Source organism: Mauremys reevesii, linkage group 2 (genome assembly GCF_016161935.1).
Source record: "Mauremys reevesii isolate NIE-2019 linkage group 2, ASM1616193v1, whole genome shotgun sequence".
Classification (NCBI taxonomy): Eukaryota; Metazoa; Chordata; order Testudines; family Geoemydidae; genus Mauremys; species Mauremys reevesii.
This window is the reverse complement of record NC_052624.1, coordinates 89971516-90088323: the sequence shown is the minus strand read 5'-3', so window position 1 is coordinate 90088323 and position 116808 is coordinate 89971516. Positions and strand designations below refer to the sequence as shown.

Below are 116808 nucleotides of genomic sequence, written 5' to 3'. Positions count from 1 at the left end.
ATATCTTAGATCTCTTTTACAGCATTTGAGTTGTGTTGGTGCAAGTCATCAGTTAGGAAGCTTTACAAACTATCATTCTTAATTCACACAACAGATACATCACGGACAACAGCAGTGCAAACTTCTCCACACTGCAGCACCAATGTTGCTCTGGAGGGGCCATCTCTCAGGGTGTTTTCCATGTCCATTTGATCTGTGGCATTTCTGCCAAGAATGCCCAGAGGGTACCAGTATAGCCAAGTCCAGTGGATTTCAGGATGTGGACCTTGCTCACTGGAAACTAGACTGATCACAGGAATTGATTTTACATTGATCGCCACAAGTCACCCGATGATACTAATGCCTAGGTGCTTTACTCCTAGGGGCCCGAGCCAGTTTGGAACCAGTAATCTGCCAAAGAGAGGAACTCCTTTCTTTCTAGACCTTCTCCCCTCCCCCATACTATTATATAGCTCTGGTTTGAAAGTGTGCTCCCCCACACCTCCCCTTAGAAATTTTCAACAAATATGAAAACATGTAAATTTTCCACAGAAAAATTCAATTGATCACAAACAAAACATTTTGGCCAAAAATGGGAGTTGTAGCGCCTCATGGGAGTTGTTTGCTCCTCACGTCCTAGTCTCCTCCATGGCCAGGATCCCCAGTAAGACTGTAGGCTTGGTCTACATTCCCAATTTGTCAGTATAACTACGTTGCTTGGATTTTCTACACCCCTGAGTGGCAGTTATACCAACCTAACTCCCATTGTAGACAGCACTATGGTGACAAGAGAACTTCTCCTGTTGGGCATAGTTATCACCTCTTGGGGAGGTGGATTAACTGCACACTTGAAGACATTACATACTAAGCACTACAGCGGCACTGTAAGTGTAGACAAGCTCACAATCTCCCCATTTGGTGAGTGCCGGAGTCCCTGGTTGTGGTTCATTATGGGAGATGTAGTCCAGCTATGGATCCTGGCCAGTAAAGAAGAATGAGGGACACAAGGGGCAAACTACAACACCCATCAGGCACTACAATGTCGAAATTCTAAATATTTAGACAAAAAGCCCAACACAGACACTTTTCACCAAAAATTTCATTTACTTGAGAACCTAGTTTCCTCTTGAAAAAACAGTTCTGATGGAAAATGTTTGACCAGCCCTAACATTAAACTAATTATTTTTGCAGGCAGCACTGTAGTCCCTCCCACCCCCTTTGTCAACGACAGAAACAGCTCTGGCTGTGCCAATAGCTTGTATGGAAAATGCCTTATAGAGGAAATAGCTTTTAGCTGGCTGGGGTCTTGGTTCAGTAGGAACTCTAACAGTAGTGTGCCCTCTACTGAATCAACACCATCCCTGCTTTCTGGAACACGTGGGGTTTGCTTGGGGAGGTCACCAAGCCAAGTATTGAGCTGGCTAATCCTGTTCAGCTTGTGTGAGGGGACAGCAATCACAGAGCCAAGTGGTACAGGGGGACAGAGAGCAAGTTTAAAAATAAAAACAAAGGGCCTGAACCTCCACTCACATAAAATTGTGTCAATCAGGAGTAACTCAAATGAAGTCAGTGTGAAACTGGGGTATGTATGGGAGAGGAGAACAAGGTCCAAAGTGACATGAAGGAGGAAAGGCGTAAGGGGGCAGACTCTATCCCCCCACTAAGGAGCATTTACACCACACTGGACTCCTTAGAGCAGGAGTGGCCAACCTGAGCCTGAGAAGGAACCAGAATTTACCAATGTACATTGCCGAAGAGCCACAGTAATATGCATCAGTTCCCCGCCCTCCCCCCAGCTCCCAGCACCTCCCGCCCACCGGCAGCCCCACTGATCAGTGCCACCCCCTCCCGATCAGCAGTTTCATGGCGTGCAGGAGGCCGTGGGGGGGGGGGGAGGGGGAAATGAGGGCACATCAGGCTCAGGGGAGGGGGGCAGGACCTGTGGCAGAGCCAGGGTTGAGCAGCGAGCACCCCCTGGCACATTGGAAAGTTGGCACCTGTAGCTCCAGCCCTGGAATCGGTGCCTAAATAAGGAGCCATATATTAACTTCTGAAGAGCTGCATGCGGCTCTGGAGCCACAGGTTGGCCACCCCTGCCTTAGAGGTTGTGGAAATGGCTCTTAAGACAACACCGCCAGTGGCAGGGGGGAAGGTGCACCGTGCACGGGCAGCAAAAGTGCATGCTAAAGGACTGGCTGGAGCACATCACGCTCCAAATGTTAATTGGCAGTGGAGCAGCTATAGCCCAAGTAAATCACAGGGATTGCTCATGCCCAGGGCTATGCTGGCCCCTCAAGTAGCACAGAATCTGGGAGGTGCAAAGATGTCAAGAAAAATGCCTGGAAGGGCAAAATAAAAAGGAAGTGCTTCTAGCAAAAACAAAGGTCCCTGTAAGGTGTCTCCATCTGAACACTTAAATACCAAGTCATCCAAGAATCACTAGTTACTTTTAAAAATCTTGCCCATTGAACCTAATCTAAACTGCTCTACAGGTTGGATCTGCTATAAAGAGAAGTTCATAGATTAGTAGCACTGCAAAAAACATAAATAGTATCAATATTTTAAGTCAAACGAAAGAGAATTGAAATATCACAACCACAGATTACAAAAACACATTATAATACAAGGTGTCCACTTATTTAGCAATGTAAAGACAGTAAATACTCATTGCCACATATTTGGCATGATGCTGGATTAAGTGGATCACATCACAAGACTAAGTCAGTTCATCTCTTGCAAAAGATATTTGAAGGGTCATCATTAACAAGTCTAGGACTAGGGGGGAGAGAAGAGAAAGAAAGACAAAGGGGAATGTTTTAAATAAATAAATATAAAATGAGTTAATTGAACCAAGTTTGGTTCAGATTTAAATAGTCCCAGATGGTGCATTGTAACATTGGGAAAAAAAACAACCACCCACCATAATGGAAGACTGACAAGTAAAAAAATATCTATTAGTATTTTGGGGTCACTAGGCAATTTTATGTACTATTATAGACTATCTCAAAACGGTCTATATTCGATTAAGGCCTGCATGTGACTGACTATTGAATTTTAATGGCATGTTTATATTTAATATATAATATGTAAATCAAAAGAGATAGCCATGTAAAGTTATGCCTCCAGCTTTAATCCTATCTAAATTAATTCCTTATTGACACTGTTAAAATAACTATGTTCCCCATTTTTAATCACACAGACCTAAAAACAATGGGGAATGAAAATAGCAAGCAACATAATGAAGACTTGGAAAAAGGTCAAACATTTTGACAACTGCACAGTGTCTATGGGATTCTCTTCCTCTTAAGACTATTTTGTCCCAAACGTCCAGGGGATCTGCAGGCTCTTCAAAGCATTTGGGATGAAAATACAGAGGTCCCTGGCACCATTGTGATGTTACAGTGAGAGAACAAGCCATCATAGGAATGCATGCAGGATCATGCTGCATAAGGATCTGTCTGAATAGGAAAACACCAAGAAAAAGACAAGTGATGCAGGAAACGACGCTAGCGATTCAGCAGATGGCGCTCTTCTCCAAGTCAGTACTGTATCAATTCCCCAGCATGATACTGGGGACACTGTGGCACCTCGCTCCAACACCATCTATCTGAGGAGACATAACTGAAGTCTGTCACTGGTGGTCATTTGTGATCCCTGTCACAAGATTAGGAATACTGCCCCAATGTCCTGGCCTGATTCCAATTCAGGTAATTCCACGCTGCCTGCTGTAGAAAATTTCAACTACTTAGGGCTATTAGATTTTCAAAGTGAATAATCAGGACACCTGTTACTGCTCAATCCCTGTGCTTCAATCTGCTCACTTTTTCTCTTCCCTCCCTTCCTTTCTCCCTACTACCTGCCCATCACACCATGTGCTGCACTTGTTCATTCCCAATCTTTTGTCACCCCTGAAACATGCTCACTTCCATGCCCCTGCAGGATTGCTAATCCCCAGTATTCCAAAATTGAGCCAGACCCAAAACACATGAGACTGGCTTAAAACCACATTGGGGTTTGTGTGTTTTTAAATCACCCAGGGTTTTGCCCTGCCTTCTGATTCTGGAGCTTTTAGGAAGGAAGCTGTTCCAACCCCAGTATGTCTCTGATTCTTCAATGGACACACGCTGGGGGTGTCCAACCAGGAGTGCAATGACAGACACACCACATTCTCTGCCCTCGCCCACGGGAGTGGGGGAAGCTGTCATTCTGCCCCACTCCATCCAACTCAGCTTCCATTCTCCTGCCCACTTCCTCCATCTCTCATTTCTTCCTCTCCCAGTCTCTGGTCCTGCCCCACCTGTTCTTTGCTAGTCTCACATTTTTCCCTTCTGCCACGGTCTCTTAAATTCATCTATTCCCCCTGCCCCTCCGTTGCAATCTCATCTCTTTCCATCCTCCCACTCTATGCTCTATATTACCTTGAACCTATATCCTACCCCCAATCCTCATTTCTTGCCCTCAGTTCCACCTCCTCACCTCCCAACCCCTCACTACATGATTTTCTCCCTGTCCCCAGTCTATCTTTCTGCCCTTCATCCATTTCCAGCCCTTCTTAAGTCTCCTTCCCCCACCTCCCCTTGCACTAGTCTCTGTCTCTGCTGCCAACAGTCATGAGAACGAGAATCACAGTGTCACTTTCTTCTACTGAACAAGGAACTTTGTTAGAAGATGGGAAATAGTATTGTCCCCAAAGCTGCACTTACAGTGTCACTGCAGAACTTCTGCCTAGAACCTTCCTTAGGCCCCTCTGGCCTGCCTTCCTGCTACAGATTTAAAGACATAGCATACCTATCCTCACATCCACCCTACATAGCTGGGAAACCCATTGGTAAAGTGCCTCTGTAGTGACACATTCAGGATGAATACCTGCTACTGCTTCAGGTAGAGGTTCATGCTGATGACCCAGAAGTCAAGTATTCCAAAGTCAGGAAATACAACATTAAGGTTGTCCAGGCCACATCAGTTTGCCCCCCTTGTGCCTACGCATTATGGTATGGTCTTAGTTAACATGATCACTTACTATTTTTGAGTGCTTGACTTTGCAACTGTAATGGTCTTTTAACACAGGCTATTTTTTTATGTTGTAACTTTAGCGCCCTCGTGGCCAAGATGGAGTCTGCTCTGCAGGCAGCTCTGGCCAAGAGACAGCGCGTGCAGGAATGCAGCAGGAGAAATCCCTTCCACCCCAGGGGCACCTGTTCCAACCCCCAGAGTGAACACACCCACCCACAGGAAAAGCACAGTCTATATAACAAAGGGAGATATTTATTTACAGAGGGCTGGGAGGAGAAAAACAACAAGGGGAAATATAGGGGGAGCAGTAAAACAGGCTGCATTCAAACCAAGGCCCCACGGACCCAGTGGTAGCACAGTCTGACAGGGCAGATACCGAGCAATGTGTCTGTACACAGTGTTCAGGAGGCCTGAGCAAAGTTCCAGTCCGGTGGTGAGTCTTGGGTGCTCCTGGTCGTCTTCAGCGCCAGTGAACTCTCCCCAGCAAACCCCTCCGGTGCCTCTTCTGCCGCTCTCTGCAAAGCCCCACAGAGCGGCCACCTCCCCACTTAACTATCTAACAGCCTCCCTCCTTATTCCCAGTGCGGAGTCACAAGCCCCAGTACTCACAGCCCCAGGCAGCTCCGGGCAGCCGTGATACTGGGTCCAGCTCTGGCCTGTCCTTCTCGGGCGAGTCCCCCCGGCACAGGACTTCTCCTGGCTCCTGTCCTGGGCTGTCCCCGATCAGGCTTGTCCTCCTCAGGCCTCCAGCAGGTTCTCTCTGCTTCCTTCCCCAGGGCCAGCCATGCTGCTCTCCTCTCTCCCTCCAGCTCCAGCCCTGCCCCCTGGAGTTTCCCTCCTTTTTTCTTACTCTCCCCTCCCCTTTGGGAAAAAGATTTAAAGGGGCCATGCTCTCTAGACCCCAAAGGGGTTACACTCTTCCCCCCCAAAAGAAATAATCCTTGATGTCCCCATCAAGGTAGACAACTTTAAGCCATGGATCCCCAGCAGGAGACCCAGGGCCCCCATTCGTCAGAAGCATTCCCATCATCCATCCCACAGGACCCCGAGGTGGAACAGGTTTCCATGAGGCAGCTCGCCCCGTGGCACCCCAGGAAGCTGTAGGTCACTGGGTTCCCCTAAACGATCATACGTCAGCACACACCTGGGCTTCCCTTCCCTAGAGGAACGTCTAGGCTGGCTGTCGGATGTTGGCTGAGGTGACACCACTGGACATGGAGGCAAGATGATGGGTCCTTGAGGTACAAATTCAAGTGCATCTGGGTTTAAAGTGGCTGTTTGGGGTACAGGGTTCTCTGCCTGCACTGAACCTTCCTCATCATGTTCTTGGGGGGTCTCCACAGCTTGGGACAGTGAGGCCTCGGGAATGCTCAGTGTGGGGTCTTCCCCTTCACCATCTCTTTGCGTGACAACAAAAGGATCCATTAGGGTCAGGTCATTCCCAACTGGATGTTCACCAAACCCTATTTCATCCTCACTCTCCGAGGAGCTGGGTGTTTGCAGAGGACGGGTATATTTCCGTCGTTGGGACCGTGTCCGACTTGCAGGTCCGGGAGTCTCAGAATCTGTGGAAACATCCTCACAGGGAAACAATACTTGTCCTATAGGTAACAGATGATTCCGGTGGAGAGTTTTGGTGGGGCCGCGACTGCCCTCAGGGCGTATGCGATACACTGGTAGATCCCCAAGTTTCTTCTCTATAATGTACGGGTGTGACTCCCAACGATCTGCAATTTTGTGTTTTCCCTGTAGGCCGAGATTTCGGGCCAAAACTCGGTCACCAACCCGAATCTCCTGTTGCCTCACTCGCTGATCATATCGGGTTTTATTCTTTTGATTCTGGTGACCAGCTGCTTGCGTCGCTATTCGATATGCCTCTTTCAGTTGATCTCTTAAGCGCGCCACATACCCCAAGTATGTTTTTGGGAGTGCCCCATCTGAAGACACTTCAAAACAGAGATCGATCGGCAACCGGGCCTCTCGACCGAACATTAACATGTATGGTGTGAACCCAGTTGCATCGTGTCGAGTGCAGTTATATGCATGAACCAAATGCTCTACGTGCTGGCTCCAGTATTTTTTCTGCTGAGGCTCCAGAGTTCCCAGCATGTTCAGTAGCGTGCGGTTGAATCGTTCTGGTAGTGGATCCCCTTGGGGATGATAAGGGGTGGTGCGTGATTTTTTTATCCCCATGATCTTACAAAGTTCTTTTATTAATCGACTTTCAAAATCCCGTCCCTGATCTGAGTGTAGTCGGGCGGGCAACCCATAGTGGACGAAGAACTTTTCCCACAGGATCTTGGCAACCGTGGAAGCTTTTTGATCTTTGGTGGGATAAGCCTGGGCATAACGAGTAAAATGGTCAGTGACCACCAAGATATTTGCAGTACCCCGGCGGTCAGGCTCTAATGACAGAAAGTCCATAAAGACAAGCTCCATGGGTGCAGAACTTGTGATGCTGACAAGAGGAGCTGCCTGCTTAGGCAGAGTCTTTCGTTGGATACATCTGGTGCAGGTGCGAATATGGTGGGCGATGTCAGGCCCCATTCGGGGCCAATAGAATCTTGCCTTAACTAGGGGCTCCAACCTCGATTCCCAGATGCCCCATTCGATCGTGGCAGGCCTCTAGCACGCCTTGCCGGTACTTCTGCGGTAGCACCAACTGCTTATGGTGAGGCCTCTGAGGATGCTTCTGCCCTCGGTAAAGTCGTCCATCCCGAACCAATAAGCGATCCCATTCTTTCAGCAAAAGGGCCTCCTCTGGGTGACTCGGTCGAATAGCCCTGGGATCTTTTCCCCTTTCCAATGCATAAAGGATGTCCTTCATCCGTGGATCAGCTCGCTGGGCGTACTCTACCTCTCGATCCTTTAGTTTGGGCAGCTGTGGGTCCAGTACTCTAGTAAAACTTGAGTAGGCTATGGGTATGGCTTCTGGTGGTGCACCCAGACAGTCAATTGCCCGCTCTCCATTGGCTGTGGATTTTTCCTCCACAATGGATACCCGTTGGCATAAAGCTCTCAGTTCAGAGGTCCCCACATTCATCTGATCATTGAGTAATAAATCCTTAGAGTGAGGTTGCCGAGACAAGGCATCTGCATCCATGTTTGTTCGACCGGGTCGATACTGCAGAGTGAAATCATAGGCAGAGAGTGCCGCTAACCACCGGTGTCCTGCTACGGATAATTTTGCTGTTGTCTTGATGTATGTCAAAGGGTTATTATCAGTTTTTACAGTGAACTTGGCCCCATAGAGGTAGTCATGGAACCTCTCTGTGATGGCCCATTTCAATGCCAGGAACTCCACTTGATGTGCAGGGTAGTTTCTCTCAGGCGGTGTGAGACCTCGACTTGCAAATGCTACCGGTCGGAGTTTGCCCTCACGCTCTTGATAAAGGACAGCGCCTAAACCAGTGTAGCTTGCATCAACATGAAGTTCATACGGCTGGGTGGGATCAGCGTACACCAAAACAGGTGCTTGCGTGAGCTGTTGAATGATTTTATGGAAAGCTTCTTCACACTCAGCAGTCCACCGTTTTCCAAAAGGTGCACCCACATTGAAGTATTTATGGCGAGGTGAGTTCCCCTTCTTCTTATTTGTGGGGGGGTATCCCTTGGTGAGCTCTGTGAGTGCATGTACGATGTGCGAAAAATTCTTGATAAACTTGCGGTAATAGCCACAGAATCCCAGAAATGACCTTAATTCCTTGAGAGTTGTGGGCCTCGGCCAGGTAGTTACCGCCTTCACCTTCTCTGGGTCTGTAGCTATACCATCTGCAGACACTATGTGTCCCACATACCGCACGGATGTCTGGCAGAAGATGCACTTGTCTAAGGATAACTTGAGGCCAGCCTGTTCCAAACGATCCAGGACTTTGCACAGCCGAGTCTCGTGTTCTTCTAAAGTGCGCCCGAACACTATAATGTCATCCAGGTATACCAGACACTCCAACAGGTGCATGTCCCCTACCACCCGCTCCATGAGTCGCTGAAATGTGGCTGGAGCTCCAGATACTCCTTGAGGCATGCGATTAAATTGGTAAAATCCTAAAGGGCAGATGAATGCTGTCTTCTCCCGGTCCTCGGGTGCCATGGGCACTTGATAGTATCCACTGCGGAGGTCAAGGACAGAGAACCAGCAGCTACCATTCAAGCTATCCAAAGCGTCATCCACCCGGGGCATTGTGTATTGGTCAGGGATCGTCCGCTGGTTCAGAGTGCGATAGTCGACGCACATGCGCACCTTTCCACTTTTCTTTCGTACTACGACGATCGGCGATGCGTAGGGGCTCCTGGATTCCTCAATGATACCTGCTTGAACCAGTTCCTGTAGGTGCTGCCTCACATCTTCAATATCAGCGGGGGCTAATCGTCTCGACCTCTCTCGAAAAGGCCGACCATCCTGCATTTGGATATGGTGCTCCACATCATGTGCACACCCAACATCCCATTCGTGCATAGAGAAAACAGCCTTCCTCTTGATTAACTTCTCACACAGGCGGTCCTTCCACTCAGCAGGAATGGGGGAATCCCCAAACTGGAAACTATCCCTCCCAAAAGGCCTAGCCTTGGTCTTCTCTTGGGATGGGGGCCCCCTGGCTCGCTGGTATGCAGCTTTACATAACGCATGCATTGGCAGCTCCTGCAGATAGTTGTTCCCTGCCATCTCACGGCATTTCCACGCCAACCTCTGGAACAGGTTTGCATTTGTCCCTAGGATTAAAGGTGCATACTTTCTTCCCTTTGGATCTGGGCAGACCAGTGCCAAAGTTTCTATTTCCTGGTTTACCCCCGCAACGTTCTTTGGGAACTGAACATTCAACAGGATATATCCCCGATAGGGGCAGGAGTCACAGCCAATTCCCCAGACTGTCAGGCCAGACAGGGGACGCAGGGGCAAATGCTGCAGGTGTTCTCGGTAGTAAGATTCATAAAGTATGGTGACCTGTGATCCACTGTCCAGCAAGGCCTCACACAATCGTCCTTCTATACGAACAGGTACTATAGCCTGGGGGCCTATCAGCCCACGTGGGTAGCCTCTGTTTGTGGTTTTTCCTGGGGAGCCTTGTCTTGGGTTGCTCCTTCCCCAAGCCCTGTTGGTGTTTCCCTGAAGCCTCCTAAGGGTCTGCTGCAATCTCTGAGATACCCTTGCATGATCTGTCTTGTTTTGACAGTCGAAGGCATAGTGACCATCTCTTCCACAGTTATAACAGAAACCTTCACGCTGGCTATCACCCTCCTGCTACTCTCCTCTCTTGAGGATGGCACAGTATGTCCCTGAGCTTTCATCATGGCCACTTCTCGGGTCAAATCTCTCAGTGCTGCTGCCACTGATGGGGCATCTTCCATCTCTCCAAGCACTGTGGTGGTGTGACTCCCTGCTGTCTTCGGCTGCAACACTGCATCCGCTTGCAACAATCGCTCCTCCTCCTCACGTATCTCTCGAATGAGCTTGTGGAATGGGGGTGGATCTTGGGCCCGCTCCCTCAGCTGCAGTTTCCACAACATCAACCCATCTTGTCGGGTGCCCCGGAGGATTTGGTCCAACCTAGCGAAATCAATGCGCTTGGTGGGGATGCCCTCCTTCCGCACTACCTGCTGTAGCAAATCCTCTAGTCTCCTGATGAAATCAGACAATCGTTCGTGGGGCTCCTGATAGGTATGGCGGAAACGATAATACAGGTCTTCACTGCTATCAGTAGCACCATAGACACTCTCAAGAGCGGTTAAATAGTCTTGCACCGTGGCAGCTGGTTGTGAGTCTTTCAGGGCTCGGATAATTCGCATGGCAGGTCCCCTCAGACTCTCAAGCACCCGTTTCCGCTTCTCAGCATCAGAGCATTCCCACTCTTGGACAAGTGGCACCGTAAAATCCCTCCATGTTTCATAATCATCCTCCCCTGAGGGTACAGGTGACACCCCCGAGAATGAACGTAACCGCTTGTATGGAGCATTTTCATGCACCGGCTTCAATGCATCTTTGAGAGCATTTCCCAGCTCTTTGGCCCATCCCACCAGGCTGGGTGCTGCAGGTGTTGGAGCCCCTCCTAATGCTAAAATTAATTCTTCTCTTGTCCGCTTCTCATCTACCATCAGAGCTTGCAATTTCTGTGCTAAAGAATCCACCTCAAGTGACTCAGGCACACTAGGAGGGGACTGCTCTGCCCCGAGAATTGTCCAGGGGATACCTTCTACTTTCACCTCTTTGGGCACTTTGTCAAGATCTGCTTCCTTGGAGTGAGTACATAGTGCTACCATGCCCTTCACTTTGCGGTTGTAAATACGAGTGTGGACCTTTACCCTCCCCAGTATTTCAGCTGCATCTAGGCTCTCCTCAATCTCATTTGGTTCCATCTCTTCTGGGAACCCCGCCACCAGCACAGCTTTGGTTACTGGGATTCGTGCCCCTCGGCACAGGTCTTCTAATAATCCTCTCTCCATAAAGTCACTCAGGAGTTTCTTTTCTCTGTGAAGAAAAAGCCCAGGGTGCGCAACGTAGGGGTGTGGGTATGTGTGTGTGTGTGCTGCAAATCCCCGTACGGGCCACCAAGTGTAACTTTAGCGCCCTCGTGGCCAAGATGGAGTCTGCTCTGCAGGCAGCTCTGGCCAAGAGACAGCGCGTGCAGGAATGCAGCAGGAGAAATCCCTTCCACCCCAGGGGCACCTGTTCCAACCCCCAGAGTGAACACACCCACCCACAGGAAAAGCACAGTCTATATAACAAAGGGAGATATTTATTTACAGAGGGCTGGGAGGAGAAAAACAACAAGGGGAAATATAGGGGGAGCAGTAAAACAGGCTGCATTCAAACCAAGGCCCCACGGACCCAGTGGTAGCACAGTCTGACAGGGCAGATACCGAGCAATGTGTCTGTACACAGTGTTCAGGAGGCCTGAGCAAAGTTCCAGTCCGGTGGTGAGTCTTGGGTGCTCCTGGTCGTCTTCAGCGCCAGTGAACTCTCCCCAGCAAACCCCTCCGGTGCCTCTTCTGCCGCTCTCTGCAAAGCCCCACAGAGCGGCCACCTCCCCACTTAACTATCTAACAGCCTCCCTCCTTATTCCCAGTGCGGAGTCACAAGCCCCAGTACTCACAGCCCCAGGCAGCTCCGGGCAGCCGTGATACTGGGTCCAGCTCTGGCCTGTCCTTCTCGGGCGATTCCCCCCGGCACAGGACTTCTCCTGGCTCCTGTCCTGGGCTGTCCCCGATCAGGCTTGTCCTCCTCAGGCCTCCAGCAGGTTCTCTCTGCTTCCTTCCCCAGGGCCAGCCATGCTGCTCTCCTCTCTCTCCCTCCAGCTCCAGCCCTGCCCCCTGGAGTTTCCCTCCTTTTTTCTTACTCTCCCCCTCCCCCTTTGGGAAAAAGATTTAAAGGGGCCATGCTCTCTAGACCCCAAAGGGGTTACAATGTAGTATATAGTAAGGTTGACAGTGACCAGAAAACGTTAGTTTTAAAGTTTCAGTACCGTGGAGGAGTTTGCACTAGCCATGCTTTCTTTACCTATTCTCTGCATAGAGAATTTCAATCTCTTGCACTGTCGTTCAAGTCCTATGAGATACATAGATCAAAAATATTTCATTTCAATCAAGGGGGAAAATATACAAGTTGCCCACAAGAGTCTTAAAATCCATCGAGCTACTTATGATTTATTTAGTAAATGTTTGCAGCCCTCCCATATCCCCTAGCCAGGTGATGGTCGGTATCAAACCTGAATCGGCTTCATAGCAGTACATAGCATCAGTAGGCCAGTTCCATGGTCAAGCCTTGTGAAAGGACACTGAATCTGATGTTTTTTTCAGAGTGATGATATGCTTGATTGATTAACATTAGATCTTTATCTAGGCATGATTCATCTCTAGCCACTGATCACTCAACCAGCTTGATAAAACGCATCTCTAGGACAGAATTACCCATTTAATCACTCTTTGGCATTCACTCTTTTAGGCTATATTGGCTTGAGAGACTTTCCAGGAAACATTTTGCCCAGAGACGGACCATATAGAACCCTGTGTTGTTAAATAAGTCACTGAAGTCATCTGACCAATTGACGTGTATTATACACTGTTGTATCAAGCAGGCAAGGTACTAACAAGCTTCAACAGGACTTTATTTACAGTGGAAACCCCTTTACCAAGCTGCTGCTGCACCCTCTGTAACTCTCACTCAGCCTCCTCAACTCCTCCCCCCTCCTTCCTGTTTCTTGTCCTTTCAGGCTCCCAACAGCCAGTGCTCCCAGTTCTAATAATTACAAGCAAGATCTAAACACCACATACACACACTCCTAATTGTACAAGCTGGTAACCAGTACACAACACAGGTTGTTGATACACAGCATAGGCCAGATCCTGAAGTCAACAGGACAAGGCAGCTGAAGAAATCAAGGAGAATTTAATCCTTTGTGTTCTAAGATGTCTTAGAATTCGGGTATGTGGTGGGAGGAAGGAGATGGAGAGAAATGATACTACAGAGAACTAAACACCTCAATAATTAGTCTTGTCTAGTGAAATTCTTCTTAACTGTGATCCAAAGCTGGGTATAAACTAGGTTCACAAAACAATAGACACACCCTAAGTGGAACCAAAAGGAAAATACTAGTGTCTATCACACAGCAAACTTGACTACAAAAGATAGTCAGACAACTTTACTGGGCCCCTATCTAAAGGTTGGTGGCAGATAGAGCTATTCACCTCAGTTAATTCTGAGCTATAGCTATCCACATACCTTTACTCTAGGTGGGTCATTTTCATAGCTGCCTAAAAAAATCTTGCTTTCATTTGTTCAGTTAAAAGTGAACAAAGACGTTGAGAATCTTGGTCTCACCAATACATGGATTGTGTTTTCTGATGGAAGAAAACTGTAGACCAACTTTAGCTCTTACCAGTCTAAATACAGAGTGTCACTAATTCCATTCACTTTCAGTGGAGTCACTTGTGATCTCACTTGCTGGTGTAAATGCAGAGTGGCTCCAACGGAGCTACTCTAGATTGACATATATAGTAAGCAGCCTTGTTGGTTTTCACAACTTGCTCTGAGAATAGTGCCTCCTTTGAAAGGGTAAAATGCAGAGTCATATGAGCTGCTCACTTGGAAAGTACAGCATCTCAGACACTAACTGTATTAAAGTGTGTGGTTATAATGATTAACAAGTAGTGATAGGCGCCAACCAAACCCAGATCCACAAAATGCCACCAAAGGCTGGATGGGTTCAGAATCTACAACTGGCTCCAGATCTGAATGTCTTACCTGACCTGTGTGTCCCTAAGAGCTCAAACACTCCCCCTCCACAGCTAAACATCCTGAATAGGTGTTGGGGGGGGGGGTGTGTGTTCAAAATCCAGATCTTTATTCAAGTTTGTAGCTTGGACCTATCTGTATAATCAAATGGCTTGTAAAGATGGCACCATGTTCCAGCCCCTCTCTGCACTGGCTGAATCCCATCTGCTTAGTTTGCTGACAGGCCCAAGTTTGTGTTACTGTCAGCACTGCGGAGCCAACATGGCTATGGAAAGGTGAGCTACTTTTGCTTCTGCCTTAGGGGCACACACACAAAAATTGTCTGCTACGTTTTGCTTCTCTCCTCTGAGTTGCTGGTTAAGATGAATGCAACAGGAAGGATCACAGTGTGAGTTGGAGACAATCGGCTGCATTTGCAGGGTTTAGTTTGGCTTGGAAGCGGAGTAAACACGATGGAAATGCTATCGAGAGGAGAACTACATGAGAGCAGGCGGCAAAAGTGTTGGAAAGCAAAACATCCCAAGGCCCCCACTCCAAACAAAAGCTATTAACGCCACCCCCATCCTCTTCAGCGTGTTCAGAGAGCACCATGTACAACAAACTGAGCAAACTCCCCTTAATGGCTGCTACATTCTCTTGTGGAGAGGGCAAGAGGCCTATGCACCATTTATATCTCCATAAGTCCCCATGGGATATAATAGAGTATCAGGGTTGGAAGGGACCTCAGGAGGTCATCTAGTACAACCCCATGCTCAAAGCAGAACCAATTCCCCAGAGTTTTGCCTCAGATCTCTACATGACCCCCTCAAAGACTGAACTCACAACCCTGGGTTTAACAGGCCAATGATCAAACCACTGAGCTATCCCACCTGTACCTTACATACCCCCTCACACAGAGCTGAAATTCACTTACTGTACATAGCCAGGACTCAAAAGCATCTGGGCTGTTTCCTCCACGCTGTAGACTTCTCCTTGCTCCGAAACAGCTCCTCTTTCTGCTTACAAACAGCTCCTCTGCCTGGTTTCCTGCCTTTCTCCTGGAGAACCTCACTGGCCTACAGCCCTGCCTCAAACCTTCCCTGGAGTGCCTGTACAGCAGGAAGGCTAATGTTCAGCTAGAGTTAAACCTGCTCTGCCTGCAATCTCTGCGCATTGTGACCCTAGAGATTCCCCCAGGCCATTTTATAGCTACTTTTCTGATTGTACCCACCACAGTTTAAAGGCTGCCATCAACATGCTGGGCCAGATCCTCAGCTGGTACAAATCAACATTGCTTCATTGACCTCAGTGCCACTCCACTGATTCACACCAGCTGAGGATCTGGCCCATTTAACTTTTATTTCATTAGCTAAAAGGTAAATTCAGTCTCCAGCCATTTTTACAGCAGGAAAATATTAAGAACTAAAAAAAAGCAAGAAAAACTCTATGAATCTTTTCCTGCTGATAGGTTGTTCAAATAGGCCTGGATTCTGCCACCCTTACTCATGCTGAGTAATACCTGACTCTTCAAGTGATCAGTTGATTTCAGTGGGATTGAGGGATTAGGTGCCACTCATCATGAGTAAAGATGCCAGAATCAGGTCCATGCAGCACTAGGCGTTAGCAAGCCTCTTGGATGCTATTCTAAACTCTGCTGGTCACTCACTTTGTGACTTTGGGCAAGTCACTGTGCCTCAGTTTCTCTGTATGTGTGAAAATGGGAATCAAAGGACATAACTTTGTAAAATCCTCCGAGATCTATGGCCCCAATCCTGCAAACATTCATGCATGGATTTAAGAAGTCAATGGGATTACCCCTGTGCTGAAAGTTTAGCACGTGCACAGGGTTTCCAGAACCAGGGTGTCTCTGAATGGGAGGTGCGATATAACTGCAAACTATGTATTAAATCTTTTGCTTTGTGAAACATTTAGGAAAGGGTTACGCTACAGTATGTTTCATGCTTAACATTTCCCCCTTAACTTGAAAGCTAATAGAAGAGTCTGTAACAAACATTAAGAATACTTCATGAAGTAATCTTCTATTTGCTATTCAAAGTTCATTTTTCTGAGTAGGGTTTATTTTCTCCCCAACCTTAAACCAACAGTGTAATTGAATTGGGCGTGTTTGAGCTGTATCCATTAGCTAAAACTGGAAAGGGAGAGTCAACAACAAATTTCTTCTAAGAACCTGGCCAGCCTGTTGCAAATTCTCTTTAGACAAAGAGCTTGGTTCTGACTTCACTTACTCTGACATACTTCTCACGGTCTTCAGTGGAGTTAACACAGGATTTAGAGCGGTGTGAGTTCAGAATCAGGTCCAACGAGGTTTATTTTATTCCAGTTTCCTTTTTTTTTATTTAAGAAAATCTGTTCAAAATAATTGTTTCTGCAAAAGAACAATGTGTAGGTGCGAGTGATATCACTTTATTACTAACTAAGTGTTCAGACATTATTTGCAAAAGCCAGTACAATGAAAGTGGTGTGGGGAGATTAATGTATTTTACTTTTAAGCACTCACTGATAATAAACCACTCAGATAGAAAGCTGTGATTTATTTTTTCTCCATAGCACAATGTTATAAACCTTTTCTTTTCATGAATCGTGAAAATGTGCTGGATCATCTGTTAGAGCCTAGAACAGAGTGCACCTTAGCAGGCCATTTGGCAGGGCTAGGGCTCCTTTCAAACTCAACACATTCCTTTGGTAAATGCTGATTTGCTCTTTCATATCCTGGTTGGCTTTATGTCTCCTGCTTTTCAATAATTAGAGAATTGTGCATATGTGCAAATGTAGTGCTTGGCTCCAGCCACTAGATTGACAGCCTGTTGACTGAAGTCCTCTCGCCACAGGACAGGCAAGGGAAACAAACTTCCCCCAGCACTGCCCCACGCTTCACACCATGTTCAAGAAAGGACTGTCCAGACAGATCTCATTTAATCATTTCCCCTAAGACGGTGGTGGCCTTGGGCATTGGTGCACCTCAGTCCCTCCTGTTCTCTGCCTGCAGCCCATAACAGTCCAGTCTCTAGTGGGCTGTAATACTCTGGGGTCTAATTTCAGTTGTTGGGTTTAGTGTGTGGATGCTGAGTGGTATTAGTGGCCTGTGATATACAGGAGATCAGATTAGATGAGCTTGTGGTCTCTTCTGGCCTTAAGCTTCATGATTCTAGGACTGTATTCCCTCTGCTTTCAGGAAAGAAAAAGGGCTTGCCTACCTGAGGTGGTAGTGCGTCTCAGTGGGGTGTGAATTCTAATGTGCACCAAAGTGTCACACACTAATGGCCTGTGTAGACCCTGCTGGTGTGCACTCAAAGTTCTCTCAGGAATGTTAATTTAGTCCTGGCTGAGGATGTTGGTTAGCATTAGAATTCACAGCCCACTGACGTGCACCACTGCACCGTGGAGACAGCTGTTTGTTAAAAACGCTAACTCATGGATAAATACTATGGGCTAGATTGGCTCCAAAACCACCGCAAATTCTCTGCTCAGCCAGACTAGGGTTACTCAGATTACAGCTCCATCTGCAGGGTGGGAAGCAGGGGCTGCTCCACCAATATTTTACCCTGTGAGCGAGGAGGCAGAGAGGAGCAGCAACTTTGGCTCTGCCCACTCATTGCCAGCTTGAGTAGCTGGCTGGGTGCACAGGGGGAGTAAGCTGGATTCTGAAAAAGGATGAAGTAAATTACCCTCCACCTTCAAGAGCAATGGGAGAACTGGGGAATACGTTTGCCTCTCCGAGATCAAAGGACTCAAACTAGCCCTATATAATCCCCAGTTCAGATCATGTATTGGTCGGAAAGAAAAGTTATGTCCTGGCAGTTTTTGCAAGTGTTAAACTATACTCGACAAATCACTGACAGTTTCCAAGGTGTCTCTTTTCTCTTTTTATGGTCTCCATTATTGCTTCACTTTACAAGGAATCAATTAAAAACGTCAACAACAATAACAAAAGCCCTGTTCCACTGGGTTTTAACAGAGATAATGTGCCGTAGTAAAAGTGCATTTTATTTTCTGTATGATTCTCCTCCAAGTCCCCAGGCGTGAAAGCGTCCGTTGCGTCCGTAAAAAGTTACAAATCGCTCTGCTGCAGTGAGATACCCTAAAACACCCATGAGGGGCACTGGGAGGGTGGGGGGGGGGTAGGGGAGAGACATCATCAGAAGCAGAGGCTGATGCTTTCTAAATGGGTGGGGGGAGGCAGTTCTGCTTCACAGTTGAGCCTCAAGCAATGGGATCTTCTGACTGGATCCTGTCAACTTCTAGTTCATCATCGTTCATGTTTAATGTTTGAGTCACTGCGTTCCACGGTCACCCCGTTTCCATTTCGGGTCACCTCTTTTCTGTTCCAGTCCTTTTCCATGTAAAATTCAGCTAATACAGGGCAGTGTTCTGAAGCCACTCCTCCCCAGGACCAGTTATCAGGGATCCATATATTTGTAAGGCCTTCTCTCACAACAGCCCAGTGACCTGCATGCAGAACAATTGCAGAGACAAAGATTAGTATGGAAAGGGGCCAGAGGAAAGAAGCTTAATTCACATAAGACCTAGGGCCCAATTCTGCAAATGCTTATGCACAAGAGGAATCTCCCTCCGACTGACATCAATGGGGCTGCTGCTGAGGTAACACAATCCATGGGTGAGTCAAGACGCCAGTCTAGAAGGGGTCATATAAAGAAGGTGTTTTCAAACATTGTTTCCGTTGGTAGAGACATTTTACCTGTGAAGACCTTTTTCAGGCTTCGACTGATCCAGATGTTCTCCAGCGATTTAGATCCCTGAGGATTCTTTGTGCTGATGTTTGTAAATGTATTTGCAGGGACCAAGTGATGGAACTTTTCTTTTCTCAAAAGATCGAGGTCACTGCTGTCTGGGGCTTGGTTAAAATCTCCTAAAATGATCACATCTTTTTCTCCTAGAAAAATTAAAAGGACAAGAAAAGAATGGAGAAAAAAAATCAGTGATTAAATATGGGATGTGGGAAAAGAAATGCAATCCACTAGTAGCGATGCTGAATTTACTTTGCATAGCGCTGTTTGCTTTTTTAACATGACATGATAGGGTTAAAAATCTTCTATTGTGAACACACACATTAGCTTACCTATCTTACTAATAGCCACGTGGATTATTACAATTCATAAAAAGAATCTGGAAATCCAATATACATTGCACAATTTATGCTGCTTGTTTCCTTTTTGAATTTCCCTCATCACAACTATGTCTGGGGAACTATCCATTTGTACACAATGACAGACTGACCCTACCACCAAGTGGTGGTAAGTCTGATCTTGTAGATCTTAGGAATCTTAAGCGTTGTAAAAGGTGGGAGGGTTTTGTTTGCTTGTTTGTTGTTTTGTTTTGTTTTAAACAAGATCTACATTTTGGGCCAAATATGCCCTGATGCTGTCCTTTTACAGTTTTGCCAACAAGACATTTTTTTGAAAATACAAAGAAGGGTTTGTTTTCCTCAACGATGGATCAGTGCCAGAAAAACACAGGACATTCATTCTAAAATTGTAGATTTAAGAAATTTTTAAAAACCAGCAGATCTAGCAGCCTGTGAGACTGCTGGCAGAAGCAGCAGTCACGGCCCCTTGAAATTCACAATCCAGGACTCTATAAATCTATAGAAGAAATGAAACTTGTATTTATTTGCCTATGTGATTCAATGGATTTTGTGGAACTTTGAGATGCCTCAGAGTTTGTCTAAGGTTGAGATTATGAAAGGAACTAAGGATGTTACGCGCTCAACTTTTTTAGGCTCCTTTAAAAATCTCACCTTAAATATATGTGGAAAATTGTCTAGATTCCAAATATTTTATTTTTAAACCTCATCCCCATTCCTGAAATATCCTGCTGCTTTGACACCACTGTAGCTCCAAGGCTATCACCGAAGATATCCTTGATGTATGCTAATGTAAGAAGAGAATCAGTCTCTAGATATTTGTGTCTCTTCCATCCCTTGATAAAAGACTCCTCTGATACCTAACTCAGACCACTACCAGGGCTGTGGTGATGACCTCAGTGATGCTGGTATCCAACCAAAGAAGTCATTGCATTATAACCTGGTGAATAACTATGAGTAAACTGCTAAAAAGGACACAAGTGTGCTAAAATAGCCTGAAATTTGACCTCAGAAAATCTGATGGAGAATATCGTGTGCATTATAAATATGTGTGTCTGTTAGAATTTGCCACTCTTGGAGAATGTGTTTATTTCAAATATCTGCTATTGATGTACCATCCTACAACTATTGTCACAGACCAGATCAGCTAGGTCCAGATACTGGCCTGCTCCCTGACTAATTTCACTGCTAGGCAGCCAGGGAGCCCATTGTACTGCCTTGGGACAGGGCTGGTGCAAGGATGTTTCGCGCCCTAGGCAAAACTTCCACCTTGCACCCTCCCGCCCTCCGCAGCCCTGCCCTGAGGCACCCCGCCCCACGGCAGCTCTCCCCCTCCGCCCTGAGGTGCTCCCTTTGCGGCAGCTCCCCACCCCCCACCCTCTGCCCTGTGGCACCCCCCTGCCCACCCCTGTTCTGCGCACGAGCACCCCGAGCACGCCGTGGCTGCTTCACTTCTCCCACCTCCCAGGCTTGCGGCGCCTAAGCTGATTGGTGCCGCAAGCCTGGGAGGCGGGAGAAGTGAAGCAGCTCACCCCTGCCCCGCCTCCTACCCGAGCACACCGTGGCTGCTTCACTTCCCCCCTTCCCAGGCTTGCAGCGCCAATCAGCTTAGGCTCCGCAAGTCTGGGAGGCGGGAGAAGTGAAGCGGCCACGGCATGCTCAGGGAGGAGGCGGGGCAGGGGTGAGCTGGGGTGGGGAGTTCCCCTGCGTGCCGCCCCCGCCCCCCTGACTTGCTGCAGGCGGCCCTCCCCGCGCTCTCCTGCCCGAGTTCCCTCCGCCTAAATGCCGGTAGCGACCGGGGCGGCTGAAGATCCGGCCGCCGTGGTCACTGCCGAAGACAATGGTGCCCCCCAAATGCCAGCGTCCTAGGTGACCGCCTAGGTCGCCTAAATGGTTGCACCGGCCCTGCCTTGGGGTTGACAGAGTGGCCACATCCCCGACTGGCTGCTGGTTTTGCAACTCTGCTTATAAGCCTGGTTCCCACAGCAGATCAGCGGCTGCTCAATGTGCACCACGTCTGCAGCTGTGCTTGCCCTTGTTCCAGCCCCTGCTCTCCTCTGGCTTCAATCCCAGGCTCTGTCTCTGGCTTACTGCTCTGATTGACCCTCTGGTTCTGGATTCGGCTTCAGTCTCTCTGGTACTGGTCCTTGGCTCTGCCTCTGGCTTACAAACTCTGGTTTACCCTCAGGCTGTGGCATTTGGCTTCTGCCCCTCCTGTACTGACCCTCGGCTTGTTTTCTGGACTGTGCCCACCCTAGATCCAGCTCTAACCAGTAGCTGAACTCTCCCCTAGGTCTGAAGGCCTCTGGTCTAATTGGTTACAATTATGTTCTGTTGCTGTAGAGGCAGTCAGCCAGCAGAGGGAGCTTAAATTAAACAACAAACCCTGTTCATCTCTTCCCTGCTATCTTTTTGCTTACTGGACCAACTTCTGTTGGTGAGAGAGACAAGCAGTTGACAAGCTCTCTCATGAACAGATGTTGGTCCAGTATAAAATACTGCCTCCCCCACCTCGTCTCTCTAATATCCGGGGACTGACACAGCTACAGCTACACTGCATTCATCTTTCTGCTTATGCTTTAGAAGGGGAAAAGGTACCCCACTGCAAAACCGAGCTGCCCCATACGAAAGAGCGTGGTAGGATCAACCTTTACCTGATTAAAAATAATGAAACCAAGAAACCACCATTATTTTCAATCTTCTAAGAGTATCACAAACCACATGATATTCAGTAGTTACTCTGCAGAGTGTTTGTGACAGTGCCTGCCCCCTTTAAAAGAAAAAATCATTCTATTTTCAGCTCCATTAGAATTACGAGGGAAATCAATGCCTGCCTGACGGATGAGGTCAGAACCACTCTGGAAGTAATCGGTTTACTTTCATGCTTCTAACTCATTACTACAAATAGAAAACACCATTTTAACAGCTTATGAAACAAATGCTTGAAGGCATCCTTTTAAATTTAAAATCCTTTTTATTCCCACCTTGCAGCCTATATCCAATCTGGTTGGGTACCACTTTTCGTGCACTAAGATGTACAGGATGGTACCCATCAGTCCTGAGTTTCGCATGTCTGTCCCACAACCAACTAAGATCCCAGTCTTGGTAAGAGCAGGGAAATGAATCAGATGACATTGGGTGAAGTGTTGCAGTGAAGTACGTGGCAGAGCATGCTAATTACCTCTAATCACTGGACCATCCTTCCCCTTTTTAGAGAGGAAGAACAGAGTCATCAAAAGCACCTCTCTCCAGTCTCATATGAGGTTTACAATTGCTCTTGGGCAAGGATATCAAAAACTGCTGAAATAGCTAAAAGAATCCACCTAGAGATGCAGCCTTTGGCCAAAGTTACTGGCCAAGAAAACTAACGCAATCACAATATCCCTATTGTAAACGAGACTGAAAAGGAGCACAAGGATCCCAGAAGCATCTTGCTGCAACTTTCCCAATCACTCTCTTCAAGAAAAGAAGTTTTGAGACTGAGCCGTAATTGGCAAGATTGCTATCGTCAGGTGATAGCTTCCTGAGCAAAAAGCTAACAGTTGAGAGAATCTAGTACATTTTTTCTCCCCAAAAGGAGGTATCTTCATAAAAAATGGACTCCAAACAGCCCCTCACCAGTACAGTTTTTGCTATTTGTGAGTAACAAAGGTCCCTCTCACAAGTCTGAGCCTTGCACTTCCAGAATCTCAGCTGGCAAGATCAGGTGGCACTCAGCTTTGAGAAGATGGCATGCTTGTCCAGTCTTCTGGGTTCTCATGTTACCATAGCCAGAATCATCCAGATCAAAGTGATCTTAATTAAATAGATGGAAAAGTCTTCCTAGTGAGAAAGATTCCACTTTGTTCTGTTTCCAAACAGAGACAAAGCAGATTCATTAAGCTGTCCACTACTCGGAACAGTTTCCCTGAGCTATACTTGGTTGACTTTATGGCAGTGGAGAAGAACACTTTCTTAGCCTACCTGATAGCCACAGTATTGAAATGCAAAAAACCTCTGTACATTGCAATTTCAGGGCAAGAAGACCCTTATCAATGCTCTACTCCCCTCCCCAATTTCTTTATTTGATCATCTGTATACCAAAGTGATTAGTGAAGGCATGTCTAGAGCCCTTGCAATGATAGTCAAAGAAAGATAAATCACCATTTCCTACTAGATAATAAGCACTGTTTTCTCTCAGAGAATTATGACGCCCTCATTTCCTTCCAGCAGTCTCACAGGGCCTGATCCAAAGTCCACCTAACTCAATGGTAATCTTTCCATTGACTTCAGTGAGCTTTGGATCAGTCCCATAGCAATTAAATAGATTTTCCACCATGTGCTAGGGTAAGACCTGACCTCATCTTGAAGGAAGTGATGGCCTGATCATGAGAAGAGCATGACACAGAGCAGGGAACCTATGAGGAGGTTCCAGAAAGAAGGACCCTCCCAGAACCTCAAAGATCTGTCTAAACTGGGCGCCCAATACATGGCAGCCTGTGGGGGCTTGGCCAGCAAGGGAGAGGGGGAGTTACTGGGCATGGAGCCTGACTGACATATTAGGACAACCAACTGCTGGCCCAGGATGGCTTGTATATGGGTGGGACCACGCAGACTTGTGCATTGAACCGAGACAGGCACAGTGTTTGAGAGGAAAAAAGGGAGTTGGGTGTATGGGGTCAACTCCTAGCAGTTGTAGGAGAGACACTTCTCAATCGCTCCCGGAGGGAAAAGCACAAAGAATCCAGGACTCACTGGCCTAAGACCATAGGGTCACTGATAAGGGAGGAACAAGGACACTCTATTGCTCCTGAGGACCCAGGGTGCTCCATGAGGGAGATATGCTTAATAACTAGCTTCCTCCAGTGCACAGGTACCACGTCACACGTGTGCAAGACGACAAACCTGCCATTTGTTCACAAAAGGAGACTGAAAGCAGAAAAGTTTTCCTTAAAGTCCCACTTTACTTCATTTTAACTCATAAACTAAGTGACAGACTTGAGTATCCCGGTGAAATCCTGTCTTTACTATCCACATATTATGGCCTGATAAAAGGAAGGAAATAGGGCACATGAGTCATCTCATTGACTTCAGTGGGACTGAATTCAGCCTGGGTTAGGCTCAAAGTTATGCTTGTGCTTAAATTCCTTCGCGAATGAGGACCTGTGTGCTGTACGTTTGGAGAAGATACATGACAGTCTTCACACAGGACAAAGAGTCTGAATTCCAGCTTTAGGTGAAAAACTGAACACACCCCAACAGTACCATTCCTCTGTAATGCTCCAAACCAGAAGGACCATTGGTCTGACACAGCATGGCCATTCTTATATTAAACCCGGGTTAAAATAAGTGAACACAGAACTAAACTGAAACTCTAAACAAGACGACCTAAATTCAGACACAGAGTAAGTGGGTGCAACTCTATTGGCTTCAATAAAGCTGTATCTTGTTATGCCAGGTCTGAATTTGGCCCATATGGGTTACATAAACGATCCTTTTCTTTAAAGAATCCTTTCAAATTTCAAGTTATGTGAACAAATACTTAACACAGTATGATTTAAAAACATTGACTGACATCTTGCAGCTCAAAGGAAAACAAGAGAGTGTGCATAAAAACTGCCCACACCTCTCCTGGAATAGGAGATTGGTATTGATTCTGAACTTTTCATGTAACTGACCTTGCAAAACTGGGCCAAACTGAAAATCATCACATACGTAACCTTGTAACTGTTTGGTCTTTGTTAAACAGTAAACAACATGCTCACTTTCCCTATCCCTGTAAGGAGCCCTAATATCAAAAACAATAAGTACTGGAAAATCACTGCTTAGCCTCATAAGAAACTGTTTGAGCCCAACCTACAAGTACCCAGACAGGAAGCAGGTAGGTTATCAGAAGTGGGACAGAGTCAAGCTTCTCTTTATTAAATTACATATTCAGTGCCAAAATCTACTCTGATTTACATGCTGTCAGTGGAATTACCTTATATACTGTATATAAGCTGGTTCCTTTATAAGCCGACCCCTCAAGATAGATAAGTAAAAATGGAAAATTTTTATAACCCGTTCATAAGCTGACCCTATAATTCAGGGGTCAGCAAACTTTGGCTCCCGGGCCATCAGGATAAGCTGCTGGTGGGCCGAGATGGTTTGTTTATCTCGAGAGTCCGCAGGCATGGAGGTAAACCTAAGTAAACAAAGTGTCCCGGCACGCCAGCTGCTTACCCTGAAGGGCCGGGACAGCAACTGGTGGGGAAATTTTTTGCGGGGGAGAAGCTGGGAGTCAGGGGAGTAACCCCTGTGACTACCCCCCACATGACCCTGCCCCTTGCCCGGGCCCCCACGCTCTCCCCATCCCATCCCTTCCCACCTTATCTGGGGAGGGCCAGGGGAGGATCTCTCTGGCCCGGCTGAAGCTGCACCGGCAGGTTGGGAAACACGGCTGCAGCCTGCTCCAGTGGGCCAGACCAGGCAGTGTGGCTGCAGCATGTCCAGCGGGCTGGGCCAGGCCGCACCGCCACAGAGTGCCCCGGTGCCCGGACGGCGTGGCCACAGCCTGCTCTGGGGGGCGGGGCCGAGCGGCATGGCTGCAACCTGCCGGCCCCGGAACTGCAGCTGCTTCGGAGGCTGCGGGGAGAGCAGCGTGGCCAGAGGGGAAGAGACTCTGGCCCCGCCTCTTCCCTTCTGTGCTGTGCTGCCTCTCCTTGCTCCCTCTGTTGGGGGGAGGGGCTGTGTCCCACCACTCCCTCTCTATACCCATTCATAAGCCAACCCCCTTCTCTGGTGCTTCCCCTTTTTACTAAAAGAATTCGGCTTATGAACGAGTATATACGGTACTCTGAATTTACAACAATTTAGGATTTGGCTTTCTTCTTCTTTTTAAATGTACAACAAATGATTTGAGAGATGCACTGTTTTTTTCCAAAGCGTATACAATCAATTTCTGCGTGAAAAATCACTAGCCCTGATTCTGATCTCACATAAGCCCCATTTCAGCAAAGCACTTTAGCATGTGTTTAACTTTAAGCATGTGAGTATTCCATTAGCATCAAGCACCTGCAGTGGTGCAACTGGTTAGTGCAACGGGGAATACTACTGGGGTTAGGAGTTCAAGTCTTACCTGGAACACTTGTTTCTATTACCTGTGTAGCTTCCCCAGCTTACTTCACATGGAAAGTGCTATACTAGGGTAGTGAGAGTAAACTCTAAAATGGGAGGTTGATGCATAGCTTGGGTCCTCCCCCTTGTGCTGCCAGTGGCTTTGGGTGGATTGTTTGCTAGCAGGGAGAATTGATTTCTTAGGGGGGCAGGGAGATATAGCTCAGTGGTTTGAGCATTGGCCTGCTAAACCCAAGGTTGTGAGCTCAATCCTTGAGGGGGGCTATTTAGGGATCTGGGGCAAAAATCTGTGTGGGGATTGGTCCTGCTTTGAGCAGGAGGTTGGACTAGATGACCTCCTGAGGTCCCTTCCAATCCTGATATTCTATTAATAGTGCTTTGCTAACAATCAGGAATAATTCCATATAAATCAATGGGAAACCAGTGTAAAGTGAATCAGGCCCCTTGTTAATTACCAGTAATTGTTAAGGATCAACAATTTGCCCAGCACAATAAGACAGTCCTAGTTCCAAGGAGCTTATGCCTTAAGTCATACTGAGAAACTCATGGGATGGAAATAGCTTAGAACTTTTCAACTGAAATGGGGATGGTGAGAATATAAAGTTGATGTGGGTGTTTGTGGACCTTAGTTTTAGATTAGTTGTATTAGATAAGCTAACCTGTGTGCATATCCTTGGATAAAAATGTCATACCTTTCAGTGTTTCTTGCAGAGTCTGTGCAAAGGCTGCTAATTTGTGGCTATCATGATTCTTCTCTGTATTCTCTCCTGCTAATGGTGACAGGGCCAGATGAAGGTTAACCAGTGTTAGATCATTCATTCCAATCTAAAAAGGGGCAAACAACATAAGAAAGAAAGTATCAGGATGGTTCACAAAGGCATAAGCTTTTCATGCGATCACTACCACCTAGAGCACATGTATTTAGCATTTGGGACTGGTCACCTGGATGAGGGTATGATTAATTTTTTTCTTTTCTTTTAAAAGTATAGGGCAGACATTCTGCAGCTCTAGTTCCAATATAGTTCTATCCTTTCAGGCCTCGGGAAGCAAGCGGCTTTTCATAAGCAATAAGCTTCTTTACTTTGTGTACCAACCCAACACACGTTACTATTGAAAATACACTTAATGCCAACTTTGTTCAGTTATTACACATATTAATTATCCCGTATTGTGACCAGTACTAAAATGTCACAGGGACCAAACAGGGAATGCAACTCCTTGATGAAAACTGTTCATTGGTCTTTCTGCCCAGCGCACACGTACTTAGCAGCTGGTACTCAGATCACCATCTGGTGTGTGTAAAAAGCAAGCAGTAGCATCCCTAAATTTCCCTAATTTTGACCTTTTTTGTACATATTAGAAATCATTTCAAATATTATCAAAGGCATCCTAGTCACAAACCATGATCCCTCTGTACCCCAGTTTATTTTATGTGAAGGCAGGTGCATCAAGTTGACACTTGGTCTCCTGTGTGTACACACACACACACGCACACGCACCAGAACCCCATTTCACACAGACAGACAATGCTTCTAGAGTTATTGACACTCCTAAAGGGGCTGTGCCAGTGAAAGCTTAGAAACTTTGTAAGGTCTCACTGGTGGAACTGACTTTACATTTCTCCACTAAGGGAAAGATTTGAGCCTGACCCGCCCCCTGCAGGCACTGGGGAGCTCAGACTACAGATCTCAGGACTACTGGAGCCCCTGTGCTTCCGCATTGCTTCCCATACCCCTTCCAGAGTTTATGGCATAAGTACACTGGTCCTGTGGTCGTTTCTACTGGACCTGCCCCACCCTCAAAGGTGAAGGTGGAACAAGATTAGCATGGATTTATATCAACATTTCCCATGGAGTTTAAAAAGGACACTGCCATATACAGAGCCCCCCCATACCTTCCCTTCCTACCATGCATAGCCTGCGAAGTGGGAGTGGAGGTGCTCCCCCTGGGCTGATAAAGAAGTGGAGCATAGCAGAGAGTCAGCATGCTTATTCCACACCATCGTCCATGCTGCTGAGATGTGCTGATTGTTGTTACCCCCTGTCCATGGGAGCAGAAGGGCGTTCGCTCTCACCTCTTCAGTACAGAGGGATAGGGCCCGCTAATGCCTTACCACAGTCAGAGTAAGCTGCTTTGCTTATGATACAACAGGTCAATGTATTGGCCTCCATTAAAGGCCAGGCAACTTTTAGTCACTAGAAAGGAAATGTTGCTCCTTTAGATTTTCTATCTAAAACATTTTTACAGAAGCTTAATTAAAAAGGTAAACTCAACACGATGCCACTACCTTGAAATGTGCAAGGTAAGGGTGAGGGTAGGCGTGTTTCCCATTGCCATTAGTGTGTGCGTTTTCCTGGGAGGAGGCATCCTTCAGCTCGATGCCAGCTGTTGTGTCCCAGAGGAAGCCAGAATATTCGACACCCTACAATTAAAAAGGGAAAAAGCTGGTAACAAAAGCGGAAACATTGTGACACCGTTCCCTTCATCATTCCATGACTCGCACACAGGGCTATACTCAGCCCAACGCAGCCTGGAGCGTGTCACTCCCACCAGCGTCTATGGTTCAAGCTCAGTAGTATCAACGGCGGCATAAGCTGTTCAGAAAACATGAGACACATGGCAATGCGGGGCAACTTGTGCTGATTTAGCAACCAGTGGAGGCGCAGAATGAGTTTAACTTACCACACACGCCAGGCAAGGAGGAGGAGGAGGAGGAGGAGGAAGAGCAAAGCTACAAACAGTAGAATGTGAGAGTAAAACAGCTCCTCTACCCGGTCACTTGAATTTATGCCCACAACACCCTAAAAAGAATGTTCCATGGCCAAATTCAGCCCAGATGTGGCAAGGCACTTCAGTCACAACTTCCACTGACCTCAACAAAAACTGCTTACACCAAGGGCTGAATTTACACAGCTTTGCACTACTTACAGCTGCTTGTACCCGTCTTCTGGCCAACTGAGGCCCATGTAACGTACAGCACTGCTACATTTAGTCAACTGTCTCTGAATTTAATAAACCTCCTCAACTATTCCACTGGTAATATGGCTGCATGCGATATGGGCTGGTAGCAGTGTAAGATGCATCCTTTCAAAGGGTATAGTATGGGCAACTCTGAGATCGGTTCGCTGGGTATTCTAGGAGACAACTCTGATTTAGATATAATATCTCCAGGAGCTCTTGCTGGGGTCACTACTGTCTGTCTGTCTCTCTTTCTCACACGCACACACCCCTCTGACTCTCCCTGACCTTTTTTAAACACCTTCCAAATGAATCCTAGCTACAGCCAGTCGTAGAAATGGCTTTCCATTCCTGGCTGCAACAAAAAAGCAGCATCCACTGTGCTATATTTCCATAGGCTTTGTAAGCAGACATTAGGATTAACTAAAATTCTTTGCTAGCTCAGTTAAACACTGCTTAAACCTTTAAAATAGTACCACAACTATTTCATCTGGCACAAGACTATTGTTCCATACCAGTAAGTAAGATGAGGAGGGAAAAAACAGCTCTCCTCTGTTCTCTCCATTCTCTGGCTTCAGACTACTTCATTACACTCACAGCCTGAAATCAGTATTTGAAGGGGCTGAGAAACCAAACGCAATGGAAGGTGCCTCTGTCAAATGAAAGTGTTGTGTGGGAGCATCCACTATTTTGTATTATTAAACACAGTAAAATGTCTTGGGATGCAGTTTGTGCTAAAGATACCACACAACGTATGGCTAGCCTATGTTATTGCATTTTGTGTGCACAGAATGCTCAAATCTTACTATGTTCCTGAGCCACTAAATAAGCTAAGAGATGGGATGTATGTCTTGGTATAGCTAGTGGCTCAGTAGCATAGTCATATTTGCTTCTTGATAACGCACACCACAGCAGAAGTCAGCGGATACAGTTTTTATTCCTAGTTTGGCCATAGACTTCCGCTGTGATTTGTGCAGGTCATTTAACTTCTTTGCACCTGTGAAACAGGGTTCTTAATGGTCATTAATCAATCAGTCTTCACTCAGTTAAAACTCCCATTGACTTCAGTGGGAGTTTGGCAGAAGTAAAAGCAGAGAAAAGACTTCTGGATTTGGCCCAGGAATAGAAAGACAGTGAATATGTAATTTTTTGGAAGGGTAACGGGGGGAACTTTACACCACTTCTATATTTTGTATTCGATTGGTCTAATTTTTAAGATGCTATAATAGATCACAATGCCACAAAGGTGATCGGCATCCCATCATAGGGATGGGAGTCCCATCAAAGCCAATGGGACTCTGTGCAGGAGCAAGGACCCTTAGCAGGATGGAGGCTCTAGAACATACCGTATATACTCGCTCATAAGTATGAATTTTTTTAGTAAAAAAGGGAAGCACCAGAGACGGGGATCAGCTTCTGAATGGGTATAGAGAGGGAGAGGTGGGACACAGCCCCTCCCCCCAACAGAGGGAGCAAGGAGAGGCAGCACAGCACAGAAGGGAAGAGGCGGGGCCAGAGTCTCTCCACTTCTGGGCACGCTGGTCTCCCCCCAGCCTCCGAAGCAGCTGCAGCTCCCGGGCTGGCAGGCTGCAGCCGTGCCGCCCGGCCCCACCTCCCAGAGCAGGCTGCAGCCGTGCCGCTTGGCCCTGCCCCCCAGAGCAGGCTGTGGCCGCGCTGCCCGGCCCGCCGGGAGCACGCTGTGGCTGTGCCACCCGGCCCAGCCCGCTGGAACATGCTGCAGCCGCGCCGCCCGGTCTGGCCCACTGGAGCAGCTCCAGCCAGGCCAGAGACATCCTCCCCTGGCCCTCCCCAGATAAGGTGGGAAGGCAGGGCCGGTGCAACCATTTAGACAAACTAGGCGGCTGCCTAGGGCGCCTAGTGGTTGGGGGCGCCTAAAAGCCCACTCAGGCGAGGAGGTGGAGTGGAAGTGAGCTGGGGGGGTCCGGGGAGGGCCGCCTACAGTAATGGGGGGCGTGCACAGGGGAACCGCTCCCCGCCCCAGATCACCTCCACTCTGCCTCCTCCGCTGAGCACACAGTCCCCACTCTAATTCTCCTCCAATCGGCGCTGTAAATCTGGGAGGGGAGGAGAATTAGAGCAGCGCCGGCGTGCTCAGTGGAGGAAGTGGAGCCGAGGTGAATTGGGGCGGGGTCCCCAGGCGGGGTTAGCTGCCACGAGTCTCCCCTGGCGCGGTTAGCTGCTACGGGGGTACAGGAGGGGAGTCTCCCTGGGCAAGGTTAGCTGCTGCGGGGGGATAGGAGGGGAGTCTCCCCAGGTGGGGTTAGCTGCCGCGGGGGGAGGAGGGGCGGGAGGGGGCTAGCTGCTGCGGAGGGGATCCCTGGGTGGGGGCTGGGTTAGCTGCCATGGGGGGCAGGGTTAGCTGGGGGGGGCTGGCGCAAGGTGGATGTTTTGCCTAGGGCGCGAAACTTCAACTTCCTTGCACCGGCCCTATGGGAAGGGATGGGATGGGGAGAGTGTGGGGGTCCCGGGCTAGGGGTGGGGTCATGTGGGGGAGTGGTCACAGGGGTTACTCCCCTGACTCCCAGCTTCTCCCCCCAAAAAAATTTCCCCACCAGTTGCTGTTCCAGCCCATCAGGGTAAGCAGCTGGCTCACCGACACTTTGTTTACTTAGGTTTATCTCCATTCCTGCAGACGCTGGAGGTAAACAAATCATCTCGGCCCACCAGCAGCTTATCCTGATGGCCCAGGAGCCAAAGTTTGCTGACTCCTGAATTATAGGGTCAGCTTATGAACAGGTTCTAAAAACTTTCCATTTTTACTTATCCATCTTGGGGCGGGAGGGGGAGGAGTGTCGGCTTATAAACAAACCGGCTTATGATCGAGTATATACGGTAATTCTTAGAAATTTTAAGTTGACCTAACTAATCCACTCTGAGCTAGATTTTAATGGTTCACAACACCAGTAAAAGTCAGAGACCTCCTTGACTCAATCACCAATTGCACTTTATCCTACATATTATTAATTATAATTATTATAGCAGTGCCCAGAGTTCAGGGTTCTATTGTGCTAGAACAGGGGTCGGCAACCTTTCAGAAGAGGTGTGCTGAGTCTCCATTTATTCACTCTAATTTAAGGTTTGGCGTGCCAGTAATACATTTTAACATTTTTAGAAGGTCTCTTTCTATAAGTCTATAATATATAACTAAACTATTGTTGTATGTGAAGTAAATACGTTTTTTTAAATGTTTAAGAAGCTTCATGTAAAATTAAATTAAAATGCAGAGCCCTCCAGGACCTGGGCAGTGTGAGTGCCACTGAAAATCAGCTTGTATGCTGCCTTCGGCACACGTGCCATAGGTTGCCTACCTCTGTGCTAGATGCACAAACAGTCAGAGGCTGGGGAGAAAGAGTAATTATTCCTTTCCTACCCCCAATCCCCATTTTACAGAAAGGGAGCTAAGGCATAGAAAGTAAGTCACCTTCACCTGGCCAAGGTCACAAAGGATGTCTCACAGACCTGGGAAATGAACCCAGTTGTCCTAAGTCATAGCACAGTGTATTAACAAGACCATGCTTTCTCTCAGGTGCAGCTACACGGTGTTCTTAAAACAAGCAAATGAATACTTGCATAACTCTTTGGTTTCCTATTTCCCACCCCATTAAATGCTGTGGTGAATCTAGCAACAGAGAGTAGAAATGGCATTTTCCAACCAAGGAATAAAAATACCTTGGAATGGATTAGCCTATTGTGCACCCAAATAGGTACTGTTACGTATTCACATTAAAACTTAAACCGTAAGGCTGTCAATTAATTGCAGTTAACTCAGCGATTTTTTTTTTGAGTTAATCACATTTAATCGCAGTTTTAATTGCACTGTTAAACAATAGAATACCAATTGAAATTTATTCAATATTTTAGGATGTTCTTCTACCTTTTCAAATATATTGATTTCAGTTACAACACAAAATATAGTGTACAGTCAGGGCTGGCTCCAGACACCAGCCCAGCAAGCAGGTGCTTGGGGCGGCCACGGGGAATGGGCGGCACGTCCGGCTCTTCAGCGGCGGGTCCCTCACTCCCTCTTGGATTGAAGGACCTGCTGCCAAATTCTGAAGCGGCGGCAGTAGAGCTCCCGCAGATCACAATCGCAGCTTTTTTTTTTTTTTGAGCTGCTTGGGGTGGCAAAAACCCTGGAGCCGGCCCTGTGTACAGTGCTCATTTTATATTATTTTGATTACACATATTTCACTGTAAAAATGATAAAAGAAATAGCATTTTTCAATTCACTTCACACAAGTACTGTAGTGCAATCTCTTTATTGTGAAAGTGCAACTTACAAATGTACCTTGCAATGCTGGCTATAAAAGTGCCATGTGAATGCCTGTTCTCACTTTCAGTTGACATAAACAAGAAGTGGCAGCATTATCTCCTGCAAATGTAAACAAGCTTGCTTCTCTGAGCAATTGGCTGAACAAGAAGTAGGACTGAGTGGACTTGTAGGCGCTAAAGTTTTACATTGTTTTGTTTTTGAGTGCAGTTATGTAACCACCAAAAAAAAAATCTATATTTGTAAGTTGCACTTTCATCGCAGAGAGTGTACTACAGTATTTGTATGAAGTTATTTGAAAAATACAATTTCTTTTGTTTTTTACAGTGCAAATATTTGTAATAAAAATAAATGTAAAGTGAGCATTGTACACTTTGTATTCTGTGTTATAGTTGAAATCAATATATTTGAAAATGTAGAAAACATCAAAAATATTTAAATAAATGGTATCCTATTATTGTTTAACAGCGTGATTAATCACGATTAATTTTGTAATCGCTTGCCAGCCCTATTAAAAAGCATCAACATGTTTCCAGTGATTGCTAGAATACATTTCTTATGTTGCTTATGTGGCTTTTCAATTAGTCCCTGTAGCTGTGTCTAATTTGTAAAGGAAATGCTTCTTTTTTCCTTTAGCTTCCACTTCAAAACCATAACAGCACCCAACAACTGTCACAACAAGCCATGAACAAACTTGAACAGTAACATGATTCATATGTGGAGGAGAAAAATGAAGCTGTGGGTTCTTTTTTCAGTACTGTAATGAGGTTTTTAATGGGACACAACCGTTGCCATCTGTTTCATAAAAACAATACCCAGAATAGACTGAAAATAATCCCCTCGTACAACCACAAACAATTCATTTCCTTCCATGGGGACATGTCTCATCTTCATGACATGATGGGTGCAGAACTATACAATTATAAGAGTTATGCAAATTATCATATTTAACAACAACAGACCAGATCCTGGCATGCTGAAGAGTACTTTACTCCTCAGTAGTCTCACTGGAATAAATGAGACAGCTTCTCAAAGAGTAAGGCACTACCTTAGCTTCAGGAAGGCTTACAGAATCTAGCTCAGTGTAAATATATTTTGTATATTTTCAACAGCGGTGGGTGCCAATAAATAATTGTTATTACATTACAGGATAAATATTTTGCTGCAATATACACTCTAAATATAGGAAGTGCTGCAGTAAAAGTAACACTGCAGTCCTGTGTTTATTTTTTTAAACAGTGCCCACAGCGTACTTTAAATATAGGCAAGATACAGTTTCTGGAACACAGAACGTAAGCGACTTTTCCAGAAGACAAAAGATCACTGAACAGATTCCCTGTGAGGTCTTAATTTGCAAACTAAGAAAACTGAAAACATTACCAACTTCCAGCCAACATTTTATCATGGAACAAGGTTAGCTGACTAGCAGAACAGTACTCGGGAAGTACTTCAGTATTTCAGCATGCAGACTGCAGGACTATCTTCTTATCCTATTGTGTGGCCTTTGCCACACACTCTTCTTTTTTAAATATATATTTTTTCCTTGATTCCTGGCTACACAGAAAGAAAAATCACTCTTTGAAAAAATGAATAACAAAAGTAAAATCAAATACCACAAGAAGAGTCAGCTCAAAACAGAAGAGAATTGCAAACCTTGCCCCCCCCGGCTGCTGCAAAAACATTGCAGAATGCTTTGGCCCAAATTAAAAATATGTCCTTGGCTTGAGCAAAACAAAATGAAGTAAAAGGTCAAGCTTTGGGGATTAATGTACCTTATGTAGCTCGCCTGAAGGTTTCTCGGAAACAACACCCTTCCAGCATCCTCTAGGGCCCTTCCATTTGCGGATGTTTGGCAGAGTCGGCTGGTTCAACTCCATACAAAACTGCAAAGGAAAAGAAAAAGCTTTGTAGAGAGTTTCTCCCCCCACCCTCCAAACAAGAGTAAAGCAGCCTTGTAAAGCAGTATTAATAATAGACATAGTGGAGATGACAAATAATAACCTCTATTGAAATATTAAACACACGCCACCTACGGATGTGAGGCCAGCTCCTCAGCTGGTGTAAAACAACACATCTCCCTTGACTTAAATGGAGTGATGTCAATTTATACCAGCTCTGGATCTGGCCCCTGGGTTTTGATACAGCAACAGCTTGAACAAGCCATGGAAAGGAAGGCTTGTTAACATAGAGAGAACAAGCGCACGTCACCAGCGCATAACAGAAACTCTGAAATGTTAAACTCTGCGACAGTCTGCATAAAAGGAACACCAAGCCAAATTCTGCACTCACTTGCACTCACTTTGACATTGTCAGAACTTTGCAGATGCTATAATTATAACTTCTTATTTAAAACACTTGACCCTCAAGTTAACTTATTCAAAGCGCCAGTCCTTTTAGTGAACTATAAGGAGTTAAGAGTATTTGAAAGTCTCTAATCATCATTCTCAGTAAAAAGTAATAGCCAAGCTTGTTATATTTGAAAATAATTCCTTTTGCGCCTGCTTCCAATGATTATAACTTTATCTAGGCCATAATCACAGGGCCAGACCCGTGTCCTGTTCCAGCCCCTCTGCACTCTTGTGATGTATTGTTCTACAAAAACAGCAATGTTTTCCTTGAGAAATGAGTTCTCTTTGGGTGAAATCTTGCTGGCCATGCAAAGGTTTACCAGCTTCAATGGGCTTCTGTGGGGGTGTAAAGGTCTCTTGCATGGAACTCAGGGCTGGGTTGGGGCTGTGGTTCAGAATAACAACAGTGAATATCTTCCCAACTTACTATTTTCTGACATTCTCACACCTAGTTTTGTTTTTTTTTAAATAAGGTCAGAACCTGCAGACCTGATGGATTGCCTTGTATACAATTTAGGCACATCTGATGCTCAAGCTTTTAGTGTCTATGCCCCAGGACTATGCAATCCAACAACCTTTTTATATGCAGAAGGCTGAGTCACTTTTAGTTTCTAAATTAAGAGTTGAAGTGTTTGATATATCTTTGTAATTGTGCTGAGATGTAAAGGGCTCTGGGGCTTTTCATGAAAAGGTGCTGTATAAATGTATTATGTTATTAGCGTTCCTTTATTATAACTTGATGCAGGAAGGAGGGATAGCTCAGTGGTTTGAGCAGTGCCCTGCTTAAACCCAGGGTTGTGAGTTTCCGCTTAGGGATCTGGGGCAAAATCAGTACTTGGTCCTGCTATTGAAGGCAGGGGGCTGGACTCAATGACCCTTTGGGGTCCCTTCCAGCTCTATGAGATAGGTATATCTCCATATATAAGCACTACCCTAATCACACTTGTGCTAATCAATGAAACAATAAGGTATATGCAGTACCTAGCAAAATGGGGCCCCATTCTTGGTTGGTCCCTAAGAACAACCATAATAAACACAATTAAATATAATAATAAATAAGAATTTGTGGTGTTACCCCATTGCGTTTGCACCAAGGATTAATTTGTCTAAATAAGTTTTTCAGTATTTTAATAATTTAAATCATAAAACAAACACACCGTTGGAGATAAGAGCTCTATTATAAATCTAAACAAGGAATTCGCCTATCTTTATGCTGCAAGGGTCTGGAACAGCAGGTCAGAACCTGACAGTATTAAATAAAAAATAAAATATCCATTATTGAAAAGAGCACCTGCATTCAGCTAGTACAAAGATTTTGGTTCCAGCAAATTGATCTGACAAGACAACGATTTAAGTGTGCTCAAACAAAGTGGATGGAGCAAAAGATCACACAGTTCTTCCTCAAAAAGACCAATGCATTTGGGATGTAATCAGAGGGATTTGAGAACTTGCTCTGAATCAGCTGATCTTGACTTGTGCCCCTTTTCCAGTGGAGAAGGCACACAAACTTTGAAATTCTCTCAGCTTGCTTGCTTTAGGTCATCTCTGTGCTCAAGTGAGAAGGGCAATTCTCAATTCATGCTGTCCTGCCCACAAAATCCAATATCAAAGTACATTAGGCTTCACTTTTTACAATACAAATATACAGATAAGTGCTTGGTCCACATGAAAAAAACCCGCATCCCTTATTCATTCTCTAATTTAAATTAGATCTGTGATAAATCCATTTTTAGAGTCCTTTAGATGGGCAAGAAACATTAATACAAATCTCTTGATCAAAAGGATGCCTTGGGCTTTGCAAAACCCTCATAAAAATAAATTTCTTATAAAGAGAGCAATAGAACAGAATTTTTTTTTCTTTAGCACCTTTCAGAATCCAGATTTCCCAAAGCTTGTAGTAAACCAGGATTATTCAGTTTGGAAGGGAAGTCAAGGGGTTCAGCAATATACTCCATCCACCACACTATACTAGGATGTGTTTTATTTTCTGAACCCATGGATGCATACTGAGCATAACCTTGAATGTACCCAATAATAGTGACTGTACAACTACCCTTGGCAGTTTGCTCCTTTGCAAGTTTTCCTAATATTTAACCTAACCTGTCATTACTGCGGATGCAAATCATCAATTTTTGTTCCCGTTGACCAACAAGAATAATCGATCCATGTAAAGAGCTAAAAGTGACACTGTGTTTATTAATACAGCACTGTTATGCAAGCTTTGTTGACTCATAAACAGACCTCAGAACCTGTCTCACAGGATGCCAGGGTTAACTTCCATTCTTACCAGAAACAGACAGAGAGGGACTTTGGTTTATCTTCTCCAAAGATAAATCTCTAATGCCATACAACCTGCCTAAAATTGCTCTGCAGTATCAGCACTGGGAATGAGGCTGAGCCCAGCGCTTGTTTGAGGCAAAGAAAGACCTTCTGTCTCAGAAAAGAGTGTGCTGCCCAAGAGAAACCAAGCCATATGGGAACCACAAATGACCCAAGAAAACAAAGCTTGGGGTTTTTATAAAGTAGTGTGCGGATATGTTATTTGTTGTTAGCAAGTACTTCCACTTTGAAAGGATCCTTAAATTTCAGCCACAAATGCATAACACAGGCTGAAAAGGAAAAAAAAAATATTTCAAGAGACTTCTGCTGCAAGCCCATTAACCCAGCACAACGCACTTCCATGTGGTAATCAGTGTGAACTTTAAAAAGGTGCTCAAAGCAATTAGCTGTCCAGTTTGTTAAATTCCCATAGAGGCTTTTGAACCAAAAGGGCACTACAGTAAATGTAAACAGCAACATACTTTACTAAAGCAATGTTGACCTTGCTTTCACTTAAAGAGAGAGAATGGCAGGGAATAAATATTCTTTTTTAAAAATGCCTTTGTATATGCATTTTTCTATAGATTTTTTTAAAAGTTGCTTGATGGATAATAGTTTAAATAGTTTTTTGTTTGTTTTGTTTTGGTTTTTTTTGGAGGAAAGCAGGGCAGTGAGGGGGAAACAGGTGGCTAATCCCTAGAGATGTGTTCTCTTAAGTGTAGAGATAATTGCTAAATGGTATCAAATCAATACATATAGAAGGAGGGGCACAGGAAATACATATTAAACCTATATATCATCAATTGCCAGTGATTTCAGATACACCTCTACCCCGCTATAACACGACCCGATATAACATGGGTTCGCGTATAGCGCGGTAGCAGCGGGGCTCCGGCAGCACTTTAAAGGGTCCGGGACTCCAGCTGCTGCAGGGAGCCCCGGGCCCTTTAAATCCTGCTGGAGCCCTGCCACTGCTACCCCAGGGCTGCGGCAGCGGGGCTCGCTGGTAATTTAAAGGGCCCGGGCTCCCTGCAGCGGTTGGAGCCCGGAGCTCTTTAAATCACCACCGGAGCCCTACCACCGCTACCCTGGAGCTGTGGCAGTGGGGCTCGCTGGCGATTTAAAGGGCCTGGGGCTCTGGCTGCTGCAGGGAGCCCTGGGCCCTTTAAATCACCGCTGGAGCCCTGCCTCCCCTACCCCGGGGCTGTGGCAGTGGGGCTCCACTGGTGATTTAAAGGGCCTGGGGCTCCCCACAGTGGCTGGAGCCCGGAGCTCTTTAAATCACCGCTGGAGCCCTGCCGCCCCTACCCCAATATAATGGGGTTTCAGCTATAACGCGGTAGGGATTTTTGGCTCCCCACGACCGCGTTATAGCGGTGTAGAGGTGTATTTTAAGAAGAACAACATTAGCAGAGGCAGAGCAGATTTTATTTTTGGGGGGTTGAGAGATGTGGGGAGAGACACTTGAAGTCCATGAAGTACGAGGGCTATGAAGGATTGCTGTGATTGTGGTATCTGAAAAGGAGAGCTTGACCAATCAATGACATTTTTACCATGTTAGGCAAGGACATAGGATGTGCTATGCACGAACAGACCACCAAATTCGATATCCTGCCTCCTGCAGCAGCCAGTACTGTGCTGTGTGCTTCAGAGGAAGGTAAACAAGAGAGACCTAAAATATGCTTTGTTAATTGTGCGATTCTGTCTATGGAAAATAATTCTCTTCCTGATGCTTCTGGCAATCAGCTTCCACTCTGAAACACGAGATTTTTATTTCAGATAGGCTTAAAGATTTAGAAGATACAACAAAAAGGAAGTATGAACATTGTTTCATAAGATCACCCAGAGATAACTCTCTTCTAATCCAGTCTCTAATTTATCCTTCCCCAGGTTTCTTCCTCCATTTCCCCTTCCCTGCCTCTCCTTCTCTTGCTACATTTCCTGTTGCCCCTGGAGCCACTATCAATTTTAGCTTGATTGTGGCTCCATCTTAAACTTTGTGTTCGTGTCCTGTTTGCTTCTCATCTGTTCTCATTCAGGAGTGGAGTTTAAATCAGCTCCCAACAAGACAACCTAATCAGAGCAAGACACCTGTAGTTCTCATCTAAGCTCAGGGCTGCCCAGAGGATTCAGGGCCTGGGGCAAAGTGGGGGAGCTGCTCCGCTTGTACTCACCCGGCGGCGGTCCGGGTCTTCGGCGGCATTTTGGCGGCGGGGGGCCCTTCAGTCGCTCTGTGTCTTTGGCAACACTGAAGGGCCCCCTGCCGCCAAAATGCCGCTGACGACCCGGACTGCCGCTGGGCCAGGGCTCGCGGGGCCCCAGTGGGGCCCGGGGCAAATTGCCCCACTTGCCCCCCCTCTGGGTGTCCCTGTCTGAACTACCTTGGAGTCCAAGAAAAAAAAATGATGTGAAGGATACAGCTAGGGCTGGTGTGCCACAACTGAGCCTGTGACCTAGACAACTGGGAGGAGAGAAGGTGGTTTACGGTTCTCCCTTTCTTGAATATATTTTTTCACACTTTCAGTTATGAATGTCCTGATTTGACATTGATTCTCAAGGGGAATAGAACACGAGGCTGCTAGAAAACTTTGGTGATGAGGAGAAAAGAGGTAGGGGTTTCTTTTGCTTTTCTGTCCAACTGGTCAGCTAGATAAATGGCCAAACATTATGGGCCTCAGTGATTCTCCATTGTCCTGTACCTTGTGCAGTCATTTGCACTAGTGCAAAGTAAGTATAAAGTGGATGTAAAATGCAACCAAATCAGAATTTCACCATTCCCTTTTGCAGACTGATAGCATTTTACATCCATTTTGCCTAGGCACAAGACACTGTACAAGATGCGGGCACAGAAGCATCACACCTTTTAATGTCATCTTGCTTATTCTACAACCAAACCGTACACCTGCTGGATGAAAGGAATGGGCTCTCATGGCTAAAGCACTAATGGGGACTCAGCGCATCTAGATTAAATTTCTCTCTGACATAGTGGAACCTGGGCAAGTTACTTTCTCCCTATCCATATCAATTTCCCTTCTGGATAATGGGATTAATACCACAGTGTTTGGGTGGATAAATACATTAGTGTTTGGGAGGTTCTCACATACTGCATTGATGGGAACCATACAAGCATGTATATAATTAGGACTCATTTGCTGAAGTATTGTGTTTTATAGATGGCTACTCGATTAGTTCTTTTCAAGGAGACTTTATTAATGGTCATTTAATAGTTTTTCACTAAATTTAAATATTGATATTGCATAAAGGATGATAAAACTTAGAGACATTCTTTGGGCCTGACGAACAACTAATTATTAGCTATTTACAAAAGAGAGCAGAAAACCACATAAAATCTGTTTCCAATCACAGACACATGAATAGGGATGTTTTGGAAAAAAGCTTTCTACCTTTCATTCTTGATTTAGTTGTATAACTAGATTAAAGCGAGATACCAACAGCCTTGTGGGTTATAGGAGCTGAGGGTTATACAAGTTCTGAGAAAAATGCAAGAATGGAAGAAAGTTTAAAGAACAAATATGATGAAAGCGAGACCACCACCAAACCCAAATCAAACCAAACCCTTATGTGAACTTTGACTCTGCCTCATTTTGCCTTTCTACCTGCTTTGCCATGTCAGTTTGACTCTCCCATTCTCTGCTCTTCAGTTTGAATTGGGTCTGTAGCTTTGGATAGGCTTCCTATGTCTGCTTCTTTATTTCTTTCTCCTAATACTAGTACTAAATAACTAATAATACTTAGCCCTTAAATAGCTCTTTTCATCTTCAAAGTACTTCATAAACATTAACCAATTCATGCACCAAAGAACTCTTTTACAGCTGAGGAACTGAGACAGAGCAGTTCTGCACTAGACATTCAGCTGGGCCTTTAACCAGTCTTGTCTTGTGAATTTCCAGACTTCACCCACTCCACACACCCATCCTCACTTTGCATCTATGAATACCTGCGAGCGCACTTTAACAACTGTGACCACAGAAGTGTTAAGAATTTGCATCTGCAAAACCCACTTGTCCTGGATGCAAATTGTAACATTGGCATGTACACAGCTATTTGAATTGTTCAAGTGAGCATGCACGTGTTTGGGGAGAAGTGAAAGCCAGGGCCTAAAATCAGGTCCTGAGGTACAGCTCAACAAAGGTACATAAGCGCCTCACCCCCAGACCTAGACGCGCTATGAGTCACACGATTCCCACTTGGATGTCGCCTAACTCTGTAGGTCCCTAAACTCACTTGGGACCTAGGTTATTACAGTGACAGTTCTCCAGGTCCCTAAGTTTCTGCCTCTGGGCATGTGTACTGCTACCTCCCTTTAGGTGTCCAGAAGCATCTCTCCTGCATAAGCCCCAAGGTAATCCATGAACCATGGGAAAATAGGTGTTCGGCTGCCTTTCTTGCCCACAGGACCCAATCCAGTAGGTGAGCTCAGAAGAAGCCTACCAGATTGGGACTCATTCAAAATCTGGTGGTGAAAGCACCACCTTAAAAACTTTTAGTCCAGTGGCTAGAGTGCTCACCTGGGATGTGGGAGACCCAGGTTCAATTCCGTGCTCTTCCCAGTGGGGAGCAAGGATTTGAATGGGGCCTCCTACCTCTCAGGAGAGTGTCCCAACCACTGAATTATGAGATATTCTTACATGGGTCTCCCTCAGTCTCTCCCTGCTGAAGCTGCTCCATTGTGGATAAATAATGAAAGAATCACTGGAGTTAGGGGACTGAACCCTGGGACTCCCATCTTCCAGGTGGGTGCCTTCACCACTGGACTGCAGCGTCAGTCTTACTCTCTTTCTCTCTGGCCCAATGACTCTCGTCATCAACCCAGAGTGGAACAGCTTCAACAGCAGAGATTGAGGGAGCCCCCAGCAGAACATCCCATAGTTTGGTGGCTTGAGCGCTCTCTTGAGAGATGAGAAACCCTATTCAAATCCTTTCTCCCTGCCTGCCAGAGGAGAGAAAAATCGAACATGGCTCTCTCCCATCCCGAGTGAGTGCTCTAACCTCTAGGTTAAATGTTATAAGGTCATCACCTCCTCCTCTGGCCATTTGGTGTGGTGTGAGGGAGACGCCTAACTCATTCTCACAAAAAAGTGACTTACGCACCTCAGCCACCAGACTCCAGGTGAGGAGTTCCCATCTGTGGAGCGCTAACAGAGATAGGCAATTATCTCTGTGAGGAGGGTGGGGCTTAAGACAACCCTCTTGTTGGCATTTCCCACTGGCTAGCTTAGGCAGCTCCCCACAGAGTGTGCCAGCTTTTGTGGATCACATTCTTAGGCATCTCTCTCTCCCTATTCATTGTTATTTGGAATCTAAGCCACTAACTCAGGCTTTGTGGATCACGGTGTTTTTCCAGAGTTTTTCTAGGTGCTGAGTACTGGTTAAAATGAACCAGATTAGAATGTGAAGCACTCTTGCAGCTGCTGCAATACTCATTTATGGTGCTTGCATGATTTCTAAAATCACTGTGCTCACTGCTGAAGGAACATATAGTACACCTTTGTTATTTTACTGTACAATCCTTATTTACTGTACAGTAGCCTATTTCCACTTATGAACTGAAAGTACTTGACCCTGATCAGTTTATGTAAAGATCTGGGTTTTTTACAATCCCAAATTATTTGCTTTTCTTCCTTCAGCTGATGTTTTGGAAAACCAAATAGTGAGTTTTAATTAGTATGGGAACACAGAGCAAAAACTCACCACAATTACTTCACAGAAGCCTCCTTTGTAATTTCCTGTCAGATATTACACATTTTATCTTTGAAGATTTGATTAAAAAGAGATTACAGTCTACAAAAATAGTCCTGTGTCTGTCCTTTAAACACAGAAGTCTTGGGGTAACAGTTCAGACCTTTCATGTGTGTTTTCCTAGCTTCATTCTAAACAAATTTATTATTTATGTAACGAAAATCTTCTTATAGATCTTAAAAAAAAAAAAAGACAGAAGTGTATCATCTTTGGTGCAGGACAGTGATATGCAGCAATGAAGAGAAAACATAATATAATCATGCCCTGTAAGCGTTATGTGCCAGTGCCAAAGGAACTACAGAACTATTAACTATCTGCAGTCAAAATAGACTGGAAAGTATTTCTCAACCAGTTTGTGATTTCGTGCAAAATTCTCCTCTCCTGTGTGCATGCTGGAGATCTACACTGCTGTTCTGCTCCCTGATGGGAGAGTCACATATATACACGCACAGGGAAAACATGAGAATTTTGCTCTAAATTAGCTTGGTGCTTTACCCACTGAAGTCTATGGTGAAGCTCCCATTGATTTAAATTATGCAGGATCAGGCCCAATATGAGGAGCAGAGGCTGCTGCATGATGAGGAAAGAGGTCTGAACAAATTCCTTTAGAATTCAAGGGTTGGGCAGTAATCCGCTGCAAAAGGACAACAGTGTAAGATTACTGCCAGAGTGAAGCCATCCATCTACCATGGTTGTTGAGGAGCTGCAGTAAAAGCTTCCTCTCCCCAGCAGAAAATCACAGAGAATTCTGGAGTTTTAACAGGAGGTGTGGGAGAAAAGGAAAGGCATGGTTGTCATACATATTTATGCTCTTATTTATACTATCGCCAACCCCGAGAATTCAAAAAACATGAATCATGCCCCTCTTACCCCCCAAGTCATGATGTTTTATGTGCTGCCTTCTGCTTTGGGGGCCTTTAGGGCTCACTTTTTCAAGCTTTCTTCCACAACCATGAGGGTTAGAAGCTTACTTTCCTTTTTTTTTAAATGAAAGCTGAGATACTCATGTAATCAAATGACTCCAGAAGCTGGAACTATAAGAAAAAACACCTAATAAAACTCATGATAAAAATGGCTTCACTGTTCATAATTTCATATGTTTCCAATAAATGCAGATAATTTTGTTGGCTCATAGAGGCTTTGAAGATTAGTAACTAAATATTGCAAGTCATTTTTGAAATACTTTCAAATAAATCAATGTTTTGATCTGATTTATGCATAAAAGAATCAGCATAATCATAAATAACAAGATTACTTAAATATCTAGATACAGCAGAAAAAAGGGAAAGTCCTCATGATCACAATGGGATCTTTTCATCACAGAGTTCTTATAAGAAATGAATCCTTGAACTCAGTCACCTTTTCCACATAGTTATAAAACAGTCCACTCATTTACTTGGCTTTAGCAAGAACATGACAACCTCAAAATTAAATAGTTTGTTGTTTCTGGAAAGGAAGGAAAAGTTTTAATCTGCTACCATTTTGGCTTTCAGAGAAACTATAGTACAATATCTCTTTGTATTTCTTTGTACACATTCTTCCAGAGAATACATGAATGCTTGGGGAATCCTATTAGCGATCTTGTTAGAGCAGCGTTTCCCAAACTTGGGACGCCACTTGTTTAGGGAAAACCCATGGCGGGCCGGGCCAGTTTGTTTACCTGCTGCGTCTGCCAGTCTGGACGATCGCGGCTCCCACTGGCCGCGATTTGCTGCTCCAGGCCAACGGGAGCTGCTGGAAGTGGCGCGGGCCGAGGGATGTACTGGCCGCTGCTTCCAGAAGCTCCCATTGGCCTGGAGCAGTGAACTGCAGCCAGTTGGAGCCGCGATTGGTCAGACTGGCAGACGCGTCAGGTAAACAAACCGGCCCGGCCCGCCATGGGCTTTCCCTAAACAAGTGGCGTCCCAAGTTTGGGAAACACTGTGTTAGGGCAATAAAACCATATCAGAATATTCAGAAAACTGATTGAAAATGTGCCAACCTGGACATAGCTTCAAATATAAAGAAGAACGTCAAACCTACTACAAAGGAAACTACTGTATGTTTAGCAAAGGTATATGTACACTCTATTTCCCACTATTATTCTGAAACCGCTCAATGAAACCATATGGTATGCAACAGATGTTAAAGGGAACTTAATGTTCAGGGATATTCCTTTGAGGCTTGTTCCTACAATGTGATGAGCAACTGAAGTCAATGGGAGTGGAAGACACTCAACCTCTCAAGCTTGTGCACTTATAGCTTGTTCCTGCTGCCACTGAAATGAATTGCAAAACTCCCATTTACTTCAGTGGAGCGGGATCGAGACCTTAATGCTAGATTCTGATACCCTTACTCACCTCCAGTAGTACTTTAATTGTCGAGGAATCAATAGGACTATTCAAGGTCAGTCAGATTATCAGAATCTGGCCCCTAATTTGCAAGCCAAATGGAGAAATTCCCTCTGAAGTACAAGCAGGGGCGGCTCTAAGAATTTGGCCGCCCCAAGCAGGGCGGCACGCCGCAGGGGGCGCGCTGCCGGGCGCCGGTCCCGCGGCTCCAGTGGAGCTTCCGCAGGCATGCGGGAGGTCCACCCGAGCCGCGGGACCAACGGACCCTCTGCAGTCATGCCTGCAGGAGGTCCGCTCTCCCGCTGGAGCCGCCTGCCGCCCTGCCGGCAGCTTGGCGTGCTGGGATATAGTGAGATTAAAATAATAAAGCTATATCGATTTGCCATGATCTGGTCTCCCCTGAATCTATTTACCTTTCCATTGCCATGAGCACTGCACTGAGCAAGCCGAAAGGAAAAAGGAGCTGTAAAAAGAAACTTATCTGAAGAAGGATTTTAAAATTGTACTGACATGTTTCCAGGGCTGGGATAAAATCATACTGCCACATAAAATGTGACAGTAATAAAGACAGAAGAAAAAAGCTTAGAGGGAAGCGGGAAACCATTTTGATCTGATTTTAGCAATTTCAGGAAAGTTGCTCTAAAAAGGAAAAATATACAAATAAACAGTTTTCTCCCACATCACAAATGTTTACCCTTTTCTGCATTCCTCCATAGATTTCTCATTTTACAATACATTGTGTTATACTTCTTAATGTCGTGAAAATAGATTTCATCATATTTCATTATTTCTTTTGGGGTGCTTATTATCAGGAGAATATATTCTAATCTACTAGCTTCAAAAGACTTTAGTATACATGAAGAAACGAGTTTCCTCACAAATTTCATATTATTATCCCCTCCTTTCTGATTATATATATTTTCCACATCTTTAATCCTCAGGCAGAGAGTCCTGATGTGACAATGATTCTTTGCTGGAACAGAAGACAGTTGCTAATACATTTTTATGAGGAGGAAAAGAAAAGGGCAGGGTTTTCTGTCTTCTCCCTCTGTTGCCCTCCCCCCTACTGATTACATTTAAGAACAGACCTTCTGTACTTTAATCGCACAAAATGCTGTTTGAACAGTCCTAATGGTCACTGGCTCCCCATACAGAGTGAATGCATTACTAATCCATTTAGACAGCTAAAAGCTGATTTAGCTTGATATTATGCTGCTCCTGCTGCTATGTAAATTAAAAAAACAACAACTGACTATCTAAAACTAGGCTTAGAGCTGTTGGCCTTCACCTCTTTTCCCACTATCTTGTCCAATAAGATCAGCCAAAAAGGACAGAATAAGGGCTCCATAGACTATTTCTACAACCTCTGAAGAAAACCCATATGGTCAGCAGCAAGTGTGTGTTAGGGTGACCAGATGTCCCGATTTTATAGGGACAGTCCCGATTTTGGGGGCTTTTTCTTATATAGGCCCCTATTACCCCGCACCCCCTGTCCCGATTTTTCACACTTGCTGTCTGGTCACCCTAGTGTGTGTCCACTGTTTCTTGTTCTTCCTTGACCTGGAATTTTGTGGGCTTATTTTACCTGTGGCGTACTTAGCTCAAATCCAGACTACAGTCACAACAGGCTTGGTCATGCACTTGGCACAAACGTCAGAGAAAGGTGTGGCATGGAGCTACACCACCCAATGGGGAGCACTCAACGCACAATGCCTCTTGGACCATCCCACCTGCGCTGTGGGTCCGGTGACCAGATGTCCCAATTTTATAGGGACAGTCCTGATATTTGGGGCTTTTTCTTATATAGGCTCCTATTACCCCCACCCCCGTCCTGATTTTTCACACTTGCTGTCTGGTCACCCTAGGTGTGGGAGAGGGTACATCTGCAACAGCTTTTTAAAGGGAGCAATTATAATAGAATGTCCGGGGACTGTCAGTCACTTTACTTGAACTGCCCATACTAGCTTATCCACCTACATCCCTGCAATGGAGCACAGCATTGCTTCCCCCTGTTGCTAACTACATATCATCTGTTCTCAGTGGCAGTGAAAGAGATAACCACTCCGACTGAGAAGCCCTGAAAAACATGAGGCAGCATAAGGACCTCTGCCAGGAGCAGCAACTCTGAACTCTGGGCTAGCCAGGCCCCATAAAGTTTCCTGGTAGAAGCAGGCTCTCTATGGTTCTCAGGTAGCTTTAAATCACCCTCCACCCTGAAGAGTGCTGGAGAGGGAAGGGAAAAGATATGGCAGTGGGAGAAATGGTGGAGGATGGAGAGAAGAGTGAATGGATGCGCTACGATCCTGTCAGCATTCCAACGTGGTGCTGGTGATTCAAAAGCGAGGATTCTCGCTTCTGTATGAGTTCCAATGATTCACGGAACTAAGGGCCCGCAAAGGTGCCAATTCTGAATGCAAGACTGAGGTTCCTGCGAATCTGTGCCCTGGTCAAATTACCAAGAACATAAGAGTGGCCATACTGGGTCAGAGCAAACGTCCATCTAGCCCAGTGGCCAATGCCAGGCGCCACAGAGGGAATGAACAGAACAGGTAATCATCAAGTGATCCATCCCCTGTCACCCATTCCAGCTTCTAGCAAACAGAGGCTAGGGGCATCATCCCTGCCCATCCTGGCTAATACCCATTGATGGACATATCCTCCAGGAACTTATCTAGTTCTTTTTTGAACCCTGTTAAGTCTTGGCCTTCACAACATCCTCTGGCAAAGAGTTCCACAGACTGACTGTGCGTTGTGTGAAAAAATACTTCCTTTTGTTTGTTTTAAACCTGCTGCCTATTAATTTCATTTGATAACCACTAGTTCTTGTGTTATGAGAAGGAGAAAATGTGACTAGCTCCATTCTAAGTCCCCACTGTTGCCCAGTCATTCTAATTTGACAAATTATTATTCATTTTGGCCCAGACCCTTAGAGATATTTAGGCTCCTAATTCAATGGGAGCGAAGAACATAAACACCTTTGAGGATCTGGGCCTTCCTGCCCCAGTGTGCATGTGATGTTGCTTCACGCTATCAGACAGATGCTATGTTTCACCCAAGGGGTGGCTGCATTACTATGGTAAGTGAAGTCTAATAAAAAGTTTGCCTTTTAGTTTAAGTATGCAAAACACTTTGATCCTACAAGATGAAAAGATAAAATAGTGGAAATGGAAATTGATTATCTTCAAAGCGTCTCATGACCTGGGCCCGGGACAGCTAAAATATTGTCTAAAGCTCTGAGATGAAGATCATGGTTGACAACTACACTTCTCTGGCACAATAAGAGTAAAACTTGTCTGTGCATGAGACAGAACCTTCTCTGGGGCTGGTCCAAGATTGTGGAATATTCTCCGAAGAACTGAGGACCATCACAAACCTCAACATTTTCTGCTCCAAGTACAAGGCATAGTTCTTCTCTAATATACATGGCAATAAGTGTGTTTATATAAAAATAAGACAAGCTAACAAACTAAATCAGGAGTAGGCAAACCTTTTGGCCTGTGGGGAAATTGTATGCAGGGCCAAGAATGTAGGGCTGGGGCAGAGGGTTGAGGGAGTGCGGGGTGTGGGAGGGGGTGCGGTGTGCAGGAAGGGGCTCAGGGCAAGGGGCTGGGGTGCAGGAGGGGTGTGGGTGCAGGAGGGAGTTCATGGAAGGGGGTTGGGATGCAAGAGGTGTGTGGGGTGTGGCAGGGAGCTCAGGGCAGGGGGTTGGGTGCAGGAGAGGGTGCGGCATGCAGGAGGGGGTGCTGAGCGCTTACCTCGAGCAGCTCCAGGCTGGCAGTGACTCTTGGGGGTGGGGTGGGGCAGGCGGCGCCACCACACGCTGCCCTCCCCCGTGGGTACCATCCCCGAAGCTTCCATTGGCTGCGGTTCCCTTTTCCCAGCCAATGGGAACTGCGGGAGGTGGGGGTGCCTGCGGCGAGGGCAGCGCACAGAGTCCTCTGCACCCCACTCCCTCAGGGGACACAGGGACATGGTGCCAGCCGCTTCCGGGAGCAGCACAGGGCCAGGGCAGGCAGGGAGCCTGCCTTAGTCCTGCTGCGCCATGGGGCTGGCAATCCCTCAGGCCAGATTGAAAGCCCTGATGGGCGGTATCCAGCCCGTGGGCTGTAGTTTGCCTTCCCCTAAATTAAATCCACCCACACAACCAAAACACTGCACTCTACCAAATTATTTAATCCACTGCACATACCTCACCCTCTGGGGAGAGGATGAGAGGAAAAAAACAACACATGACAGATGTATAGTCACGTTGCTTAACGCACTACTGGAAGGCGCTCAGATATAATGGTGATGACCATGGTATAATGACCTATAGAGAAGGGCAGGAAGAGGAGAACAAGGTGAGAACAAGAAAGCAAGTACAATAATTCCAGTAGGACCAGGGCACTACTCTTGTCCTGCAGTGCATGCTCTTCATTTCTGCTATGGGCAGTCAGCTGTAGCCTCCATGGTGCTGGTGAACAGACCCTAAATTACGTATTAGTAGGTAGGGAGTTAGGTTGCCACTTGCTTTAAGGATTAATTTAGAAAGCAACAATATGATGGGAAGGGGACCCAGTTCCCCTCCACTCTGCCAAAACACTGCAGTAAACAACCCACCATCACCACCCACTCTGACAGGTTTCCCTGGCCTTTCAGTTTTAAAGTGTTGTAATCCTACATGTCTCACAAAAACACTACTCCACTCTGAACGGGAGCTACTCTCTGCTCTTGCGAATCCAAATCTGAGTATGCGAGCTGAGAAGAGCTTTGTGTGGATGCTTGTAAGGCATCTGCCTGCTTCCACACAGTGCTAAAAGGAGCACCAAATTCACTCAATTAAAAAAAAAATCAGGAAGTTTAAGCACTGTACCCACTCAGACAGGATTAAACAACCCACTTCTTCTTTCCCTCTGCTCAGTCTGATCTTAAGCAAGAAGCATTTTCGTTTTGTGTTTCCATTCCTTAACATTTCTTTGTGCATCTTCTGCCCTATGACCTTACGTAGGGGTAATACTGAGGCTGCCTATTCTCTCCTTGCTCGTTCCTTCTCCTTCAGCAAGAGATGTTCACAAAACAAACCTATAGATAAGTCAGATTTGGGCAGGGTGAGCCTTTGACAATTGCTTACGGCAAACAGAACTTGGCAAAAAGTTTTATCCAAAGCAAACCCTCTCTCAGTACAAATGCTGGCAAGACCGCTGAAGTATGGCACCATTCAGAAATGCCTTCAGCACTCTCCAGCACTTTGGATTTACACTTCTCTCCTGCACTGGCTCACTGCTCTTGCATTTTACTTCTATAAGAAGTGTTTAAGTATTAAACTCAGGAAATTGTCTGCAGCCTTGTCACAGGCCATTTTGATAATGTAGATCATAATGTCTTATGTTCTTGTTCCCAGGCCTAAACTGACAATGAGAAAGTAAGATGAGAAAGTACAGATGCTTAAGGGTCAGATTATAATTTCTTTACTCACACTGAATAGCATTTTACTCCATGAGAGAAAATGATTCAAGTATAAATTCAATACGCGTGTAGAGGCTTTGGGTCTTTTATAGCACCATTACATAGTCTCGTCTGGAATTGTTATGTAACTTTAAAAAGTTTAAGTATGTATAAGAATTTTTGCTAAATTTTAGTAGTATTCTAAAAGATACATTCTCCCTTTGACATGTGGAAAATGCACTATCCGAGGTCACCTTGATTCCTATGGGAGAAAAAATCCCACCTCAGGTCCTCGACACAAAATAGCAGCACATTTTATCTAGCAAACATTTCTTCAATACCTTTTAACTGTGGTATAAAGGGCAATGGTTATTCATGTGCTAGTATAAATAAATAATACTTCTCAATTACATAGTGCCCTCCAGCTAATGAGCTAAACACTTTTCAGCAACACTAAGTGATTATGCCTCAATATCCTGGTGAAATAGGCTCATTAAATATTATTCTCCCTACATTACAGAATGGGACGCAAACAGAGAGGTAAAATGATCTGTTAAAGGTTACACTGTAAGTCAGTGCCAGAGTCAGAACTAGCGTCCCAGGTCTTTTAGCACCTCCTCCTATTTTCAAACCACTAAGCAATGCTGCCTACCTGCATCACTATAGAGAGCATAAATATGTGAAATCAGATTAACAAAAAAGCCAAGTTTTAAGCACAGTCAATATTTACAATTTCTTAACTAACCCAGGGCTCAACCCTTGATTTGTGTTAATTAAATACTATTATTTATCAGTTACAGAGTTTGGGGACAAATGCATCAGTCCTGTGGCCCTTATTAGTCAGGACTCCCATTAACAGTTCAGAAAAATATGCACATGAAGATGCCATACTGGACTAAATTCAGTCCTAGTCTAAGCAGGGCCACCTCCTGCTGAAGTCAATAACATTTACGTCCATGAGGGAAAAAAACTGTTGTTAAAACACTGAACCGGACTCAGGAGACCTGGATTCAATTCCTGACCCAGCCAGACTTCTAGGGTGACCTTTTGCAAGTCATTTAATCTCTGTGCATCTCCATTCCTCATCTATAAAATTAGGATAATAATTCTTCCCTACCCCTTTTGGATGCTTTAAGGATAAATTCATTAATAATTGTGAGGTGGCCAGATACTATCATAATGAGGGCAGCAGACAGATTATACAAGGTTCTGTTTGTCCCACCATATATATATGCACACACGCACATAAACATGCATACACAGACTCGTACATATTGGAGTATTCATGTACACAAGAACTGACATGCCTGTACTTAAACATGCAAATAGGAAACATGAGCTGTATTTCAAACACTGAACAACCCTTTACTGCTTAACAGTCCTTTCACACACACACACAAAAAATCTGCTTTGCTCTGAAAGGGATTTAGAAAGCACAGTGATTACAATGTGTTTAATCATGATTAAACACTGATCTGTCTCAATCTACTCAAAAGTAGACCAAACAAAAAACAAACAAGCCCTCACCCCCAGCTGACATTCTAATAACTCAACAGAGGTTGTCAAAGTACGTGCAGATAATGTCAGGAGAAAATACTGTATTGCATCAAGAACACTGAAAATAGTTTCTTTTTTAAACATGTCTGCCTATCAGTACACTTTGCAGACCACAGAACACTACTGCAGAGACAGCACTGCACAACTCAGCGTTTTAAAAATATGTTAGAAGTGCCTGAAATCCCCTGCAAACTACAATAATAATTGTACAGCTAGAAAGGGGAATGCAACAGAGTTGCCTCTTTTCTCCCATCCTCTGGATCTTTCCCTGGAACGCCTGGCAATGCTAATATGCAGCACCCGATACTTAAAGGCATTTCTATCAAGCAAACAGAATGTAGTATCAGTTGCTATGCGGTTGACATTAGTGTTATGGTAAATAAACCAGCCTGCTCAACACCACACCCACTGTATTTCACTGACTCCTCTGTGGGTCTGTATCAGGATTCTGCATCAACAGGAATGGTCACACCTACTGGGAGGGTCCAAAATATCGATCCCAACGTCTACTGTTTCACACTGGCAAAGAAGTGGGCATAAAAGATGTATGCCCCACTTTTCAACCTGGTTCCACTTAAATTTGGATCACATCACAATACAAACAGAAGTGCACAAAGTTGACCCAAACTACTCTTCTCACTGCGGAGTAGGGTGAAAATAGAATAATGAACATATATCCTATGAATTACTTGGATTTTGGGATTGTCATCAATGCAGATAAATGCTACATGTTTTAAAACAAGATAATTATGTTCTTTTTATGGGAAAAGGAACAGCCCTATCTCTGAAACAGCCCCATCTCCTTCATATGATTGGGGGGGGGGGGAAGACAGGGCTGCCTGGAGGAAAAGGACCTACCAGATTAATATCTCTATCATTTAGCTTTCCATGTACATCCCCACACAAAATGTCAGAGTAGAAAGGATGCTGACATTTAGAGAACAGGCACATACAGGGGGGAGGGATAGCTCAGTGGTTTGAGCATTGGCCTGCTAAACCCAGGGTTGTGAGTTCAATCCTTGAGGAGGCCACTTAGGGATCTGGGGCAAAAATTGGTCCTGCTAGTGAAGGCAGGGGGCTGGAGTCAATGACCTTTCAAGGTCCCTTCCAGTTCTAGGAGATTGGTATATCTCCAATTATTATTATACCTCTGCTTAACCCAGCTATCAAGTCCACTGGATATTAACTCTAGTAAGAACTCCACTGTACATTAACCCAGTTCTCACTCCAGCCTGGGTAAGCCCCTCAAGAACATCACTCATTCCAGGCTAGACAATTCATTTCTAAGCCATCCATACATTCCAGTTGACCTTACACTTTCAAAAGACTACTGAACAGACCACACTATAAGATGTAAAACGCCTAATAGTTGACAAGAAACTGGCAACCCTGACATATCTGCAGAGTAAATATCAGAGTCCTTTATCACACAATCCAGTGTATCAGCAGATAGGCAAGCTTACTAATACACAATTAGGAAAGGAATGGCCTACAATATGTATAGTATTCTACACTACAGGCTTACAAAATCTCAGTGAAAAATGGGATCAAGGCCCCAACATCATTAACATCTCAGAGCCAACTGGGAAAATATTTGGCAAAATATCAATATGGAACTGGAAATAATCTTAATAAGGATAAAATAAAAGGATCAAAATTGATATTACTGAACTCCAGAGAGGCTTTTTAAGGAGATTTTAAAAAACAAAACAAAACACATAGCAATCACCAGTGATGATGACAACCACATGCCAATGTCATCTAATTTAAATGCTGAAGTCCACTGAAATTAATGGGAGTTCCATTGACTTCAGTTGGCTTTAGATCAGACCCATAACATACACATGCCCTAAATGATGTTCTTTTGGGGGGAAAATAAATTTTAAAACTATGCAAGGGCCTCTGTATGGCCTTGGAACTACCATACAATCCACAGAACCGTGTCTGCTTCAGGATTTGACTAGTCCAGTCAACCGCAAAAAGTGGATCTGCATTGCAGTGAGTGTGGCAAAACATGTCTTACTTGGAAAATGGAGCTCTGAAGCATCTTTAACACAGAGAGTATACCAGCATTTCACTGTTAACACACAGAGGGCCAGAGGGCCAGCTGGTGTCTGAAGCTGGGCTAATTTACACCAATTGAGGATCTGGCCCAGATTTATTTATTTTTTTACTAGTGGCATCTTTGTTTTTGGAGGGGTAGGTTTGTCTTTTCACCATCATGAGAATGTGTGTGTGAAGTTTGTTTGCTTTATAAACAGAGGTAGAAAAGTTCCAGGGAGGTTTCTTCCTGCATGTTCTGTTGGCTTCAAAGCATCAGTGCGCACAGCACAGTAATTTTGGCGTATTTGCTGTGCATAGCAAAATGCTCATGGGTTTGAACATAAAAACAGGAGCTGGGCTGGAATGTCACCTGGCTGGCTGTGCAGTTCAATCTTCTGACTACCTAAACAGATTTCTTCTTAAACTATAAGGAGCAGATTTCCCTTAAGGGGATATTTTTTCTCCCTATATTTATTTAACATGAACTGGCCAAGAGTTACTCATCTTTAATTAGGGACTGTATACAATTACAGTTGTAATATTTAAAATTTAGATAAGGTAGCTAGTACACATGCCTAAGCGGTGGTGATATCCATGTGATACACTGGAGAGCTATGTGATACCTTGGATTTATCACATACCTTTAAACAGCTCACATGTGTTCTGCCAGCTAACCAGTCTCCTCCAGGGTTTCATTCAAAGTTCAAATCCTCTAAGCACTTTTGCCAATCATGAGCAATGCAACCATCAACAATTCATTTTGTTAAATCCTTTCTACCACACCCAATCATCTCATGATTTCCCCATATGTGCCTGTATATGACAAAAGATAGAAGCGCTTTTCAAAACAAAGGACTGTGAGTTCTACAGTTTATACGGCCAAATAAGCAGCACTGTTGTGACAGATGAGGTTAAGCTGAGGCCGAATAAGGGAGAAACAGACAGATTTGGAGGTTTAAGATATGACAAAATGTTTCTTATAGCTAGAACTTACTAAGGATCCAGTAAAGCACTTAAGCACATGCTTAACTTTAAGCATGTGAATTCTACTTGAGTCAATGAGACTACTTACATGCTTAAAGTTAGACATGAGCCAAAGTGTTCTGATGGACTGGGGCCAAAAGGAAAACAAATGGGCTTGCCTTAAGAGTCTCTCTCTGTCTGGATTTGAGTTGTAGTAGGGGCTCACTGGGGGAAATTCTTGGTTAAGGACTCGCTCTTCTTATATGACACAATGACAGGGCAATGTTCCATTGAAAACAACAATTCTTCTACTGATTTCAATAGGAGCAGGCTATGGCCCATATTCCTCCTAGAGTCCAATTTTATAATTCTCACTCACATTCAGTATCATTTACTTGTGTCAACAGTCCCATTGAAGTCAAGTGAAAAAACTGCTACCTAGTGTGAGTAAGGGTTGCAATACTTAGCCAACTTGCTCTAGCTAAATCCAGATAATTTCACCTCCTGGCTGGGTTCCCAAGTAATCCTTAAAATTCAAGCAGACCCTTGTGGCAGATTTTTTGGCTTAAAAGGGCATTGTCAGGCCAAATTTGGCCAGTTTCTAAAATTAAACTGCTACAAACCCTCAGAACAGTGTAAATGTTTCCATTATTATTATTTAATTCTAATAACAGGTTTGTTTGTTTTTAATAAAAAACAAATATTTCTTCACACTGTACGAAGCCCCATATGTTGCAGCACTGTTCTAGTCTATGAGTACCTGAAAGTAAAACTGACCAATCTATTTATTGTCCAAGCTGGGAAAAATGCAAAAAGTAAATGAACATAAGTAAAGATGAGATTAAAAAAAAAACAAACCCAACTTTTGCTCTTGAAAAATCAAAATATAAAGGTAAATAATTTAAATATACAGTTAGATCTTTATCTTGCTCTTTTTCTTGTGTTTAAAGGAGTGCGTGTCAAAACCTGACATACTGAATCAGGCTATCACAGGCTGTTTTGATTCTACCACCATCAAGGAGATGCTATGTTCATAGCTTGAGAAACTGCTAACTCCTACCCCCGCTCTGAGAGTCAAGGCAGTGCTGCCAGCCCCTCACTTTCATGAGCATCTCCCCAAAATCCAGATAAACTTTTTTAAAAGACACAAAACCCTGTTAATAGTTATTGCCTGATCAGTTGTTTTCCCATATCTAGGCCTTGATTCTGCAAAGACCTATGCACATGTTTAACTTTACACACTTCCATGAGACTTTGCCTTCAGTGGGATTACTCCACCATATGCAAACTTAAGCATGTGCACAGGTCTCTGTCGGACTGAGGGGGAGCTCTTTCTTCTTTTCCTCCTCCTCCACAGATGTTCACATAAAACCTTTGTAAGTATATTATATCTCACCCTTCTTTTAAAAATCAACACAGGATTCTGTATGAAGAAATGAAAAATTGGTCTTCTGAAGTTAAAGAAAATATATTAGTGAATACCCAATAAGATGACATGACAAAGGCCAGAAAACGTATTAAAGGAAAAACACCTTTGTTCTTAAACTCAGCTAGCTTAAAAAAAAACATCCAAGCACCTTTAGATACAAGAAATCTAAGGTGTACAGATTAGTAAAAGATATTTAGTATTTTGTTTTATTTCTACAACACTATAGGATTAAATAGTGATTTAAAAGACAACATGAGTTGCATATTCCACAGAGGAACTCACAGAGATCACTATTCTAGTGATGTGTGCTTAAAAAAAAAAAACATTAAAAAGAGAAGGATGGGGAGTGCAAAATGTTCCTGTACGTATATAAGACCACACTGTTATTTTCCAGGGGGATAAATTGGCCTTTTTAATTCTTTAAGCCTGGCATAGTATCAAAGCAGATATAAAATAGTCACAGAGCTCAATTTAGAAACATCATTTTTCTTATGTTGAGCTTTTATGAAGAGCTTCCTGCAAAGCTACAAACAATGGTCTGTTCGGCAGTCACACCACACTGAGGTCACCCTTTCTTGCAAGGTCTTGTTTAAGGAGGCATATTGCCAAAAGGTAAACAGAGGTCTGCCAAAGACATGTGGAATTAAAAGTCCACTGACCCTCAAAGAGGGACCCTAGTAGATCCACCACCAGAAACAACAACAGCAACAAAAACATCATATGCTTGTTTGTTATATATATAATGGGTGGGTGGGTGGGTGTATAAAAAGAAAGAAGGATCAGATATTTGATGCCCTTAACCAAAAATCTTGTTCTTAGTCTACTGAAGCCAATGACTTAAAGAGGTGTGGTTAAGGCCCTTTGTGAAACTCACCCTGTGCAAAAACAAAGCTCAAGACACAGACACAACTTGTGCTGGCCCTCTGCACGCAATACCAAGGGTTGTTCCTGTTGTTCAGGACTGAGGTAGTTCTCTACACACATTCATTCTATATCTCCTAGTATTTCTAGAATATTGATCCTAGGAAATGAATGCAGGGCAGGCTATAGCAGCTGCAAATTGAGTGGACAACAAATAGGATGTCTGGTTCTCCATGGAACAGATTAGTATTTTTGAAAGATCTGAAGCTGGAGTGATTATAAATACATGATTTTTATGATTTACATAAAAAGCCTAGCTCTGTTGTGTATGGCTCCTTAAATCTCCTCACTCAGATCTCAAGTGGCCTGTTTGTGGTACATTCTTGGCCTTGTCTCAATAGGAAATTTATGCTACAAATTTTCCTTCATTGCCACCAGAACAGCTTCACTGTTGGGATCACTAGTGTAGACTGGATGCCGGCAACTGCTGTTGTCTGAAACGCCATGTTTCGTAGACTTGTTCTGAGTAGCCAAATTGTTGGAGGCCTCTCTACAACAGTGCTCCCACCTCTGCATAAAGCCACTTTTGCCCTGGCCAGGCCCCTCAGGCTCCAAAGGGATGTAGCACAGAATTAGGGCCTTCCTGACCTCTTTGGACATTTCTCACTCTTTTTGCAAACCATGTACTTCAACTAGCTACTAGGAAAGTTGCTTTGGAAATGCTCCTACAAACAGATTAGAGAGAGAGATTTCTTTTCAAATCCTGCTATAAAGTACAAAAGCCTCCGGAGAATACAATTGATCTGCAACAAACGTTGTCCCTCTGACTCTATGTATTGTGAAGCTGAAAAGAAGTCCGACTTGTTTATGTTTTATGCTATTTGATTTCACATGAAGTTTGGAAACCCTGCTGACATTAAAAGATTTGAGTTTGAATACATTTTATTGTTGTTGTATAAAAGGTTAAAAAAATACCTTTTCCAAAGCATCTCTATCGAACAGCTCCTGCACTGCCAAGAGCTTGATGCTGTAAGAGAGAAACACAAAAATGAATCATTTAATGGCAAACATTTCCAAAGCACTAGTTATACTAGGATTGAAATCTTGCTCTTGTTTTTTTTTCTTTCAGAGGGTTTCAAATGCCTGTTGAATGATGCAGCATGCAGGAGTCCTACAATAAATCATGGGACAGGCACTGTTACGTGCTTTGCTTGATCTGATATAGCTGTTCCACATAGACTTTTTGGTTCCTAAATTAGTAAGCATATTCAAATTCGCTGTATAAGAGTAGTCACACTGATCATCCCTTTTGCACAGTTTAAAACAACACAAAGATCTTTTGAAAACAAATACTGAAGAAGTATTTAACATAACAGTCATTTTTCTATCCAAACGTTTACATCTCTGCAGTTGCTCTTTAACCAGTTTTGTTCTTCGACATCGACAATTTACCAATTTCCATGGTATCCATCACTGGATATTTGGGACACTATACAAAAGTTACAATATTTAAGACAGAACTGGACTCAAGGCATTGGGGGGAGGGGGGGACAAGTTACATACACACACCTGCCTAAAGAAAACTGTCCGGAAAGAAGTACACCGGACACTCGCTAGAACGTGTGTCTATATAGCATGAATTCGCATACAACGCGGTCGTGGCCATGGATCCCAAATTTAATTACTTTAATTGCAATTCATTTTAACGCAGTCCCCGCTATAATGCAGTCCCTGCGTTAACGCAGTGCTGCGCATGGATCCCCAATATGATTTACCTCTTTTCTATTCAAAGCCTTATTCCTTTACCATTACATAAAACTCTTCTTTATTTAACCTATCACTGATGGCCCATAAAGGGCTACATCTTGCTCACCCTATGCCAATGACTTCAATGGGACTGTATGTAAGACAAGCAGTATTTGCCTTATAAGACAAATAAAAGATGCGAAGTCATCACTAGGTGAAGGCATGCACTGAGGTCCCATATCTACACTGGCATCATCATCATCTTAATCAGGATGGAATACATTATATGGAAATTACCCCACTATCCGTTTGCTGCAGTCAGTGGTCAAACCATATGCCTTTTTAGTACAAATTCCTATCCCATTCTAATTCCTGTTGTATGTTTACTGACTTTTTTTTTTTCACTCTCAGCCTGATATGCACAAAATCCAGGGGATTAACTCAAGGTTCACGGGAAACACACTCTCATTTTTCATCCAGATAATTAAGCAAAGACTATGGTCAAGCTCTAACATAAATGGGCATCAACTTCAAAGGAGCTATGCTGATTTACACCACAAGAGGATTGGGCCCTGTTTGATCTTTCATGAGAGAAGAGATTATAAACTACACAAGCGCCTTTTAGCTCAGTTTACCACAATTCCCCTTCAATTGGTTCTGAACACAGTTGGCTGGTTAGTGGAAGGTAAAGCTACGTTAAACATTAAAAAACCCACTATACTTGATGCTAGGAGGAAGCTAGTTTAGGGCCAGATCCCATGTGGTACTGAGCAATCATCCTCATCTCCAGTGGGAGCAGGGAGCCCTTAGTCTGTATGTATTTCAGTTTTGTAGTCTTGACTGTGGTTTTGAAAATAATTTAGCACGATTTGGACTCATCCACAATGATCAGGCAACTTAGCTCAACATCAGTCTAGCAGGAAACGGGGCTGAAAGAGTGTGTTAAAATCCAGGTCTTTCTGTATTTCCCCACCCCAGTCCTCTGCCCTAGATCAGAAGCCCCTCCCCCACCCAAGCTCCCTCCCGCACCCCAAAGCCCACACCCCAGTCAGAGCCTGCACTCAACCCGGAGCCCCCTCTGGCACCCCAACCCCCAGCTCCACCCCAGAGCCCAGACCCCAGTCAGAGCCTGCACCCCAACCCCCTGCCCCAACCCGGAGCCCCCTCCCGCACGCCAAACCCCTCAGCCCCATCCCGCACCCCCTCTACCACCCCGACCCCGTCCCAGTCCTGAGTCCCTCCAGCATCCCAAACCCATCATTCTTGGCCCTACCTAAGCCCACCCCCCCAGCCTGAGCCTACACCCCCTCCAACACTCCAACCCCCTGTCCCAGCCCGGAGCCCACTGCTGCAACCTGAACCCCTCATTTCTGGCCCTATCCTAAGCCTGGTGAAAATAAGCGAGTGAGTGAAGGGTGGGGAAGAGCAAGTGATAGAGGGAGGGGGAATGGAGTGAGTGGGGGCGGGGCCTCGAAGAAGGGGCAGTGCCTCAGGGAAGGGTCAGGGGAAGGGTGTTCGGTTTTGTACAATTACAAAGTTGGCAAGTCTAATGTCGGGGCATTATCCTACCTGTAGAGAAGTAGAAATCTTGGCCACTCCAGGGCCTGTCTATACTAGAGAATTTAGAAAAAAATCCACTGCATAGTACCCTCAGTTCAGCTGCATTTCTAATCAAACTGATAGGCGCTCTGGTGCAGATAAGGCTCTATGGTTTCCGGTGTCTTTACAAGTGAAAAAATTAGTATAACAGTGAGGAATCAGGTATCGTTTCCCCCTCCTTTTTTTTGCAAACTTCAAGTCCAAAAACCCATTTTATACCAAACTCACCTCCGAAGGAACCCTAAATACTGTTTTATATACATTACTTATAAAGAATGCTGGCCATTTTACATTTTGGACTCAATTCAAACTTGTTTGGGTAGCAGGTGCAAACTTTGCACCCACTGTACCAGCAGGGTCATTGGAGAAGTCAAAATCATTGTTTGCACTTTTTCCTGCTCATGGGGTTTTACCAGTAGACATCGGGTATAACATACAGTCAAGGCTCCATGGACTGAAGGCTAGCCAGAGTATGCAATAAATCAGTAGCTTCAGACACGCCACCTAGCAGAAATGTGTGTCTACTTAGGGATTGCAATAATTGACTGCAGGTCTCCTGGCAGAACAAGAACATTCTCCGCCAGCAGCATTTTGCATTATGCTGATATTGCCACTCCAGTTATCATGATTTCTTTCCAGTCTTAGAGCCAGCCACTTAACAGATTGTCCATGTGACCCTGAGGAAGCTCCACTTTTCACCAGTATACCCATGTATTTGTATCGCAGCAGGGAATGCTGCTCACAGCCACTGCTGAAATGACTCACTGATTCTGGACAGCCACAACAGTATATTTAAGGCTTAAAAACTGATTTACTTCTGAGGCCATGCTAGGAACTGATGCATAAGTCTGCCAGAGGAAGCCATTTGCAGTGTACAGCCAAAAGTTTTATTGTCCTACAAACCCCTGGAACTATGCTGCATACTCTTGACTGGCATCTTATTTATTAACTCCAGATATAAAGCACTCCTGTAACAGAAGCTGGCATGACACAAGGTTAAATCAAGCCCTTTTCACTACATTTCCATGCCTTCCACCAGGGCCGGCTCCAGACCCCAGCGCGGCAAGCATGCGCGTGGGGCGGCATTTGCCGGCAGGGGCGGCAGGCGGGTCCGGTGGACCTCCCGCAGTCCTGCCTGCGGCAGGTCCACCGGAACCCCGGGAGCAGCGGACCTGCCGCAGCGATGACTGCGGAGGGGACACTCTGCCCGCGGCTCCAGTGGACCTCCCGCAGGCATGACTGCGGAAGCTCCACGGGAGCCGCGGGACCAGCGAACCCTCCGCAGCTGCGGGAAGTCCAGCCAAGCCGTGCGACCAGCGGACCCTCCGCAGTCATGCCCGCGGGAGGTCCGCTGCTCCCGGGGTTCCGGTGCACCTCCCGTGCATGACTGCTTGGGGCGGCCAAATTCGTAGAGCCGCCCCTGCCTTCCACTAAGAATAGTCATGTTCTCAACCAGTGGTTCTCAAACTTTTGTACTGGTGACCCCCTTCACACAGCAAGCCTCTGAGTGCGACCCCCCCCCCAATTAATTAAAAACGCTTTTTTATATATTTAACACCATTATAAATGCTGGAAACAAAGCAGAGTTTGGGGTGGACGCTGACAGCTCGCAACCCCTGAGGTAATAACCTCGCGACCCCCTGAGGGGTCCCGATCCCCAGTTTGAGAACCCCTGTTCTAAACCCTAAATATACCTGCCTTCACTTTCTTGTATTTCAAGCTTTCATACCTCTCCAAATTTCATAATGACCAGGTATAGTGAAGTATAAAACAGTTTCAGGCAATGCTTTTTAGGTCTGCCAGGTCTATTGCTATCAGTACAAAGAGGGCTAGTGTCCTGATAAAGACAGTTCAGACACTAATATGCTTCCACCAAAGGCGTACATCAGAGAAAACATATAGCTCTAATGCACTGCTGCTGTAAGAGTAGGAGGAATGTAGATATCTACTATAATTTACTGAGTATGCTGTACAATAACATTCTAGTAGAGAGAGGTACTTAAGGAAAAGGCAATACTGAAATTAGAGAACCTTTCAATCTACTTATCGGAAAGCTCATAGCTGAGCAAATAAGCATTGAGCAAAGAATGCATTTCAATAAAAAATGCTTTTAAACCAGTGCAGACCCACTGCCTCTTGTTTTTCTTATTTTCTGTCCCTAATGCTATTTATTTATTTAATTTTTAAAATGTGCTTGTGAATTCCAAGGTTGTGAAAGAAGTTGGTACTGACACCCTGGTTCTTTATTTATTCACAGAACAAGTACAGCACTGGCAATGACAGTACAACCCTCCCCAGCCGGCACCATGATTACATCTTAATATTGGAGAAGCCACCTCTCTGGACAGGCAATGTGAACTCCGTCTCCACTGAACTCTTGGCCTCTCAGAGGTGACTGTCACCCAGGGCAATAATTAGATAGTGATTTTTTTCCAGTGATGTGCATCCACTGGGTGATGGATTGAGAACCATCAACTTTTATCTAGGCCACTAGGCAGTTGTCATAGTACAGTTATAACTGTGTCACTATATATATCTGGGCTGGATTTGAATTCCATGCTTAGTGGCTAGTTAAAGGTTTCCTATCCAGTTACCCACCCGCCCCGCACCATTGAGTGACGAATCACTAATATTCTAAGCTTGCACAGGATGAACGTGAGAGAGTTCATATGGAGGAATTCCTTTACATAAGTTCACTAGATGTTCAGTGCGATCAGGCAGACAAACGAAGTGGTTCAGTAAAAAGATCAGACTCAGATCCATACTGCCGATAATGCAAACTGTGATTTTGCCTTTCCCTGGCATATAATGCAGCACAAGATACTTAATACGCTAATTACTTTCATTATTTCTCTAGCTGCTTGCAACCTTCATAAAGCATTTAATTTCTGATCAGAAGCAACACGAACACTTAAGGTGGCGGCTGATTCTACCTATTTACTGGTTCATTTGTAAAAACACTATTTGTAGAGTTCAGTAGATAATTTGACCTTCCATGGCTGAAAGAGAGAGATGATAAGCCAAACTGTCATTACAATTGCCATTCTCACTATTGGTCCCTCTGTTATTGCATACTCTCTTCTACAATGTTATTCTGGTTCCTTGCTATACTAAAGCCCATTAGAATTCCTCCGACCTGCCATGTGTTCTTATTTAAAACTGAATGTACTCGATTAGACCAAAAGGGCGTTTACATGAAGAGAGGGATCAGTTTCCTTCATTCGATTGATTTATAGGGCTGCAATAGTCCTATTCAGCAGCCAAGGACCAACATGAAGCTTCTTTATTATAGAATTAAAAGAGACAACAGTTTTCTAGTCTCTTCTACAGCACCTCACTGTTTCCACTAAGGCTATGTCTGCACTGCAATAAAGACCCGCACTATTTCTGAGGCTCACCCAGATCAGCTGAATAGAGCTCGGACTGCAGGGCTAAAAATTGAAGTGTAGATGGTAAGCTCTGAGACCCCAAGGCGGGGTGGGTCTCAGAACCCAGGCTCAAACCCATGCTTGAACACCTACACTGCAATTTTTGGCCCCACAGCCCAAGCCAGAGTCAAATGACCTAGGCCTCTGAGACTCTGTGCTGAGGGGTTTTTATTGCGGTGTAGATGTACCCTAATATTGCACTGGGGATTTCTCCAGGGCAGTCAGTGTTGGTGAACTCAAACTTGAATCCTCACCATATCAAGGTTCATTTCTTGGGGAAGACGTCAAAGATACTGCCTTTGCTCCTTCTCACTGGGCAGTGTCTCTCACTGGGTGGACTACAATCCACTAGCTGGGGAGTTCTTTAATAGGCCATTTCCTTCTATTCCTTCCAAGTTAAAAAAAGGAAGCCCAAAAACATTTACCTGTGGCTCTTTGTGCACCTTCAGCTTGGAAATGTAGTGTCTTTACTGGGAGTTCAGTGCTTTTGAAAATCAGGTCACTTATTCAAGCACCTACATATGGACTTAGGAGTCCAATTTTAGGCACTTAATTTAAGAATTCTTGGCTTAAACCACCAATCCTGCAAACATTTAAGTGCCTTCACAACTCTATTCATGTAAAGTTATTCACGTGGTTATGTATTTGCAGGACTGGGGCATAGTTCAGGAAAGGGAACATAGCTCCTTGGTAATTAGGGGTAGAGCTGGGAGGTATGACTGTAGATACATGGTTCTGGGAGATCAGGTTTGAGGCACACTGTCAAGGCAACATGAAGAAGCTTGTGTTTCTGCTACCTGTGCCACAGCTATCTGTGCCACACTTGTTCTGTGAATACACAGAACATGATCAATCCCCAGGGATGTCAATCCAGCCATCATTAAACACATCATGCTTTTTTTTTCTAAAGCAGCCAACCTCAGTGTAACCTTGGAACAGTGTAACTTATTGGACAGCCAATAATGACTACCTCTTACTACTGCACTGATTGCAGTACAAGTCTGGTAAAGAGCAAGGATGATGTCCAATAATTTCTGCTTTCTACACCAGGCTATTTATTGGTCCATTTGGTATCCAGCAGCTAGATAAATTGATCTCAATTCACTCTGCAGTGCTATAAACCCTGGTTCAGTGATTAAGCTTCTCTAGAAGCCTCATACTTTCCACTAGTCAGCACACAAGCCTGACTAAAGTTAACAGACAGAAATGCCACTTGATTTCTCTTCTCTCTGGCTTATTTTGCAGTATAATGTACTTAGTCACCCTCACCTAAACATCATGGACATAATATAAAGCCATTCAACCACAAATAAGCTACATTAAGTAGTAGTAAAGGGTCCACCTTGATGCCACAAACTTCTCCCCATCACACAACACCCCCCCTAAACTACTCTGGAGGCAAGGCCCTGTAACTATGTTTCAGCCCAGGGTCTGTTATGGGATGTGATGGGAGTGGACAGCAGCAACTGCACACAGAGACATGACACACCAAGGACTGAACCAGGGATAAAAAATCCTACAACTTGAGTTAAAGAGCAACAGTTCTGTAGCTGGGGGCTGTATCACCTCATATAGACCATAGCACAGCGGGGGATCTGGAACGCACATTCCCCAGTGGGTTCTACAAGCACAGAGGAAGCGACTGAAACATTTTTTCTTTTCTTTTCCATTTCAATTATTACATGGCTCTTTGGTATCCTGTGCTGCCCTCCCAGTCCCCTACCTTCCCAACCCTTTACTTCAGGACTTCAGGCTACAGAGTCACAGACTGTATCTCTCGTTCTCCTGCTCCCTCCACAACTCTTATGTACAACAAACAAGGAGATTTAATTTTGCAGGGCTCAGAAACATTCTATTGTGGGCCTGATTCACATTGGATTAACTTCACTGATTTCAATGGAGCTGCAGCGCCATTAACTGGAATAACACAGGAATGAATCTTGTAGAAGATACACATGTGCATGCATGAACATAAAGATGGAGATATCAAGACTAAGAAGAGCAAACTTCTTCCAGACATTCCAAAAGTGAGTGAGAAATGCTCACAAAAATGTCTCAGAACTTTACTGGAAATCTAAAGCTACCCACTAATGGGCTGGAACGCTTCAAGAGACTTTGGGAATAGGGATCTCCCGTTAAGCCCATTTGGGACTGCAAATTCCCGAGTACTTTCCAAGGCAGGCAATATTCATGCTCCTCAGCAAATAACTCACTTCCTAAAGCAAATAATGGAGGACTCCAGGTCCAGCAATTGGTAAGGGAATGCTCATCAGTATGGGTGCTTCAGGAGCCAAGCTACTATGGAGTCCGAGGAAAAACAGAGAGATGAGGAGCCAGTGAGGAATCAGAGGACCAGAGGTTAAAATAAGGAAGGACACAGCTCCTCTTTCTCTGCTTAAAGCAGGTGAGCTCCCCCTCCTCTCCATGGCTTGGGAGAGCACTGCCCCCTATAGGCGCCTCTCCTCTCTGCCCAAAGGAAGACTCATCAGGCAGGGGAGAGTGAAGTGGGAGAAGCAGATGCCTGGCTAGGGAGTTTCTACAGGTTCTGGCCTTTCCTGCCAGGGACTGGAGCAGCAGCAGCACTTGAGAGAAAAGCACCTTATATTCTTTTCCTCTAAGGCAAGGCTGTCCGTCGGCCAGCTCTCCTAGCCCTCCAGAGGAAGAAGATCAGACACAAGGCTGACTCTACCATCTTTTGCCGCTCCAAGCAAAAAAAAAAAAAACCTGCTCGGACTGTGCCGCCCCAAGAATGGATGTTAAAATGAATGAAAACAATACAGATTCTCCGTCCTGGTCAAAATTGGGGCAGGGAGCTCTAGGGATGTGCAGTCAGAGCCAGCAGACATTTTTGTTTCCTAAGCCCTGGGCCTTCTTAGGGACATTTCTTCCCATGTCCTCATTCTCTTTTTCCTTCCTATGTCTGTTCACTACACACTGATGCAAAGCCATGGTACTGACACCTGTGATGATACTTACCAAAACTGATTAGCCTCTTCTCTGATCTAACTCTACTTTAATCATTACAGAGGGCATCCCAAGACCATCAGCAAATTTGCAGGTATACGGGATTTTTGCTGTGTAGGAGCAAACCTTTGTTCCCCTTTGATGCAGGTGGCACAAAAGTATAATATTGCATATCAGCAAATGGAAATGCTGATACCTATTCCCTTCTCTAACCAACATACATAAAAAGTCACCTTTAATGTCTTTGTTTTCAGTTCACAGTTGACAAATACCAATCCAAAAAATGCCACTAAGTCTATTCATATTAAATTACTCCTGAGGGAATTCTGTGTCACTGCGCAATGCAGAATTTCACAGAATTCCCTGTTTCCCCCATAGAATTTCTGGCCAAGCCTGGCGGGACTGGAGGCTGCATGCTCTTTGATGTTCATTCTCCCAGGGATTGGAGAGGGCCTGGGAGACCCAGCTCTGGCAAAGGGCGAGGAAGGGCAGGGCTGCACCACACCATGTCCCCTGGCAGGACAGTAAAGAAGATGGGGGGAGTAAAGGCTCTGGGGGAGCTGGTGTATGGGTCAGGGGCTGCCCCGCTGCTCAGCTTTGTGGGGAGGGGGGGCTGGTGTCTGGGGGCTGCCCCACAGTGGGGCTCTGGGGGGATAGGAATGCAGGGGTCTGGGCTCTGGGGGCCCCACACAGTCTCCTCTCCTCCATCACCCCACAACTGGAACTGGGTTGTTGTAGGGGGTTTCTTTAACTCTCTACTCCAGGGGGAATCTTTTTTGCTATTATTTGTATTGTTGACATACTTGTCGAAATAAATTACTAAAATAATTGAAACTGGAGTGATTATATTGTTATTTTGACAAATAAAATATACAGAATTTTAAAATTTTTGTGTGCAAAATTTTTAATTTTCGGTGCAGAATTTATGGGTTTTTTGGCACAGAATTCCCCCAGGAATAGTATTACACCCTTATAATAACAAAAAGGTGTCTTATTTGTCCCTACTATGCTACATATTGGCTTCCTATTACATTTAACTAACAACATTAACTCCTACTTAAAACTAGCTTACAGTATTTAGAATAGTTCTGTAATTAGGGAAAACATGCTGTGTATTATTTGTGGTATTAATATTTTTAACCTTCAGGGCACATGAATTTTCTCAGGTTTTTGTCAGATAGGATGGACTAGGAAAGGTGGTGTGTGTGCATATGTGTGCGTTTGATTTTTTATTGAGTCATTTACATTGGGTTTGGGCAAATCATTTAACTGACACTCAGTGATGAAAATCTGACTATGGGAAGAGAAAAGGCCAAGATTTAAAATAAAGATTAGAAGCTCATAGAATCAAAGGTGACTGAGTGGTTCCAAATATAGAACTATATTATACTGGCCTTTCACATTTGGCTCCCTTTCTTGGATCTTCTGAATCACTTCCCGCCCGGATTATATTTAGTAGCTCCAGAAACTGTACCTTTTCCAATTCAATCCTGCCTCACTGCACCAATGAAAGACTGACTAAACCCTTAATTAAATTATACTAAGGATGTTTTGGAAAGGGCATGTAAATGTGATCAATGTTTTGCCACCATTCCTTCATTTGTAATTATTATTTTTAATACAATTAATATTAAGGCAGTGTTGGGAATTAACTGGAGAATTAGTTCTGTGCTCTTGCAAAATGGCTTTAAACTTGAGAAATAATCAAATGTAATTTCAGGTTATTTGCCTCCCTGACTCCCAAGAATGCTTGAGCCATATGCAAATACCTCTTTCAATATTAAAATGCGCATCCTTCTCTCACCTACTCTCAAATTTTTAAGGCAATATTACTTGGACTCCATTGTCCTATTTGCACATTTGAATTTCTCAAAGAGAGATAGGCATGTGAGTTTAAAATCCTACAGAGGATACACTGGACTTCAGCACACTTGTTCAAACAGAGCTTCACAGAGCAATCGTGTTCTGGTGGTGTGACACATTATTTGGCAATGTCTGAATACCAGTAAATATTGGTCCAGTGTTATAGAAATAGGATAGAGTCATTGGTTACTGGCTGAATCAGCATACAGGACTTCAAAGTCTTTTATAAAATTGAACACTCCTCTCTTTGGTTGTGACAAAGAGACTGACCTTCAGACAGTGGGGCCTACTTTTAAGAGACTAATAGTTTGATGTGCCAGTTGCGTTTCACAGAAGAATCTTATTCATAAGACTTAGGACTGGTCTACTCTTAAAAATTAGATGGACCTAGCTATGTCACTCTAGGCTATGAAAAATTTCATGCCTTCTTGAGCACCATAGTTAGTCAACCTAACCCCAGTGTAGACACAGTTAAGTCGATGGAAGAATTCTTCCACTGACCTAGCTACTGCTTCTCGGAAAGACGGATTTACTACATTGAAAGAAAACTCCCTCCCATCAACATCAGAAGTGTCCACACTATGGTGCTACAATGGCACAACTGCAGTGCCATAGCTGTGCTGCTGTAATGTAGACATGGCCTAAGTGGCAAAACTGAAGCACTGAAATGGGGGAAAAGTGACTCTCTATTGTATATAAAGGAAAACACAAATGAGAGTATTAGATAGCATGGAAATGAGAGGTGCTGCAAAATTACAACGGAGGCATTGTTGGGAAAGCTGGGATTGGGGGGAGGAATGGTGGAAAAATCCGGGACTGTGTTTTGTTAAAGAGAATGTTTCTATAGAGTATTTTTTTATGTTTACGTATAGTTTATATTATTGTTTTTAAACTTCAATAAAGTCATTTATATAAAAGGATAAAAGAGGGTACATTTTAAGAGTAGTTGAGCCAAGATCCTCCCTCAAAGACAATTGGGTGGTTAAGTCCCACTGAAATCAATGGGCATTAGGTGCCTAAATTCCTTTGAGAATCTGGGCCTTACAGACTTAAAAATGAAATCTGTAAGTTTACAGTATGTACATTTTAAGGACTTTTCTCCCCCTCCTCACAAAAATCAAAAGCAGTTTAATGGATTATTACATTTAAGGTTAAATCTGCAGAGTCATTTTTGAACCACTTTAGTCACCGATAATGAAAGACCAATAAGACATCAGAGTTAGCGTTCATTGCAGCATGTGGTTAATCGGTTGCGTGACTCACTGCCTCTAATATATGTAAGATAATTGTTGCAGCTCACTAATGATTGTGTCCAGCAGGTACTTAGAGCAAAAAAGACTAGAAGCACGGATCAAAATACTTCTCATTCCTCATTAGCTAGATTGCCCCCATTTTCAGAATAATCACCAAACACAAATAGCCCGAGTCACATTAGCCAGGTCCCATCTTTTATTAGTTTATGCGTCACAGATTATGTGAGTTTATCAAGGTACATAAATGTTGATCAGATTTATGCAACTTAAAACTGCCTCACACACAGAGCAGAGCAGCTTCAGTTAAATGAAGGAAGGTGTGCGGAATACAAACACACACACACACACACAACTGCCAGGGACTGCATAAATCATCTTGACACTTACCCACCTTGATCAACTGTGAGGACCTGCCATACATGTATAAAAACATAAAGATGAGACTTTGTCAGCCTGGCTGAAGCCTAGTACTCGCCAGAAGAGGGTCTGCCAGAATAAATATACTAGTAAACCCTCCTAGTGCAAGTGCAGCTTGTATCAGCAAAAGAGTGCTTTTTGACTGACTTTCTCAATGAAATAAGCTCTATCAGCAAAAGCACTTTTTTTGCCAGTATAACTGCACCTACACTAGAGCTACCACAGAAATGTCATTTAAAAAAAAAACAACAACACCTCTAACCAACATTACTATACTGACAAGGTTTCTAGTGTAGACCTGGCTTAAGAATACAGATGTTCCACATTTATAAAATAATCAGTTTTGTACCTATCACATAATGGACAAGAATGTTAACAGAGTTAACTGCCAAATATAAATTATCAGATGTCGGGCTGAACTCTATTTACGGCTATACCATATGGGAAAGTAGACTGTAAATAACTAGACAAATGGACCCACAACTAGAGTTGACATTAAAGTCAATGGGAGTTTTGCCTGTGTCTTTTGACTGCCGTATTAGGTCCATTAAAAATAGAACACTGCAGTCAAAAAGTTAACACCAACATCAACCAATTCTCTCCTCAGGACACAGTGGCTACTGCTACTGAGAGTCCATTTACAGGAATTTTGGAGAAGCAACAGGAGTAAACTGCCAACTGCCATGTGGGTCTGGGAAGTTTAGGGACTTCTTTCCAACAGCTAATTTCAAAAGTCCCATATTAGCTTCACATGTGAAGGTGCACGAATCACAATTGGGTATTTAGCTTTCCGGGCATTCTCAATGCCATGTACAGCACCAGGACCGCAAAGCAAATCAGAGAGCTTTTCAATCAGGATCCAGTTGCTTTTACTGTAATGATGACTTTAAAGTGTAACATGGCTCCATGAAACTGGAACCTCAGGTTAGCCAGAAGCCACAACTTCATACAGACATTGCTCACTGTACCAGAAAAATGTCAAAGGGGGTTGATTTAAACCTTCTGGGGATGCATCATGTATCTGTAATTCTAATCCAGGGGAGAATTTAATCCTTCCCCAATTCTGTGAGCAGAGCTAACTGGCTGAATCTGCACTATCTGAGCCAAGTGCTCTCCCGGAGGCAGGCTCTGCTCAGGACGATGACAGAATTTTCTAGCAACGCTGTACTGAGTGGGAGATAGGAGCAACTAGAAAATAAAGAGTCTGCAAGCAATATAAATATGCATTAAGGCAGGCTCTGGCTGATTTTAATGCATGGTGAACGAATCAACAATTTGCTAACGCTTCCCACCTTAACTGGTGGAGCTTCAGTGAAGAACAGAATCCTCTATGAAATACACTATGGACATTAAAATCTAGGCCCATTAACCTGTGCAGCACTCAGATATTACAATGATGGATTCTATGGGACACAGGAATAGCCATACCTGAGCAGACCGGTATCCTGTCTGACAGTGGCTTGTGCTAAATCCTTCAGAGGATGGTGCAAGGTCTCACTGTGGAAAATACCTGAAGCTTCTATGTGTAAGTGGGGGATCTGTCCCATTGTAGCAGGGGAATTTCTCTGTGTACACATTGCCCTGGCTGAGCCAAGTGATGAAAGAACATGAATCCCTGCCCCGATTCACTTCACCCTGGTACCTGCTCACCTTGACTTTTCTTCCCAGCCCTGTGTGAACAGGGCTCGTATCACACAGGGAGGATTGAGCCCCGATGTTCTTGGGTGTTTACTTCAATCTCTCCGTGCACAATGGTGGGGATGCCCCTACTCCAGAATACTCTAACTTGCTTATTACCCTCTTAACCTGTGGTCACCGCAATTCACATTTATTTACAACTAAAACCCTTTTGTGTGGGATTAAACAACACTTCACAGTGTAAGCACTGGGATGAAATGGTTTGGGTAAGTTTCAATGCAGCAGTCTCCACAGTGCAATAAGCTTTACAGTTACAACAAATTTATGAGTCCGGTGTCTTTTTCCTGGAACTGGATGTGCTGCTATGAGGCTGCTGGTGTGGCTCTGCCTCAGGATGGGTTTCGGGCTCTCATTCGCCACCTTTGGTTCTGGCACACCTTTCATGCCACGTCCCTTCTGTGGTTGGCACAATGCCTTCTCAACAGACCATGGGAAAAGGGCTTGTCTCTTCCTTTCTCCCTAGACCAGCACACACAACCCTGCTGGGAGAGATGGAAACTCCTCCCCACAAATATTGCCCTGATGCTGCTCTGGCTCCAGATGCTGCTCTGGCTCTGGGCAACTGCTTGGGCTGCTGCAGTCTCCCTTGGGCTGCAGCTCTGGTTCCACAGCTCTGCTCTGGGCTCCTGCACTTTCCCCAGAAATGCCCTGGCAGCCCTAGCTCACACAGAGGATAGGCCCTGGGCTCTGGATGCTCAGTGCCCTCATTGGCCTGCCCACCCGTCAATCTGTCTCACTTGGAGAGCTGTCCTCTCCCCGGTGGCCCTTAGGTCCTGTCAGTTCCAGGATCCTGACTCCTCTCTGGCCCTTCCCCTTTCTTCTGGTATTGGGAGAGGGCCAAGTGAACGCCCCCGCACACACACCACTAAGTTTCAGTAAGGGACCAACAGCCCCCTTACATATGGTTTGCTCCTTATCTAATATAACTGTGGATGTTACCACTACCTACAGAAACGTCTAATCCTTCATTTGAATTCCACTGAGCTCTTAAGCCTCCAGGGTACCTTGGAACACGTTAATTATGCATCACATCAAAAAGTTTCTCTCTACACAGGCATAACCGAGTATTATTTTGCTTTTTCTAAGTTTTATTTAGAAAATATAATAGCCCAGTTATTTCACAATGGCTTATTACACTTGTCTTGCGTTCCTCTGTGGGAGGCAGTATGGCCTAGTGGACTGGCACTCCAGAAATCTGGGTTCTAGTCCCACCTTGGCCTGCTGGGTGACCTTATGCAAATCACTTTACCACCCTGGCCTTAGTGATCCCATCCCCAAATTGTGCCCGTCACCTCCTGTGCAAAGTGCTTTTAGATCTACTGATGAAAAGCCCATTAATAATGATACTGAATCTTTTGGTCAATTATTGCAGAAAAGCAGGGTGTGGCTTTTGTAAGGAAAAAGCCACCTGGCTGCCTGAAGCTGAGAACATTACAGATCAGTGTAATGATTGAATGATTAATATTTGTGGATCAAAACTGAAGTGACTCCACACAGATGTTCAAATAACCTCATTGTGAAGCCTCCCTGGGCTGGTTACTGAGGGGCAGATTAGAGCAGAATCTGGCACTGAACTTGGTTTGATGATTAATCGAAGTGCCCTGCTCCCAGAGTATCAGTCATGACTCACTCTTTTTATATTAAAAAAACAAGTGCTGCATTTGTCACAGTAATAAAAAAAATGCTTCATGGTGACAGTCTCCAAACTCTCTGATCTGATAAGATATCAGAATTGTACCATATATCCAGGGGCGGCTCCAGGCACCAACACACCAAGCGCGTGCTTGGGGCGGCAAACTGTGGGGGGCCTTCTGCAGGTCACGGCGAGGGCAGCAGGCAGGTTGCCTTCGGCGGCAAGCCTGCGGAGGGTCTGCTGGTCCCGCAGGCGCACCGCCGAATCCGCGGGACCGGGGACCTCCCACAGGCAAGCCGCCAAAGGCAGCCTGCCTGCTGTGCTTGGGGTGGCAAAATACCTAGAGCCGCCCCTGCATATATCGAACACAACAGAACATTGTCCACAGCAGGAAGCAACATATAAGGCAAGAGGCAGTGTGGGCTAGTGGACTAAGCACAACACTGGAAGTCAGGAACACCTCAGCTCTAATCCTAGCTCAGCCACTGACACGCCGAGTGGCCTTGAAATTAAGGGCCTGGTTTTCAAAGGAGCTGAGCACCTGTTTACTTTAAATGGATTTGTAGGTGCCCAGTCCCTCTGAAAAATCATGCCTGTAATGCCTGATAAGAACACATTTTTGTAATTGTCAGAATTAAGTGCACCAAACATGTACCCACTACCATGACTACACACAAATCGGGTAACTGCCCTGTAAATGACTAGTTATGCAGCTAACTGGCCATTTTAAATTAAATTTGCCTATTTAAATACACATTTGTGATAATTATGTGTGCAAATTAATTGAATGATATTGCATGTCTAATTTTGAAAGTCCAGATCTTAACCTCACTGTCTTATGGTTCCCACACTTGTGGCATAACCACACTTACAGAACACCAACCTCACAAAACGGTTGTGAGAATTAATCAGGCAATGTTTGAATCAGATATTAGAGAAGATGATGTAACAGGTCTTTTCCTAAACCATTTTACTGCCACTGCAGGACAGTTCCTTTCAATACATTTCCTACTGTTTTGTGCAGTCTAATATCACCACCTAGGTCTTCATCTGTAGCTCTCCGAGCGCTTTAAAAGGAGGTAAGTATTGTCCCCATTTTACACATAGGGAAACTAGGACAAAGAAATGTGAAGTTTCTTGTCCAAGATCACATCATTGGCAGGGCTAGGAACAGAACCCCGATCTCTTGATTATCAGTCCTGAGCCCTCTGCCCCACTGCCTTTTAATGCCTCTTTTACACATTTTTAAGGCACTATGAAAGTACAAATGTTATATAAGTATTAAGTAGTTCACCATTATTGACCCTTGGTTCAGCCTTAAGAAAAATCTTGGCTACACTTGCATTTCAAAGCGCTGCCCCGCAGCTGCGCCGCAGCTGCGCGAAGCTATAATAGCAGTGTAGCGCAAGCGCGCTGGGCCTCTCCCTCTCCCAGCCCCCCCCCCTCCTTCCAATAACGGACGGGAGCTGAGCGGCTCGCAGCTGGGGCTGGAGCTGACTGCTGCTGGCTTAGGCTGGCTAGCGCTGCAGAGCATTGTTTTTGCACTGCAGCGCTGTGTTTGCACCTGCTGCCGTAGCCAAGTAAAAAGAGTCTTATGTATTACTTTGTTTATCAGTTACTCTTCACTGTTTGTCTTTTAACACCCTGATTTTTAAAACTGCCTCTTTCTTAGCACTTCCAATTTGTTCTTAAAAATAACTTTTGACTATACAATTGAGGGCACGTAGATGACTCACTACCTGAAAGAGCAGATAGTCAGAAGTCTACTGTATCTTCATCTGTGCCCACAAATGGGCATAATTCTTTAAAGGTGCAAAACTGCAAACAAAAAAAAAATATTTAAAAAGGAGGCTAGGCTAAGGCTCCTTTAAAAATCAAGCCACTGATGTGTACCACCTTGGAAAAGAATTCTTGTAAAGGCAGAGCAATTGATTTATTTCATTTTATTGGTTCATTTGCTGGAGATATGGCATAGGCATAAACAGAACTACTTTAGAAATACAGAAAAGCAGCAAGAATGCCAGTCTTTTCCTTTTAGTCAAAACTGTTCCAGTAGTGCATGCTTTAGGTATGGTCATATTTTTAAAGTTGCTCAAAACAAATAATCAGATTAAAATCCCCCAAAAGAGCCATCAGAAAAATGATGGGCTTTTTTCAAATTCCCAGAATGTGAGACTTTTGTCAACTATCAGAGGGGTAGCCGTGTTAGTCTGGATCTGTAAAAGCAGCAAAGAATCCTGTGGCACTTTACAGACTAACAGACGTTTTGCAGCATGAGCTTTCGTGGGTGAATACCCACTTCTTCGTATTCACCCACGAAAGCTCATGCTGCAAAACGTCTGTTAGTCTATAAGGTGCCACAGGATTCTTTGCTGCTTTTGTCAACTATGCAATCTTCTTCTCCCTTTGCCCTGCTGTCTGTATTTTACAAGTCTCTAAGCTGCTTTGACTTTGGGGTGGATTCAGTCCACCACGAACTCTGTATACAGTGAACTTGCTGAACTCAAGTAACCCTCTAAAGGCAAAGATCCAAGCAGACATCTTAGGGGTTACTAGGATTCATGTTTAAGGAAGAGGAACATGGTTTCTATCTAACCAAAACAAAAATTGCTGAGGGCAGATGTCTCTCGACATTTCTGGAAGAAGTTTGCAGATATTATGTGGTTAGGATTGCACTGCTACAGGATTTATTAGGGGAGTTTCCTAATCTCCCTGGGTCAGGCAAAAAGAATGTTCAAAAATAATTCAGTGCTAACACTGGGTCAGCTGACCTGGTGTCAGCAGTAGGAGCCCTAAAGTAGCAAGGCTCTCACCTCCAGGCCTGTTTTTACAGGCGTGTCAATTAAAAACCTGCTTTTCCATCAGGTTTAATTGACAGCAGTATTTATTTATTTATATTTAAAAGGATAAAGATGCCTATATCCAAGGCTCTAGACATGCTAATCCTTGAATTCTACAGTACATCATCATCCCGAAAGCACTAAAATAATCAATCCAACAGGAACTCAGCCAGCCAGTCATCTACAGAAACATCTTTCAACCTTTTCATATTGTGGGAAGCACACACACAGCCCTTTGCATTAACCCCGTGGAAGAATGCAATATGCTACTGGCTAACCCTATTCCCCTCCCTTCTGCTCATAGTGCAGAGGGGAGTGATAAGCTAAGTTGCACAGGTAAGTACCTGCTCCACACTTGTGGAACATAAGCAAGTCAGTATTGCCTCGATACTGTGTTGTTCATTCACATGAATGATGCATAGGGAGGCGTGAACATGGCAGAGATGACAGTGTTACATTCGGGGTTGGGGGAAGGACTATGTAAGAAAGACTGGGACCAGAGTCAATTTTTATTTTTTGGGACGAGAGAGGCAGGATTAGTGGCAACATATTTTACAGGCTTTAACAACAAAAAATGCTACTGACAGCCCTGACTGAAAGAGAAAGATGAAAATCCTTGGTAGGGGCCTTCTGAAATTTTCTGATCTATTATTTCAAGCAGTGGGGAAAAAAGCAATAAGTTAATGTGACACAACTGGAAAAAGAAGACAGACTAATCTTTACTTGTCAGCAGTGAGGATGAAATGTTACCAGCCACGAAGGACAGGTACAATGATGCATAGTGCTTTTGAGAAGTAAGATGCGCAGTCAGTCCAGATGCTGCCTCCAAGTGCTAGGTAGCAAGTCCCTCTCATGCTGCACACTCTCAAACAGTGAATTGCTACAAAAACATCCGCCCTGCCATCAGTTAACAGCTTGCAGAGTTCATGGAAGAACAGAAGACACACAGAAAAATCATTTCTCCATTACACAGGTATCTCTGAACTCTGACTACAGAGAGAAGAGCCAGGTTATTTGATGTAAGAGACATTGATTTTTCCTGTTTATAAAAAGAAAAGAAAAGATGTCATCCTTTTAAGAAGCCATTAACCAGGGATACACACTGTGCTGAAGGAAGTTTCACTCATAAAACATTTACATTGTTATGTAAAGGAGAAGGAAAACTGGTGCTATAACAGGCCGTTTCTTACTATGAGTAAGTGAGGGATGATAAGTTTGCGTGTGCGCATGCAATGTGGTTTGCAAGCTTGGCCATGGTAACAGTGGCGGGTAAACACACACTTCGCTGGTGTCAAAACCTCAACCTGCATCACCACAGGAAAAGCTGATGCAAAGATTTAGGCAGGAGGGATGACACGTTACCAAAAACAAACAACATGAAAAGACTGCCATCTCTGCTTTGATGAAATCTCTCACATGGCATTCAAATCATATGGTCCCTAGCCAGAAAAGCTAGATTTTTTTTTTCTTCAGAAAAAACAACCTTCTGAGCTGCTCCTTCAGGAAAGGAAATGCCCAGACTGTCTATAGAACACAAACAGGGAAAGAGAGGTGGGTCAACTTGTAGGGATATTAAAGAAGGTTTATATTAAACATGGTTTATATGAGAAATGATTTATTGATTTATTGTTAATTAATACTTTATAACTTAAGGTTTATGTTAAAAGTAAATTTGTGATGATTTATTGTTAGAAATGATTTATTGTTAAATAATACTTTATAACTGAAGGTTTATATTAGAAGTAAATGTGATTCCCAACATTTAGCCTCTAACCTGCAAGCCACCAGCTGAGTCTGTGTGAAGCCTGCTCAAAGAAATACTTTGGCTTTGGCTACACTTGCACTTCAAAGCGCTGCCGCGGCTCTCCCAGCGCTGTCCGTACTCCACCTCCCTGTGGGGAATAACGTACAGCGCTGGGAGCCGCGCTCCCAGCGCTGGGGCTTTGACCACACTGGCGCTTTGCAGCGCCGCAATTTGCAGCGCTGGAGAGGGTGTGTTTTCACACCCTGCTGCAGCGCTGCAAATTTGCAAGTGTAGCCAAGGCCTTTGTATAAAACTTGTTAAATGTTAATTGACTCTAAGTGCCTGTTCTCTAAATTGGTAACACCCCGAAAGGTAAAGAGAGTGAATTAGATGTGATTAAGATAGATAATGTATGTAAATGAGTGCCTAGTTTAAATAATGAATGAATGGTTAGGGAGTTACCAGCCTGAAGAATTCAGTGTTGGCTGAAGAAGGTGTCAAGTGGGATCAACCAGATGACCCCCGGAGGGCAAACTGGAATCCACTCCACCACACCTGAAAGGAAGGAAAAAACAAGCATCTGACAACATGGAGCCAGCCACCTGCTGATTGATTTAGCAACAGCAGAATGAAGCAACTCTCATGGACTGACATAGGAATAAATTTCTATAAAACTGGACTCTAAAGACTGAGGACTTTGAGTCTATGGTTCTGCTGCCAGCCTCCAGGAGCATCAGATGCATCTGACACAGACTCGGCTACATCCTCATGACCAAGATACCTGGCCAGTAACTTGGCATGAGCAACGTCTCGGCTGGTAACTATAACATCTATACAGAACCTGAATGAATGATTGTGTGAATGAATGTGTGTGTGTGTGTGTGTGTGTGTAAGAAATAAGTAGTGATAGAAATAAGTAGTAAAACAACATTGTTTGCTGTTATCTTTTATTTTATTATGGTATTTACAATAAATGTGGCATCTTTGCCTTATCCCTCTTAATAAGATCCTGCTGGTTTTTATTATATTGGTATAACAAACTTGATGCCATAATTTACTGTACACTCTTGAGGATATATCAGTGTCCTCCCAAAGCCAATGAAAATTTCTGAGTCAATGGAAATGAAAGGGGGCTGTTGGCCCCTTACTGAAACTTAATGTTTTTTTGGGGTTGGCCCTCTCCCAATACCAGAAGAAAGGGGAAGGGCCAAAGAGGAATCAGGATCCTGGGACTGACAGATCCCCAGGGCCACCAGGGAGAGCCCAGTGCTCCAAATCAGCAAGATTGACAGGGCGGGTAGAGCAACAAGGGAGTCCAGGGCCCAAACTCCATTTGAGCTGTGGCTGCCAGAGCAGAACTGGGGAGAGTGCAGCAGCCCAGAGCAGCTCGGAGCCAGAGGTGCGTTGAAGCGATAGTGGTGGGATGAACTCTCACAGCTGGGTTGTATGCACTGGTCTAGGGGAGAGAGGAAGAGACAGGCCCCTTTCCCAAAGTTTGCTGAGAGAGCATTACGTACCAGCTGTGACCAAAAGCACCCCTATATTCACACCCTACATATCCCTGTAATAATCTTTGTACCAAATATGCCTTGTGAGGTATTATCTGGAAACTAATAACTTGCTGGTCAATAATATGATGGTGAAATGCAAGTAGCAACATTCTATGTAAAGTTATGAAGTCTACCTGTCCGATATTGTTAGCACATGTTCAAAACCACACAGCCCTGCCTAGGTAAAAGTTGATAAGCAGGTCTATCCTAAACAAAGGAATGTGTGTTTACCTCAGTTTGCATATAAGCAGTAAACAGAGTCCTTGAGACAGCAAGAGGGGAAAATGGCAGGATACAAGGCAGATCAAGGCATACACAGGGGAGAAGAAAGAGCATAGAGCCACCTTCGCCACCAGAGTCCTCGTCACCTTCTTTACTGCTTGAATAAACTTTGCATTGAGGAGAATCCTCAGAAGGATCCACTTCACTTTTATAGTCCAGTCACCCTTTGATGGGCAAAACCACCCCAAGGCATCTCTCCCTAACACTCTCTTTTTCACCTAAGACAACAAAGGAACTAGCCCTTTGACTTTGTGGGGGAATCCTGACCTGAGAATTTGTTAAGCAATGTTACTGGGAACATATGGTAAGGATTTTACCTCAAACCAACTCTAGCTTTGATATAATTTTAGCTACTGGAAAGTGTTTTATATTTATTTCTCTTGTAGCCATTTCTGAGTTTAATACCTGATGCCTGTACTCACTTAAAATCTCTCTCTTTGCAGTTAAATAAACTTGTTTTATGTTTTTAATCAAATTAATCTCGCACTGTGTTTAAACGGAACTGTTTGGGTAACTCCAGTTAAAGAAGCAAACTGTTAAATAACAACTTTTTAAGGGTGCAAAGGATCTTAATATGTCAACTGCCCAGGAGAGGGCTGGACAGTGCAGAACACACTTTGGTGGAAAATTCAGGATTAGGAGTATGTTGGGGACACCTTGCAAGCAGTAACCAAGGCTGGTGGAACCTAGAGTGTGGCTGGAGTGTTGCTGACAGGCTGCTGGGCTCAGAGCTGTTGGGCCAGGTCTTCAGCTATACTCAAACACGCAGGGTGTGACCTGCTTGCTGGCAGGCTGTTTGTGAGCAGCCCAGGTTGGAAGCTACAACAGCAAAACATTATGAAGCACCCACAGCTAAGGGGCAGGTGGTAACACAACCTCTCACTGGTCTGGATTGCACCCCAGAATGTGACACCAGCCCCAGAGGGGGCATGGCCTGAGAGGAGGGCCAGAAGCAAAGAAAATGGGCTCTGTGACTTTGAATCCAAACTCATCCTGGGGCAGTGTCACACCAGCAGCCTCACAGAAGCACATCCAAGTCCAAGAAGAAGACACTGGACCCATAAATTTGTTGTAACTGTAAAAGTTTATTGCACCGTGGAGACTGCAGCACTAAACCTCACTCAAACCATTTCCTGACAGTGCTTATGCTATGCAGTGTTGTTTGATCCCCAGAGAAACAGGTTTTGGTCTAAATAACTGTATATGAGTTTAAGTGAATTGCAGTGATCACTGGTTAAAAGAGTCCTCCCTGTGTAATGGGAGTTCTGTTCAATGGGTCAGGAAGGGAAGTCAAGGTGGGTAGGTATCAGGGTGACATGAATCGGGGCAGGGACTCAGATCCTTTCATTATTCAGTTCAACCGTGATACCATGTATAGAGAAAAATTCCCCTTCTACAGTGGGACGAATCCCCCGCTTACAGAAAGGCTTCCACTGACTTCAGTGGGAGTTGGACTGGGCTCTCTGCCAGAATCCAGAAATGAGGTGTAAGATCTAATATAATTTTGGGGCCCTAAATAAGCATCTGTTTATGCTTCCCTTTTTGAAGGAAGAAATTTTCTCTTTCCTAGAGCAGCTTGGTGGGTCTTATATTGCTGAAGGCTGACAATAGTGATTTTGAGTCATACATGCAACTCAGAATTTTGGATGCCTATCTGTCTTGTATCTGCAAAAACAATGAGGAGTCCTTGTGGCACCTTAGAGATTAACAACCCACTTCACCAAACGCATGGAGTGAAAAATACCAACTCCCACCTTTTCATGTTCTCTGTATGTGTATATATAGCTCCTTACTATATGTTCCATTCTATGCGTCCAATGAAGTGGGCTGTAGCTCACGAAAGCTTATGCTCAAATACATTTGTTAGTCTCTAAGGTGCCACAAGTACCCCTGTTATTTTTGCGGATACAGACTAACACGGCTGCTACTCTGAAACCTGATGTAATTTTACAACTCATTTCAATTTCTGACTGCACTGCATTCTCTGATGGAAAAATATTTGAGGGAACTGTTTTCTACCAACTCTACCGGTCACTCATAATGCACAAAGTAAAAATCATGGATGAAAGGGGTAGCAAGAAGGGTGTGCAAATAAGTAGATAAGGGAGAGAGGTAAGGCCAACTGCTGAAGTGAACAAAAGGCTCAGCACAGATTTCCAGCTTCCCTCTAGCTCTTTAGACTGTTTTTCCCCATGTAAGTTATGACAGATTGCATCGCTGACTGAATCACTGCCAGGACATGCTGAGGATGACAGAGGCAAAGCGATAGGGAATGATGCCCTAGAGGACAAAACCAAACTCCAGTGACTTCTGCAAGGCAGGGCTTTGGGAGTGAGTCATCCGAGTTAGGAATGCCATTTCCCCTCAGACCAACCATGGCAGCCAACACCAGAATCATCTAGCAGCACTGAGAAAACATACCAAGGCTTTGTGTGAAATATTCGATAAGAGCTGAAGGAGTGTTGAGTGCGATGGATGAAAAACATGAGGAAAGCGGAAACCATGACTAATAAACTGTCCGAGAGGAGAGCTGGCACGATAGGAAAGCAGCTGTGGATGGTGGCAGGCACTTTTCAGACCATGGACACAAACCTTGCATCTTAGATCAGAGTAATGAAAGTAAATACATTATTAACACCCCATCTGGAGCTCCTCAAGAATGACAAGTTCAAAAAATAGAGGGCCATGAATTCAGCCACTCCTTTGAGCCCTACAGCTGCAAGGCCCAAGCTTAAGTATCTACTTTCTCTTACCATCACAACTGTCCCCAGAACTGCTCTACCATGTCAGTCTGGAGGTCGGGGCAGTGAGGAAAAATAATTCATCCAGAGCTGGTGTGTGTGTGTGTGTGTGTGTGTGTGTGTGTATGTATTTACAGAAGGAATAGGAGAAATGCAGATGAAAATTGTGTTTTAAACAGGAGAAGGGAGAATCTATGATGTGGTCCAGCCGGGCCCATGGTAAGGCGTAAAGACAGAGATACCCTAGAAGGATCAAGTTATTCTCCTTCCAAAGGTCTCATTCGCCACAAAGACACATCATGTAACAATGGAACATGAGCAGCAAACATCACATTCCCATTTTCCCAGCAGGTGGTGGCTGCAGGTTAGACAGGACTGTGTGAACCAACCTGTCCTGGAGAAGAGATCTACAGGAAATGACCCAGGTGTAATGCTGTGGATACTGAGAGGAGCAGATGGTAATGATCTCTATACATTCTGTGAAGAGTGATTCCAGCTGCTGTAAGATTAGTTATAAGATCAGACCCACTGAGCTAAAAACGGAGGGCAACATTTTCAAAAGTGACCAGTGATTTGAGGTCACTGAGATACATTAAGGGGGCCTGATTTTCAAAATGTCACTTTTGAAAATGCTGATTAGAGGCCTCAGTAAAGGGAAAAATAAGCTGCTGCACTTCTTGAAGTCAAGACATTTTTAGAAAGGTTTACATTAAAAACATATAGGACCATATTGTGCCTGCGCTGCCCGTACACACTTGTGCGCACACACAGCCCTCTCTCTGGATTTAGGTGGAAGCTGCATGTGCCCACACAAGGACAAAACTTGACCCATACACTGGAATGTTTACATTCATACAGATAATAACCACTGTCTCTTATGCTGGAGGAGTTACCACCACTTGACAGTAATCTGAAATGTTTCACACCAGCAGGTTTTCCATAACAAACCTCAACTCCGATTTATAGATCAGACTCTCTATACTTCTACTGGCAGAGAGGGGTCACAATTTACACACACATTTAAAACCACATGCCCTTTCCTGGGGGAGAAAGGACCAGAGAAAAGCAGCCTTAATTTGCTGCCAGGGAGCTGCAAAGGCTGCCCAAGAGATGCTCTGAATCTGGGTGTCTTCCATGTGTTGCTTACAGGCCCCTGAGCAAGGGTTACAGGCACTAGGGAAGACTGAGGCTGGACTGACATACCTTTGCTGAAACATTTCCCATTGTTCTGATCTCATCAAAAGACTTATTCAGCCTTCTTCTAAGAACTGACTAGTGGATTGAGTGATAGACTTGGTGCCTGCTATGTAATACTCTAAGAGAACTGAGAAGTAATAATGTTAGGAATACAATAAGTGACCTAGCCAGTGAGGTGAAATTATTATACATGGGGTTATAAGATTTTCCTGAATGAATGCACTGAGCTAGCATAATAGGGGGCTCTGGAAAAAACAAGTAGTAAAACAACACAATACGAATAGATAAGCAACCTCCCAGCAAACACTGGGAGCAATTCCAGCACAACAGCCTACTGCCAGGCAACAGGTCTGAGTGACACAGCTGTTCTGCCAATGCTGGGAAGTAACACATCGAAGGGCTATAAACAGTTAAAAAGCCCCACTTAGGAGGGGATGAGAGGTGGGAGAGGTGCCTGGGGCTGTGCAGGGGGACAGGCTGACACAGAGAGATGCCCTGAGGAGGGAGTATGAAAGAGTTGGGCCTTCCCCAGAGCCAGGCAATGGTGAGCTTTAGGGAGAAGCAGGTATGCATATAAACGGGTTTATTGTTTTAAGATCATGTATTTAAAACCAAAGCATTTAAGAAAAAACAGATGTTCTACTTTAAGAAGGCTGCCTGGTCATTGGTTACCACTGTCATTATTCCCAGGCACTGAAGATAGATCAGACCTGCTGAGGTACTCACAGTTGACCACAGGGGACTGAAGCCCAGGGCCTGTTCTGAAACTAAGAGAATTGTGTGATTCCACCCCAAGAGAGAGGTAACAGCTTGAGGCCTGAGAAGGTACACTTGAAGAGACCAGGAGGGGTCAGAGGATCAGTTAGCCCAGTAACTGTGACAATTCAGTCCACCTCCCATTGAAGTCAAAGACTCCCAGGGAATTCCAGGGGGGGCTTAGAGATGGACTCATACTGCAAAATTCATATCTGGACTTTCACAAAGTTCAGAAGAGTTCATATCAACCACTTCTGTGAGTCAATTTCCCTTTGATTTATGCAGTACAAGTGTGAGTGTGTATATTATGCAGCCACTCAAGTTCAATTTTGTTTTTCTTAATTGATGTGGCTATTTTTAGGCTATGCAACCGTATAAATTTAAGATCCATTGTTGTGTTTGTATAGGGTCACTCCAAAAACAACTTCAGTTTAAACAAAAAAAAAAAAAAAAAAAAAGAAAATAGAATTTCAACCTTCTTTTGACAAAACAAAATGTAAGTGAGTCAGGCCACAATGGGGACTAATATTTTGTTGCAAAAGAAAATCGTAATACTCTGTGTTTTAAAGGTGGCTATTGATTGTGTATTGCAACTTCCATATACACACACATGATTTCATAAAGATTTTTACTACCAACTGCACACTGAGGAAACTATCTAAATACATATTTACACTGTCTGTGAACTGATTATTCTGTTTAGTCCCTGAACTCTTATTTGGTTAAATAAACTTCCTCTTCTCTAAAGGTTCTTTGGACTGAAGCAGCCAAAAAATAAAATAATTTTGTGTTGCCGATGCGAGAGAGATCCCTTTGAAACACCCTGAAAATAGGATAGAGTTGTCTTTCAGTACAACAGACAAATATTTCACCTCCCTGTTTATGGTTCTAATCTCATCACAGGATTCCAGCCAACAGGTGTTCCACCTTACGCCTGCCTACAGCATCAAATCAGCCCACACAATTCAAAGTCTCAGTTCTTGCTCTCAACAAACTACAGTGTGAACTAGCATATATATATATATATATTATATATATATATATATAGGGGGGGTAAGAAAGCACAGGGATTTTTTAAAAAATTATGTGTACTATTTGACAGTACCAGTATATCAGTTTGGATTGATTATGATACTGATACCGTGTGTAGAGGTATGGGATAAGTGCACTATTAACCACTGGAATAGCAAAAAATAAATAAATAATGCATTTAGCCAAAATCATCCTACTGTATGCCTGATACATGCCTAAAACCATGAGTATGCCTGATACACTTTTCTTTAGATGTTTTGGGCTGGCAAATATAAAGATTTTAAAGGTTACTTAGACGCTATTTCAGCATCTTTCTTTGCTTCCACACCTATGTTATAGCCTTAAGACAATGTTACCACAGAAAAATATTTCTGTTCAAAATATTAAGAGTTTTAAGCCAAACGGTGTGTCTCTCTCTGTTAAGGTTCTCTGCCTTGCATGAATTCACACTCTGTTCTACACTTTCATTTCACTCAAGGAGAAGATGAAAATAAAGTACTATTATTTTATAAGCTCTGTACTGTACTGATATCCATTCTGCAGAATTTATTAACTGCAAACCTCAGTACTGTACAGCTGATCTTTTAGTACAGGTATAAACACCCTTTAATTCAGTGGTGTTACAATAGGGATGCATTTGGCTCTATTTGTTTTTAAATAAAGGAAACCAGACAAGTTGTTCTAAGTCAGCAGTTACCGCATACAACACAGCAAGCAACTTCAAGTTCAGCAGAAATTCACTAATCCCTACATGAACCAACTCTTGCAGAGGTCATTGACCGGCAATTACTGTGGGTAATGCTGGAACAGACCCAACAAGGGAGGGAGAGAGATTGCTTCTGTGTATTCTGCAACCGCAGGCATGTGATGTATAGACAAGCCAGAAGGAAAAGGAAAAGTAAACTGTAAACAACTCAGAGTCAGCAGCATTGCAATAAAAATATGAAAAGAATAATCAACTAAATTGTAGATTGAATACACTCAAGGCTTGGGGTTCTTTTGGTAACCATGGGAGGGATCAGTATTCTTTTTGTGTAAGTCTGCAATTAGGTAGCAAAGAAGCAAGGGATTTATAAAAGCACAAACTTGCTACCACCTACAACGTCACACAGCAAAACCCTCACTTATCAACTAGCGATTCATTAGCTCATTAAATTAATGTGTTGACTCTTTGGATTGTATTTCATTTTATGTTTTACAATGGGAAACCCATTTTGTTAGATGATTTTTTGTCTATTGTCAGTTTCACCTAGTTAAATTAAAACTAGGGCTGTCAATTAATTGTAGTTAACTTACGCAATTAACTCAAAAAAATTAAACGAGATAAAAAAATTAATCGCCATTAATTGCACTTATAACAACAGAATATCAATTGAAATGTATTAAATATTTTTGGATTTTTTCTACATTTTTTATATTGATTTCAATTACAACACATAATACAAAGTGTACAGTGCTTACTTTATATTATTATTTTTATTACAAATATATGCACTGCAAAAATGATAAACAAAAGAAATAGTATTTTTCAATTCACCTCATACAAGCACTGAAGCGCAATCTCTTTATTGTGAAAGTGTAACTTACAAATGAAGATTTTTTTGGTTACATAACTGTACTCAAAAATAAAACAGTGTAAAACTTTAGAGCCTGCAAGTCCACTCAGTCCTACTTCTTATTCTGCCAAGCACTAAGACAAACAAGTTTGTTTTCATTGATGGGAGATACTGCTGCCTGCTTCTTATTTACAATGTCACCTGAAAGTGAGAACAGGCGTTCGCATGGCATTTTTGTAGCCAGCGTTGCAAGGTATTTACATGCCAGATATGCTAACCATTCATATGCCCCTTCATGCTTCGGCCACCATTCCAGAGGACATGTTTCCATGCTGATGCTGCTCATTAAAAAAAGAATGTGTCAATTAAATTTGTGACTGTACTCCTTGGTGGAGAACTGTATGTCTCCTGCTCTGTTTTACCCGCATTCTGCATATATTTCATGTTATAGCAGTCTCGGATGATGACCCAGCACCTTTGCTTTAGGAACACTTTCACAGCAGATTTGACAAAACGCAAAAAAGGTACCAATGTGAAATTTCTAAAAATAGCTACAGCACTCGACCCCAGGTTTACGAATCTGAAGTGCCGTCCAAAATCTGAGAGGGACGAGGTATGGAAAATGCTTTTAGAAGTCTTAAAAGAGCAACACGCTGATGTGGAAACTACAAAACTTAAACCACCAAAAAAGAAAATCAATCTTCTGCTGGTGGCATCTGCAGGGCCACCCAGAGGGGGAGCAAGTGGGGCAATTTGCCCTAGGCCCTGGGCCCCACAGGGGCCCCGCTAGTCCCTGGCCCGGCAGCGGTCCGCGTCTTCAGCGGCATTTCGGCATCGGGGGGGTCCTTCAGTGCTGCCGAAGACCCAGGTGCGAAGCGACTGAAGGGCCCCCTGCCGCCGAAATGCTGCCGAAGACCCAGGCCCCCGCTGGGTGAATACAAGCACTGCAGCTCCCCCACTTTGCCTCAGGCCCCCTGAATCATCTGGGCGGCCCTGGGCATCTGACTCAGATGATGAAAATGAACATGCGTCAGTTTGCACGGCTTTGGACCGTTACCAAGCAGAACCCATCATAAGCATAGAAGCATGTCCTCTGGAATGGTGGTTGAAACACGAATATCTTGCAACGCCAGCTACAGCAGTACTATGCGAAGGCCTGTTCTCACTTTCAGGTGACATTGTAAACAAGAAGCAGGCAGCATTATCCCCTGCAAATTGTAACCAACTTTGTTTGTCTGAGTGATTGGCTGACCAAGAAGTAGGACTGAGTGGACTTGTAGGCTCTAAAGTTCTACATTGTTTTATTTTTAATGCGTTTTTGTACATAATTCTACATTTGTAAGTTAACTTTCATGATAAAGAGATTTCACTACAGTACTTGTATGAGATGAATTGAAAAAATGCAATTTTTGTTTTTTTACAGTGCAAATATTTGTAATAAAAATAAATATAAAGTGAGCACTGTACACTTTGTATTCTGTGTTGTAATTGAAATTAATATATTTGAAAATGTAGTAAACATCTAAAAATATTTAAAATACATGGTATTCTATTGTTAACAGCGCGATTCATTGAGATTAATTTTTTAATCACTTGACAGCCCTAATTAAAACAAATCAAACAAAACAAAGCTAATATTCAGCTGAGAGTTGGCAGTACCTGCAGAATAGAGCATTTCCTTTACCTGCTTCCCTTCACAAGAAACTCCAACCACAACCTGTTCGTGGAAGGTTGTTAGACAAATATCATGGCTGGATTTGAAAAGGAGCTGGATAACTATCTAACTGACAACCAAGATGTGTGCACAAGGAAAAGAAGATCTCATGGCCTGTCATTCCCATCTCTATTCCTTCTCTCTATCTTTATACTCATGAGCTTAAACCACTATCTCCTCCCTTTGGCAGCTTTGTCTTGAAGAGCTTCCCTTAGCAACAGCAGGAAGAAAATGTCATTGAACTTCTTTTCAAGTGATGGAATCACTGCCCAAAGGAGAGACATGGCAGAATGCACAGCAATGGAATCACCGTCGCACACAGAGTAAGGACAGGCAACCCGGGCAGTTTAACCATGAAAAAGTAGGGGTTTTAAACTGGAAAAAATATTAGAAATTTCCAGAGCAAAAATCTCCAAATAGTAGGTCAAACCAGGTGGGAATGCTGGGATTATTGCATTTGAAATTGATATTTGATCAATTTAAATGAGAAATTGTTGCATTTCTAATGTTAGTTAACTATAACATTCCGTTAATATTGTTTTCAGTACAAGGCAGTATATTTACAAATGTAATCGTTAGTTCTGTTGTTTTTTTCCTGAAAATATAATTAAAACTTTCTGGGCAGTTTCAGGTCTATGGATCGCCACATAAGCACATTAAGGATGCAAACATTTTCCAGGCAATATTCTTTTCTTACCACTGCCTTCAATGGAAGTGCTCATGTGCATAAAGTTAAGCACATGCACAAGTGTCAGCCGGATTAGGGCCTGTTTGGAATCCCATGGACTGAGAAACAATCCAACAATGGACCCTGGCTGGGACTTTAAAACAAACAAAAACACACAACCCATAAACTCCCAGCTTTAAGAATATAAATGTGATCCCTGAAAGCTAACTTTTTGTTGTTGTTGATTGTACAAATATTTTAAACTGCTTAGTTAGAAAATAAACTTTAAAGTTAAATGGACACATTGTATATGCTACAGAATGAAACAAAATATTAAAGCAAATTCTAAACAGAAATCATATTTTCCACAACCGTGTGTTCTATTTACAGTCATCATGCTGCTAACTCCACGCGCAAAGTGTTCTCAAGATGTTACATGGTGTTCCATAACTCACTGTTCATCTCCAAAGCCTGAGACTGAAGCCAAGTGGGGAAAGTCAAGAATTAACTTGAGTAACATTATGGCTCTGATCCTGAAAACACAATCACATGTGCTTAATTTTACTCCTGAGTAACAAAATGAGTTCTATGGGTCACCCTGCATGCCTAAAGTTGGCAATAGCTAACCTCCAATATACATAAGTCTTCAAATGAAGAACCTACGACAAGTCCTACCTTTGCCACCTTCATAATACACTATAAAATTAGTCTCAAACACTACAGATTATCATAGTGTTGGGGAATTACTGTAGCATATTGTAACAAGGGTACTATGTCTCCCTGTGTGAGCTAACACAGGCACTGCAATGGAAAACCTGGATAGGATAAAAACAGTGCAATTAAAAATGTATACACACATTTCACTCTTGTCATAGATCTTTCCAATTCACTCTGACCATCTGGCCAAATCTTGCAGTCTTTATTCAGGCAGGAAGGACTAGTCCCACTGACTTCAACAGGAATGATGACTAAGTAAGGATTGGAGGATTTGGGCCATAATGACAAAGACATGCTAGTAGCAAGTGGAATCTAAATCCAAACAATGAGAGAAGAGGGAAGCTACATATGTAAAAATATTCTCTTAAATGTCCCATTTTTTTCTTGACCAAAGAGTAGATGGTAACTTCATATCAGGTTGGAACTCAACTGGAAAGAGGCTATTCTGCTCTATCCCAGACTAATTGATTTTAGACACAACCTCATATAACTCTAGGTATTTAACTCCCATGTCATTAAACCCTGGCCTTTTCTTATAGCAAGTTCCCTCCCCTCTCCAGCTTTTGGAAGACTTCTAATTGCTCTTGTTAAACCAAAGGTGTAAACGTTTCATTCCTATAGCTGTCCTATTATCTTCAAAAGCTTCCAAAAGTGCCCTGGAGCACTGGAAATTCTTCTTACAGGAAACCATCTGCACATATAGACCCAGTATACTCTTTGATATAGTCTTATGGCCCTAAGGTTCATGAGAGGCAAAGATTATAGCCTCTTGGAATCTGCTCACCTTCCAGGGGCATGCCTTGTGAAACATCAGGGAGTAATTTGCTGATCAAAGAGTGTAGTTTTACCGCAAGTCAGTTATAAATTTGCTACATGTCCATTGCTGGAATCTGCTAGGCTTTGCAGAAATCACTCATTTCTAGTTTACCAAGATGCATACAGCATATAAAGCCAGTGAATCCAATTAAATGAAAAAATGCATCTATTAATAAACTGGAGGGCGTGAAACTGACTAGATTCTATGTTGTCAAATGCACAAAGTACAGAAGCTGGAAAAATAAAGAAGTATTTTTCGCACTAATCTTTTTCAGCTCTGGTCATTTTAGGTGCCACTTTAATAACAGTACAGTAGGTAAAAAAACAGAACACAAGTGTTATTTTTACATTGTTGATTTCCCTCTAACCAACACTATTTTTCTAGTTATGCTATCATCTTAAATGCTGGTGCACAGGAAAAGATGTTTTGGCTTGATAATAGCCTGTAAGCAATTAAAGGAAAAATAGCAGAACAGTTGAGAATAAAAGTAAAGAAGAAGCCCAGATCATTCTCTTCTGTGGTAGAACCAATGAAAGGGGACCCTGGGAGAGGAAATTCCTGTGAGGTTCTTCCCTCCCACCCCCCACCCCAATAATTCCAAGATGCAAGGCTTGTGGGTTTGCCCTGCCCTCAAATGGGGAAAGTTGTGAGGCCTGGCCCAAACCTGGTAAATACCCAAGGATGCAGAGGAAGTTAGAGCCACTTGGGCAGAGGATGGTTCTAGTCCTCAGTTTCCCCTCCATCTCGGGCTTCCTGGCTCTGGGTACGTTGTCAAGGTCTCCTCTGCCTGTTGCTGCCCACAGGACACCCAGAGAAACCTCTACAAAACTGCAGTGGTAGATAATACTCACGTCCATCATCCCACCCCCAGCCCATCCATTCCATTCCCATCGCAAGGATCTGTGGGGTTAGGATGAGCCAAATAATGTCATGGAGGCAACTGATCCTTCTTTCAGTCAGTAAGTCAGTGATTTCCACATGGAGGGTACCCTCCACATTGGTATCTTGGAAGCATGATCCGGGCCTATATTATTATTTCACTACATCCACTCTTTATGGGCCCAGTCCTGCAAGGGGCTGATTGCCCCCAACACCCAGTAAAGCCAATGGGTTTTGAGGACATTCACGCCCTCAGAGATGCCACCCAGAACTTTGCAGCATTGAGCTCTATATTCTTCATATAATTCTGCAGCCAAGAATAATGTGCCAGAGCCTCAGCTAGTGCAAGTCAGCACCGCTCCTTAAGAAGACACAGCCCGAGGATCTGGCCAATCATTTCTTGCTGCATTCCCACTAAGATGATATCCAGAGCAGGGTGGATAAAAAGTCTGATTATTTTCATTTAAATTGGATTTTTTTGATAAAATGCTTTTTGAAGAAAAAACTATCTAGAGATAGTTTTAATTAAGATACATTATAGCTCAAAGATATCTCATCATGGAATAGGGATTATAAATTCTAATTCTATAGTATGAGACAATATATTCATGTAATTTTTAAGAAAAGTTTTAAATGAGTTCCAATAGTTCATGGATTAGGGACGCAATCTTATGGGATTCCAGGGGTTTCTGTATAGATTATTTAGGTTAATCTTTCTATCTACCCAATGGGACTCAGTGCTCAGTCTAGAAGATACCATCAGAGATGCTTAGGTTTTGCAAAAAGAACAGGAGTACTTGTGGCACCTTAGAGACTAACAAATTTATTTTAGCATGAGCTTTCGTGAGCTACAGCTCACTTCTTCGGATGCATAGAATGGAACACACAGACAGGAGATAGTTATACATACAGAGAACATGAAAAGGGGGAAGTATGCATACCAACAGGAAAAGTCTAATTAGATTAGACTTCCCCCTTTTCATGTTCTCTGTATGTATAAATATCTCCTGTCTGTGTGTTCCATTCTATGCATCCGAAGAAGTGAGCTGTAGCTCACGAAAGCTCATGCTAAAATAAATTTGTTAGTCTCTAAGGTGCCACAAGTACTCCTGTTCTTTTTGCGGATACAGACTAACACGGCTGCTACTCTGAAACCTTAGGTTTTGCAGTTCTCAAACTATGGATTTGTGTCTCCAAAAGTGAAACTATTTGAGCAGCAGATTCCAGAAGTCTTGAGGTCTTTCTGAGTGTAGCCTTTATTGATTTGAGATCTACCATACCATTCTCTCACTATTAGGGAAAACCTATAATGGCAGCAGACCATAAAAGAGACCCAGTTTGGGAATAGGAACCATTCAAGAAATATATGTTGGCTGATGATGTTTTAAAAAAAGTCACTCCAGTGACCTGGTGGAAGTCACTTAAGCACTTGGATTCAGAATCTGTTGATGTGATAATCTCACTTTTAACAGCACTAGCTTCTTCTGCCTTTGGACTAATTCATTCCAAATTGAGAAATCATTTGGGACCTGAAAAAGCAGGAAAGCTTGTTTTTCTTTTCCAGATTATGAACAAACAGGAAAATGAAGGTGAAGATGACTAGGTTAGCTGCAGAAGCCAATATTTTAAGTTTCTCATGTTGACCTGGCTGACATAGTCGATTTTAATTTTTTTTTTTTAAATTTAATTTAACTCTTTTAGTTAAAAACAATTTTAACAAAAACAAACCTGGTTTTAAAAAACTTGAATGTTGCACTAAATTCAAAAATTCATAAGCTTAGGAAGGCAAGACTTGCTAAAATATTACAAGAGGAATCCCATTTTATTCTTTCACACCTTCCACTTCATTATTTGGGCCACGCTTCTTTCCTGCTCTTTTATTGCAATGCAGTTATTCTTGGCTGTGATCCACCATATTATTACGACAAAGGAAAACAGATAGATAAAGACACACCTTATTACTCAGCAGGGTCAACAACTGTTTTAGCAACAAAACAAAAATAACCAACACAAGCACATGGGGTTTGACGAGGCTTTGAAAGATACTTGTTTGCTAACCAGCTAATACCTGTTATTACTTCTATCAGAAAACGTACAAAGGACTTAAGAAAAACTTATTTGAACCCTTCAGGTGCATGAACTCCCCTCTCGTCTTTCTATCTTTTTTGGGGGCGGGGGGTGAGGGGGAATGGAAAGGGAATGCAAACTGTCAGGCTTTCCTTCAACCTCCTCCCACAGCTCTCCCTGCAAAAGAATTCAAAGAGTAATAAAACAATTGCCTCTCATATAATTACCCTGCCTCTCACACCTGTTAGACAAGGTGTGTGTGTGTGTGTGGGGGAAACAATGGAGAGAACTAAACCGCCACCCCCAACCCACCCCAAAAAAAAGTTTGTTCCCAGCTTTTCACATACAATAAAACCACGTTACAAGTTGTTCCCTCAGGAAGACAGATTAAGAGTCTGGGGGAACTGCATGTTTGTTTTCTAAAAAAGAAACAAGTGACAAACTATGGTGCTTCTGAAGTCTTGAAAGCAAAACCCGGATGGTCTAACCGAAGAGATTCCGTAGTTGTACACATTTCTGTGATTACACAACTTGAGTTAATGCTGGTTATATATTTTATGACTAATAAGAGCGGACAGTTCCAAAAGATTGATTAAAGTGAGGGATGAAAGCGGACGATCAAACACAGTAATCTGAGATCCAAGTAGACTTCTTCCATCTGAATCAGACATATGCTCCATGGGATTTAAGCCTCAGTCTTGGCACTTTTTTCCTGTTTTTGAGAGTACAAGATTTGGCTTTCAAACCCCATGTCATCTTAAATTTGCCTAATTATAAAGTATAGCCAAAAAAAGGCCCTTTCAGGGTCACTACTCAGTATTTTGAAGCACAAATGTTCACTTAGAACATTTAGTTTAAAACACGCTGTTTCCTATACTAAAAGATTACCAGTGAACCCTCAAGTAAGTGGTTAAATGAGAGGATGCAGTATCAATATATTATCTGTATCAACACAAATTATACACGCACGTACTTAAATCACACTTCTTGATGCAACTGCTAAGTGCACACTCTTTGCACGTAATAAAGGGGCTGAAAAAGTGGTATGCACTAAGGAGCAAATCTTAAACCCAGGGCATGCCCAAGTAGCAGGGCCAGGTTCTGGGCAGATTGTGGGGTGGAAAACAGAAGGAACTCTCTCCCCTCCTAATCCAAGCCATGAAGCAACCCTAATGCAGCTCTCCAGCTGTTCTGCAAAGACTACTGCAGCCCAATGGCTGAAGTAGTCTCTATATGGTCTACAAGGCACCTACCTTCCTAGAGAGGATGGGAGGAGCCATGAAGTGGTGTCCTCCTACAATCCCTCACCTTTCCCAGCCTACCCATGCTCAACTCAAACCACATGTTCACTGATAGGGGGCCCCTGTGAAGCTAGCTGTGTATAACACAGGGACTTGTGTGGCCTGCTGGAGACTGTCCTGATCCCCTAGTTATATGTCCACACTTCTGAAGGAAGACGTGGATTTGGACCTAATGTGAGCATGTACTAGCCCTGGAGTACCCAACATACAGCCTGGGAGCCAAATACAGCCTATAAATCTTAAGGATGGATTGTGTTTTTAAGGCACAGCCAGGCAAAGGGGGGTCATGCTGCATTGGAAGTCCCAGGAGACATATTGGCTGATCCAGAAATGAAGTCAAGAGAACTACACATCTGTAAGTAAAGCAAGTCAAGATCTGGCCCACAAACAATCAGCAGCATACAATAAATACTGAGTTATCAAATGCATCACTGAAATACAAGATTCACCACACTATCATGATTTTGCTTTAAACCTCAGACCACTGACCACCTAGAATTTACTGTCACCGGAGTACAGCCAGCGTGGGCTAACAAGAAGGACCCTTCCATTGCAGAGGCTCCCGTGCAACATCACATTCTCATGGACAGTATACTGACTCGATGCATACTTTATTGTAGTACTTCAGAACTGTTCAGCACACCCTGCAATGCCACTAAACCACACGAACGCAACATCTATGCTAAACTGAAGCTATGCTATTTAACGATTGTTGTCAAAGCCAGGGCCATACCAGTGGGGATAACATTTTTTTCCTTATAATAACCATACAGAATACCCTCTCGACTCACTTCCATAAGTAGGACTTTACATATAGCATATTTAAAAGAAAAAACAAATAATGACTTAAACACTGACAGCTGTTAGCACATTTTCCAATTACAGAGTGGAGAGGGTTAACTTGCCTAACTTACATGGGAAACCCCCATGAAAAGCTCTCAGCAAGTGAAAAAACAAACAAACAAAAAAAAAACCCTCTCCTGACTCACAGCTAACCTTTGGTTCAATGTTTTATGAAACCGTGGCATTATCCCTCCATCAACATGTTCATTAACTATCTTATTACCTCTCAAAACCAAATTCCATTACTTTAAATCTTTCAGAGGGGATAAAAACTGCTCTAGAGCAGTGGTTCTCAACCTTTTTTCATTTGCTGACCCCTACAAAATGTCCATTGGAAATCTCGTCTCTATATATAGTTGAATTCTGTTCAGTCAGTTTTCAGTCCAAGTCTTTAGCGGACCCCTTAGATATGGTCCACAGACCCTGGACCACAGGTTGAGAACCATTGCTCTAAAGTGCCTGCATTTATACTGGGGGACTAAGGGCAGCAAGGGGATGGAGATCTGCATTTTGATACAAATACATCCTGGATTTGTGAACTAGGTCTGCAGAAATGCTGCAGGTTTGGTTAATTTCACTATACATTTGATACTTTAATCCAATTATACTACATGTTCTCCAGCACATCAGCCATGTTAATCTCTTCTAAAACTACTGAATTCTCTCTAGTCCTAGGAATGAAAGTATTTGCTTCTAAATCTCTGCAAGCAATGCTAACAATGGATCCTTTTCATATATGTAACAAAGTGTTTGAGGGGGGTGGGTGGGGGTTACTGAGCTTCCTTGTTTTTGTATCACAATAATGGATTTTAAAATAAAATACTGGTAACAGATCATGCATATGGACTTTGTGCAGCTGATGCTAGAGCAATCAAAGTGCATTCCTTTTGCTGCTATCCTTAAAGAACCTTAGCACCTCTGGACTTGAGCTTGATGTTTTTTTTTTCATTCTTAAAGAGATTACTCTCCAGTTTAATGTGGAGTTTGACCCTTTCTTGCTCTTTCTGTAACCAAAGGACACAGTACTCCCTCTCCCTGCATTACCATTCTTCATATATAGATTATGCAGGGCCTGAATGGTATTTATATTAATCTGTCCTCACCTATTAGGGTAACTGGATGTCCTATACAGGTAGTAAGCAGATACAGACAGTAATTTGGCCAGTTGATAGTTACTGAAAGAAGCTGTTAACAGAACCATGTGATGGCTTGTGTAAAACAATCTGGCAGTCTCAAAGCTATTCCCTCTTGGCTGGTCATCAGAAAAACAGCACCACAGCCAGAGGCAGCCTTAGAAAAGAGATCTTGATTCTCCACTGCCCTGCACTTTGCGCAGCTCTTTACACCTATGCAAAGTGAGTGTAATCCTGATTTAGCAGTGTTTCATACCAACATTGCACAGCACAGATGTAGAGGACTGTACATGGTGCCAGGCAGTGTAGGATCAGGCCCTCAATAAGCATGAGCAGTTCTGTGGGTGCACAGAGTATTCCAGACCCTTAGACAATATACTGTAACAAGGAAGTGTGTACAAGATGTTCGTTTATCTTAATATAGCTGTGCAGAAAATACATTAGCAACCTGTCATTCACAGCATGCATGCATTCCTGCAAGCTAAGCGATAAGGCTAAATAGACTGTCTAATCCACTGGACAACAGGTGGAATCAATGCTTGGAAATGTAAGTGACAAATGTGATCTGCTCACTTTACATTCTGAGCTACTTGAACATTCACCTTTGTGCCTCATTGATGCCACTGGACTCAACAAGTACTGATAAGCCCTCTGTGTTGTATTCATGACTGAGCAAGCAAGAGTTGAATTTCCACAGCTGATTATTATCGGAAGTTAATCTAACTGGGCAAGGATTAGTCTGCCGGGCACTTTATCACTTTCCAACAAGTACATGACTGGAGACGGGAAATTTAAACCTTTCCACTAATACATACAGCAGGGCCTGATGCTGAGCTCAATGAAGTCAATTTTACAGCAGCATAACTCCACTGACTTCACTAGCACTAGTATGAGTGAGGGGAGATTCTTTCCCACTTGCATCTCAACTGCTGAATGAGCCTATTGCTAACATTTTTCCCCACTGTTTGTTAACCGACATTTACTTCAGTTTCCAGGGAAATGTAGGCTTAGCTATACACTCTAGTCTTTCTCACTTCCTTCCAGACTCTCATTATCCATGCATGTGCTCCTGATCAGAAACCCGTCAGATCATACTCTCTGACAGTAACTGTGTGTGTGCATGGTTTTGAGTGCATGTTCAATGTAAATGCCTAAACTAGTCTACAAAATGAAAAGCTAAAAATTACATTAGCAACAGGCTCAATCAACATTTTGGGGAACATGTTTTCAAAGATAGTCATCTAAATCATATTCATAACGTGAGAACATATTTTGGGGGTATTTGTACAAGTAACCATGTGTGCAAAATATACAAGTATACATATAATTCTCTGTTCTGCATTCATCATTACATGTGCACATTTTGCAAATGCAACTTAAATTGCCTGTTTTTAAAAATTTGTGCCTTGATTTTCAGAGTTTGCCAAGCACTCACAACTCCCTCTGAATTCATCACTGGCTCTTTGAGCTAGCTCAATGCACAGAAGTTGAGGGCACTCAACACATCACAAGATTAGGTCCTATGTAAATCAAATCACTTTCCTTTCAGTACTGGAATTTAATCATCCTGAGATTAGTGAGAATTACTTAGTTGCATTTGTTTGTTTCCTCAGCCACTTGTGTTCCCTCTGGCCTTCCTTTTTGTCCTATTTAGTGAGGTTTTCTGATATCCCTTACTTTTCCACACTGTTCCTGGCTGCTTCCAACTTACAGGTGAAAAAAAACCCACTCTCTAGTGGAGTTGGAAATGATTGACTGCCACGCTCAGCTAGTAATGGTGATGATTTTTTTTAATATAACCAGCAAATAAATTAGAGATCAATTATGCTCTCCTCCGACTAAAACAACTGGTTGGTAATTTCAGTTTGTAACAGGAGATTGACCATGGTCAAGGGAAAGCACAGGAAATATGAAATAGCAGAGTGGTCAAGGAATACTAACCCCAGACCAAAAGTGTTAAGCTGAAATGGGCAGCAGGACATCCAAACACTCAGAGGTTTATACCATTTCATCACCATATAGCTTTCTTGCTATCAAACCATGTCATGCCTGTAGGAAATAAGTTTCCTGTGTCAAAACATTGCAATGATACATTGCAATGCAGGAACATTGCAGCACAGCCTTGTCAACACACTTCTCCTGCCTATTGCCATGGCTTTATTTTTTTTTAAACAAAACAAGAACCACAACATAGTGTGATAAAACATATTGTATTTCTAGCTAGCCTGACTTCTGTAATCACATAAACAATTACCATTATTCAACTTGACAGTATAGTTTTGAAAAAAAAATAGTGCTAGTAATACTGCAATAGATAATGGCTTGTCAGCACTTCCACCCCCAAAATATCCCATTTTCAGAGGTTTGAGAGTCATCCAAACAAATCTGTTTCAGGTTAAAACTTGCAAGGGAGCAAAGTTTGGTTTCACAACATTGGACAACAAAATCAGATTAGCTGTTTTTTTAATTGCGGAAGGGAGGGGAAGAAAAGTTGTCTTCGGAGTTCTTTTGCAGTTCTGTGATGGGAAAATGGCTTCAATTTAAAACAGAGAGTTTAGCAAGCAACTATTTATCATAGAAATGTATATAGATCCCCATCATCCAAGCACATGTTTGTGTTACGTTAATGAAACAGTTACAAAATATGGCACAACCTGTTACTCATAAAGAACAGAACTATTTCATGACATTACTAAAGGTCAGTCCAATCTTTGACCAGACAAACAGGTCTTGAACTGTGCCCTTAAGCTCACTAAAACCATGGTTTGGCAGACTGCCTGAGATAGCAGGTTCCAGAGGCATTACTCTCCCCTCTGAAGGCTACTACCAGCCATAGGGCATTCAGCACCAGACAGACAAAAAGAGATGTAAGCAGATTGCAACCACCTTTACCATGACGATGTCCCAGAACATTATTTACCTCTGAGTAAATAACTACTGCACATCACAGAGCAATGGTGGGTGCCCATAATGGCTTGCTACATGGTACCAGATGAACTGCAGCATTCTACACTGGCTAAAGATCCCAAGCATTTCTGAATGTAGGCTACATGCATTTGGTAATATTTGAAGGGTTGGAAGGTTGGACTATAGGCCTAGGTAGTTAAGTTAAAAATATAATCTGTTATACATTCACACAAAACTTTCTAAAGAAATGTAGATGCCTGGGATTGTATTGCCCTGACAGAGAGTATGCCCATTTGACCTTTCCATAATACATATTCCCAAATGATGCACTAACCCACTAGGTCCAAAGCATTGAGGGACCACGATCACTGCCTCATAGTTAAGGATGAGCCAAGAAAAATGAGGATAGTACACAGAACTTTGTGAAGTAGTAATGAGGATCAAAGTATACTGCTTTTTGGAAACATAAGGCACCAAACGCCAAGTAACACAATTTCATTTGAGCAGTTTACCTGTTCTCCAGCAGCGTCATGCACACAACCTCTCGCACACCAGGGTTGTTGGCTTTTTCAACAGAGCAGCTTTGCAGATTCCAGGTAGCCACCCTCAGCACAGGCTTGCCATCTCTCACCCCGCCAAACATCTCCACCGAGGGGCGAGTGGATATAATCTGGGTCGGGCCCCCAGGTGGGAAATCCAAGTCCTCGCTCTGGAGGCTCAGCGAGGTGGGGCTGGGGTGAGGATTGACGGTGAAGCTGAGCCCCCCGTTGGTATTGGTGGAAGGGGGCCGTGACCTCTCGGTGAAAATCTGGTGCCTGATTTTGTCCAGGAAGGAGGAGTTGATGCAGTCCATCCTCACCAGGTCCTCGATGCTTCTGAAGGGCCCGTGCTCCTTGCGGTAGTCCACGATGCCGTGGGCTATCTTCTCCGTGACGCCGCGGATGCTCATGAGCTGGGCCGGCGTGGCCGTGTTGATGTTGAGCCTGGCGGCGGCCAGGTGGGCCGGCGGCTCGGGGTTGGGGTCCTTCCTCAGCGAGCTGGGCGAGTGCTGCGCCGAGCTGCCCTTGCTGCTCACGCAGATCTCGAACTTGACCTGCTCCAGCCGGGCGGCCCCGACGCCGCTGACCAGCGCCAGGTCCTCCACTTTCTTGAAGCCCCCGATGTACTCCCGGTACTCCACGATGCTCTGCGCCACGGTGCGGGTGATGCCGGGCAGGGTCATCAGCTCCTCCTCCGTGGCGCTGTTGATGTTCAGCCGCTCCTGGTTGACCAGGATGTGGCTGAAGTTGCAGGCGGCGCTGAACTTGCGGCTGTGGCAGAGGTCCGAGGGGTCCCGGGGGATGGAGCGGTGGCAGCCCAGGTTGCCCCCCATGGCCGGCGGCGCGAGTGGCTCCTACCCCGCGGGGCGGCGGCGGCGGCGGGCAACGCTCCGGCCGGCGGGGCGAGCTGCGGGCTCACGGCAGCGCGGGGCGCCCCTCGGACTGCGGCGCTGGGCGCGGACTTGTGCCACTAGCCCGGCTCGTGGGCGCTCTCCCGGCCCGGCCCAGCCCCGCATCGCCCGGGGGCGGAGCCTGCACGCGCGGGGCTCCGGCCCCGAGAACTTGGCAGCGGGGCAGGGCTCAGAGCAGAGGGGAAGTTACAAAGATCCCCGCCTCCTGCCCCCGGCCAGCCCCGGAGAGCGGAGAGCCGGGCACACGGGGACAGCCGAGCCGAGCCGCCGGGGCTGCCCCCCTCCGCTTCCTTCCTCTCCGCGGAGTTTCTTCCCCGCCCCGGGCCGCTTGTTGACAGCGCAGAGAGAGGCAGGGGAAGGAGCCTCCTCTGCTGCTGCTGCCGCCGCCGGGACTTATCCAGCCCGCGTACAACTCGCTCCCAACTCGCCCTCCCAGCCCTGGTCCCCGCAGAGCAGAGGCGGGTGCACCTGGCTCTCCCCGCTGCTGACTCCAGGCTCAGCCGCCCATCAGCCCCTTGCAACGGCGCTGCTCGCCCGCACCGCCTCTGCCCCTTCGCTTTCCTCCGGGGTTGGCACCAGCGCTTCCCTCCCTCCGCAGGGGAGGAGGCGCCAGCTGCCTTGGCCTCCTCCTGGGCTGATCACATGGGCTCCCTGCCTCCCGTGCAGAGCCCAACCTGCGGCCGCAGCAGCCCTGGCCGGAGCGACAGGTAACTGAGCTGGAGGGGTGGCTGATCAGCGCTTCCCTTCCCTGCTTGGTGCACCCTTTGGATACTGCAGGCTTCAGGTGGTGTTAGAGTGACCAGATGTCCTGATTTTATAGGGACAGTCTCGATTTTGGGGTCTTTTTCTTATATAGGCTCATATTACCCCCCCAATCCCGATTTTTCACACTTGCTGTCTGGTCACCCAAGGTGGTGTCAGCATAGCGGGGACCAAGCAGCTGGGGGGGGGGGTCTAGAGATCTTTCAGTCAGGGCTACGCAGGGCAATTCTCACCCCCGAGGTTCTTTTCCCGGCTTCTTGCTCAAGTGGCTGGCACTTGGTCAGAAACCGTGGTGCAGGGGAGAGAGTCATGACCATACCTAGAGCTTATTGGATAAAGGCATTGCATTTTCTGAGTGCTGCCCAGACATGAACGAATGGATCTGACTGCAAACCTGTCCTTAACCCGCAGCCGGTGCTTCGTGTCTGGGAAGTTGCAGTTAATCTGCCAGGGCTTTTTGATGGTCGCAGCATTTGGACATCAGCCCTTCTGGGTGCCCTTATTAAAAAGGACATGTTTCCTGGCACAGATCCGCGCTTAGACGTGGTGGATGACTGACCCCAGCATGGCTTGGAAATCAGCACAGATTCCAGTGGCTTGGTAAACCTTTAACCTGGGGCGGTATGTCCAAACTGTGCAACACAGGAGAGCCACGGTGGCACCTTTCCATCTTCAGCCATGTATTTGTATTATGAGACGTCACCAAAGTCCAAAGGTGTAATCGCAGATCCCGTTGTGCTGCATGCTGTTCAAACCCTGAAAAAGATTGACTCTGCCCCAAAGAGTTTAAAGTCTGTGGCATTGCAAGTGGATGTAAAACTAATTGGAAGGAACAGGGGCAGAAAAATGAGAAAAAGAGCAACATGTGTTTAGAGATGCCAGGTATATGCACAGCTTGATTAAAATGGCATAATACAAATACTTAATATGAATGTCAGAAGTGAGTACTGGCTCTCTATGATACATCTAATAAAATAAATGTACATGGTCACAATAGCAGTTTGTTCTTGCATCATCTGTGGTAGATCAATATAAAGTATTTTAGTACACCAAAAATAGAAAGCATTTATATCAGCTTCAACCTCTCACCAAAAGTGCAGGGAAAGAAGATTTAACATTTGAGGGACGAGCTGGCTGCACTGGGCCCTTGGGCCTCACTTATGCACCAGTGCTTTAACATTTGCAGTGAGTACTGTATTGTGTATTTTACATGACCTTATACGTTGTTTCCTGTTTGAATTTACAAGAAATGTAGCAAATTAGTAGCTTAGTTTGTCAGTGCAAGAAGTATGTATTCAAGTAATTAATTGATTCCATTTGCATTGAAAATCTAGTGAATTCCAAACCATGAGAACAGCTTCCAGTGCACTAGAAGTCACACTGGGCCTAATTCTGCAAAGCACAGATGAGAACAATTTAAAAGAGTGATCTCTGCACTGCATATTGGGATAAGAGCCCCAGGAGCTATTTACTGTAGTGTAGAAAATTCTCATCTTTGTTATGGTAGATTTCTACGATAGATTGAATAAATGCTAAACAAACTGATTAAAGAAGTAGCTAAGCACTGAAATCAATGTGAGTTGTGCCTATGCATCTGGGGGCAGAACTGGGCCCTCTGTATTTAAAAATAAAAAAGACTGTTGATTGGAGCAGCACCAAGAGGAAAACCCTTGTCACCAACATGAAATTGTTTCTGTTCCATCAGTAACTAGGGAAGATGTTAAGCAGCAATTAAACATTTTAAATATGGAAGAGCAGATAATACTCTTTGGTGCAAGTTAAAAGGATTGTCTGAAGAGAACTCTGAACCATTAGTGTTGATTTTTAACTAATCTTGGAACAATGGGGAAGTTCCAGAGGATTAGAAGAACGCTAATATTGTGCCAACATTTCAATGATTTAGGAAACTAAAAATTGGCTAGCCTGACAATAATCCTGAGCACAATCATTGAAAGACTGATATGGGACACAATCGGCCAATAACGAAAAGATAGTGGAATTCAACTTGGGTCTCCCACAGCCTGGGTAAGTGCTCTAGCCACTAAGCTAAAAGTTACAAGGGGACTACCACCTTCTAATTTATCTTGAGAAAGGCACCTAAGCCAGGTCAGCCCTAACTCCAGGAAAGGGTTCACAGCTGTGAATCCCAGTTGGAGACAGGCACTTAAGTTCCCCTTCTGACTCTAGCCCAAAAAGGTTAAGTGTTGATTTGATCACAGTCCTGCTGGAATGTGTTAATTCTATCAAACCTTTTGATGGAAATCATATTTCCTGGTTCCTTGGCAGTGTGCCCCAGCTGCTCACCTGGGATCTCCAGCTCTCCAGAAGCCCACCAGGCTATCCAGCTCCCAGGCTTCCTGGGAGGCAGCCTAGAGAGGAGGACTGCCTGCTCCCTGGTTAACCAGCTCCCCAGGCTACCTGGGAGCCAGGCAGCTGTCACCCCAGGCTCCCTTGGTGGCTAGGTCAGCAGCTCCCTGAACTGCCGCTTGGTGGGTGGATGGATGGGCTGTCTGGCTCCCTAGCTGGCAAGCAAGACAGCCAGGAAACCAGCGCATCAGGCTGGCAACTGGCTGGGCAGATAGGGAACTAACTTCCCCATCTGCCCAGCCAGTTCAGAAGTTTTCAAAAATTTAATTCCCATAGAAAAATTTGCATTTCTGATTTTGTTCTGTTTCAGAATATTTTTCCCCCCAGAAATGCGAAATTTTCCACAGGAAGGAAATTTCAGTTCTGAGGCAGTTCTAGTAATTAACCATTGGAACAACTCACCTAGGAATGTGATAGATACACCATCACTTGAAGTCTCTCAATCAAGACTGGATATCTTAAAAAGGTATGCTATAGCTCAAACAGAAGTTATGGGCTTGATGCAGAAATTATTCAATGTGATTCTTTGGCCTCACTTAAACGCAGGAAGTCAGACTAGATAATCATAATGGTCCCTTCTGGTCTTAAATTCTATGAATCTGTGTTCCAAGGTCCTGATCTTTGGAATATATCTTATATGTGACATAGCCTCAACCAAACAGTCCTTTGCATGATGATGTGATAAAAGGAGTCATAATTTTTGCTCAACAGAAGGTCTTGTTGTGCCCTTCAGTTTTCAGTGCCATCTATTCAAATCCCCACCTGAGGGCCAGCTGACCATGTGATAGCAGCAGTTTCCAGGTCTCGCTTACACTGATTGTGAGCAGTATTGGTTTGGCACCACTGACTGTACATACACCATTTTCCTCACTACAGGCAGTTGTCACTGGGCTGTTTAAGAAGATGCCTTATACAAGCCCATCCTTCTCAATAGGTGTCCCTTTTATGGGGGGGCCTCAAGAAATCTAAAATTGGGATGGGGATAATTAATTATTTTGCTGCTGCGTTCCTCTATATCAGAATATAGTAGTCTCCTTTTGAGTCCCATTCCTTTGGACCAGGGACATGAAATCTTGGCTCCACTGGCAAGCAAAAATCCTATTGACTTCAGTGCAGACAGGATTCCACTCCAGCTACACATGGAATGGCACTGGAAGTGTGTTTTGCTCCAGAGACCCGTTACATAACAAAAAGAAGGAAACGGGGTGTGGGGGGTATTGATTAACTGAAACATTTATATTTCTATAGAAGAGGGACATTAAAAGAAGTGTTTCTAATGAATAAACCCAACATCACCTCCAGCAGCACTTGAACCACGAGCAAAATTTGGCAACTGACAAACAAGGTTTTCATGAAGACAACTAAAATAATCTCCGTCACCAGAGGCTATGTTAGTTAGGCTGTCCAGGCTGGGGCAAAGGGGTTGGGGTGCCATTGATTGGGTGGTCAAGTCAAGAGTCACCTGATACAGTGAAACGCTGAACTCAGGCATGTGAAATATAAGCAGAAGTAGCTCTTCTCTTCACCTTGGGCAGGACTTCCCAATATGCAATGACCACAGTAGACACCTGTCAATCTTCGCCTCTCGTAGGATTATCCTCAATCTGAGAGATTAATAGCAGGTGCTGAATTTGTCTCACAACAAGATAAGCACAAATTCTGAACTTGCCTCATGAAAAGCCAAACTACTTGGAATTCAGCACCAATAGCTGGAATAGAGCTCACATGCTCCAAAATCACAAGCCCCACCCTCCAACAGAAAGGAAGAAGTCTATGTTAGCATGGCAATATAGGGTTTATGGGAACCAGTTGAGTAGTGCTGATTACAGTCAGAAGGAGACAGTGGCTCCCTATATATTAGCTGGTCTGCTACAATATTATGGTTATTTTAGGTTACTCTCTGGATGGTGTAGAACATTAAGGCGAGCAGACATTCTTAGCAGTTTCCTCCCTCCCTTCCCAAATACTTAAAAAGTGACCTCTTCCTTGTTGCCCTAAGATACTGTCACACTTTGAGGTGCAATCCAGACTGTGTCACCATCTGCCCTGTAATGTTGGGTGCCTGAAATGCCCGGCTGCTGTAGCTCCCAGCCTGGGACCCTCACAGCCAGCTTACAAGCATGCAGGTCAAACGCTGAGTGTCCGTGTGCTAGACAGCCCTGGTTCAGCAGCTCTGGATTCCATCAGCCTTGGTTACAACCAGCAAGGTGACCCCAGCACACTCCCAGTCCTGAATTTTCCCAAAACCATGTGCCCATAAGTGTCCAGCCCTTGCCTGGACCACCCAGAGTAACAATGAGGTCCATTACTCCATTAAATAGACAAAAACACATTACAGCTTACTAACTTTATGGGGTAAATACTCCCCTTCAGATACAGCACTGAGTTGGTTTACAGTAAAAAATAAAACACATTTATTAAGCTATACATAGGATTGGGCGAGTTCAAGTATAAGGAATGAAGATAAAATGAAAACAAAACAAAATACATGTTTTAGTGGCTAAGACTTTGTTCAAGGTAGATTTCTTACCAATTGTTCCTCTTTCCATCCATGGATGACTTTCTCTCAAGTCAGGACCTTCCACAGAAGCACAGAAGCTTGGTTTCCCTTGTCTTCCTAGGTGAAAGATCTTTGCCTAAGCAGATTTCTCACCTATACTCAGTTTCCTGAGACTTCAATCCCCACTCTCCCTTAGTTGAAGGATCCCTCTTCCTCAGGTTCCAAGAGCTCTGTTCCCTTGTGTCTGTCTAGTGATGCATGCCAAAGATGGCTTCTGTCTTTGCTTATAGCTTCCAAAGGTCAATGACGTCATTTCATGTTTTCCCCCTTCCTGTGGGCTTCCCATCCTCCTGTATGTAAATGGGGTTTCTATTGTTTTGAATCCACCATGCTTAATTTACATAGGAGACAGGTAAATAGAAGTAATGTTCCGTCCTGTCTTGCAGAGACCTCAATCTCCCTGTGTTTGGACACGGAATGGAAAGCCTAATGTCAATGAGTATCCATAATTCCTTTATAATGTTAATATTTACATTTCACAATATTAGTTTTATAATGCAATAATACTGTATACCATCAGTTGAGTCAATTGCGTATCACTTGAGGTTCAGACCCCCTGTCTTTGTACACCAGTAAATTCTTTGAAAGGTAAAACCCAGACCAAGCTTCTCTCTCCTGCTGGGTGTAGACATCATGCTATCTCCTCTCCCACTTGTTAGCTAATATGGAAATGAACCTTTTTTTTCTCTGCCTTAGGACTGGGCTGGTCAGAGAAGCAAACACATTCCTTGTCTAGGGCAGACCTGTTTACCATCTCCGACATGACTGATTTAAACACACTTAAGTCAAAATTCCAGCATATATTCATAACTCTTAATATATACTGTATACATACAGCATGCAAGATTATTAATGATTAGTGAGTTGTTAGATTTCAAATAATATATTACACATCATCTTTTAAATAAATATCGTTACTCCAGTGTGTGAAGTGTAGAGAGTATGTGAGGCCTGACACAGTTGCTGACACAAAGTAGTGATCCACAAATGGGCCTCTGTGTCACCGATACTACCCAAAGCTTTGTCAGCAAGGGACTTTGTCACTTCTCAGTTGAGAAAATAGTCTCTCAAACATTCCTTATCATTAATGTATATTTCACCCTTCAAATGCCTTTGGCTGAAATTCCTCTGTGGCCGATAGAGTTTTAAAGTGCAAGCAAATCGGACTGTTAATTTACAGTGAACCATGGACATTATAGACACTGCAAGGAATTTTACACTGTTATTTCCAGGCATTATGATTTTAGGAAATCAATATCATTCATTAATGTTTAATGCTAAAACTGATAAGTAGACCTCATGGAGGTCTGCCTTCAGTTCATTTGGTTATTTCATTGCGGAAAAAATGATTACTCCAGCTATAGTTTTGCATTTTTTATTGAACTATCATTTATTACTTACTACTAGCTACTGGCTCACCCTGTAGGTTTAAATGTTGAATTATTAAAAAATTCATCTTTTGTTTTTTTCTTCAGTTAGGATTGCCAGTAGACAACCATCACTTTACAAATTAGTACTTTATATGTTCAAAGAGCTTTATCAACACAAATTAATTAATCCGTGGATTCTGCTTTATAACTAGGCGTTAGAAAAGTTCCTCAGTTACCGGTGAATACTATGTATTGTTTGCTACTTTTACTAAAACTCCAGGGCCCAGTCTGATTCAAATGAGTAGTCTCAATGAAGACAATGGAAATATTCACGAGTAAAAGCCACAGAACTGCACCCTTATTTTCTCTGCTATTCTTATATGTAAGGAAACGTCAGGTCTCTATGTGGGGATTGTTTATTACTTCACTGTGTCAATTTTCCCTTATCTAAAATGGGGAGAATGATACTGACCTCCGTTGTGGAGTGCTTTGAGATTTACTGATGAAAAGTGCTCTATAAGAACTAGATATTATTTGTTTTGCAATTGGTTTATTTCCATCTCTGCCTCTTTATTGTTGTTTGGAAAAAAATGTATTAATTAGAAACCAAAATTTCCCCTAACCCAGAACAACTCTGTAGGAGTCAGATCCTCAGTTGATCTTAATTGTCATAGATCCATTGAGGAACTGCCTTTAGTCTCTGGAATAAAGGAGGTCTCACTTAGAACACTATTTTACACCAGGTACCATGCTTTAATGGCAACCTTCCCCATGTTCCAACCCGCAGCCTTGAAAGCCTGGATCTCTTACATGTAAAGTCTTGAGCTACCAATAAATATAGCTTGGTGAACTCACACACCCACGGACTTTGAACTTGTTTGAGAACCTTTCCTTGGAGCACTGTCAAGAGAAACAGTATGTAGAGATTTGGTTGCATGCTTATTACTGGAAACACCCTCATTAAGGGCCAGATCCCATTTACGTTAAAACCAATAGAAGGATTCCCAATGATTCAGAACTGAGCTATGCTGACTTATGTAAGATGATTGACTGGCTCAGTTTCATCATTTGTTTGTGTAGTTCTCCTATCTTTTTTCTGTCAGGTATCGGCTCTTGTTTAAATTAAAGCATGAATATGAAGGCCATGTCACACTTAAAATGTTCTTCCAAATTCCAGGGAGCTCCAACATGAATATCTCTTCCTTATCAGATATATTCTTATGTAAGACACATAAAACATAAATACAATAGTCTCACTGAGAGGTGGGGGTAATTTTTCTCCACTCCTCTTTTCACTGACTCCAACTCATTTTCTCCATCCTTGGCATCATGTCTTCATTCTACTCCTTACGCTTGAACAACCTGCCATCTCCATCTTTAACTAGTCCTCCTTCAAATACTTGTCCTTCAAATTCCCCCTGAAAACTCTCTCTCTCCCCCTCCCTTTTTTGATCTCTTCCTCAGTGCTCTCTCTCATAGTCTACTTGGACTTGAACTGTTCCCCTGTCTTTTATTTACATTGGTGATACATAACAAGATCTTCTGGAGGAGAGATGTTGTTTTCCGGGATAGTTGTTTTCCAGCACCTAAGGCACAAAGACTTTTAATCAAGAGAAGTGGGATTTATCCCCTGAGTTGCTGGGTACCCTCAGGCAAGTCTCTACTTGTCCGTGTCTCAGTCTCCCACTCTGTACAATGCTCACCCACATTTGTAAGGTTCAAATCTACTGCTGAAAACCATGAGGTAAGATTAAGTATTATTTCTAATTATTTGTTTTCTAAAGCAAAATCTACATTTATGGTGCTATATAAATAATAGTTCATAATAATTACAGAGATACGAAAGTACTGGTTGCCTCACTAAGTACTTCTACCATTTGGACTCTAGTATTTCAGGAACTATTTGATGTAGTCAGGTCAAGCTTTGTATTTAAAGAAATTTGAACAAGTCCCATATAAGTCAGGAAAAGTACTTTTTAGGAATCTGATCCTTCTCTCGTTCAAGTCAATGAGAGGTTTGCCAAAATAAAGCCATAAAGATGTACAGATATCCTTCAGAAAGATACCCTCCATATTTGACAATAATAAAAGAACAACTGACTTACCTCTGTTAAAGCATGATGCCATTAATTGTAATGACACGATGATGATGATTCAGTTATGTAATGATATAATTACTATCCAGAACATGATGCTAAGTTACTGAGTGCTTGGTATTGTACAAGATACAAGAAAGAAACAGCCCTGAAGAGAGCTTACAGTCTTAAAGCCATAGTCTTCAGTCCTTACTCCATGTTGAGTAATACTTATTCACAACAGACTAACTGACGTCAAAGTGCTATTGACTATGGGTAAGACTTGCAGAATGTAGCCTGAAGTAAGGAGTTCACAATTCAAATAAGGATCCTAATTACATAAGACGTCACATTTTTTATAATTACTGCATGTAACATTGTATATGAGGTCACATTCAGAACTCCAAAAGTCTGATTATAAAATATATACCCATGTATCATCTATTCTGGAGAAGACCTGAAGAGCCATGAAGAAAAATAAAAATCCGCCATTACTGCCTTGCATGAGCTTTTGTGATCTGGCAGCTGTACAATGTCCCCCTGAGACAGGGCATTACATGTTTATTCCCACCCTCCAAAAATATTATTTTTTATTAAGATTCATGCTAAAACAAATGGTAAATAGATAATTGTGCACAAATTGTTACAAATCTCTGGCCTCCTAGAACTTTGTGTTTGTCATTTTTCTGCTCACCATTGACAAAAACTTCTCAGCAGCAGTAAGGACAAAACCCAGATACTTTGGCTTCATCCCACCACTTACGCTAATGGAGAATGTTTATACATTAGTAATGGATGATCTTTGTGTCATTGGCCATCAGTGCAGATTCCATCCAGCAAAGAGCTGTGGTTCTTATACACACTAGCCAGTTTGTTATATATCTCTGTACATGATTCACCTAGACTGAATTTCAGGCCTGCAGCAAATGCCTGAATTTATACAGTGATAGGGTGAATTAAGGTACTGAAGAGTGACTATAATATGATTCATAAGACCTGATGCTGCAAAGTGATGAGCACCCTTAACTCACATCCCCAGCTGACTTCAAGAGGAATTGAAGGCCCTGAGCACCTCACCAGAGTGGACCCATACACAAAACACACAAAGATAGGGCACTCAGAGAGGAAGGCATACATACATGATCACAACAAAAACAAATGTGGGGGAGCTTCTGGTTAATAAGACACCAAAACCCAGTATCAGGTACCCAGTTGTCAAAGCTGAGCAGATAGTCATCATTCGGTGGATACAGTCTGTATCCTAAACAGGGAACTTGAGAGTGGGGATGATATTTACCACATTATAGGCATCAAAATCATGCAGCACAGATACTTTGTTATAGGCTCTTATTCAGAGTTCACATACATCTCAGCAAAGAGCTGTCAAAGTGCGGAATTTTTTCAGCCTGTAGAAAGATGCTCTGTGAGTTGTAGTGATTTCTGAATGGCTATGGTTGCGGGGGGCGGGGGAAGTGCTGCCAGCCACATATTGTTTCAAGCGCCATCCTGCCAGTTCAGGACAGTGTGGGTTGGGGAGGCAGCACTACTGCTGCTTTTTTGTAAAGGGGCAGCATGTGCCCCCCTCCCGCCCCCAGCTGCTATGAACTGTAGATCTTCCCTGTGGTGGCTTATATCATTAACAGGGCTTCACATGGGCACAGGGGTCCATCTGCACAGAGCTCCTTTCAAGATGGCAAGTGACAGAATATTAGTGGGTTTATCATTTCTTTTTTTCCTGTTAGCATTTTTTTATGAAAGTTGTTGACTGAGGTATACACTTGTAATTGACGTTGTTGGCCCAATCCTGCATCCTTGTATACCCCAAAACACCGACTGAAATCAATAGGAAACTCAGATGCACACAGAATTCAAAATCAGACCGTGTGTGTCCATATGATTTGTTCTGAGTATTACACATCAGGGACAAGGTTTGGCCACCCTTACTTTCACTGAGTAGTACCCTACTCTGCAAGAGGTTCCTCTGAAGAGAATAGAACTACTTACAGAGTAAGGTACTACTTAACATGAGGAAGGGTGGCAGAATCTGGCCTGAAGTGGCTATGTTTGAGATACAAAGCAGCACATGCCAGCAGATGAGATTGTGGGCAGAAACCCCCAATTGAGCTTTCCTTAGTCTGCCTTGGTGCCACATATGGAGCAAACTGTGGTTTTAAAGGGTTAATTCTGCTAAAAGACAAACAACTTCTCCATTGTCTTTGAGTTTGGGGGCAGAGAAGGAGGGGTCAGAGAATTCTCTCGAGAGTGTAATCTTTTGTCCTCACTGGTTTGGATAGGGTGGCACAAATTTTCAAGTTCTGATGTAAATGAAAGCATATTGTAAATTTCTTGTTGTCTCCTATGTTTGCAGTGTTGTTGTAGCCCTGTCAGTCCCAGGATATCAGAGAGATAAGATGGTTGAAGTCATATCTTTTATTGAACCAACTTCTGTGGGTGAGAGAGACAAGCTTCCGAGTGACAGAGCTTTCTCCTGTAATTTTTCTGTTGTAGTCTATATCAGAGGGTAGGTTCTGCCATAGATATCTCAAGCTCAACATCCCTGTGGATCTATCCTGTCAAATTGCTAATGGTTCACAGAGGAACCAATGTAAATATTTTTGGGGCTGGTGTTGAAAGTTTCCTGGGTGGTGCGTACACCACTCCCTTTGAGTTCAGTGATAATTGGGGTTTCTCAGCATGTCAGAGGAGAGGAAACAGCTGGCACCTTGCAGAATCAGGCTCTATGTTTGCAAATGAAGTACTAAGGGTGTTTGAAAAGAATGAGAAATATTTACATCAACTAGAACTGGCTGAAAGAAGGGGAAAGTTTCAAAGAAATTTTTAACCTTTCTTTTGCAGGGTGTGAAGGGGAGCCCTCTTCTGTTTTTCCAGAAAGGTTCCATGACATTTTTATTAACACTTCTGAATCAAATTGTTTATTGGCATCGCATAAAAATTTTTTGCTTACCAGAGCCAGCATTTCCAGTAAACCAAAATATCCCACAACAATTTCAAACATAATTTTAATTTAAAAAATTGATAAAAATGTTGCAGAAAATGAAAGATTTCAACAGTGTCATCCTGTTTTTGTGAAAAGTTCTATTTTGGGTGAACAAAAGGCCTTTTTCAGTTGACAAACATTTTGTGCAAAATGTTTTAACCACATCTAATATCACAACACTTGCTCCAAACTTGCCAATCCAGAAAATCATTATTTGTAATGAATATTTCCGACTAAGTGGTTGAATTATCATTTAACTCAATATGTTTTTCAAAACATAAAAATCAAGGAACTCAGACAGTTAAAAAAACAAAACAAAAAACAAACCAGGCTGTGGATGGCATCCCACACTTAACTATATAGTGTCATAGCATATGGTGAGATACTCTTAGCGGTTAGCACACCTTACATCAGGATAAATCTATAATAGGTAGAGCAGGTAGCAACAACTATTGTTAAGATGCCTGACATTTTGCATTAGAAGACCCTGTTTTCAGTTGCTTATAACTTTGCCAAACTTAAAACATTTGGGCTAAAATCTCCAATTCTGGTTGTCTACCTCAGACTGATTTTTTTTGTGGAAAGTTTCAGCAAAAACAGTTCAGCCGTTTCCAAGAATGATATTGGGGGGAGGGAGAGGATACATTATTATGCGCATGTTAAAAATTCTTACAACTGTTTCATTAAGGAGCTGTAGTGGCTCCGGAACACAGATGTGAGATTTGAGAGGAGAGGTGTCACCTTTGTGTCAGCAATGGGCCTTTTGCTGTCTCCAGGAAAATTCACCCATATTTGGCCAAATGATAAGTCTCTGGATAATCTGTTTGCACATGCTCTATAGGCGCTGACTGCTTGGGTGCTCTGGGGCTCAAGCACCCACTGAAAAAATAGAGGGTGCTCAGCACCCTCAGGGCTGGATTAATCTTTTGAGCCCTGGTACCTGGACCGTGGGCCCTGGTGCCCAGACCATGGCTCTGCCCCCTGAGGCCCCACCTGCTGCTCTGCCCTGAGGCCCCACCCCTGCTCAACCTCTTCCCCCAAGGTCCTGCCCACTGCTCCCTACCAGGGCCCCACCCCCGCTCAGCCTCTTCCCTCCCAAGGCTGCGCCTCCGCTAGGCCTCTTCCCCTGAGGCCCGGCCCAGCGCTCACATTGGGGGGAGGAGGCAGAGAGGAGCACCCACCGGC

General features: G+C 43.9%; 2 protein-coding genes across 2 annotated transcripts; both read right to left on the bottom strand.

The window, feature by feature from the left end:
* Positions 1–10231: 10231 nt before the first annotated feature.
* Positions 10232–11430, bottom strand: LOC120397261 (paraneoplastic antigen Ma1 homolog). The gene is made up of 2 exons (XM_039522967.1): positions 10351–11430; positions 10232–10243 (listed from the first exon to the last, which is right to left on the bottom strand). Exons 1-2 carry the CDS (start codon positions 11428–11430, stop codon positions 10232–10234), a joined length of 1092 nt encoding a protein of 363 aa, XP_039378901.1.
* Positions 11431–16601: 5171 nt separating this feature from the next.
* Positions 16602–103807, bottom strand: EEPD1 (endonuclease/exonuclease/phosphatase family domain containing 1). The gene is made up of 7 exons (XM_039526807.1): positions 102554–103807; positions 59673–59724; positions 35436–35546; positions 28702–28836; positions 27107–27239; positions 18915–19109; positions 16602–18664 (listed from the first exon to the last, which is right to left on the bottom strand). Exons 1-7 carry the CDS (start codon positions 103411–103413, stop codon positions 18465–18467), a joined length of 1686 nt encoding a protein of 561 aa, XP_039382741.1. The 5' UTR covers positions 103414–103807; the 3' UTR covers positions 16602–18464.
* Positions 103808–116808: the final 13001 nt, after the last annotated feature.

Excerpts from the sequence above, each read along its gene's own strand:
- LOC120397261 (XM_039522967.1), bottom strand. The coding sequence starts at position 11,430 with ATGGAGAGAGGATTATTAGAAGACCTGTGCCGAGGGGCACGAATCCCA.
- EEPD1 (XM_039526807.1), bottom strand. The coding sequence starts at position 103,413 with ATGGGGGGCAACCTGGGCTGCCACCGCTCCATCCCCCGGGACCCCTCG. Across the intron at positions 35,547-59,672 it reads ATAGAGATGCTTTGGAAAAG|TTTTGTATGGAGTTGAACCA; the intron begins GTATTTTTTTAA and ends TTTCCTTTGCAG. Across the intron at positions 19,110-27,106 it reads TCTGCAAGAAACACTGAAAG|GAGAAAAAGATGTGATCATT; the intron begins GTATGACATTTT and ends TAATTTTTCTAG.